The following is a 110010-nucleotide window of genomic DNA, read 5'->3' on the forward strand; positions in this document are numbered from 1 at the left end:
CCATGCAGGGAGCCCAATGTGGGGCTCCAGGATCACATCCTGAGCCGAAGGCAGTGCTAAACCACTGGGCCACTGGGGCTGCCCAATCCTAATAATTTTAATGTGATTCATCTATTTTGCTTGAATAAACGTTCTTCAGATTGTTCCAAAACTTTGGTTAATTTCCAGTGTTCAGAAAATCTTAATTTTGACATTGTCAGTGTACTTGTTGTTCCTATAGATAAGTGATTTTTCTTTGAGGCACTCACTTTGCCATTTCAGAAGTGCTTTTCTCTTATTCACTTTCAAGTTAATATCTTTATGGTTGTCTATTAAGTTCCCAACATCGTTTATTTAACTATATAGAAATGATAATTACAGCTATTTTAAAGCTTAGATCTGATAACATTATTTGGAGTGCTTATAGTCTATTTTGTTTATGTTATGTCCTTATGGGACTATCTTTTGCTTTGTTTTTGTTTTTTTCTTTTGCATTTGTGGAATTTTTTGTACAAATGTTTTGAGACCCTAGATGAAATGATCTTTCTTCAAAGAGGAATAATATTTTATTCTTCTAAGTGTGTATTTTTGCAGTCTCAATCATATTATTCCAGTTTTAGAGATTGAAATGATACAAAGGTGAATTGTATTCTGCTTTTTTTGTTGTTGTTCCAGTCAAAGCAAGGAGTTTCAGTGGGGAGCTTTGGTGACACTGGACTCAGTTTCTTTTTTTTTTTTTTTTTTTTTGGACTCAGTTTCTATTCTGAGGCTCGACAGGACTATCAAAAACTTCTTAGTCTCTCAGCTTCTCCTTTACCAGATTATTAATGGTTCAGAATACGAAGATTATCTGAATTATTTAGTCTACCATTAACAGAAACAGAAGCAAAATGTTTATTTTTATTGAAATGCAATGTCATAAAACTTTTAGTTACATCGATTATAATAATGTGAATACTGTACTGGAAAGTTAGCTCCCTGCCTCGGACCTTTTCTCATTATTTGATGAATGGCATTTTTGAGTTAAATTATCTCCAGGATGCTTAGCAGACTTAATGTCTCATTTGCTGGATCACATTAGCAGTTGTTTATTTTTCTTAAAAATTAAGGCCCAAATTATATAAAGATAATTCTGTTTCCTTCCAACTTCCCAAGATAGTCATTCCAGAATATGTTCTCATAAAATGTTGTATTACCTCTGTATACCTCATACTATGCTTTGGAATTTGCTTTTAAGGATCTTTATTTTTTAATTTTTTAAAATATTTTGTTTATTTATGAGAGACACACAGAGAGAGAGTCAGAGACACAAGCAGAGGGAGAAGCAGGCTCCATGCAGGGAGCCAGACACAAGACTTGATCCTGGGTCTCCAGAATCAGGCCCTGGACCGAAGGTGTTGCTAAACCACTGAGCCACTAGGACTGTCCCAGGATCCATTCCCCCCCTTTTTTTTTTAAACTAGTCAAGGGCATGTTTCACTCCATTGTCTATTTTCTCTTTTTAATAAAAATGTAATAAGGAATATAAGTACCTCAAAAGTTATCTGCTAAAAAAAAAAGTTATCTGCTGTATTATCTGCTGTGCTACTAAATGAAAAGATAAGTTAAATAAAACGTATCCAGTATGACCAGCTTTTTGTTAATAAAGGAAAATTAGGTGTATGTTTATTTGTATAAGCATAAATAGTGGTGTAGAATGATATATGAAAACTGATTTCTTTAGAGGTAAGGTTTTCAATGTGGCAGGGAACAAGAACTATCTTTCCTTATACATTTTTAGATTACTTAACTTTTTATAATAGCTAGTATGTTTTGAGTGCTTACAGGAATCAGACACTTTTCTAAATTCTTTATTTGTCTTAACTAATTTAAACCTCACAAATATAAGAAGCAGTTTCTATTATTTCCCAATCGTAGACAGGGAAATTCAAGCACAAAAAGTTAGGGACTTTCCCAAGGACAATACTTGGCAGAACTGGGATTCTAAATAGCTTGCTTGTTAGCTTACTTTCTAGTTTAGTCGTTTAAAAAAAGAGACCGTGAACAAATTATATTCTTGTAATAGAGTCAGTGTGCTTGATTTAGTTGCTTTAAATATCATACATTTGTACAGTAGAACTTAATTCCATTGAAGAAGGAAAGGATTTTTTTTCCCTAGCTAACATTATAGGCCAGTGAGAATAAACCCAACTGCTAAATGACAAAAAAATACACTTTAAATCTGAATACATTTAAAGGTCAAATTGTCTTTATTCAACGATTCATGGCTGAGACTGTAGTTAGGTATTAAATCTTTATTTAGTGACTTGGGATTGAACATAAAGGACTCTAGTTAGAGCTTATTGTTTTCTTAACACAACAACAACAAAAAAATCCTGTAAAATTTCTCTTAGACAATAGGTGAGGTTTCTTTTTTTTTTTTTAATAAATTAATTTTTTATTGGTGTTCAATTTACCAACATACAGAACAACACCCAGTGCTCATCCCATCAATAGGTGAGGTTTCAAGGGAAGTCAAGTGCATTAATTCTTTGTGATTTGAGAATGTCTTTGAGCGTATTCTCTAATTTTAATCTTATGTATAATGTGATTCTTGACTTACTCTATGCAGCTGAAAGACACTCAGGAGGAATAAATCTCCTCCTCCAAACTTTTTTTTTTTCCCCTGAAATATTCTTTAGTGTTTTAGAACAAAAGATATTTGGCAAACGTTGGAGGGTTTTGTAAAAAAATTGACTACCCTGGAGATAAAGGTCTGTGGTGAGTTCTATCTGATACACCTGTTTAAAATAGCAAAGCATCTTAATTCAACAGTTTTGACAAATACTCATTTTTAATGGCCAAGCCAGGTTATCCTCAAAGGTACTGAATAGGAAAAACAGTCATATATTCAATAGCTTTAATTTTCCTTCTTTGAATTTCACATATCTCCATAACTGCTTGCAATTTGCATTCATCTCTTTGCTAATTGCTTCATTAATGTCTTGGAAATGAGGATGTTTGTTAAACTCTGCAGTTGTTAGGTCACCTAAGGCTGAGTAAATTCCTACTTTAAATAATTTCAGTAACATCACTGAAATAGTACCATTTATAGTTTTTTGTGCATTTATACTTGGTAGATTCTATACTGTGAACAAGACTCAGCAATGTTCTTATTCATACTTAGGATATTATGGAAACTTGTCTCAATTTAGAAGCTTTTATTTCTATTCATTTTAATTATTTTTTAAAAACTTGTACTGTATGTTAGACCTTTTGGAATCAATATGCAATGTAGATTAAATGTTTATGGAAAATTTCAAAAAAAGCATTATCTAAGAATAAATATGATGAACAGTTATTAAAGAGAAACTAGGAGATAGAAAGGTCTGACTTTATATTTGTATGTAAATTTAGTCCCACAAAGTGTGATTGATAATTTGTGAAATTTTATTATCATCATGTGATAAATACATTTTAGGTTTAATATAACTAGATTGAAGTTCTCTTTTTTAATATTTACCACAAGGCTCAGATGAATATTTAACAGTATTAAAATCTCCATGTAGCAGTTTCAGAGATCTTCACAAGTATTCTAATGAAAACATATCCTCATTTTTGGACAAAGATGGAAAAAAAATGAGAAGTGTTACAAAATATTTGTTACATGAATTGGTTGATTGGCCTGTTTATTAAAGAAAATATTGTTTTGTTGACCTTCTGAGTTTATATTTTATAAATTAGATAACCTTAAAAATAGGATTTTAGGGTAAATGCTCTCATTTTTAATTTTATTTTACTCAAACACAGTAGCATATTGCTACATAAAAATTTCAATACTCTGAAGGAAAAAATTTGTCTTAATATATATATTTAAAGTATTATATTTAAAATATTTCATTGTTTTCCCTAAACAAAAAGGATAAAATCCTGAAACACATAAAGATATTTTCTAATTTAATAATTTTAGTTGGCTTTTTATTAAATAATTTGGTCTTCGGAACAATTATCTGAGCTATGGAAAATGAGTTTATAATTATTGACATTGTATAGATGAGATTAGGCACAGAGAGATTAAGTGATTTTTTTAAAGGGCTGGAATGAATACTCAGCTGTTCTGAATACTACTGCCCTTTTTATGATACTGGTTATGAAGAATGGCCAAAAAATTCATTATAAATTATAAGAATGAATAATCTCTGTATTTGTAACAAAGCATGAGATCATAGAGTTTTATATGGGCAAGCATTTTACTTAGCAATGAAAAAATTTTTAGAATGCACAGGATGATTGAGACACAATCCAAAGTAGATAAATGGGTGCTTGAATAAATGTAACAAAGTTTCATGATTCAAAATAGCAATAAAGACTTCTAAAATAAAGGCAAAAATAATTAAACTCTGACAGATAATTTAACACTGTAAAATAACATATAGTTGATTGGTTCATTCAGTCCTTCATGCCACAAATTGAATGCCTACCTACTGTACGTCAGATCCTGTTCTAAGAGCTAAGAGGACTAAATATGTTTGGGAAAGTCTTTTAGAAACTTGTCTTACAACTTGTATAGTTTCATGAATACTACATAATGATGATGAGTACTGACCATTTACATTCTATGTACTTCTTTCATATTAGGACTCCTTCAACATAATATAAATTTGTATTATGGACAGTGGCATGGTAATGATGACAGCTGCTATAGCGTCATATAAAACAAATTGACTGATGCTGAGTAAAAGGAGAGGAAAAAAACCCTTCCACAACAAAAAGCAACTGGCAAATAATCTAAGGGATGATGAGAAAGAGAAATTGGAATGAAGGCAGTTTGTCAGTTCTAATTATCCTAATTTGAAAAAGCAAATAGGCCCACCAGATGTTACTACGTGAGTTAATTTCTGTCTTCAACATTAAAAGTAATTAACTTACATGCTTACACTTGTACAATTTCTTAGACTAGAATTAAATTCACATGTTATGACTTTCCATAACACTGTCTTGAAACAAAAGCCCTCATTAGAATGATGTAAATTCCTTGTAAATAGGAAAACTTTGGCTCTCTACTCCTTCTTGCAGGAGACTGCCCAGGCCAGAGTTAACCACTCTCAGCATTTGTGACAGGGAGTAGGGTCTTTCACTTTGTCCCGCTGCTTCCTTAATTGGGTGGATGGCCACTGCTTATTTATTGAAGAGTCTCTTGACAATTCCTTTGCCTTCTCAATTCTTCCAAGGCTCCATAAAAGGAAGGTAAACTGAGACAGTGATGCTGTCTTTTCTTCCTGATGGTCACCCCATTGACTATAATAATAGCAGCTAACATTTATTGAATACCAAGCAGTTGTCTTGGTGTTTTATATGTATCTAGGCTTTTTATTCCTTAATACAGGATGAGTGTCCTGAGGCCTAGGTAGATCAAAGTGTCAGAAACACAGTAGTCTGAGATTTGAACCCAGGCAGTACAGATCATAAACTATGCTTGTAATAAGTCATGTCTTTGGAGCAAAAATGTTTTATGATTTAGATTTTTCCACATTCATGTTTATTGGTCTTAATCTTTCTTAACCTTGATTTCTTTTTTAACCTTGGTTTTTTTAAATCTATAAAAAAGGAAAAAAAAATAAATCTATAAAAAAGGAAAACTAATATCTATCCTGGGTCCAACATGGAATTGTCATTGGTAACAAATTTGAATATATGAAAAATATTGGAAACTACAAAATACAATGTAAGTGTGAAGAATTAATATCGTTACCACTTTGTGCTATTGACAACCTCCTTCTTTATTCAACTTTTTTTTCTGGCTTTATGATAGCAATCCATTTTAGATTTTCTTCTCTAGCTTTTCTAATTGTTCCTTTTAAAACTTTCTTTTAAAACTTTCCCTCCCGGGGATCCCTGGGTGGCGCAGGGGTTTGGCGCCTGCCTTTGGCCCAGGGCGCGATCCTGGAGACCCGGGATCGAATCCCACACCAGGCTCCCGGTGCATGGAGCCTGCTTCTCTCTCTGCCTATGTCTCTGCCTCTCTCTCTCTCTCTCTCTGTGACTATCATAAAAAAAAAAAAAAAAAAAAAAAAAAAAACTTTCCCTCCCACCCAACATACACCCCACACACAAAGAGTAAAAGCCAGGATTCTATCCTTGACATTGGAAAATTGAGATGTCACATAGTCTGATTTGTCTTATAGAAAAGAAGACAAATTTTGAGTAGATACCTGATGGCACAGGTTAATTTTGTCAAAGATTGTATTTGTTTATGGATTCCACTACCTTGTCTGAAGTCCCTCCACTCCAAATGCTGGGCTGATTCAGTGAGAGGCATTCTTGCATCTTCTTTCTTTCACGTCAAAGGATGTTAGATTTGAAAGTTAATAGTAGTTAAAATGTAAGAATTTCAAGAGTAAATGTTTAAGACTATTTCTGTATAAGATTGGAAACAGTAGCATCAGTTAAAAGCAGACAATGGAAAAGATTAACCAAATTGATTCAACAATAAAAAGATAATGCAGTATCAGGGCAGAGTAACAAAAACATCTGTTTTTACATCTTTTGGGGAGGGAAAAAAAACTAATTAGTTTGGGACTGATTCAGATAGATGTCATTTTAAATTACTTTCTTCTGTTTACCAAAATAATGCAATTAGATGGAGTAAGTACAATAAAGAAGATAGGTTTAAAACAGATGTCTGGCAGTAGACATTAACACTATTAAAAACTGTATTATGGAACTGCCTGCTAGGCAAATTTATGCAGAACTAAATGTTAGTCATTCTCAAGAAAAATGAGTCTTGATTGAAGGGCATAGATTCAACCACAGGTTTCATTTTTAATTCACAGAGAACATCACTTGGTCAAACTAGGTAGAATGGTGTAGTTTGGATCTGTGAGAAGGGGCACGTGGTGAAGGAAATTGATTGGGTTAATCTAAAAAAAAATTTGACACGAGTCTTTATCTTCTCATTTTTTTTTTCTTATTTGCTTTATGTTGCTTTTGATTTGAATTGTGAATCTGCATCTCTCCATCTGTTTTAATGTATTTATACAGACACATTTCCTCAAAGAGTTAAGCAATAATATATATTGGATCTAATTTAGTAAAATTTTTACTAAGCCAATCCTTTGCCCAGATTTTCTTTGAATAAAGAAAAGAGAATGGTTAGACGGTTACTATAAGGTGGGAGCAATGCATTCTGACCAAAGCATAAGGGAATTTTTATTTGAATTGGAAGAGCATTTAAGATAAAAGCAAAGAACTGGATTTAAACTCCACTAGCGGGCAGCCCTGGTGACGCAGCGGTTTAGTGCCGCCTGCCGCCTGCCCCCTGGGGTGTGATCCTGGAGACCCGGGATCGAGTCCCGCATGGGGCTTCCTGCATGGGGCCTGCTTCTCCCTCTGCCTGTGTCTCTGCCTCTCTCTCGCTCTCTCTGAATGAATAAATAAATAAATCTTAAAAAAAAAAAAAAAAAACTCCACTAGGTATATGAGATTCTTTGAGAATTTTCTTAGTGACACATAATTTAATAACTTGTAAAGACTAAATATTACAGAAATTATACTTATTCTGTAACCACTAGTTTATCTTTCCCTGGAGACTATAAATAATCCTTAAATAATTCATCCACTCATTTAAAATATTTCTTGCACATCTATGTACATGGGGCAAGTGTTGGATAGAATGAACAAAGTCTTGTCTTTGACATAGTTAAATTCTTTAAGAGATGCAGACTTATGATTTACAAATCAAAGTGATTTGGGCTGTGGGATGGGAGTTTTAGTATGTTCTATAAACATATATAGGGCCAGAGAATCTAGTCTGTTGTGGAAGTACTGGAGGATATGTAGGAGTCAAAGCAGAGAGATGTGGGGCTGCATTTGCAAAACATGGAGAGTTGGCAGAATCAGATTCTGAATTGTTTAATAAACTATGCTCGGAATTCTGAAATTCATTCCATCAACAATGGGAAATCATCAGTTGGTTTTAATGGGGAGAGAAGTGAGTGGATTGATTTGCATTTTAGAACCATTATTATTTAAGTTGATTTGCCAATTAGGATTATTTTCAGACAGGATTTATTCTCTTAATTTTTGACATAGCTGTATCAGTGCAGTCTTACCAGATATTGCAATAGAGATAGGAGAATCTTTGTCTTATTCATTTCTGTTCAACAGTTATCAATTGTGTGCCTATTAGACATACTGTAATTTGCTAGTCTCTATGAAGTATAAGACCCTTTGAGACGACATTTGGGTTGTTCCAGTTCTGAGTGACACAGATCTTCTGAGGAAGACCTGTAATCCCCATTTTCTTGATTTTCAGAGTTGTACAATCATTTGTTTACCGTTGCCCTCTATTTTTTTTCCCAAACAGTGCTGAATCTCCTTACACAGGTACCTCGAAGTCACCCTCTTGGTCTCCTTCTCTTTTTTCTTTTCTACCTCTGTCCCATCAAGCTTTAGTCTGATGGTAACCCTGGGTTTCTCAAAAAAAAAAAAAAATTCTTGTTCCATACAGCTGTCTTTTTAAATTTATGTCTACAAGTCCCAGTTGCCTTGCATCTTCATAGTCTTAATAGCATCTAAAAGACAAATGTATTTTTTTCTAATTACTGATCACTTTGTATTGCATTGCTATGACTTATAATCATCCTAAAACTGGGGTGTTCTGATAAATGTATAACATCTGGTCCTTAAGGAAAAAAAAGTCCCATGATTTGTAGCCACTGTCCCTAGTGTAAATAATTCCATCATTGCATATTTCACACTACCAAATTGATATCACTACATGTAGTGTAGAGAAAGGGACTCACAATTGACTCTTGAAAGCTGATACAAGCTAGTTCTAGCAACCCACTGGAACATTCCCTTTCCACTACATGAGGCAACTGTAAGGGACAAAAAAACGTGTAGAGGGGCAGAGATCTTAAACCTCATCATGCTTCAGATGAACGAAATGAAGCAAAGAAGGTAAAATGACCCAAGAAGAAATGGGCTTCAAAAATAACTATTCCTTTCAATTTTAGAATGTTAGTAACCTTCCTTCATTTTTTGGGTTTACAGGCTGAGAATAAAATAGTAGTTGGCTCATTATGAACCTGCTTTCAGTTTTTACATCTAGCCTACAAATGCCCATCAAATAAATACTTCTAAAATGCTAATTAGAGAAGGAAAAATAATTTTCCATTTTTCTAGATTCTTGGCTGAGACTCATCCCCCCCCCCAATAATAAAAAAAAGATTAAGAGGAGAGAAACAGAAATAAAATACATACCTCTCATATACATGAGAGACCTCAGAAAACTGATTAACTCCCTTGAAATGGCTCAAACTGCCACCTTCAATACCACGTGTAGCTAAAGACAAAAGAAGATGTTGGGATTGAGGACCAGATATGGCAGATGACCAGGCAAAGGATAGTCAACAAAAGTATTGTCATCAAGATTTAAGTCAGTAACTTCTCCATTGATGAGTTTATGCAGATTTATTTATTTATTCAGAGAGAGGCAGAGACACAGGCAGAGGGAGAAACAGACTCCATGCAGGATGCCTGGTGTGGGACTTGATCCCGGGTCTCCAGGATCACACCCCAGGCTGCAGGCGGCGCTAAACCGCTGCACCACTAGGGCTGCCTGAGTTTGTAGGGATTTAGTGTCAGATTTAATTAGATCTATAGTGAAGTTAAAGAGAGAGGCCAGGCAAAAGTTGGTTGAAATAGGCTTTTAATGGGATGCGCTCTCGCTCTCGGGGCGAGGTTCTGCAGCCCGCAGGGGAGGGAGAGAGTGGAGAAGTCGTGGGCAGGGGAGTGAAAGTGGGCTTTTTAAGGGGGGGGAGGGGTAAGGGGTTAGGTGTCTGTACGGGGTGATAGGTATTAGGCATATTACTGGTGGAATCGGCCTGGGACAATAACTGCCCATGCCCTTATACGGGGTCTGGGTAAGTACGGTTCAGGTTTCCTGCATAGGTCCAGTCTCCCCTGATGACATGTCCCCGGGCGGTCTGCTGGTGATGGGAAAGTTCTGAGGCGGGGACAACAAGGTGGAGGGTCCGCTACCATTTTGTTGGTGCCTCCTGATCCTCCTTGATCCTGCCCGCCCAACATTCCAATCCTTTTGTTGTTATAGGGCATTGGTTCAGATCTGGCTACTTCCTGATGAGTAGGGGGCGTCGTGGGTCCCTCAGAAGTGAGCAAGCGGGAGTAGGGGTGTAGGAGTTGGTTACGGATACTCCAGACATTTCACCAATTCGTTCCTGGATGAATCAGAGAATGCAAGGGGCCATCGTTAATACTATGCCGATGATTAGGAGTGGACTTAGAAGGGGGAGGAGCCATGTAGTGGGGTCTGCCACCATTGGGCCGCTGGGGTGGTACCAAGTTTGGAGAGACTCAGGAACTTTGGTGAGAATGTGGAGATTGGTCTCAACTACACCTGTTTCATTGATGTAGTAACAGCATTTTTCATTGAGAAACATGCAGGTTCTGCCCTTGTCTGCGGTGAGGAGGTCCAAGGTGCATTGGCTCTGGAGAGCCATCTGGGCCACTGAGGTTATCTGGTGTTGGAGGGAAGCCAGAGACTGCCGAGGCCTCGATGGCCATTTGAAGCCTTTCAGGTAGGTCCCTGGTGGAATCTACAGAGTGGATTAAGGCCCCGTCCCGGATCCCATGGCCACCAAGGTTGAGGCCAGGGAGACCCCAATGACTAGTGGGAGAAAGAACGCTCGTTTCTGCTTTTCTGGAGGGCTGGCGAGGAGAGCTACTTCTGCCTGACTATAGATAATTAATCAGGGAACCAGGGAGACAGGCAGACAGAGGAGAGAGGCAGAGGTATTGAGAGATTTAGAAAGGGTATCATTGCACCAAAAGAAACCGCCGATAGGGGAGTGATGAGAGGTAACGTTTGACAGGGTGATGTTGCAGAGGGCAGAGTTAGGGGTGGAATAACAGGGAATTGGTGGTTGAGAGGGTTGGTGAATAAGGGAATGTAATGGAGAGAGGGAGAAGGCCCTCAGAGGTGTGGGTGTGGGGTTGGTGCAGTTAAATGGATTAGGGAGGGGAACGGCCACCAGGGGGGTTTGCCCAAGGCAGCACAGATACAACAGTGGGACAGATTGCCCATGTCGGAAAGGCTGGCGAGGGAAGTGCCTCATTGGATAAGTTTTATCCAGAAGAAGGGACCCTGGTCCTGAGCTGGGTTAGCCTGTAGGTGGGTTTGGAGAAGTTGTTCCTGTGCAAGTATGGTGTGAGCTTGGCTACTTAGGGCAGTTTGGAGAAGTTGATAGATGTTAGGATTTTCAATGAAGAGGAGGGGAGTAGAAACAGTGGGTGAGGGAGAAAGATGAATGGTGGCCTTGAGTTTGTGTAGGATATCCTGGCTGAGGAGAGGAGCTGGGCAGGAAGGAATTATAAGGAAGGAATGTGAGAAGGGGAACCCATCCAGGCTGCAAGAGAGGAGTGGGGTAGTCCGTGGAATAGGGCAGGTACCATCAATTCCCACCACTGCTACTGGAGAGGGGAAACTGGCACCTGAGTAGGAAGGCAAAATAGAGTAGTTCGCCCCTGTGTCCAACAGGAAAGAGATGGACTTACCTACTACCTGGAGCAGGACTCTGGGCTCGGCCTGGGTTAGGAGGGGTGTCCGAGTCTGGGCCCCATCAGTCATCATCCAATCTGAGTAGTTGGAAGGTTGGACTTACCAGCTCAGGGTTTCCTCCATGTGGAGGCACCAAGGATCCTCTGAGGCCAGGGCAGGCGGATTTCCAGCGGCCCGTCATTCGAGGTTGAGGGCATGGCTACGTTGGCTCCTGGGGATTGGGACATTGACAGGCCCAGTGTCCCTCGGTGCTGCATTTGAAGCAAGCCCCAGGCGGGGTGCGGTTGGTTCCCCCTTTCTGTGGGCTCCCGGAGCCTGCCAGCCACGGGGCTGCCACCAAAGCTCGAGTCTGGAGTTGGACCTTCTGCTGGAGTCTAGCCTGTCTCTTAAGTTCAGCGGCTTCATCTCGGGTGTTAAAGACCTTAAATGCCATTTTCACCAGGTTGGGAATGGGAATTTAAGGACCCTCCTCCGCCTTCTTTCATTTTTACAGATGTTGGGGGAGGACTGAGAGATAAAATGGGTTGCCAAGGCAGTAGCCCCTGCTAGGAAGGCAGGGTCCAGGCGAGTGTCCTGGGTTAAAGCCTCAGTGAGCCTATTAAGGAAAACCGCAGGGTTTTCATCTGGGTTCTCCACGACTTCCTGGAGTTTATCATAGTGGACGGCCTTGTTAGAGGGAGCAGGAGTTCCAGCGATGAGACAGTGGCCATGCCGCCGTGGCGCCCCCAGCCCTCCTGGCCCGCCTGATAATCCCGGCCGGATCCAGGGCCGGACAGCGGCCCCGGCCTACTGGCTCTCGGGCCGCAGGGTTGTGGTGTGTCTCCCCGGGTGTAAGGGTTGTGGTGTGGACAACATGCAATTCATGCCAAGCCAAGTCCTATGCCTGCGCCAAATATTGGAATTCCTTGATGTAGTTTCCCAGGTTAGCGGAGTAAGAGCCCAGCTGCTTAATTTGGGAAAAGTCCTGGAGCAAGAAAGGAGCGTGGCCCCGAACCCCTTCAGCTCCGCCACCTCTCGCAGGGGCCAGGTCAGGGGAGGAGGAGACCTTGTGGGATCTTGTGCGTGTGGAGCTCGGAGGGGAGGTAGGGGGTGAAGGCTGGGGGTCAGAAAGGGCAAAGGAGTGTGTGGTTGGGGGGCAGGAGGAGGAGAGGGGTCAGGGGGTTCCAGAGAGAGGGAGGGGGGAGGGCTGGTGTCCCCTGAGTAGGTGGACGGGGCCGAGGGCTCAGGGGACCCCGAGGGAGGGGAAGGGGGGAGGATTTGGGGGCTTTCGGAGCTGAGGGAATAGGCGGAAGGGAGGGAGGAAGGGAGGAGGTCCCAGGAAGCCTGCGCGTGGGGGGCTCGGTCCTCTTGCCCTGGCGTCTGCAGAGATTGTCCAGGTCCAGGAGAATCCGGTAAGACGGCATTTTCTGAGATCCTGTGAGAGCCCCGGAGTTTCAAAATTGGCCAGGAGACAACCCCACGGAGTTTCGGGGTCAAATTGGGATTGGGCAGCTCCCATGATTCCCGCCCGGTAACCCAGAGACTGAAAACAGGCGACCCCGTTTGCAGCTCGGGGTCGCGGACAGAGACGGAGGTCGCCGTGAGGATGAGGACGGCTCCCGGCCCCCAGGGGCCCGTGGCTCGGTGGGGTTGCCCTGGCGCGGCCGCGGCTTCGGGCAGGGACTCGGGGACTTGCCGCGTTGCCAGGTGCTGGGCTCAGGTGAGGCCCCGGTGGGAGAGGAGAGAGGCTCCCCACCAGCGGGGCCTCCATCTCCTCCCGGGTTTTGGGTTTCGGCACCAAATGTCAGGTTTAATCGGATCCATAGTGGAGTGAAATAGGCCAAGCAAAAGTTGGTTGGAACAGGCTTTTAATGGGACGCGCTCTCGGGCCAGGTTCTGAGGCCTGCAGGGGAGGGCGAGGGGGGGAAGTCGAGGGCAAGGGGGGCAAGGGGCTCTGTAAGGGGGCAGGGGCAGGGCTTGGGTGTCTGTGCAGGGTGATAGGTATTAGCCGTATCACTGGTGGAATCAGCCTGGGGCAATAACTGCAGGTGCCCTTATATGGGGTCCAGGTAAAGTAGGTTCAGGTTTCCTGCATAGATCGGGTCTCCCCTGGGGCGGTCTGCTAGTGCTGGAAAGTTCTGAGGCAGGGGCAACAAGGTGGGGGGGGGGCGGTCTGCCAGCATTTTGTTGGTGCCTCCGGATCCCCCTTGATCCCGCCGGCCCAACGTTTAGTCCTCTTTCTCTCCGTGGCACAGGAGTGTACCCTTACAAATGGAGGTTTTTATTATACATTTCTCTTACAAAAGGGTAACTTTTACCCAGTTTTCAGGACTTTTTCCTTTGCTGTTTTTTGAAAAAAATGATCAGCCTAAAATAATCCTTACGCTAAAAAGGCATATTCTGTGGTCACAAATTCTCCCCTTCACTAATGTCAGTGAACTTTTCCATCTACCAGCTCTTCAAAGTAAGCTGGATTTATCTACGTATCATGTTATTTCTACTCGTTCTTGACCTACTTATGTTACATTTTAAAATTAGATATGTATAAAAATAAATATAAAAATCCCATATTTCTATAACAGATGCCTACCGTAAATATTTGCAGTGAGGTTTCTTCAAATCTGACCACTGACTCTGTTGTGTGTGCATACACGTGCATGTATATATATACATACGTGGAAAATATTTTGCAGATCATACCAATACAAGTTGGTTTTTTTTTTCTGTAAAAGTAAATCATATGCGTTTTTTATACGATAAAATTTTAGTAGACCCTGTTGGTAGTAACGAGATCATATGTTTTGCCAAATACATATCAGAATCAATTATTTGTATCTTTTGGAAGAATACAAAGTTTACAATTTACTATTATAAATAATACTGAAAGCACATAATTCTTTATATGCATGTGTTTGTTTGTTTGTTTTTTTTCCTCTTGGAATAGCATCCCCCCCAAAACAAAATGAATTGTTCAAGATAAGAGCTAAGATGTTTACAAGAAAGGTTAGAGAAAAGGAACACTCCTGCCACTCCCCTCCCCCCACCAAGATGGCTAACATTTCCCTCAGATTAAACATTTCCCTCAACTCAGGTTGATTAAACTTCAGGCAGCCTTCTTCACAACTCCAGGCCTTTAAATTTCCTTTTCTTAGAGCATTTACTTTAGAAAACTTGTAACTGTCCATTCTTTCTCTGTCCTTTGAGATGTTAATCTTTTTCCTCTTGCCAGTATTATGTGGGAGTGTCTTTTTCAAACATTTGAGAACCATAGCTTTAAAATGTAATCATCAAAACAAATGGGACCCTTATCTCCTGTCTTGAAGATAAGGGAAGATAAATATTTTTTTTGGTAAAGCCAGTTAGTGAACCCAGATGGCTTAAGATCTTCCTACCTCCCCTCAGGTCTTAAAACTCTTCAGTCCTTAGTTTCAGTGGAGTTGAGTTCACCCCGAACTCTGGTCTCTGTCCCCTATTTTAATAGTCTTGAAAGGTCTTCCTTGGTCAACATAATGTTTACTCTGATAACTTTATGGGTTGAATTGTGCCTCCATCTCCCAAATCATGTGTTGAAGTCTACCCCCAAGTACCTCACAATGTGACTGTATTTGGAGACAGGGCCTCTAAAGAGGTATGTAAGATAAAATGAAATCCTAATCCAATATGATTGGTGTCTTCATGAGAAAAAGAAATAAGGACACAGACACAGGGAAGACCATGTGAAGATGTAGAGAAAAGAAGGCCTTTTTATAAGGTAAGGAGAGAGGCCTTAGAAGAAACGAATCTTGCTAAAGTAAAACCTTAATTTAAGATTTCTCATCTCTCAAATTTTGAGAAAAAAAAGATTTCTGTAGTTTTAGTCACCCAAGCTGCGGTACTTGATTTTGGTCACTGTCATAAAATAATAAAATACTCCACTAGCAGAATAGAAGAGGGAAGGTCTTATTGCAACATCACCTGTATTCAATCTTAAACATTTAAAATTATTTGCTAATTTAATGTATAAAATCTATTTTTGATTGTTTTGCTTTCTGTATACATTGATTAGTACTAGTTTTATATATTCAGTATTTGTCCATTATATTTATCTTTCTATAAACTGGTCAACAATTTTGCAACTTTTAAACTTAAATTGATAATATAAATCCTTTGTCATTAATTCTTATAGAATATTGTTGACTATGTTTGTTAACTATTCTGGTTGACCTTCTCTATAATTTCACTGGATTTATTTAAATCCTCAGTCCTACTGCAGTATTATTTTGGGAAATATAAAAACAATTTGTTCCTGTTCAATAACAAGATATTTTTGTTTTGTCTCTGTTTAATTAGGTATTTTACTTGAATTTCCGTAAGGATGTATAGTTTGTCTATTTAAAGTCATATTCCAAGCTAACTATTATTTGTTTTTCTTTGGTTATGATTGTTAATAGTTTGGTTAATGATTTTCTTATCTACTAAATAATCCATTGCTTTGGTATCTGAAAGCAGGCAGGCATTTAGGAAACTTACTCATTGTATAAATTTATTTTTTTAAAGATTTTATTTATTTATTTGAGATAGAAAGAGAACACACATGAGCAGGGTGTAGGGCAGAGAGACAAGCAGAAGCCCCCTTCCCCTGGCTGAGCTGGGAGCCTGAGGCTGGGCTTGATTCCAGGACCCTGAGATCATGACCTGAACCAAAGTCAGCCGCTTAACCAATTTAGCCACTATTTATAAGGCACACTTATAAATATTTTTCAGTTAGTTCTCTTCTGCTTTTACTTTTTAAGTGAATATTTTTGAAAAATAGTTAATTTCTACTAATAATTGCTATTATGTTTGCATGATCACTTGTATATTTTAGGACTTGTTGAATGAGATTATAATTGCTACTCTGAAATATGCTCCTACCTGTAGCAGTGAATTTCTATTATTTTTAAATTAAGTGTAAGATTGATTTGAACAATGATTTGCTTTAAATATTTTTTTAAATGAGGAATGCTGTTTATCAAAAGCATTTAAGTCGATTCGTATCTTATTTTTCATTTTCTTATTCATACAATTGTACTTAATGTGATACTAATATCTAATACTATTAGTATATAAAAATATTAGTGTCATCTGAAATGACTATGATAAATAGCCATTTTTTTACTTTTAAATTCTAATAAATGAAATAGAAATTAAACCATTTAAATTTTAGTTGCTGGTATTTTGTTTAGCATTATGAAATTCAGATTTAGAGGTCAATGGTTTAATCTGTGGTTTTATTTTTTTATACATTTTTATTGTTTATAAAGATGCTTTATAGTTTTATAGGTGCTTGCAGTTTGACTTTTTGGAAAAACTTATAAACTTTTATTACAAGCAAAAGTGAAGTTCTTAAAAGTCTCAACTTGACCATATATGAAACAATTAAAACACCTTAAAGGTATGTCGAAAAAAGCAGGCCTTAAAAAAAAAAATCGCATTTGTCGTTATCAAAAAGAGACATCTCTAGGTAAAAATAATAAAGCCCCATGCTTTCACTATAGATAATTTTTGTATCAAAATCACATTGGCTAGTCATTGATTATATTGGCTAAATGAAATTGTTACGTAACTACTGTGTTCTTATATAAGTACTGCATAAATATGAGTGAGTGAATTTTTCTTGAATGATTTATGTCACATTAGAACTGCCAGTTTTCAGTATAGTCAGTTCTAATATAACATTGCCATATGCTCTGGTCATATGGTTACCTGGTAGGCAAAATGATGTATCAAACATTGTAGGGTTTATGGAGAAAATAGAGATATGAACACAGCCCTCAAAAACTTGGTCAGTGGTATACACACCAAAAATGGAACCTTATAAAAAATGGAAGCATACTTTTACATGTTAAATGATTTTACACACACACACACAGACACACACACACATATATATTGTACAATCAGCATAACATTTTACATTTTTAAAAAAGACCTGAAGTTTGCTTGTGGTGTGGAATTGGAAGCATTGCAGCGATGAGTTATTTTGAAGTGGTGGCAAGAAAGAGTGTGGCTTGGGATGTCTGGGTGGCTCAGCGGTTGGGTGGCTGCCTTTGGCTCAGGTTGTGATCCCGGGGTCTGAGATTGAGTCCTGCATCAGACTCCTGTGAAGAGCCTGCCTCTCTCTCTGCCTGTTTCTCTGCCTCTCTCTCTCTCTCTGTCTCTCATGAATAAATAAATAAAATCTTAAAAAAAAAAAAAAAGGAAGAGTGAGGCTCATAATACACACTGAGCTGCTGGTGGTATGTTTGTGTGTTGTGTATTTCTACACAACTCTCTTCAGACTAGGTGCAGTTTTCTGCTGTTGGCATGTGTTTCTCGAATGGTTTGTAGATGAAATCACATTTAGGCAAACACAAAATCGTTGCTATGCCAAAATGATGTTGGAACAAATTGACTGTTTAAAACAAGTGTTACAGCAGAACTGACTTTATGTAGGGAGCTCAAAAGCTAGTCTGAGAATTTGTTTGGAACTCATTCTTCCCTGACTGTCGTTTTGTTTTGTTTTCCTTTTTTGATCTATTCACATTATCTTCTAGGATTATTTTGGGTCACTCCTGATTTCATGTGCATTCAGAGTGCATTTCTGCTTCCATGGTCTGGTATTATTAGTCTTCACTTTAGCCCAATGCTCATGTCAAGTCTTTGTAAATGAGCCAGTTTGGAAAAAATATGAGGGAACCAGTAGTTCACAAAGGACATTTTCATAACACCTTCTACCTCATTTCTTTGCTGTGCCTGCAGTCATCTCTCCTTTGGAACATTTTTATTTATTTATTTTTTAGCCCAAATAGTGAAGTATAGAGTTTGTACAGGTACTGTTTTCTGTGAAGCATGACATTGACAGTTTATAAAATAATGATTCTTCTCCTACTGCCCTTAAAAGTGTGTTGTGTGTTTGACATTTATTTTTACTTTCCAGTTTTTTGAAATACAGTTGACATAGAGTACTATTTTAGTTTTTGGTGTACAATATAATGATAACTGTTATATTTACTTTAAAATGCTCACCATAAGTGTAGTTACCATATGTCACTATACAAAGTATTATACTATTAATGAATTTGTTCCCTATGCTGTACTTTTCATGTGTGTGATTTATTTACCTTATAACTGGAAATGTATAACTTGTTCCTTCACCCATTTTACCCATCTCCTACACCCCTCCCCTCTGATATCTGCTAGTTCTCTATTTTTTTTTTAATTTTTATTTATTTATGGTAGTCACATCAGAGAGAGAGAGAGAGAGAGGCAGAGACACAGGCAAAGGGAGAAGCAGGCAGGCTCCATGCACCGGGAGCCCGACGTGGGATTCGATCCCGAGTCTCCAGGATCGCGCCCTGGGCCAAAGGCAGGCGCTAAACTGCTGCGCCACCCAGGGATCCCTAGTTCTCCATTTTTATGCCTTCCTTCCTTCCTTCCTTCCTTCCTTCCTTCCTTCCTTCCTTCCTTCCTTCCTTCCTTCCTTCTTTTTTCCATCCTTTCTTTCTCTTTTTCTTTCTTTTAGATAATACCTATAAGTAAAATCGTATAATATTTCTTTTTCTGTCTAACTTATTTCACTCTGTAAAATACCCTCTAAGTACATCCATATAGTCATAATGGCAAGAACATTCCTTTTTTCTTTGCTAATATTCCATTGTGTATGTGTGTTCACATCATCTTTATCCACTCATCTATCAGTGGACACTTGTGTTACTTCTATATGTTAGCTATTATAAATAATGCTAGAATAAACATAGGGGTACATATATCTACAAATTAGTTTTTTTGTTTGTTTGTTTTCTTCATGTAAATACTCAGTGAAATTACTGGGTTGTATACTATTTCTACTTTCAATTTTTTGAGGAATCTCCATACTATTTTCTATAGTGACTCTACCAATTTGCATTCCTACCAATAATAGATAAAAGTTTCTGTTTTTCCATATCATTGCCAACACTTGTTATTTCTGGTCTTTTTGATATTAGCCATTCTAACTGATATGAGGTGATACCTGATTGTGGTTTTTTGATTTCCCTGATGATTAGTGATATTGAGCATCTTTTCACTTGTGTGTTGGCCATCTGTGTATCTTTTTTGGAAACATATTTGTTCAGCTCATCTTTCCATTTTTAATTGGATTATCGGGGGGGGGGTTGGTGTTAAGTTTTTAAAAATATTTTGAACATTAGCCTCTTATCAAATATATGTTGCGTGAATATTTTTTTTTCTCATCACTAGATCACCTTTTAATTTTGTTGGTGGGTTCTTTTGCTGTGCAGAAGCTTTTTAGTTTGACAAGTCTTAGTAGTTATTTATGCTCTTGTTTCTCTTGCCTGAGGAGACAGGTCCAGAAAAATATTCCTAAATTCACTCTCCAAGAGATTATTACCTCTGTCTTCTCTTAGGAATTTTATGGTTTCAGGCCTAATATTTAGATCTCCAATCTGTTTGGAATTTATTCTTTGTCTGGTGTAATAAAGTGATCTAGTTTCATTCCTTTGAATGTAGCTGTCCAGTTTTCCCAACACCACTTATTGAAGAGACTGTCTTTTCCCTATTGCATATTCTTGCCTTCTTTGTCAGAAACTAGTTGACCATATAAGCATGGATTTATTTCTGGATTCTCTATTCTGTTCCATTGATCTGTGTGTTTATTTGTGTGCAAGTGCCATACTGTTCTGATTGCTATAGTTTCGTAGCATAGTTTAAAATCTGAGCTTGTGGTACCTCCAGTTTTTTTCTCAAGCATGCTTAAGCTATTTAGGATATTTGATTCCAAATAAACTTTAGGATTATTTTACTTCTGTGAAAAATACCGCTGGTATTTTGACAGGGACTACATTGAATCTGAAGTCCCTGTCTTCCTTTGGGTAGTATTGATAATTTAACAATATTCTTCTAATCTGTGAGCATAGTGTATCTTTCCATTTGTTTGTGTCATCAATTTTTTTCATCAGTGTCTTACAGTTTGCAGAATACAGGCCCTTCATCTTCTTGGTTAAACTTACTTTCAGATATTTTTTGGGAAGCAATTATAAATGAAATTATTGCCTTGATTCCTCTTTTTGCTACTTTGTTGTTAGTATATAAAAGTGCACCTGATTTCTTGTATGTTAATCTTATACCCTGTAACTTTGCTGAATTCATTTATTAGCTCTAATAGGATTTTTTTTGTAAAGTCTTTATGTTTTTTTATATATAGTATCATGCCCTTTGCAAATAGTGAAAGTTTTATTACTTACTTACCAATTTGAATATCTTTTATTTCTTTTTCTTGTCTGAGGACTATGGCTAGGACTTTGAGTACTATGCTGAATAAAAGTGGTCAGAATAGACATCTTTGTCTTTTCTTGAACTTGGGAAATTTTTCAGCTTTTTACTATTGAGTATGAGGTTAGCTGTCATATATGTCATATATGGTATTTATTATGTTGAGATATGTTCTCTCTAAATCCACTGAAGAGTTTTTATCATGAATGAATATTGAATTTTATCAGATGCTGTTTCTGAATCTATTAAGATGATTTTATGATTTTTATCCTTCATTATGTTAATGTACTTTGTCACATTGATTGATTTGTGGATATTGAAACATCCTTGTATCCCTGGAATAAATACCACTGGATTATGGTGAATGATCCTTTTAATGTATTACTAAATTTAGCTTACTAAGATTTTGTTGAGTATATTTGCTCCTATGTTCATTAGAGATTATGACCTGTAATTTTCTTTTTTTTTTTTAATAGTGTCTTTGTCTAGTTTTGGTAGCAAGGTAGTGTTGACCTCGTGGAATGAATTTGGTAGCATCCCTTCCTTTTCTGTTTTTTGGAATGGTTTGAGGAGAATAGATACACATACTTCTCTAAATGTTTGGTGGAGTTAATCTGTGAAGCTGTCTGGTCCTGGACTTATATTTGGGAGCTTTTTGATTGCCTATACAATTTTGTTATTAGTAATTATTCTATTCACACTTTCTATTTCTTCCTGATTCAGTATTAGAAGACTGTATGTTTCTAGTACATTTCTTCTAGCTTGCCTGATTTGTTGACATACAGTATTTCATAGCTTTCTCATAATCCTCTATATTTCTGTGATGTCAAATGTAACTTTTCTTCTTTCATGTCTTTTTACTAATTTGAGTCCTCTCTTTTTCATGTAAAGTCTGTTTAAATGTTTATCAATTTGTTTCTTTTCAAAGAACCAGTTTTTAGATTATTTTTTTCTGTTTTCTTTTGTTTTTGTCTCTATTTATTTCTGTTCTGATCTTTGTTATTTTCTTCCTTGCCCTGACTTTGGGCTTTGTTCTTTATTTCTCCCCCTAGTTTGTTAGATTGAGATTTTTTGTTTTTCTTGAGATAGGCCTATATTACTATAAACTTTCCTCTTAAAACTCTTTTTCTGCATCTTAAAGATTTTGAACTGTGCTTCCATCTTCATTTATCTTTAATTTTCTTTTTTGATTTCTTTTTAGCCGTTTGGTTTTTAGCACCATATTGCTTAGTGCCCACACATCTGTATTTTTCAGGTTTTCTTCCCTTCAATCGATAATTTCATACAATTGTGGTTGGAAAAAATTCTTGATACAATTTCAATATTAAATATATTGAGACTGATTTTTGTGGCCCAACATGTAATCTGTATTGGAGAATATTCCATGTATACTTGGAAGGAATGTGAGATTTTGTTTTTTTTTTAGGTGAAATGTTCTGTAAGTATGTTAAATCAATCTGGTGTAATGTGTCATTCAAAGCCAATTTTCTTGATTTTTCTCTCTGGTTGACTTATGCATTGATCTAAGTGGGGCTGTTAAAGTTACTTATTATTGTATTACTGTCAGTTTCTCCCCTTATGTTTACTAATATTTGCTTTATATATTTAAGTGCTCCCATGTTGGGTTTATAGATCTTTATAATTGTTCTATCTTCTAGTTGGACTGATTCCTTTATCATTATGTAGTGCCCTTCTTTGTCTCCTATTACAGTCTATTTTGTGTTAGAGTCTGTTTTGTCTAATGTAAGTATTTGCGCTCAAGCTTTTTAATCTTTTTTCTTTCTATTTTCAGGGAATTTTTTCCCCATTTCTTCACTTGCAGTCTATATGTCTTTGAGTTTGAAATAAGTCTTTATTTCTCTAGTATTATTTTCTCTAGTATTATTCTTGGATTCTCTTTTCTCCTTTGTGTATATATCTATTATAGGTTTTCGTTTTGGGATTACCATGAGGCTCATATGTAACATCCTAAGTATATAGCAGTCTATATTAAGTTGATGGTCATTTAAATTCAAACAGATTCTGGAAGCACTATATTTTTCCTCACTCTACATTTTATGGATTGGATGTCATATTTTTTTGAGTGTAGTTGACACACAATGTTACATTAGTTTCAGATGTACAACATAGTGATTCAAATTTATACATTATACTAGACTTACCACAAGTATAGTTACCATCTGTCACCATGCTATTATAATATTGACTATATTCCCTATGTGACACATTTTATTCTCGTGATTCATTTAATCTGCAACTGATACCCTGTATCTCCCAATCCCTTTCACCCATTTTGTCCATCTCTCCATCTCCAACCCTCTGGCAACCATCAATTTGTTCTCTGTATTTTATCTGTCATATTTTATGTCTTTTTAAAAATATCTTAACTAATATTTAGATATAATTGATTCTACTACTTTTGTCTTAACCTTTATCCCAGCTTTATAAGTAATTGATCTACAGCCTTTGTCAGTGAATTTTTTTCTTTTTTCATAATTTTCTTCTAGTTATGGCCTTTACTTTTCTGCTTAATTAATCCCATTAACATAACTTGTAAGGTTGATTTACCCTATGAAATGAAAGGCAGTATTTGCAAATTCTATATTTAAGAAGTTAATATTAAAAATATGTAAGGTATTCCTATAACTAAATAGCAGTAAAAAACAAATAATCCAGTGAAAAATTATTTTTATTATTATTATTATTTTTTTTTATTTACGATAGTCACAGAGAGAGAGAGAGAGAGAGAGAGAGGGAGGCAGAGACATAGGCAGAGGGAGAAGCAGGCTCCATGCACCGGGAGCCCGATGTGGGATTCGATCCCGGGTCTCCAAGATCATGCCCTGGGCCAAAGGCAGGTGCTAAACCGCTGAGCCACCCAGGGATCCCTCCAGTGAAAAATTAGTCAAAGAACATGAATAGGCATTTTTCCAAAGAAGACATAAATCGAATGGGTGTATGAAAAATGTTCACTGGTCACTAATTATTGTATAAAAACAAATTAAAATTACAATGAGATACTACTTCACGTCTGCTATGTTGGTAGTTATTAAAAAGACCAGAGATGAAAAAAAAAAAAAAAAAAAAAAAGACCAGAGATGACAAGTGTTGACAAGGATGTGGAGAAAAGAGAACCATTGTGCACTGTTGGTGGGAATGTCAATTGTTATAGTCATTATGGACAGTAATGGAGGTTACTCACAAAATTATACCTAGAACTACCATATGATCCAGCAATCCCATATCTGGGTATATGTCCAAAGAAATATCTGTGCTCCCATGTCCATTGTAGCATTATTCATAATAGCCAAGATATGAAAACAATGTAAGTGCTCATTGAGAGGGTGAATGGATCAAATATAAGTAATGCATATATTAGTATTATTCAGCCTTTAAAAAATGGAGATCATGCCATTTTCAGCAGTATGGCTGAACCTGGAGTGCATTATGCTAGGTGAAGTAAAGTAGATAGAGGAAGACAAGTACTGTATGATCTCAAGTGGAGTGTAGAAAAAATATCAAACTTGGGGTGCCTGGGTGACTCAGTTGGTTAAGCTTCTGACTTTTGATTTTGGCTCAGGTCATGATCTCAGGGTCCTGAGAACAAAGCCTCATGTTCAGGCTCCCCACTCAGTGGGGAGTCTGCTTGTCTCCTCTTCCCCCTTCAAATAAATAAATAAATAAATAAATAAATAAATAAATAAATAAATCTAAAAAATCAAACTCACAGAAACAAAAGTAAAACTTAGGATGCCAAGGGGCTGGGTGTGGGGTAAATGGGGGAGATATTGATCAAAGTGTAGAAACTTCCATTTATAAGATGAGCTGGTTCTGAGTATCTTAGTTATAGCATGGTAACTATAATTAATACTGCATTGTGTAATTGAAATTTGGTAAGGGAATAGATAGTTAAGTGTTTTTACCACATACGGTAACTATGTGAAATGAAGGATGTGTTAATTAGCTTGATTGTGGTAATCATTTAAAAATGTGTACAAATATTAAAGCTCATGTTTGTACTTCTGAAATATATTTTATTTTTATTTGTCAATTAAACCTAATAAAGCTGGGGAAAAGACACATAGCACCTAATTTAAGAGTTCTACAGGAATAAAAACAAAAGCATTAAACCATAGCTTTCTCTTGAATGTAATAAAAGTGATCCACAGGAGCAGTGAAACATCTACACAGTATCAGTGGATTTTGTCTTGAGATTTGCAGATGGTGGTGTAGCTTTTATGCCATGCTTGTTTTCCCTTGACTAAGCTGTAAAAATAGTTATGCCTTTTTGAGGTTCATTTTAGTTAAGGAGAAAACTAGAAAACTGACATAATATCAGTCCCTTCTAAAATAGAAGGGACTTTTGGGTAGCTCAGTTGGTGAAATATCTCACTCTTGATCTCAGCTCAGATCTTGATCTCAGCGTCATGAGTTTATTTTTTTTAAAGATTTTATTTATTTATTCATGAGAGACATAGAAAGAGAGAGTCACAGACACAGGCAGAGGGAGAAGCACGCTCCATGCAGGAAGCCCAATGTGGGACTTAATCCCGTAACTCTAGGATCATGCCCTGACCAGAGGCAGATGCCCAACCGCTGAGCCACCCAGGCGTCCCAGAGTCATGAGTTTAAGCCCTGCATTGGCTAGAGTGGAGCCTCCTTAAAAAAAAAAAAAAAAAAAGTTGTTGAACACATGATGTTTACACTTAAAAAAATTTTTAGACATTAAAACATAACTTTATAAGTGCTTTAGACTTGCACACCTATCAGTTTATGATAAAGTCCACTCTCTTAAAAATATTCCAGAGGATATTATTTCCACTGAAATAGAAAGACCTCTCAGAGTTCTAATGTCCTCATGCTACAAGGAAACAGAATAAGAGATTAAGCCAAACAAACAAAAAACTTGTTTGATCCCACAAGTCGGAATGTATTTACTGATGAGATCAAGAATTGAACACGTTCCAAAGCTACCTATAGAGTACACACGTGTAATTACTTCAAGGTCATTCTAACTTACTGTTGTGGGTGGGCCTGTATACTGTTTTCAATTTCTGTGCTTCCATAGTTATTAAACAGAATATGTCTATGACATGTTTTTAACCATTGTGTGAGCTGCCATTGTGAAATGCGTAGAGATAAAAGCAGCTGTCACAAAATAATATCTTCCTAATATTAATGATCTTTACACTGTCTCCCAGGCATAGTAAAGTAAGCAAGGAGAGATTAAAAATCTTCAGTTTCTTTTTAAAGTGTAGCAATCATTTTATGTCTAAGTTAGGCACTGGGATTGTTGCTTTCTTTTAAAAGATAGCTATTAGTGTAATAATGTATCACATTAGTGCCTCACCAAAGGAAGTTTAGATACTGCTATGAGGAAAAGCCCATAGGGAGTTTGACACATATTCCCAATCTAAAGAAACTGATTTTATTTTATTTATTTATTTATTTTTTTAAGAAACTGGTTTTAGATGAAAGGTAAGAGGTCTGCCTGAGAAGGGCTCTCCCAGTGGGTATTCCAGTGAATAAAGCAGATTAAACAATGGAGACTATTAGCTGAGATGGGGTTGACAGAAGTTGTTTGGCTTATTTTGTATATGCCATGTCCTGTTCATGCTCTGGTGAATTTTACCTTTAGTGATTCATTTCCAGATACTTGTGTATGTTTTGATATAAAAAGTCAGGACTGCTTTTAATAATATTTTGACTGTAGTAAATTTGTTTTAAACTTTCAAGCCTTCATTGTTTCATTTATAAAACGAGGCTTGAAATATCTTTGTGTATTTAAAAGGCTGTGAGTATGAAATTAGGTGATGCAATAGAAGTATTTTACAGACTGAAAGGCACTATACATGTGGTAAATAATAGTGTTCATGTATAGCCAAAAGGACTTAAGCATAACATACTTTTTCAAAGTCTCTATCTAAATATGATTTATGGAATGATGATTCTATCTCCTTTTGAAACTTGTCTCTGAGCTTGTAGTTTGATTAATAACAGCAACAACAACAGTTGCCTGTCATGTGATTCTCTGCCAAATGGCCATAGCAAGTGGATAGAATCAAAATTTTCTACCATGGCCCATAAGCCCTGTGTGCATCTGTCCACATTCATTTTCTGTCCAGCCCCTATCAACCACTCCAGGTAAGCCATGCTGGCCTTTATCTAGTTATTCGCAACAGGGTCATTTTCACTTCAGAAAGGGCTTTTAGTTGGGATTTTCTGGCATCAGACATGTTTTTTAAACCTTATGCATTGTTTTTGTTTGTTCCTTTTTGGACTTTCTGAGGGCCTCTTTCCTCCCTGGATGGTAGTCATTGGAAGGTAGAATTTATTTTTTATTTTTACTTTTTTTAAAAGATTCTTATTTATTTAATCATGAACGATGACACACACACACACACACACACAGAGAGAGAGAGAGAGAGAGAGGCAGAGACACAGGCAGAGGGAGAAGCTGGCTCCATGTAAGGAGCCCAATGCGGGACTCGATCCCAGGACCCCAGGATCCCAGGATCATGCCCTGGGCCAAAGGCCGGTGCTAAATGGCTGAGCCACCCAGGGATCCCCAAAGGTAGAGAATTTAATAGCCACACCCTGCGTTTTTAAAAACTGTATTCCAGGATCTTGAACAGTGCATAGCACAAAGAAGGTGCCTGATAAGTGTTGAAAGAAAGCAATAAAGAAAGAAAAAAAGAAAAAAGAGAGGACAGGAGAAAGGGATGGACCCATGCCAGCTATACAACTTGATCATCAGTTGCTGGTGTTTCCCTGCAGCCTAAAATATTGCTTCAGTATTTGGGTCTTATTTTCAGTGCATCTAAAGCTTATAAATGTACTATGACTTTTGAGATTGCCTTAGATATACCTATTTATCCATATATCTGAGTAAATACAGATTTATAGATAAAGTTATATAATCTTTTCCTATCATACATACCTTCATCTGTGGTTGCTATCTTTTATTTCACTACATTAAAGTTAGTGGGGCATAAAGCTTCTGTATATTCTCATTGCACAGCAACAAGAAAAAAAATTGTCCATAGTATAACAGAAAGCTGTACTGTGATGGGCATCTCCCCCTCAGTATATTAACAATGGGTGATTTTTAATGTGGCATTGCTACTTGTCTGCTTATCCTTTGGTAGGACTAGCAAGCAGCATTATTATAGTTGTCTGCAAAAGCTGATTGTGATATTGATGGTAATGTGCACCTTAGTGAAACAATTAATGGAGATCCATTTCTATTAAATTTACTGAGTATGTTCCATTGCAAATACATTTTCATAGTGAATTAATAAGTTGGCAACTAATAGATAGATTATTAACATTGCTATTTAGGTTTGAAATAATTAGCCTGGAGACCACAGTGGTAATTATTGCCATCCAATGTTCCCATAGCTCTGTTCTTCTCTAGAGATAAAGATTTCATTTGTGAGGATCAATCACTAGACTTATCTACTGTGGTCTAATGCAGTAGGTATTAAATAATTATAATAACTCATCATTTGCTGAGGTTGAAAGCTGGCTTGGGGTTGAAAGTAGTTCCCAGCTTGCAGTAAGTATCGGTCTCAGTTATAGGTAGATTTGAAATCTTGTTATCCCTTGCTACATAAAAGGACCACTTCTAAGCATTTACTTTCCGTTTTATGTGGCTTATGTTAGCATGTCATAGATCTTGTTTTGTGTGCCATGCTCCGCCCCCCTTAATATTCCTGGAGTCACTTCATTGAAAAAGAACAATCTTATTTTCTAGACATCTTCCCAATACCATACTGAAAACTCGAAAACTTTAAAACAAATGACATTAGTCTTGAATTTTCGTTAGCTTTCTACTGTCAAAAGAAAATTCAAAAAAAAAATTTCAGAGAGCTTTACTCAGTATGAATATTTTATTGAGTGAGAAACTATTCAAGAGTAAGGATACTTCACTCTCAAAACTGGTAAAGCTCAGAGGCATGATGTTACTGGATAGCTTATAAAGTGAAAATGCAGAAGTTGTTTAACCTTCACAAGGATTTGTTACTAAAATGGGAGCTTTCAGACAGCAGGGCATTGGTAAAACATGATTATCTTGTACCATTTTGGGAAGGTGACTTAAGTTTCTTTATGATTAAATGATTAATAGAGACTTTTCCAATAAGATAACCTAAGTCTTGCTTATGTTCCTAAAATAAGCTGGATTTAATTTTGCTTACATGTTCTGTCTGCTTGGAGGACTGTCAACCTGGTTTCTATTTTATTTTAAAACTACTAAATGCTGTGTACTAAATGTGTGTTTCCTCTCTTATCTGTAAGATCTAGTGTAAAACAACTTTTGTTTAAGTCAAATGACATAATTTTTCTTAATTATATTGATTTAAAGATCAAAGCAATACTTAAAATTACTCAATTTAAGTTTTCACATTACATGTAAAATTTTAAGCATAAATTTATTTCTTAAAAGAATCTCCTTTTATTAATGCTATGATGTTGATGATTCTCTAGTGATTTTTGCAGGAAAAGTATTCCTTATGTATCCTAACACTAGTACTGAATTTTTATTTATAAACTTTTTAATTTACTGAGAAACATTTGAAGTATTAAATAGTTTCCATTGGGGTTCATTTTGTGTCAAAATAGAAAAATTTGATCCACATATGAAGATATTTTAAAAGTTTTCTTCAGACTTAGAGCTTAAATTTAGTATTCTCTTGTCCACAGAAATGTATTACCAAAGTAAATCCACAGAATTAGATAATATTGAAATATAACTAACAGAAGTAATATTTTTTTACCTGAAACTCCATTCTGATTTATGAGAATATGCTGTTTTAATATGTTTCTGTTCCTCCTCAAATATTATGATGTGTGCTCTGTTTTATCCCAGAAGAACATTTTCAACTGGGAGCAAAGGCAATGAAGTCCTTCTATACTAGAGAAAATTTATGAGTCCATGGATTTCATCACCCTTTCAGAGTATGACTCCACAAAATGTAAAAACCACTATTCTAGATGGCATATAGAATTTTGCGTATGATTTAGTGCTTTACTTATTTACCACAGCCCATTTATATTTAGGTATGTTTTTATTTTATCATATGTAATTTTCCAGCATTATATCATCCATATAAAAACCCAAGATTATAACATCATTTTTCTTACAGACTGGAAAGAAACATTTGACCTTCAGTTTAGAATCTCACTGTTGCTCTATATAGCTATTGATTATTAACAGTTTGTCACTCCTCCAAAAATAGCAGGGTCACTGTTAGGCAGTAAGAGAGTTCATGTAATTTCCAAGGTTATCAGTTGTGGGTCTTTATCTTGAATGTCTGAAAATAATGTAGTCAAATATAAGTTATCAACAGGATAATAATATTAATAAAACTTTAACTTAAAGCACTTCAGTGTGAAGCTGTAAAAAAGCAGGTTCCCACTGATGCCAGGCCTCTTTTCTAGAGGAAATTAATTTTAATTAACTTCTGTTTATTTTTATTCTGATAGGCCATTCTACAAAAATGTTCATTGATTCCTCTATCCTTAAGGTCCCAAAGGAAGAGAATCTCTCATTGTCTATCTCTAATAATGTGTTCTGAACCTAATATTCTCACTCTTGCTGGAAGATTTTGTTTCCATGGTTATCCCTATCATCTCTGTATCCTATTCCTCTTATTTTTCAGATTATAAAATGCTTTTCTTCTATCATAAAAATGTATATTCAGTCTCTAATCTTACCTTCTCTCTAGTTCTCAGCCTGCCATCTCTTGACACCTGAGTTTCTTGAAGATATAATTTACTATCTTTTATTTTTCATCTGAATTCACTCCTCACATTAGCTGACCAGGAGAGCCTTAAAGACCCATTTATCTTGATTAAACTTCACTCAAGCTTCATCCTGACTCTAGGCCCCAACTTCCCTTTTCTTAGAACATTTACTTCAGAAAAATTCTTATTGTCCATTTTTTCTCGCCCCTTTGAGATGTAAATTTTATTAAAGCTCCCACTTTACAACCCAGGAATGTTTGGGGCATCCCTTTGAAATTTTATCATTAAGGATGATGGAGCCCCTGTCCTGGAGTTTCTGCAGAAGAATAGGAAACTAACTTTAGTAGGCTCTTTGCACCAAGTTGTAAAACTTGAAGATAAGAGAAAATTTACTTTCTCTTTGGGCAAAGCCAAATGGAGGCACAAGTGGCATATGATTCCCCCCCCCCGCCCCCCGCCACCCCAGCTCTTAAAACTCTTCAGGCCTTAGTTTCAGTGGAGTTGATCTTGTACTTACTGTGGCCCTTCTACCCTTAATGTGGTAGCCTTGAATAAAGTCTTCCTTATCTGTTTAACTTTGTCCAGTACAATTTTTGTTTTGATGTGATAGAATTTATCATCTTTCAAGAAGATTACAAAATTTCTCTTACTGAAATCATTTTTTAAAAACCTTTCATTAACTGATGTCTCCAAAACTATTCAATACCGATGACCATATCCTCCTCCTCAAAATTAGATCAGAGTTGTTTCACCTGTCCCAGTATTGTTACTGATTTGGTAGCTCTTTAGCTATCTCATAGCTGTGGGTAATCCCCATGTATTAATTTTCTATTCTCTGTACATCTCTCTTGAGTTGATGTCAAACATGTTTCAACTCCCAAATACATGGTTATGGTTCTGCAGTGTTATTCTTTAGGTCATACTCCTCTTGTGTTGCTAGACTATATTTAAGTTGTTTTCATGTATCTCCACCTCATGCCTCATAAGCATCTCAGAACCTTAATTCATCTTGAAACTTCACCTTTTTAATATTCTTTTTATTGGATGAGTGCACAGCTCTGCATGCAGCTGGCCAAACCAGTAACTTGGGTGTTGCCCAGAGCACGTTAACTAATTTATACACACAAGTACAGAGGAGGTGACTAATACATTCTGTTGAATAAAATAATACATGGATACTATTTTATAAAGTCTTGTAGGTTTTTATCTGACTTGGTATATTTCTTCTGAACGATGACCAGGAAGTAAGATATTACCAGATGAGCACAGCATTAAAAAAATTTGCCTGGGGAGGGAGAGGCTGACAACTTGGTGATAATTGGTTGGTTTTTGAACTATGAAGAGTTTAGCTCAAAATATAACAGTGATTAGTTTATAACATCATTTCACTTCATTAAAGGGTACAGTATACTCAATATTAAGACAAATATTTTCTGTAAAGAGACAGATAAGAAATATTTTAGGCTTCATATGCCAAGAGGCAACACTGAAAATATATTGGTCTTTATATCATCATTTAAAATATAATCATATAAAAATGTAAAATACTTTATCCCACCAGTCATATAAAAACAGGGGCCAGATTTATTCCATAAGCTATAGCTTACAAACTATACAAACTATACTATATATAGCTTACAAGCTCTATAACATTATAAATTGAATATCAAATTCATGGTGTAATGAGCCCGACTAAAAAAATTAATTCCCAAATTGTATGCCAAATAACCCCCAATTATGGTGCTTATGTGTGCATGTGTGTGTATTTTTGCTGTACTCAGAATTTTTCATAGGGACCTAATAGTTTCAGTATCTATAGCTTGATTTTTAGTTCTCTCAATGTTATAGTTTTTTGGTAGATGTAATTGGTAAGGAACTAAGTAAATTAGTTAATTGCATTTTCACTGCAGTTGCATGTGAGGAGCTGATCATTAGATGGAAATGAGATGAATTATATTTATTTCTTGTTATTTAGAGAGAAAGTGGTGCTATTCTAATTGGTCGATGGTGGAAAGAATGGCCATATTTGCATTTATCACAAAATCATCTTTTATATTTGCCATTCAGAAGAGGTGCTTGTAAATCATCTGTGTTTCTTTTTAGTTGTAAGGAACTCAGACATGCTTAATTTGTAAAAATTTTTAGTTCATGAGTCTATATTGTAAGGATACCTTGGGGAACAGGAGAGTCAAGAAGAGCTGGAACTTCATCCTTATAGGAGGTAAATCAATAGCTCTCACAGTCTGTCTTCAGACTTGAGGTTCTCTGGTTAGTATTGTGACTTCCACTACAAAGAGATTTTGCTTTCCTACTTCCTAATGTGTATGTGTGTTTGGTGTTTTTTAGTTTTACTTTTCATTTACTAACCATGGCAGCCTCTTAAGGGTTTTTCATCAAAAAGGTAGACATAAATTTCAGATGAAAAGGGATTGGGGTGTGGTTTAAGAGTCTGACCCATTTCCTCTCTTCTAAGCCATGTGTGTTGCATTGGCTTTTCCGTAGGGGAAGTCAAAATCAAACTTTACAGTCTGACACCCTGTCATTTAAACAAGAAGACAGACAATACTTTAACAGGACACATTATAATTTGAATACTTGTCCACAAATTTATGGTTATTACTCACTGAGTTATTGAAGAGAGATAAATGAAACTCAAAATCTTTATGATTACTCAAATCTTAAAAGAACTATGTTCATTAAAAATTCATCCAAACAGGGTACCTGGGTAGCAATGGTTGAGCATCTGCCTTTGGCTCAGGTCATGATCCTGGGGTCCTGGGATCAGGTCCTGCATCAGGCTCCCTGCAGGGAGCCTGCCTCTCCCTCTGCCTATGTCTCTCCCCCTCTCTGTGTCTGTCATGAATAAATAAATAAAATCTTACAAAAATTCATCCAAATATGATACAATAATCAGGAGAGTTGTAGATACAGAACAGAACGCTTCAGAAATATGACATCATTTAAACATAGTATCACTCTCAACTTGGCTTAATTTTGATTTGAATTCCACATTGTTTAATAGCATAGTCTTTTTTTAAATAATAAATTTATTTTTTATTGGTGTTCAATTTGCCAACATACAGAATAACACCCAGTGATCATCCCGTCAAGTGCCCCCCTCAGTGCCCGTCACCCATGCACCCCCCGCCCTCCTCCCCTTCCACCACCCCTAGTTCATTTCCCAGAGTTAGGAGTCTTTATGTTCTGTCTCCCTTTCTGATATTTCCTACCCATTTCTTCTCCCTTCCCTTATATTCCCTTTCACTATTATTTATATTCCCCAAATGAATGAGAACATATAATGTTTGTCCTTCTCCGACTGACTTACTTCACTCAGCATAATACCCTCCAGTTCCATCCACGTTGAAGCAAATGGGGGTATTTGTCGTTTCTAATGGCTGAGTAATATTCCATTGTATACATAAACCACATCTTCTTGATCCATTCATCTTTCGATGGACACCAAGGCTCCTTCCACAGTTTGGCTATTGTGGGCATTGCTGCTAGAAACATCGGGGTGCAGGTGTCCCGGCGTTTCATTGCATCTGTATCTTTGGGGTAAATCCCCAACAGTGCATAGTCTTGTTGGTTCTGTTACTTGAATGCACATGATCCGTGCTGCTAGCAATTTTAAATATTTCATATTCACAAATAAACCGGTTAGTTAAAAAGCTAGGTTTTTTTTCCTATGTTAAACTGAACTGACTCTTAAATCAGCATATGCCATAATAATAAAATTTAGGAAAGTAAGAATGGATGTTTCATATGCAAAGGAAGTTTCTTTTTGCAACCATTATTTTGTGGAGAGGTGACTAAAACTAGTATATAAGAGATTATTTCAGATATATACCTCATTTTCCTAATGTATGAAATCAGGAAGTTGAACTATGTGAATTACAAAGTTCATTCTAAAAGAGAAATAAAAGTGCAAAGGGATAGTTTCCTTTCTTACTTGTCTAAAGTAAATTTTATTTAATCGTTAGGAGAAAAAGAATATTATGGAAAATAAGAGAGTGGTATTAATATGAATACCAGTGTTCTTTGGTATAGGGTTTTTTTTTTCTTTTTACGACCTTTTGCTAGTGGAACAGATTGTCTAGGGCATACATTCAAAGAAGTGACAGCCTGTTTTTCCCCCATTTTAGATTAATGGTCATTTATTGAGGATTTTTTTTTGTTGTTGTTTTGTTTTTGTAGAGAAAACTGCCAGTAAACTTTTGTATATACCTCAAACTCTGGTGTCAGGGCAAGGACATGCCACTTGCAAAAGAAAATTTTCTAACTTTAACTACTTTCTAACTGTAACTATTTTTATCTGTTGATAAGAGAGGGACATCCTGAAATATACATGACTCATGGCTTAGGCATTAGGAAGTTGTATGAGGATATGAAGGATACAGAATTCATTCTGCTTTGAAAATGTTGAAACACAGGCAGCCCATAAAGAAAATATAAGTATGGGGTTACTAACATAAACATTTTAGTTACAATTATCTCAACTGGAAAAACTCTGACTTTTAAAGACACCCCTCAGATTTCCTAGATAGTTTCTGCAAACAGCTGTCATATCTATGGCTTCCCATGGAGAGTTTATGCTCTGCTGGGTATAACTCCTGGTGACAGACTCATGGTTTTTCTCCTAGTGCCACCTGCTGCAAACTCTAAATAATATATAGCTTCAAATTCTAAGCTGTATATTTGCCATTAACTTTATAGGATGAACATATATCAGAGCAAGGAGAAGGAACAGGGTTTAGACAGTATGATTTATTTTTGAGTTTTGCAACTCAGTTATGATTAATATATGTGCAGCAGCTGGCTTTTAATATAAAATACAATTTAAACTTTAGAAATCTATTAACCAAAGAGCCATGATTGGCATTAAATACAGTTATTCCATTCCAGGAAGTGAAGTCATAGCTACAGAATACAACAGATCACCTCTGAATGTACGTTATAAACTTCTGGACAACTTATCAGGGTGTTTTGCCCATTTTTTATAGGTTACTTTGATGCCCATTGCCATGGTACTATTTATCTTCAAGTGATAAATTAGTTGAAGATAAATCTGAACTCTTTTGTATAATTGCTTCCTTCCATTTACTAAGCTCCCTTACCAACTGGATTGTAGAAAATCCAAGCCTTTCTCACAGGAAGCTCAGTAGCATTTTGAGCGATGACAGCGTTAACCTGCACTTATAACCATCAAGGGTATTGAGCTCTAACCATGGGGAATTCATCTTTCCAAGTGTAACATAAACTACTTAACACTTTGCCAGATGAACAGATAAGTGGTGGGTGGATTTTATTGCAGTTTACAATATGTATTGACACTGTGAACTCCATTTTATCATATTAATATTTGTAGACATTTATTTTTTCTTTTTTTTGACATTTATTTTTTCAAGTGTATTAGTTACTGAAGAGATGATGTCAGCCATACTGATTTTTTTAACACAGAGAAACACACACACACACACACACACACACACACACAAACAGCATAAAACTCCAGAAAGAGTACTTTGTCATTGTGCTTTTTTTTTTTTTTGGCTGTCAACTGTCCATCTTATTTATGAGATATTTTCCTTCTGTGACTCAGACAGTAAAGATAGAAGGAAAAGTTTTTTTCTGGGACTTATACCTTAAAGTAAAAAAAGTCTCTAATTTTTTTTTACACAAGAGATCCACATAAGAGTTTCTTCAGAACCTTTTATTTATTTTTTAAAGATTTTATTTATTCATTTGAAAGAGACAGAGAACACAAGTAGGAAGGAAGGGAAGAGGGCAAGGGAGAAGCAGATCCCTCCACTGAGCAGGGAGTCCTGTGCGGCGCTTAATCCAAGGATCCTGGGATCATGATCTAAGCCAAAGGCAGACATTTAATTGACTATGCCACCCAGGTACCCTCTTCAGAACCTTTTAAAATGACACCATGGGAACCCCTGCTCATAGATACCCAATTTTAGTGGATCTGGCTGAAGTGAACCCATGAAGCTGACCAGTAACATCTCTTTTCTCAGAGTGATTCTTCTTTTTTATTTTTAAAGATTTATTTATTTATTCATGAGAGACATAGGCTGAGAGAAAGAGGTGGAGACACAGGCAGAGGGAGAAGCAGACTCCTTTCAGGGAGCCTGACAGTGGGACTCGATCCTGGATCCCAGGATCACAAAGCCGAAGGCAGGTGCCCAACCTCTGAGCCACCCAGGTGTCCCTCAGAGGGATTCTGATGAAAATGCTACTGAGGGGGAAAAATGTGAAAAATTGTAAAAGCAGTTTACCTGATCTAATTAAATCATCCATTCATTTTTTTTCTTCTAACCATTAATTAGTAGGCATTTATTAAATGCCTGGGGTCAGTAGCTCAGTATAAGTTTATATAATATTTATGTTGTGAGAGATCAAAGGGTACAAATATCCTTATTCTTTTTTTTTTTAAATCTCCTTATTCTTTAACCAAACATTAAGGTGAAGTGGATTTAGCTAAAATAAAATTATTTATTCCCAGACTCCAAAATGTCAATTTAACTAATAAATGTCTGTTTTTACTCCAGATTTTTTGGTTATAAAATACAAATTTTCCTCCTGGATCCATAGATATATATTATGACTCAGAATATTAAATCATGCAACTATTAGACTCTGCAAACCTTAAAGATACATTGTTTAGCTTTGACCTGAGATACAGGCCTCCTTTTATTACAAGAAAGCTTTCTTCACTAAGGAAAAGGGTGATAAACACCAGGGATTTCCTTATTATTAGGAACTCTTCTTAAGCCTTTTACATTTAAAAATTTTTTTGTTGTGTTTTTAAAGATTTTATTTATTCATTCATGAGAGACACACACACACAGAGGCAGAGATACAGGCAGAAGCAGGCTCCATGCAGGGAGCCTGATGCGGGACTTGATACCGGGTCTCCAGGATCAGGCCCTGGGCTGAAGGCAGCGCTAAACCACTGAGCCACCCAGGCTGCCCGCCTTTTACATTTTTAAAAAACTGTAAATTTTTATATCTCATTTTTTTAGGTTAAGGGATTAGAACTATGATCCCCATAATAGACTAGCAGAGTTAAGATTTTCTTTGTATAAATAAATACCCTGAAGAACAGAAGGGAAAGTCTTGGGTTGTTTTTGCAAGCAAACAAACAAGCAATTAAAAGTATACAAAAACAAAAGCTAATATTTTTTACCTGTTCTAGTTACATTGAATACATTCCAATAATCTTCTGTTTAATAAAATTTTATTTAATAAGTCCAGTCACAAAAAATGTATACAAAAGTCATCTAGCTGTCATGTTAAATGGCCATAGTTTCCTCTTACTTGTACATTCAGAAAACTATTCTGTTCCACTGATCACAGGACCATTTTTGTTAAGTTGCTTTTGTTCTTATCATTTTAAGAATTTTCTGGTTTAATGCCAGCTGATTACTTTTTTTTAAACAGCCAATTTAATACATTATTTCTTGTCAGAGGATCAGAAAATAATGTGTATATATGCAGATACATGGAATTATCCAACTGATTATGTTTATCAAAGATGTAAAAGCACAGGTGGGAGCTAATTGAGTACATGCTGAGTAATTATCAGTGGAAATGAGTTTGGCCATTTTCTTTTTACACTGGGAAATTTAAACAATATTGTTGAGTAAATATTGATACTATATTTGTGCATTCATTAAAGTGCAAAAGCTTCTCATTTTAATTCCAAGGGCATGGATTAGAAGGAAAGGATTAGATGGAAGCACCCTGCAGCATAAATGTGTTCATGGGTTGGATAAATTATTTTTAAGTAGAATCTGATTTGCAAAGGAATCCCCATATATTCTTGTTGCTCCTAAGATGATTTGACTCTATAGGGATGAGGGAACCCATGGTTGAAAATGAATGGAAATAATATATCAGCTAGTAATTTCTGAATAAACAGAATTTTTTTCATGGCATTATTTACAGATAATAACTTGTCAATTATTTGTCTTCTAGGTAGATAGCTGTAATAACTACTATTCTTATATTAATAGCCATTGTAATTTTTCCTCTAGGTCTTAAAAATAGTAATTGCTCTTGAAATCTAAAACCACAGCATTACAGTTGGTTTACAAAATGTGGTGATCCACTAGTACCAAATCTTACAGTACACTGTTAATATCATATAAACATATTCACATTTATTTTAAAATATATTTGAAATAAAATGCATATTACATTCCTCTTTTTAGAGAAAAATGTAGGTACTTCCCAAAATACGGTTCAACAAATAGCACCTTTTTCGAAAAATGCCTTGGACTGCATAAGGAAAGACAATATTGTAATGAGGAAAATTAATGTGCTTAGAATAATGTATCCTAAATCCAATGCTACCTTCAAAATGGGTGGATGGAACTGGAGGGTATTATGCTGAGTGAAATAAGTCAATCGGAGAAGGACAAACATTGTATGTTCTCATTCATTTGGGGAATATAAATAATAGTGAAAGGGAATAGAAGGGAAGGGAGAAGAAATGGGTAGGAAATATCAGAAAGGGAGACAGAACATAAACACTCCTAACTCTGGGAAACGAACTAGGGGTGGTGGAAGGGGAGGTGGGTGGGGGGTGGGGGTGAATGGGTGACGGGCACTGAGGGGGGCACTTGACAGGATGAGCACTGGGTGTTCTTCTGTATGCTGGCAAATTGAACATCAATAAAAAAAATAAATTTATTATAAAAAAAGAAAATAAAGTGAAAAAAAGAAAAAAAAAAGTTGTCACTGATAAAAGAACAACAACAAAAAAAATGGGTGGGACTGTAGAGATGCCAGTCTGTTTTTTGTATGAAGGGGAGATGTTTTAATATTTTCAAACTGAGCAAGCTGACATAAGGATTATTAAATTATAGAAATATTTTAAAAGTTGAAGCAAGGAAGGGAAACATACAAAAAAGGTAGTGTGGCTACTACTTATATATGTGCTTTTTCATCCTTCCGTGGCTTGGAACCTGGCCCCTGGCACCAGATGGGAATCCCTGTGCTAGAGTTTACCTCTGCCTGTGCTAAACATTCATTTCCATATCTAGCCTTGTTAAAAGAAACCAGGGTAAAGTGTTCTCAGTGAGAAGTAGCAACATACATGAATCTTATTCCCTGCACCATCATCTACTTATCAGTGCAAATTTGGGCATCAGGTCCAGGTTGTTTGGCTGGTGCTGCCCTTTTCTCAACTTGAGTGTATATGATGACCACACATCTTGGGGAAATGTATTGCCCTTCTTGACAAACAAATGAAGATGAAGACTCTTACAGTTTAAGGACAAATGTGAGCAATATGTGGGTTCTTGAGCAAATGATAAAAGGAGGCAAAAGAAAGATTCTGAACATCTGCTATGCTTCTAAGAATTTTCCATGTCTCATCATTTTGTAATACTTTTTATGAAGATAAACTTTTCTTCCGTTCTGTGGGAATTCTGTCTCTTTATTTTTCAATGTAAAGGTTCTAGTCACGCACTTTTGGAAAACCAGCTCTAGGTCACAAATGCTCAACAATATCACTCCTCTTTTTCTCTTTATGTTTCTTATATACATTACTACATTCTAGTCCTAAATTGCAGTCACATAAATTTTCATTGTATTTCAGTTTTAATTCAGCTAACGTTTGCCACCTGCCGGCTAATTTGTCAAGGTCTATATTGGACCCAAGCATAAAATTCTCATTTTCAAGGCTTTTGTAGCCCAGAATAGGGGCATAAGACAAGTCCTAAGTAACCATAATAAAAATAAAAATGTAATCAGCTATTCCCCAAACATACTAGAAATACAAAGATATAAAAGTCATGATCCCTGCCTTGGATGTATGGTGAAAGTATATTTAGGAACCAAAGACAATAACCTAACTGTCTTGAGACCAAAGCATTATAAAACAAAGGTTTTTTAAAAAAGATTTTATTTATTTATTCATGAGACACGAGAGAGAGAGAGAGAGAGAAGCAGAGACACAGGCAGAGGGAGAGAAGCAGGCTCCATGCAGGGAGCCTGATGGCGGGACTGGATCCCGGGGCTCCAGGATCACGCCCTGGGCCAAAGGCAGGCGCTAAACCGCTGAGACACTCAGGTGTCCCAAAACAAAGATTTTTAATGGAATTTTATACATAATATAAAAGAAATGTAATATTTGAATAAGACCATGAAAGATGGATGGAATATGGGCAGAGATGTCATAAAATGGAAGGAGCATATTCCTGATGAAGTGAAGCACATTAATAGTATAGAATTCCAAATAACAAAGCATGATCAGACAATAAAATAATTTGGCTAGAGTTCTGGCAGGTTGAACAAGGTCTGTAATAGGCAATGGATAACGTCTAATGGTTATTGGGTGTTTGCTATGTGCAATGAAATGTGCCAAGCCCTCCTATAGCTATTAGATCTTTTTATCCTCACAAGAATATACCAAACTAATTATTGTTAAAGAAATTTTACAGTTGAAGTTGACCAAAAAAGTGAGAGGGGAGTCAGATACTAGAAATATTTAATGCCATTTTAGGTCCTGGCACTATTTTCTTTAGACAGTGTGAATTTATTGAAAGCCTTTTAGCTTGTTTGATTTTGTTCTTTGAAAGGAAATTAATGTTGAATTAATTTCCAATATCATCCACTATCATAAAGTCACATTAGTAAATCCAGCATTTTCTAATATAAATAGGATGATAAATGCTTAATACTATTTCTTCATTTTTTAAAAGGATGCTAAATGTCTCTTTTGCAATTGCCTTTTAATCTAACCTCCTTTCAAATACTAGAGAGGGTTTCTTCACTAGCTACAGTCTTTTCTATATTTTAGCCTTTTTTTTTGTATTTTTTTTTTATTGGAGTTCAATTTGCCAACAAATAGCATAACACCCAGTGCTCATTCCATCAAGTGCCCCCCTCAGTGCCCGTCACCCAGTCACCCCATCCCCTCACCCACCTCTCCTTCCACTACCCCTTGTTCATTTCCCAGATTTAGGAGTCTCTCATTTTCTGTCTCCCTTTCTAATATTTCCCACTCATTTTCTCTCCTTTCCCTTATGATCCCTTTCGCTATTTTTTATATTCTCTGAATGAATGAGACCATATAATGTTTGTCCTTCTCCGACTGACTTACTTTACTCAGCATAATACCCTCCAGTTCTATCCATGTTGAAGCAAATGGTGGGTATTTGTCATTTCTAATATTTTAGCCTTCAATTAGTTGCTTTTAAATACTAAATCATATTGTTCTCAAATTTATATTTTTAGTCTAAATCTCTCCACTGAACTCTGTTACATTCAACTAACTACTTGATATGTCCCCTTGAATATCTAAGAAGCGTTTCATATTCTTGATTTGCCCATATTTTTCCAATTAAATTGCTGTTCATCCCAACCACAGTTACTAGGTAAGCCATTCTCTCCCACTTAGTTGAAATGTCCTGTTTTTGTACATTAATTTATTTAGATACTTAGATCTGTTTCTTGACACCCCCCCCCTTTTCCTATATCATTCTATTTTGCTTTTGCAGTACACTTTCTGGTTGTGGTATCAACATTCTAAAGTGATTCTCTGGTAACTCTCACCCTTGTTTAATACCCTCCCATTGAGTATGAATGTAACCAGTGAATATGCTGACATTATTACTCTATTCTTATGTCACCTTTTGTGGCATAGTTGACTTTAAGAAAGGGACATTATTCAGATGAGCATAACCTTCATCAACATGAGCTTGTTAAAAGCAAAACTTTCTCTGATAGAAAAAAATAATCATGAAGATGTTTGCACTCCATTACTCAGATGGGTTAAGAATCCAAGAGTAGCCTGTAGGAATGGAAACTGTTCCCTGGCTGGCAGTCAGCAAAGGGGAATTTCTTTTTTATATATAACTGTATATGTATATGCATAACTATAAAGAACTGTTTTCTGCCAATAACAGGAATGAACTTGGAAAAACCCCAATCTCCAGATGAGAATCCAGCAGCTGACTTTTTTATTTTAGTCTTGTCATACTCTGCTCTTTAGTCTTGAGCAGAGAACCCACCAGTGCAGTACTAAACTTCTAACCTAAGGAACTATTAATTAAAGGCACTGTTTTCAGCACTTAATTTTGTGGTAATTTGTAATGCAACAGTAGTAAACTACAGCATTGGTAGAACAAGTTTCCTTTACACTTGATTTTTTTTCCCAATTATCAGGTTTTTTTCAACAGAGGTTCTTTTGTACTCATTTTAAAATTTTCTGGTCTCCAAAACAAAAGCAATAAAAAATGCTAAACATTAACATTTCATGATATATTGATTGTCAATTATATGTCATTTTTAAAATAATATTACATGAAAATGGAATTTATCTCCACTTATATCTTTTTTCTGCTGATTTTGATTTTCCCATGTTATTATATATTTTTATGTAGTTCATTTTAAGTTTATTTTCATTGTAAAGTAATTTTTTTATACTTTTCAGGTATTTTATAAGCTCAAAAATTATACTATTAAGAATGGGATATTTTGCTTCACAAATATGTCCAAAGAAATACATTGTATCTTTTTCAACATATACTCTCAAAACACTTCAAAATGTATTCAGTAGCATTGAAACTATTTTACCATTGCAATGGTCTGACAAGCATTGCTCTTTATGAAGATGCATTTGTTGTGGTATATAGTATACATTGGATAAAGAGTGAATTTATTTATTTATTTATTTTTAAAAGATATTATTTATTTATTCATGAGAGACATACAGAGAAAGAGAGGCAGAGACACAGGCAGAGGGAGAAGCAGGCTCCATGCAGGGAGCCTGATGTCAGACTTGACCCCAGGTCTCCAGGATCAGGCCCTGGGCTGAAGGCAATGCTAAACCGCTGAGCCACCCAGGCTGCCCCAAAGAGTGAATTTAATAGCAGTAGGGACAACAGTTAGGATCTTATTTCCAAAATCTAGCATAGAGTAAAATGGAACAAAGAGGCACCACAGAGGTAAAACTGATAAAACCTGGGGAGTAAGTGAAGTCCTAGAAAAAAGTGAATGAAGGCACATAAATTCAAGCTGACTCAGAGATTTTAAATCTAGATGATCTTGTCCCTGGCAATTTAATTAATAGATAATGGTAAGAGCATGTCAGGTAGGAAATAGCTGAGAAGTCCCATTAATTTGGATGTGATTCTGTGGAGTTTATAATGCCAGAGTAATCTAGGTAGAGGCAATTTGACTGATAAGAATCTTTGGGGTGCCTGGGTGGTTCAGTCAATTAAGTGTCTGACTCTTGATTTCATCTCAGGTCATGATCTCAGGGTCATGAGATTGAGCCCTATGTTGGGGCTCCCTGCTTAGCATGGAGTCTGCTGGAGATTCTTTCCCTCTCCCACTGCTCTTCCCTTCCCACTTGTGCTTACTCTCTCTCTCTCACTTTCTCTCTCTCAAGGAATCTCATAGTATGGTTGAGAAAGAGGTAGCCTGAAATTTTAGTCTTGAATTCAATCTGACTTTGCCATGAACTAACTCTTTTATCCTGGATAAACACATGAACTATTCTGAGTTTCAGTTTCCTCATTTACTGAAGCAAGATAGTTAATTTTACCAAACCTTGGGGCGCCTGTGTGGTTCACTATGTTAAACGTCTCACTTGATTTTGTCTTAGGTCATGATCTCAGGGTCTGAGATTGAGCCCACATCAGGCTCTGTGCTGAAGTAGAGACTCTCTGCACCTGCTGGAGATTCTCTCCCTCCCCCTCTCTCTCCCTCTCCCTCTCCTTCTCCCTCTTCTCTCTCTCATTCCCCCTCATTAATTAATAATTAATTAATTAAAAATTTACCAAACTTTTATTGAGGTTCTACTATGTGGAAGATATTGTTCTAGGAGTTTACAGGGGTTATGACAGAAATATTCTGAAAGGCATTAAAAAGAGCTATAATTAATTTTGCTAGATAAAGGTGAGTGACTGAAAAGTTTAGGGGTCACACAGGTATGGAGAAGATCAGATCTTATTTTGGAACATTGATCTAGTCCAGTGTATGGAAATGGAGCTGATATGGGAATGTAGGTGGAAATAGGTTAATAAGCTAAAAAGGAAGAATTTCAAATGTATGAAAAACTTAATGCTCAAAATAAGAGTTGGCTTTCATTTCATGTCATGATCTGACCTGAGTGAAGAGGCATAGATTGGCTTAGTAAGGAAATGGACTCTATCCTCATTGCATTCGCTCAAAAAGTCATCTTTTCTCACATGGATGACTTCAGTGTCTTAACAACTGTAGCTCCCACAAATTCACCCTCTTTTTCATTCTCAGTACAGTGAAGCGAAGGAATTTTACCTTCCTAATGTGAGAAATCCAATATGCGTTCCTCCACCTCTCAAAAAAATTTAAGTAGATTTCCATTCTTTATAGGATATAATATAAACTCCATAGTATAGTGTATGGTGTCTGTGATATTCCTTGTCTTTCACCCTGCACTATTGCTTCCACTTTCAACCTTGTACTTCAGCCATTCCAAACCTGTTTACTATGCACGTGACCTTGCATATAATATTCCTTCTGAATAGACTACTTTCCCCTACCACCATGTTATTTACTCAGTGAGTGTCTCTTGAGACCAGTTTGATCATCATATTCTTTATGGAGAGTTTCTCTGACCTTCTATCTTGCTTATGGCATTTCTCATCTCTACTACTGTTGTTTCTTATGTTCCCTTTATTTGCTGGGGTTAAAATATTTGGTCAAATCTCTTTTCCTCACTAGGTGAACATTTTAGAGAACAGGTGTTGCATCATATTTTTATATTTAAATAAAATTTTTGGTTGGAGATTTTTTCATTTTGGCATTTACCAGCAGTTCTAGGCTCAAACATCCTTCCTCATCTCTAAAAAAAAAATCACTGTAAATAGATCAATGTCAATTGTCTGAATTGATTTTACTCTAGCTTTTAAACACATTTCCAAATTGAAAAAACATATTGTCCAGAAAGGATAGAGATGAAAGAGTTTATATAAAACAAATCAGTGTAGTGATCAGTTCACTCTTTTGGAAACTATAGGATATTTTCATATCTTTCAGCATCATTTCATCATTTTGCTTTGATGTCTCCAGAAATTTTTAGAAAAAAATCTGTTATTTCTATAATCCAATGTTCAGTTCACTTGTAGGCTTGCATCATAATTTGTTTCAATCTCAATTTAGGACCTTCCTCTACCAGCACATTTATAAAACTGGGACATCTGCTACTATTGGACACTCAGGCCTATGCAAGAGCCAGCTGCAGCATACATTATTTATTTGAACAGCTGGTTGATTTGTAAGTCTTTAAAAATTCTCCCTTCAAAAGCATAATAGTATGATTTTTTTGTTTTATATTTCCCTTTTTTTGGTAATTGATTTCCTATGTATACAAGTTTCTATGAAGAAGACCTGGATAATTAAAACAATAACAGTAAGAAATCTGAGAAACAATGACATCCACACTAAACAAATTGAATTTAAAAAGGGCATAGCATTGTTTTATGTTCTGGAAGGTGCACTTATTTAAATATCTAACTTAAAGGTAAAAAAAGACCTTGGAATATTTTTATTTATACAGGTACTAAAACTGACACATTAAAAATATGCATAGCCAAATAACAAGCAAAATTTTAATAGGTAAGCTTTGAACATTTATTATTTTTTAATTGGTTCCTACACATTTTACCAAAAACTGAATTATTCTTAAATCCTACACATTTTAAATCCTAAAAATCTAGGAATTAAAATTAGAATCAACAATATTTTTCAAACTGAATATATTCCTCTTTCTGAAATGGCAAGTTTTTTCTTTTTTCTTTTGAACTAAAGGATAATATTGAAAACAAACTGCTATAAAGTAGCTTATGTAAATATATTTATCCTGCATAATTTTTCAGGATGTTCACTGAGACACAGAGGATGAGAAAAGCCTTCTGAGAATTTCTTCTAAAAATTCACATATATAATACAAACCACACAAAAAGCACTAGTGGTCTTTCACTACACCATGTTGTCATATAAACACCTACTTATTTGCAGCACATTTATTTATATTGTTAATTAGCTGAAGCTTAGATCCTGAAACAGTGGCTTTGATGGTTGATTTATCTGGATCACACATCCACATTATGGGTTATTAGGATAAGTGTCATATTGAGGCAACTGGGGGGCTTAGTTGAGTGTTCACCTCTTGGTTTTGACTCAGCTTGTGATCTCAGGATTGTGGGATGGAGTCCCAAGTCAAGCTCTACACTCAGTGCAAGTCTGCTTGAGATTCTCTGCCTTTCCCCTTGCCCCTGGCCCTTCTTACTCTCTTTCTCTCTGAAAATAGTATTTAAACCATTGATTTCTGATTATATGCAAAAAAAATGAGAAATTTTATTAGCATTACTACTGTTTGCTCAATGGCATATAATGTATAGTCAATTATGGGCTATTCTATTTTGTAATTATTTCTTAAGAGCAACTCATGATTATTATAGATATGGAAAATAGGGAATTATTAAAGGAAAACACAAAAAGTCACTTTTTATCTTATGATATATCTTTAATAAAGTATCATATAGTTTATGTTCTTAAGAAAACTTTCATTTAACATATTTTAAGCATTTTCCCATACCACTGATAACTTTCTATAGTAAAATATTTTTAAGGCATGCATAGTATTGAATCATCAAAATAATTTTCAGTTTACTTAGCCAGATACCTATATTTGAACATTTAAGTTGTTTATAGACATTTGCTATTATAACTAACTCAGTAGAAACATTGTTAAAAATCTCTCATTCCATGATAAAATCCTTATACATTGCTATGATGGACAAAGGACACATCCGTTCTAAGCAATATTGATACTGTTGATGTGCTCACTAGAATTTTTGTACCTGTTTTTGCTCTTAATGAGAGTCACAGATTATACTTTAGTAAATAAATATATGTTAACAGTATACAAATTTTTAAAAGTATCTCAAGAATAGATAGCATATAAACCTAAAAATCAGGACTCTTCCAATCTCACTACTTGGGTATATAAACAAAAAAGTTCTAAGCAATTAAAAGCCCTACCAGATGTATAAGATGATGTTTTGCTCCCAAACTCACTTATACCTTGAAGTGTTATTTTTTTAACCCAGTCTTTTATTATTATTATTAATAGAATATACTTTCCCATTCATTCCATTTTTTTCCCCTCAGCTAACTTTGAAGTTTACATACTTTATATTTGTTCCTTTAATGTTTGCTATTAAAATGTATTACTAACCTGGGTCTATGATTAGTACCTTTACTGGTTTCCCAAAGAATACAAGTATTATACAGGGCAGTAACACTGACCACCCCTCTCCTGACGCAAATATTTTTGTCCAGTATTTTATTATCATTGTTCCATATGGTAAAAATTGATTTAGTTTTGCATATTTATTTACCATTTTTTCTCAGTATTTCTCTTGCATCTCCAACATTTCTTTTCCTCATTCCTGAAATTTCCATTTCAAATATGTGTTATTCTGTATCTTTTAAGTACCTCTCCTACATCCATATTCTGTAAGTGTTGCAGGATTTCCTTTTTTCATAGTTAACATTTTTTCAGTGGCTTTATCATCATCTATAGTAAGAGCCTTGCAGACCCAGTGTTTCTCAGAAAGTATGGTTAATTGATCATCAGTGTCCTTTGATTTCAGCCTACTTTTGTGAAGGTCATATCTTTTCAGCTATTCAGAGGGGATAAGCTTACTTTACACAGCTCTCAGTCACATTCTGGTTTTAAGATTTCTTGGATCCATACTGTCTCAATCACACTTTTTTTTTCTTCCCCAGCCTTAATCTGCCCCACCCTCCCGCCCCACACACACTCGGTAAATAATCTAATGGAATACATGCAAAAGGAGAATGTCTAGAGTTTAATTCTATCAGAATCATTCATTTATATAGCTCAGCCTGTTTCAGGCAGTAATGGAATTTTTCAGTGTTTCATTTTTCCAAATAATAAAACCTGATTCAGAGTATAACAGTATGAAACACCGTTGTATATTTTCCTTTTTTTTTGTATATTTTCCTATTACTCTTTTGTTTAATTGAATATTTTTATCATATTATGGTGGTACATAGCAATAGAGGAGCAACTATCTACCATGTTACTTGGAAGTCTTCAAACTAAAATTCTGTGGATAACCTCTGAAACATCAAACTAGTGGAGCTCCCAAAATAAATAGCATTTTGATTTTTCTTTCTGTGTTTTGTCGTCTCTCTCCTAATCTTACAAACTTTTAGGTATAGCATTCTTCATAAAATTTCTCAATACATTACATTAACTTTTTAAATTCCAATATCTACCTCTTTCTCAACTCTAAGTTTTGTAATCTGTCCATGATATCTGTTCTGAAATTCAATTTTACCTGTCCAGAATTTTGTTGAAGACCTACATCCACTTATTTATTTTATGGCTTCTCAACCTTAATATATTCAAATTCTAATTCTCTTATTTTTGGCCTATTTCATTTACTTTCCTTCTTGCCATTTATAATCTGTTTGATATTCTTTTCTGCTTCACAGAGTCAAAATATTAGAATTGATTTTGTAGTATACTTTTGTTTGGATTCCAAAGACCTACTAATGCTGTATGTTCAAAGTTTTTTTTTTTTTTTCTGTATGTTCAAAGTCTTTTTTTCTCTGTACTCATCTTCCTAGATACCATTATTGCTGCTCATTTCATCATTATATTTAACTTATTAAGGAATAAAAGGCTTCAAATTAGCTCCCAAATACCTGACTGTCCCCTTAAAGTCACCTCCAGGCACACTAAAATACATTTTCTTCATCATATACACATTTTGACTTCAAATTTTTGTTTATGTAACTTTAGCCCTAATAAATTCAATTTCTTACAGGCTTTGCTATTAAAACCATGGCCAGATAGATACTAATCACAGCACAGCAAATGTAGTTATGAACTATTCCTGATCCTCCAGGGAATACACTTTCTACTTTTTTTTAAATTCCAAGAAATATATATATATATATAATATATATTTAATATATATAAAATAATATTTTATATAAAAATAATATTTTTATGCATCTAGCTTTACCTGTAAGATTCTAGAATACTGTTGCTCAATATAGTTGCAATTTGCCATATTTGGCTTTTGAGCACTTGAAATATAATTGAGATGTGCTATAAATGTAAAATATATACCAAATTTTGATGACTTAGTATGGGGAGAAAATAATGTAATGTCTTAATAACCTTTTATAGTAAATCATAACAGTTTCAAATATGCTGCAGCTTGTAGCACATACATAAAAAATGTTTGTAGAGATGTTTACTACATTAATATTGTATCAATTTTGAGGTCGCATAGTTTCCAGCAAAACAGTCTAGTTGAAAGGATACCTGGGGCACCTGGGTAGCTCAGTCAGTTAAGCATTTGGCTCTTGATTTTGACTCAGGTCATGATCTCAGGGTTGTGAGATCAAACACCACATTGAGCTCTGCACTGGGCATGGAGACTGCTTAGGATTCTTTCTCTCCCTAACCCTCTGTCCCTGCATATCCATCTCTCTAAATACAAAAGAAGGAAGGAAATGTAGATCATCTTGGAGGATAGAGATTCTTTTTTACTGTTTTCTATGTACACGACAAACTAACTGAAGCATCCTTCCAAGCTTGAGATCCTCCCTAGTTTTTCATAAGACTTAGGGTGACCTTGAGGTGGAACAGTATTTAGGAGCAATAACTAGTTAAATCCTATTTTTGATGCCTGAAAGAACCATGCAGCTCCTTACATAATAGTCAGGAACTAAATGAGACCCCAAGATTATCTAGGGAAGCAAGCGTTATTTTATAATGATCCATTTTGGTTGCATTGTGTTGCATGAAGTCATGGCTTTGGTTTATGATGCAGGGAATGTTGACAATATGTCATAGACACATTCTGAAATTGGACTTGTGTCTTCTGGTATAAATGACCTTGCAGCACATTGATAGACTTTCTCCCCTCCTCTAAACCCGGGAGCACAGCAGTGTCCACTTGAATGGCAAATTGTGATAAAGTAGCAGGAGCAAAATTGCATAGCATAATCACTGCAATTTTTTATTGAATTGAGCCCTTTGCTCTTTCTCTTGACAGAACAGCTTATTGAATGTGTGTGTGGAAAACAAAGACAGTAAAGAAAAATACCTTTCTCTTTTCTTTCATTCTTTTTTTTCTTTTTTTCTTTTTTCTTTTTTTTTTTGCCTGAGAATAGAATAGAAAATCTGTCTACTTCCAGAGTGCATTTCCTAAGTGGGAGAACATTTCAGGTACAAACAGACTCCTTAGAAATATCATAAAACTGTGCCGCTCAAGGGCAATTCAGTGACTGATGAAGCCTCTATCTGGCAGTCCAGTCAGCTTGAACAATGGAAGTTTCTTGTGTCCTTTATTCCTGGAAAATGGAGAAATTCCACCAACTAATACGTTTTTTTTTTTTCATCAAAAAGGAGAAAGGATTTTAACAGATGGTTAATGTTTTATTTTGTACATTTAATAATAAAAGTCTGTCAGCTGTAGGTTGAAGTTTTATAATGAACATAATTTAAGAGTGAATCAGTTCAGAATTTAAGATAGAAATTGACTTTGGCAGTTTCTAGGTTTAAATCATAGTTTTAGCATGGATGGGATTGAGAATGAGTCTTCCAGACTTTTTTTTTAGAAAATTTAATGATCTTGGAAAATAAAATCCTGAAGTATTTTATTTCATAGATTCTTTGTTTTAAAACCAGGAAATGGTATCTATCACAAAAATGTTTTGGTGAAATTTGTTAATAGATTAAATGCCTCAATTTTCAGACATTGGATTTTCCTATTATTTGGTGTTTTTGTTATTACCCATTCCAGTAGATGATATATTCTGATATAATAGATATTTTCATGTATATTATAATTTCAGCTCATTCTACTTATGAAGGCTAGGCTACTGACATATATATTTAACTATTCTTTTTTTTTTTTTTTAACTATTCTTATAAAGAGTACAAATTGAAGTGAATATCAATGGTCTTTGTAAAATTTTATTTCCTCCTAAATATGATTTTTTATTAAAAATTAGAAACATATTTTGGAATTATATATAATGATCTTTAACATCAATTATGATATTAACTGGTTTTCCAGAAGTTATTTAGCATGAATACCATTTTATAAAGCATTTTATTCTGGAATTTTTCCAAGGCAAGGAGGAGAAATTATATTACACTTCAAGCTTGGCACAGTCTTAGTATATTTTATAGGAAAATACCTTATTTGGCAGAATAGCTTGAAAAGGCTGGCAGATATTTATTCTCACTTATTCTCTGGGAATTCCCTACTATCCACTCAAATTTTCTTTATTACTGATAAATCTTAAATGCCAATTGATAAGGTCTTATCTCAAAGACAGTTGGAGTTAGAACAGTTGGAGCTACTAAGAAACTAAAATTGAACCACTCTTAAATACCCATTAGTTGTCTTCCACATTTCCCTTTTATTGGCATTCCAATATATATTTGCTAATTGAATGAGACAATTTATTATTGAGCAGTGATGTAAAATTAAGAATTCAAAAGAGAGGGACAGTAAGAAGAGCAGAAGGTATGGATTTCATATCACCCTTTCACTGTATCCCCAAAGCCTCTTGCTTTATATATTTATATGCTTCTCACAATTTCATCTCTCAGTGTCTAGGGCTGAGATCTTACTTGCAGCTAGGAATACTATAGTAGGTTACAACATTTTGGAGTATCTCAATGCTCTTGTCTTTAATTCAGTTAAGTGAGTAACATGTAAAGAAGAATTAGAAGGCATATTACAAAGTTATAAAAGATAACATTTACTCAAATATTGATAAGGTTCATATCATATAAAGAAAAGTTAAAATACCACCTTATTTTATCCAATTTACTAATTCATAAAATACCATCAATTTTAATAACTACTGTATTTTGTTTTTAGGTTCAAATCTTATTAAGGTATGCATTATGCAAGTAAAATGGAAATATCTTTTTTTTTATGGGATTTATACAAACAACCTAAAGTTTTAAATGGGTTCTTAAACCAAAAAAGTGAAATTAATGTTATTTCAATTATTATATCCCTATATAAAGTTATTTGTACCTGATTTTCTACCATCTGTTTGATATATTAAAACTCCCTACTGACTTATAAATTCTAATTTGAAAAAGAAATACTAATAGATAATTTCCTCATGATTCCTCATTTCTCTTCCTAATCAGTGTTAATGAACAGAAACCATGTTTTATTGCCCATCCTGTGTCTTTTGTATCAAAAGTGCCAGTTCCTGATGGTCCAATTCACATAGGATTCTTATTCCTCTGAATTTCTTTCTCAAATTCTGTCCTTAAGCTTGCTTCCTTACATCACTGAAGCATGTTTCCTTTCCTGCAAGCTCAGTTCCATTCTCATCCTGGAAGGATACAGTTGCTGCAAATGTCCCTGCTGCTGCTGTTTGGGCACTGATGGGCTCCTGCTGTTTTGGCATAAATGTTGCATTTACACACTGAGAATAGTTGGCATTTGGGAGAACTGTTATCATGAAGACAATGAATTCATGAACCAGAGTGTGTTTTTGTGTTTTATATTCTATTTTTCATTCATTTACTGTCTATTGTTTGGTGCCTCAAATAAGCATGACTTATTTTCACACTTTTATTTATAGAGCATAGTGCACTTTCAGGTATGCATCCCAGCAGATTTTATTTTCCTGTGAGGTTGTGTTATCCAGTCTATATTTGTCACTTTTTTACTATTTTTGTTCGTGTTTAGAAGATATATGTGCAGCTGAAAAGCTCAGATTTGGGAAAAGACATACTTAGTTTTTAAACTGAGCATCATGCCTTCATCTGTGATATCAGAAAAATTATTCCATAATTAGTTTTACCATGTAGAAATGAGAATAATACTACCTTTTCTTTCAAAATTCTTGTGATGACTAAATTGAGTAACACATCTAATATATACAGCACCAGGAAGATTTTGAGCAAATTTTAATATCCCTTCTATTCCAGAATTTTATTAAAATTTCTAAATTAATAACTGATGGGGATAAAATAAGGTTTATCTAAGTTGGTCCTTGGTAGCTTTGGTAAATAAATTCTGCATAGGCCCCTCATTCTAAACTGATTTGCTTGCCATTAAAAAGTTTTTTTTAGTGTAGTTGACACATGAGGTTACATTAGTTTCAGTTGTAAAACGTCATGATTTAGCTTCTCTGTATGTAATGCTATGCCTGCCACAAATGTAGCTACCATCTGTCACTATAGAGGGCTAGTACAATGCCATTGACTATCATCTCTATGCTGTGCCTTTTAGTGGCTTACACATTCCATAACTGGGAAACCTTTATCTCCTACACCCCTTCATTCATTTTCCTAAGTACTACAGCATGAGCTAAGAACCCAGATCAACTGAAGTTATCAAAGTATGGAATATGCCTAAAGTAGGGTTAAATTTGACCAAGACAAGGCTGGTATTAAAAATCTCACTTTGTTAAGCACTTTGTTTCACATATTTTAAAGGGACCGAGAAATCTATCCTGCACACAAGGTATTCTTCCCAATAAATATGCCTCATTCTCATCTACTTCCCTAAAATATAATGTAAGTTGACCTTGCTTTTATAGGCATAAATATTTTCAGAATGGATGATAATAGGGTATTATTAGTAAATTCATAGCACAATGTGAATTATTTTATTAGAATATTTTATAGGGTGGAAATAACCTGGACTAAGAAAAAACCAGATAAATATGATCCTAATGTATGAGTTTTTCAATTAAGAAAATACAGTAAAATTGATCAGAAGTCTGATTCATCGTAAAGCAATTCTAAAGACAGTAGTGTATCATTACTGTGCCACTTAGCTCCAGCCTTACAGACATTTAGTAAAATTAAGGGTCCTATTCTATATACATAAGAAATGACACCAAAATCGTTATCATGTGCTCCACCTTTTAGGTAATAGATAATGCTGTAAGAATAGTGACACTTTGTTAAGGAACCAATTCCACTATATACGAGGAAGAGGCTTTACTCTTCATTCAAGGTAGGAAATAGAGGAAGGCTTTGGAAATAATGGAGGAAGGACCATACTCCAATCTCAAGTCCAGGTTGCAGTTTTTGAGAATTGGGTCTGTCGAGGCAAAATGAGTAACTGTCATGGGATTACTTTCAGCTATCCTAGTATTTTATTAAGGTAAAGGCTGTGTATAGGTGTGTGTGTGTGTGTGTGTGTGTGTGTGTGTGTGAAAGAGAGAGAGAAAGAAAGAATGAATGTATGAGTGTGTAAGCCTAGTGAGTTTGACCAGCTTGAATAAGACTGGAATTATAGAAAAAAGTGATTGGAGCTCTCACATATATACATTTGACACATTTCCAAAGTTCTTGGCTCTTTTCAGGAAATACTCTTGAATTTCCTCAGATTTGACATAGATTTGCTAGGCTTCTAATTCAGTAGGTATTTTATCTACCCTCATCTTCAGGAAATATCTTGTATCTTAGAGCCTTGTCTTTGGAATGAAAATGGATTCCTAATGTTTATATGAGTGGAATTACCTGAAAGAGGGAAGACACTTATGAAAGGTAATAAGTGTTTTACAGAGAAATAAAACATACACATGTAGTATATATGTGTAGATATATGTAAATATATATGATATATGGAGAGGTGGAGGGGGAAGTGTGGGGGGAGGGATAAAGAAAGTGAGAGGGATAGGGAGAAGGAAAGAGGAAAGGAGGGAGAGAGAAAGAGGAATTGATACACACAACTATAAAGGCTGACAAGTCCCAAAATAAGCAGTTGGAAAGCTGGTGCCCCACCAGAGCTGATGTGTAGTTCTATCCTGAAGGACGATAGCCTTGAGACTCAGGAAGAGCCTTGGTTTCAATTGGAGTCCAAAGGTAGGGGGAAAAAAACTGGTGTTACAAGCTCTAGGCAGTGAGGTAGATATTCTGGTATTCTGAGGAAGGTTAGGCTTTTTGTTCTATTCAAGCCTTAAACTGAAAAAGTAAGCCCCCTCACATTAAAGAGAGCCATCAGCTTTACTTATTCTACTGATTCACATGTGAAACTCATCTAAAAACACCCTTATGGACACACTTAGAATAAAAATTGACCAATGTCTGGGCACCCTGTGGCCCAGTCAAATTGATATGTAAAATTAACCATCACAAAAGATGAGAATAACTTCAAATTCTTAACCAATTGGGCAACTGAATTTGCAGAATAAACAAGTGGCCCAAAATTTAAGGAGAAATGGAGCCTGTAGAGTAGATGAGAGAACTTCACCTTGGGTAAATTCAACTGCACATTGGTAAGAAGAGCTCAGCTAGAAGAGTTGATGAAATGGTAAAGGCCTATTATGGGCTGGTGGAGTATTGTGAAACCCCTGTGGATTTCAGAAATTGGTGGAATTCTTGGACTCTTACTCTAGAAATCTCACTGTGTGCTCACAGAAAAATTGGAAAGAGCTCTAAGAAATATTCACTGTGATCCACGGCCTGAAGAAGAATAGTAACTGTGTAGTAGAGGTAAGAATCTCTGCTGGAGCTTTCTCATTTTCTCCTTCAGAATAAGTCTTAATCTATGGTGGAAGAACAACAGGAATGGCTGCCATTGGGATGTGAGTGAACATTCACTGCTGCAGGGGTAAAGAAATAAGAAAAATTCAACTCCTGTGGGAGAGGAGGGATTACCCAGTGGACCCCAAACTACAACTGGGTGAGAGACAAAATGACTGTAAGACATATACCAGAGACATACTGCATATCAAAAAATAGTGCTTAATCAGAAGAGCATATATTTATACATCTCATCCTTTACTACTCTCTTAGAGAAGCCTAGCAAATGTTGAATACTGCTAAAAAGACAAGAGAACCACAAGCAAAGAAACCCTTCTCTGAAGCACAATGTAAAGGGAAGATCTAAAATCATAATTACCAGTCTTTGCTCTTGTAACCATCCCCACTATAGACATAAGCTATCTTTGCAGAAGATTGAAATTTATGAAGGAAACTTGAAACTTCCTAGATTTAGAAAATATTTTTATGATATATTCAAAAATTAGGTACATTTCACAAAAATACATATAGAATCTGTATGCTAAAATTATAAATAGTAAAAATTATTGATTATAAAAAATCAAGGGATATATAAATGGTAATGTATTCAGTGTTCATGGATTAGAAGATACAACCTTGATTTTTAAGATGTAAATCTCTGCAAATATATTCAGTGTAATCCCTGTCAAAATTTTAGCAATGTTTTTATTGATATCAGCACAATGACTCCAAAATTCATATAAGTACAAAGGTCTTAGAATATAAAAAGTAATTTAAAGAAAGAACAAAGTTTGAGTACCCACTACCTGATTTCAAGACAGTATCAAGCTACAATAATAAAAACAATTTGGTATAAGCGAATGATTATTCATGGATTAACTGAATAAAATAGTGTAAAAATAGACTCATATAAAGTAATTTTCACAAAATTGGAGGCAATTAAATGAAAAAGCAGTTGCAGGCGGAGTTCAATGGAAGAAGTCTAATCTCAAAAAATGGTAATGGAACAATTTGACATCTGTATGCAGAACAAACAAAATACTCATATGACTTAAACCTTATACAAAAATTAATACAACATCAGTAACAGATTTTATATAAAATGCAAAAATTTTAAAAATTCAAGAAGAAAAAAGAAAATCCACATCATCATTGATTAAACTAAAAGTTTTTAGATACAAAAGTATAATCTATGAAAGAACACATAGATGATTGGACTTTATCAATTTTTAAAACCTTAGCTTTGAAAAGACACTAATAGGTTGATAAAAAACATAAGCCATAGAGTGGTAGAAAATATTTGCAGGTCATATTTCTGGCAATTCATAACTGGACATGTAACTTCCATACCTCAATAACAAAAGGCAAAAAATAATTTTAAAAATAGGCAAGAGGATTTACACTTCTGGAAAGGTAGAGTAAGCATTTTTAAAAATTCTTTCTATGCAGTGAAACTAAAAATTCTGGAAATTATACATAGAAAATAGAGAGAAGATAACTGTTAGTGGTGGAGAGAACACAGACACTCTGGGACCACAGGACCCAAGAAACAACATGGTGGTCAATTTCTTGAGTTTTCATTTTGCCTTTGATATCCTAAAGTAGGGACTAAAGTTGGAAATATAAAAACACCAATAGGCACAGACAAAAGATAAAAATGTCCTTAACAAAAGCTTGTACTACTCAGGCAAAGGAGCAGATGAGGGCACCCTAGCCATACAGAAAATAACCACTCAATACAAGCTGTACACCACAGAAGATAAATGTGGTCCCCTCTCCGATCTCTTCTTCTGACCATGCTGTAACCAGACACCCCTTTTCTCTTCCTGCATTAGTGTCACACAAGGTCAAGTAGAGAGCCAGAACTTTTACCTCTACCATACAGAAACTAAACCCCTTTGTGGTGTCAGTGGAGGCCAGTTCAAGAGCTTGAACTGACTTTTTGGTGAGGATGAATGAAGAATCCCACGTTTCCATGTCTATGTCTTCCTCTGTGAGATTTCTCTTCATGTCTTTTGCCCATTTCATGATTGGATTGTTTGTTTGTTCTTTGGTGTTGAGTTTAAGAAGTTCTTTATAGATCTTGGAAACTAGCCCTTTATCTGATACGTCATTTGCAAATATCTTCTCCCATTCTGTAGGTTGTCTTTTAGTTTTGTTGACTGTATCCTTTGCTGTGCAAAAGCTTCTTATCTTGATGAAGTCCCAATAGTTCATTTTCCTTTTGTTTCTTTTGCCTTCGTGGATGTATCTTGCAAGAAGTTACTGTGGCCGAGTTCAAAAAGGGTGTTGCCTGTATTCTTCTCTAGGATTTTGATGGAATCTTGTCTCACATTTAGATCTTTCATCCATTTTGAGTTTATCTTTGTGTATGGTGCAAGAGAGTGGTCTAGTTTCATTCTTCTGCATGTGGATGTCCAGTATGCACATGAGAAAATGCTCTGCATCACTTGCCATCAGGGAAATACAAATCAAAACCACGATGAGATACCACCTCACACCAGTGAGAATGGGGAAAATTAACAAGGCAGGAAACCACAAATGTTGGAGAGGATGCAGAGAAAGGGGAACCCTCTTACACTCTTGGTGGGAATGTGAACTGGTGCAGCCACTCTGGAAAACTGTGTGGAGGTTCCTCAAAGAGTTAAAAATAGATCTTGCTTACGACCCAGCAATTGCACTGTTGGGGATTTACCCCAATGATTCAGATGCAGTGAAACGCCGGGACACCTGCACCCCGATGTTTATAGCAGCAATGTCCACAGTAGCCAAACTGTGGAAGGAGCCTCGGTGTCCATCGAAAGATGAATGGATAAAGAAGATGTGGTTTATGTATACAATGGAATATTACTCAGCCATTAGAAACGACAAATACCCACCATTTGCTTCAACGTGGATGGAACTGGAGGGTATTATGCTGAGTGAAGTAAGTCAATCGGAGAAGGACAAACAGTGTATGTTCTCATTCATTTGGGGAATATAAATAATAGTGATTGGGAATATAAGGGAAGGGAGAAGAAATGTGTGGGAAAAATCAGAAAGGGAGACAGAACATAAAGACTCCTAACTCTGGGAAACGAACTAGGGGTGGTGGAAGGGGAGGAGGGCAGGGGGTGGGGGTGAGTGGGTAACGGGCACTGAGGGGGACACTTGATGGGATGAGCACTGGGTGTTATTCTGTATGTTGGTAAATTGAACACCAATAAAAATTATTTTATTAAAAAAAAAAGAATCCCACGTTTCCCTCACTGGGATGTTGTCAGAGGAGGATCAGTAGAGAGAGAAATAGAATCGCATGATTAGAATAATATGTAAATTGTCACAATTGAAAAATCCACTGATGCATGCTAGAACTAGCAAGTATAAAATAAACAGGCAAGATAACTTAGTGTCCAAGTGTCCTCCCTCTAAAAATGTGTTTAATAATTCACTAGGGAAAATAGTATGGAATGCAGAGTTCTGGCAAATACCACTTTAACCAAGCTATTAACATACCAATAATACATATCAACCTCCCGAACACTCTCCTTATAGGAAGCACTCAGTGAGAAGAACATATCACCTCTGTGTGATTCTTTAAAGTCATACAAAATCTAAGCCAACCATAAGAAAACATCAAATACTCTAAATTGAAGGATATTCTAAAAAATAACAGTACTCTCCCAAAAATGTCAGAAAAGACCAGGAAGACTGAGGAAATTACTGATGGTACGTGAAAGAAACCCGAGAACCAAATGATGTGTGGAATCCTGATTTGGATCACAGAACATACAAGACAATAGAGGAAAACTATGAATGTTGAAGAAGTTCAGTATATTAGAAGTATTCTAAAGTTAATTTCTTAATTTTGATAAATATTTTGTGATTGAGTAAAAAGTTAACATAAGGAGGAGCTGAGTGATAGATCTCATAGTTTAAAATCTGTGGTAGTTTTGAAATTCTTTTTTTTTTTTTTTAATTTTTATTTATTTATGATAGTCACAGAGAGAGAGAGAGGGAGGCAGAGACACAGGCAGAGGGAGAAGCAGGCTCCATGCACCGGGAGCCTGATGTGGGATTCGATCCTGGGTCTCCAGGATCGCGCCCTGGGCCAAAGGCAGGCGCCAAACCGCTGCGCCACCCAGGGATCCCTAGTTTTGAAATTCTTATGTGAATCTAAAATGATCACAACATTAAAAGTTAAATTTAGATATTTGCACTGTAAGCTGGAGAAATAGAACATATTGATTGTGATCAATAAATTGTTTTCTTTACTCTTGACCCATTTCACTGATTGGTCACTTTTTTACTGTGCTTTCCTAGTCTGTTTATCTGGTGTTTTCCTAGAAATAACTTTGCTTCATGCTGTTAGCTGTTATAAATGCATATTGGACTCCTGAAGTTTGCAGAGAAGTATTTGAGTAACATTATTCCCAAAGGTCATATAGTTTTTAAAAAGTGTTCAATCAATACAAAAAATATGTCATGAAATTTTAGTGCTACTCAGAAGCATTTATTTTCTAGGAAAATTGCAAAGATACAAAACAGCACTTGCCTCAGTGGTGATACTGTGGGCATTTTTTTTTTCATTTTTTACTTCAAAGAGACATTTACATTTTTTTTGATGGCTTCTTTAAGTGAAAGAGTGTTAGATGCACATTTCAGAGAAAAATTAACCATTTAGGGCCGGATTCTATTATACTAACATAAGAACTTAGCATTTCCTGTGAAGTATAAAAGTTGTGTTTATAACATCTGAGATATTCTTTTATTTTAGGCAGATCCAGGAAATGATCAGAGCTTATCTTGCAGAGTCAGCTACAGCTCAGCATGATGTCCTTGGAACAACTAATGGTAATTATAAGTGGTAACACTGCAGTGACAGTTCCTGGTTTACCTGATATATTTATATTCACCTCATTTAATTCTCATGGCTACTCTCTGAGTAGCTTAAAAGTGTGAAAAAAAAAAGATTAAACCTCAAGGAAAATCTGAAACCCAGAAATCTAGTACTGCTATCATTTACAAAAGAAAAGAAATTTATTTGTATGAAGGGGTGGAAAAGATGCTATCTGTTTGCTAGGAAAAGAATCTTCTGACTTCTAAGTAATGGAGTAAAGTGAGTCATGTTCAAGGAGCTATATTGAATGAAGGAGCACAGTAAGGATTTTACTTGAAACTTCTTTTGCAATAAGGAAAAAAAAGATTCAAGTGAAACCTTACTTTTTGTAGCTTACACATATTTGTTGATTTACTTTTTCCTTCACATTTTCTCTATACTTTTACATCTTTGTCTGAATTTTCCACTAGGATGTAGAAAACAACCAGTGCAATTATTTTAAGCCACAAAAAAACCTGTATCAGGTTTTGAATATATTGAGTTAGGCTAGGGATTTTATTTTATTATGTTGCTGCCCAGCTGAGGTAAAAATTTAAGGAATTCTGAGTCTTTCTAATTTTAGCCATTCTAATGAGTATATAGTGGAATTTCATTTGGGGTTTAATTCACATTTTTTCTAATGACCAATGATGTTGAGCAAAACTTCACGTGATGTCATTTGTGTCTCTTCTTGTGTGAAAGGTCTTATCAAATAGTTTGCCTATTTTTAATGGATTTTTTGAGACTAAAAGTTCATAATTTCTATATATTCTTTGACAGAAAGTGCATTACAAAGTTTCAAATTTTATACTCAATTTATCACCTTTCGTGTTTTTAGTTTGTACTTCTTATTATCCATCTTAGAAATATTTGCCTATACCAGGGTGGCAATGATATTTGTTTTCCTTGGTGAATGTGTATAATTTTAGATTTTATATTTAGTTGTATAATTGACTTTTAGTTAATTTTTGTACATGGTGGAATTTAAGGGCCAATATATATATATATTTTTGTACTGGAAAACCAGTTGTTGCAGCATCTTTGTTGAAAAGGTTGTCATTTCTACCCCTGAATTGCTTTGTTATCTCTTCTGAAAATCAAATAGACATGCATATGTAAGTTCATTTCTGGACTTATTTGATACCACTGAACTCTTTGTCTAGCCTTTAGTAAATCCTGGGCAATGTAGATGTCTAGTAATTTTTGCAAGCTAGTAGTGTAGACCTCTTTGTCTTTTTTTTAAAAATGAATTGGTTTATCTTTTATAGATCCTTTGTATTTCCATATATATTTTTAGAATTGGCCTGTCAATGTCTAAAAAAAATAAATCAAGTCTATGTTTTTGGATGGAATTGTGTTGAATATACATATCTATTTGTGGACAATTTACATAATTATAATTATATATAGCAATGTCTATTAGGGGTTTGGGTAGGAGTTGCTTATGTGTCAAACCTACCTTATATTATTTACTTCAATGTGGACCTATTCCTTTGCTTATCTTCTTATTATAAACATGGCTCAAAAGTAACTCGTGTTACTATCCCTTTCTAGGTTTAGCATTATAATATTCTTAGAGTATGTAACAATGCTGTAGTAATTAATTTTGGTTTCATGTGAGCATGTTTTAATCATTGCATTTCCAAATGATTTAAAACCAAACTGCTCGGCAGCCCGGGTGGCTCAGTGGATTAGCGCTGCCTTCAGCCCAGGATGTGTCCTGAAGTTCCAGGATGGAATCCTGCGTCGGGCTTCCTGGGTGGAGCCTGCTTCTCCCTATGCCTGTGTCTCTGCCTCTCTCTCTCTCTCTCTGTGTCTCTCATGGAGAAATAAATAAATTAATCTTTAAAAAAATTAAAAAATAACCAAAATGCTTATATGTATGTGTATATATTTACATACATATATTTACATATATATATATATATTTGATCTGGAATAGATAGGAAAATAAAAAGATCAGTCTTTCATCACAGAGAGTTTGTAAAGCTCTGGACGAAAGAGCTTTGATTAACTTAAATGGCATCCCACATTTGGAAAAGGGCTATAATCTGACTATGAAATCCTGGGAACATGATCCTTAGTCAGTCCCAATTACTTTGTGTTAAATTTTTGATGTTATATGGAAATTCTTGTGAGGGGCATTTTCTCTTACTCTATTAATAGTTTCAGGTCTAATGACACTTTGGATTTGCTTTGCTGTTTCCATGAAAAGATATCTCAATTAGTTTAAAACTTGACTACCGATTTGAAACACATTGTTAAAAAAAATAGGCTGTCCTAAAGCAAAGGATTTTATCATCAATGGTCACACAAGTTTTTAGTGGATTACTGAATTCTAGGTGTAAAGTCATTGTCAGTCACTTAAAAATTAAAAATAAAACTATGATAAGAGCTCTTTAATGGCCACAGCATATTTGTAGTTAATATTTGCCTAGTTAAAAAACATATTGCTGATTTGAATAGTTTTTTTCTGACAGGTAAATTATGTGATAAAGAGGTTTATGGACAACTTTCAGTTGCTTTGGCGTATCTGATAATTAGTGATTACTGTTTCATATCCTACATTGTTTTATCTCTATGTTGTTAAGAAGACTTAAAAATTAAGTATAAAAATTAAATATATTTAAACATCCTTAAGGAAATACATTTCTTCACTTTATTGTTATGCAAGATAGTTTGATGATTTTTCTAACTTTAAAACATTGCTGTAGTTTGCTATTCAAATAAGTAAGGACAGAGGGTATACTGCATAGGGCCTTTCTTACTGTCATTTCCATATAAAATTTAGCTAACTGCTCTATAGAACCTCCTTTTTACTTATGAACCAGTTTTTACTTATGAACCAGGAGCAATGTACTTTCAATCATGAAGTGCTTTTAGGTGATAGTGTCATTAAATTTTCAATTTTCTAGGTTTCCCACTAAAATAGTAAAAAAAAGAATCTGTCAAATATTTTGATTCATTTCAATTCTCAATTGGAGAAAACTGGGCAAGTTGGTCTGTATGTTCTTCTTTTTAAAATCATATTTAGTGTGATTTAGGTCATTCTAGTATTATTTCTTTTTCTCTTGAGTAGAATATGATCTTTCAGCACATTTTCTCATTTAGTTCACTGAACTAAAATATGTTTATCAGTCTTTTTTTGGATTTTCTCTTATCCTACTTAAAAAATATTTATTTACTGAGAAAAAGAGAGAGAGAGAGAATAAGTGGTGGAATGGGACAGAGAGAGAGAGAGATAGAAAGAGAAACAGACACCCTGCTGAGTAGGAAGCCCAACCTGGCACTGGATTCCAGGACCCCAAGATCATGACCTGAGCCATGGGCAGATGCTTTAACTGACTGGGCTATATAGTCGCCCATCTCTTATCCTGCTTTTATTGAATTTTCAGCTAACATGGATTTTATTTGTTACTCAATTATTAATATATTGGCCTACTTTTACAATGTACTACCTTTTATATTAATACTTCTGTGAATGCTTTTGATTTCTGTGAATCTTCTCAAGATTAAGTCCTATATAAAAAAAAAAGATTTTATTTATTTAGAGTGTTCATGGGGGAAGGAGCAGAGAGAGAGACAGAGAGGGAATCTGAAGCAGACTCTGCACTCTACGTGCAAAGCCCAATGCCCACTAAATCCTACAACACAGAGATTATGACCTGAGCCAAAATCAAGAGTCAGACCCTCAACCGACTGAGGCACCTAGGTGCCCCAACTCTACATTTTGAAGTTTAAATTTCTGTGCTACAATTCTTTCTAGTATTGTACATTAATTCTACACTACTCTTAGAGCTTCATGATGTTGTATCCCCAAAAGTATTTTTCTCAAATTTTTTATATATGTATTCAACAAACTTTTTATTGCATATCTTTTGTATCCCAGTAACTATTTTGTGCATTGAGGGTTTAAAATATATAGGGTTAGGGTTTGTCTCTTCTCATTATATACTTGTATTCTAGATGAGAAAGGCAGGATCCCTCTAATGTAGAACAAGTACTGAAGCAAAAGGAGGGCCACAGCTGCTTTATTTTATAGTCTAACTATATATTTTATAAAAGTCTAACTGTATTTTATAGTCTAATCAATGATGGTTACTCTGGTTTGATAGGTATTGGCAGAAAGTATGAATTTTCTTTTGTCTGCTCTTTAGACAACTATGGCATGCCCATATTTGGTAATAGTATTTCATTAACTCTTAGCTTTGAAATTAAGACATAATAATGAAGTAGAAAAAGAAACAACCTAAAAGAGTCTTTAGTTTCGCTTAGATTAGGAAAAAGTTTTGCTTTTTTTGGAAAGGAATACATTTTCTTCTCATGCTACAGAGTAACATAGGAAACATTTTTGAAGTCTAAACCATTTAGTATTTTCTTCAGTAATATTTTTAAGAGCAACAGATGCTGATACAAGATTTCCATGTAGAAAATTTATTGAAGAGTGCTCTCAGCAATAACACCTGAGGAAAGAGGGATTGGGCAGAGCTAGGAGTTGGACTGCAGTGCGTTTGCAGCAGATTTTAAGGAGAATTCTGGATCTGGAATGATCCAGAGGCATAGTAAATTGAGGTAATAGGGGTCATAGAATATGTGCTGTTTTTAGGAAAGGGCCTACCCTTTTGTGAGGCAGCTCCCTTCAGTAGAAAGGTAATTCTCGGGAGATATTCAGCTTTGAACTATCAGCATGCCAGCAGGTGATGGAATGAGTTGGTAGATCCCGATAGGAGTTATGGATAGTACACCAGAATATTCACTACATCTGTCTTCTTTGTTCAAAGTCTGTTTTCATTATGTAAAACTGTGATGGAGAACTCAGAGATATATTTCAGTATTTTTAGCTTATTTTAAGAAAAATTCTGAAATAGGTCATGATTGGGTTTTATTTGTGATTCTAGCTGCCCCCACTCCTTTGATCTTTCTTCATAACCTGTTTGGCTTTTTTAGTACAAATTTCTTAAGCTTGTGTGTGTGTGTGTGTATATAAATATATATTTGTATAATTATTAAAGCAGAAACTTATGGTAGGAATTTATTGCAACTTAAGTGATTAACTTGATAATCTTGATAAATTCTATATAGTCAAGATTGACTATATAGAATTTGCTGGCATCTTACAATAAAAACTACTTAAAAATAATGTTGCCTGATTTATACAAATTGAAGCAGAATCTAACTAGCAGATTCCATGAAGTTTTGCTTAACTTCTCCCTGGATTATTCCTGAAGATACAGAGCAAAAGAACTGATAACTTTGATGGCAAAAATTAAACAGAAAACTTAATGTCAAATTCTAGTAAAAGCTGATTATTATTATTATTATGAATAAATGGAAGTAATTAAATAAAATCTCCCCAGACTCAGAAAGTGATGTCTCTTGGTTTCTTTTTCTCCTTTTAAAAATCTGTACCTCGTTTTACAAATGTAGAGCACAAATAAAACAGAGAATTTGTCACTTATTCCTTTTTAACTATTGAGACTACTGCATGAGGCAAATAGAATTCTTGATTTTTTTTTTCTCATTTCTTCAATTATCATCTTTCTGTATCTGAGCAGGGACTGCCACACTCAGAAAACAGCTTAAAAAGAAATAAAAGACTTACTGGTAAAGCTGGAGAAGGTAGCAGACCCACCAATAGTATATTTTACTAAATATATTAGCAAGGAGGGGTAAAGTTATTAGATCTTAGAAAAGAGGAAAGTGTATGCATCAGAATGATAGAAATACCTAGGTAATATCTAGTAGAAACAAGCATTATGCAAATTTTGAGCCATAGATTTTTGATGAGGATCACAACACAACTAATTAAAATAGATCAAGGACAAACTACTCATTCTACTATTAACAAATAACAGTGAGCCAACATCGTTTTTGGGATTTGAATAAAAAGAGGAAAATAATACAGCATGCTTTGCAAATTATTGCTGAACAGTAAAAAGAAGGAGGAGGTTGTCTGAAAAGCACAAAAAAAACCCATATACTTTTATTATAAATGCCCAAATAAGGAAAAAAAAGGGATTTGATAATCTCAGTAGAGTACAATAAAAGTTGCCCTCTTAAATGGAGATGATAATGAATAAAGCATATATAAAATGACAAAAAAAAATGAGAGCAAGTGAAGGACATAGAGTCAAGAAAAAAGAAACAAAACCCCAATATGAGAAGTAAAATCCACACTGAAAGAAGTTAAAAGTACAATTGATGTGACAGAAATTGGTGTGTAGAATGAAAATAAAACAACAAGGTAGAGAATTTATCCCAAATTATAAAGGAATAACAGAGGAAAGGAAAAATGATTGACATGGAAGACAAAGGAAAGAAAGATGATATACAGCCAAAAGGAAAAAATTATATAATGATTGAAAACTAATTGAATGTAGATATGCTTCCAGGAAAGAGGAGCCCTGGTACAGCTGAGCTTTGAGCCAGGAACCAAAGAATCACTCCCTAAGAATAAAAATGAGCAAGACAGACTCATCACTAAGACTAAACTAAACTAGTCTTCATAATGTCTGGTCCCCTAGGTCCCTGAAAGAAACAAAGTGTCCTCTGAAGAGAAAGATATTGTCATCCATATTTCAAATATTTTGACTTTTTAGGTAACAATTGTGGGACAATTTTCCCATAATTTTTCATTTTTGTTTATTGAATAATTCAATTAACAATATTTTGTTATATTTGTTATATTCATATATATAATTTATTATTTTTATTACACTTATTGAATAATTAAGTTAGAAGCAGTTATTAATTTTATATACTATCACTGCCCCTGGGATGAGGTCTCAAGAGGCAGGGGTTGGGGAGATCCAGAGCTGAGTATTACCAGCATACAGGTGATGAAAATTTTCCACAGAAAAAATGCACAGTAAGAAATAGACTGAAATAGTCTCTCTCCCAAAGAGTGGATTTCTTTCTGAATCACAAATGTATTATCTAGATTGACAGAAAGGTAAATCTAAACAATCTTTTTCAGAAGAACCATCAAAGCTAGTTTGCTAATTTAACTTACTATTTGTGTTGAACAGTCCACTCCAATTTTATCTGATATCAAGAGGCCAAAACATAAGTACATTTCTTAATGAAAAGATTTTAAGTTTTAAGGTAGTGCCCTGCTGAGAAGAACATCTATTCTTTTGAACTTTCATATTGCTTGACTGAATATGACTGTTATTTTCTTATTTTCCAGATTTCAAATAGTTTATTATAAACTTTAGAAGCCATTATAAACTTGCTATATTGGTGGTACCTCTTTCATTACTTGTCTTTTATGTATGTGGGGGAAATCTATTAATTTCATCATTCCAAATCACTTCTATTAAACCTTCCTCCCATGACATTCTCTATATAATCAAAAAGCCAGTGATGCCAAAACAGTTAAGTCAAAGAAATGAGAGAAAAGTAGAAAATATAATTCAGAGCCCTCATTCTTATATCGTACTTTCAGTTTACATCTGAAGGTACATTACCCACTAGGGCCTGCTTGTAGAAACAATTGTGTACTTTATGTTTGCTATTTGGTCATTAAGACTTCTGTTTAAGTACGTAGGGATCTGTTGGGAACTGTGTTTGTCTCTCTGGCTTCTTTTAACTTTTTTCATTTTCCATGAGAAAATATTGTAGAATGGAAGCAGCTGTCCAAATTGCCATTTGGGGGCTCATTCCCAAAGATTTCTTCCTTGAGCTAAGGAAGCCATTACAGGTGTCATTCACCCCAGGGATTTGTGCCTTGAAGGACCAATGTCAGAAGTAAAGTTAAGTGACTATTAAGGATAAAGTGTGGTGAACTCCAGTAGTACCAATCATCAATCAATAAACATCACAGTCTGCTTTTAGGTAAAATTCTTTTTTTTATGTTCAAAATGGAGAAGTCCAAAATTAGTTCCCAAACACTAAATTTAGAATTTTTTTTCTGTGACTATTCTAATATTTTCACTTGTATTACACTTATTATTTCATTTCAAGCACCAAAGTCAATAAATCCCATTATAATGAATTATAATACTAATGATTTACTTATTAGGTATTTGTAATCATTACTGTAATTTTTAAGAAAAAAAAGAAAAATAAACACAAGCTTTATCAATTTGTTTAAAGTAATTTGATAATAAAAATTTTTATATAAATCTGAAAACATTACTTCAATACTGCGAACATCCAGTTTCTTTTTATCATATTAGCTAGTTTAATGGGATTTTTTTCTACTGATCTTTTTATCACACCTTTTTAAACATTACTTTTATATAAAAGTTATATAAAACATTTAAGGTAGGTTTAAAACAGTAAATATGACTAATATGATAGTTGATTCATTAAAACTAGTAGGTATAACAGTGACAGACTGGTGGTTTGGGCACTGAATTATTGAAGACTATTAATGTTTTGGGATTTCACCTCTGGGTACTTGGTCATATCTCTGTCCAGACAGCAATGTTTGCAAGCTTACTTGGCCAGATGGTACAACAAAGAATTTGAAGGGAAAAAACAACAGCAGACACAAGCTTTTTGTTATTCTTGTTAATGTAATTAGAAGAATACAAATTCCAAACTGTTAATTACTGATTAAATTTACCTGATCTTCACAGATTGCCATATTAAAAAAAAAAAAAAAGCTCAATAGGTTAGATCAGGTTAGGTTAGAATATGTAAGAAAAATTAAAGTATTCATAAGTAGGTCTATTCTTTTTTAATTAAATTGTTATTTAGAGTGTACAAAATATGATAATGTTTAAATGACTTTTAGGAGTCATTTAGGTTCATCTCAACTCCTAAACCAATGAAATTTAAATATAAATGATAGCTAAGTAAATTTAATGTAGCTTTTTTAGGTCACTTGCCTCCTACTCTAGAAAGGGTGCTAAACTGAGAATCAGATGACTAGCGTTTTGTTCCCAACTCAGCTTCTGAATTACTCTTTTATCAAGTATACTATCAAATTATTAAGCAGATATTAAATCTCCCTAAAACTTTGTAAAGATATACTGTGATGCAAAGATTAAAAAGTCAAGGTTTTATTTAACTTCTTAGTTTTGAATAGTTGTTACTGGAGTATGCTACAAATGCCTTGCTTAAGTAAAACTGGTTAGTTCAGTTAAATATAATATTTACTTTCAATAATCATTATTTAAAGCATATTAATGATAAAGTGATTTTTGAAAGGCAGGATTTAAATTTTTTCTTAGTTACCTAGTGTAGTGAGCTTTTATCATAAATAAATTTCTTTGATAAATTGTAATTTTATCTATCATATTTCAAGAAAGATAATTGCAAAGACAAAATGTAAATTTTATTAAAATTTTGGGGTTCTGAAGATGAAGTAAAATAAAAATAGAAGCTGACACTACTGGCATAAATTTTCAGTGCTAATTAAGTTGTGGTCTGTTAGTTCCCATATGGTTTGCTTGGCTGCCATGATCACTGTTCTGTTATCTCCAGGGCTTTGAAGGAGGCATGAAAATAAGTGGAAGCCCATGTGCCCATGGCCTAATTAGAATTGGGCAGTTAGCCTATGCAAAAATTAAATACTCTACTTTGGTTTTTTTATGTCAAATTATTTTTAAACTTTGTTTTGAGTGAAGCATCAAATGTTCCTTCTTCAAGCAAACATCTTTGCCTATTGGTAAAAATAATTAAGCTCAAGAAATATTGATAAGGATCTGTTATGTATAATTTACTGTGCAAGGTAATGGGGAAACAACTAATATAGTCCTTGCTCTCAAGAGGCTCTAATGTGGAAAGTATAGAGATGCTAACAAATAATTATTAATATACGTTAGATCATAGTTGTTTTCTAAATAGGGGGGAATCATGTTTACCTAGGCAAGTCAAGTAATAAATGGAAAGATTTCAATAAATATATAATTCCATATCCACTCATTGTCTCTTGCATGGTAGGTAAATTGTTAGTCATTTGTAATACACTTCAATATTTTGCAGAAGTGAAAATGGCTTGGAAAATGGTTGGAAAACAAATAAAAATGAAGAAACTTTATTACTTGAGGGTCAAATAGGAATATTGTGTTTTCCATACTTTTTAGTATTATTGTCCTATAACCACCATATCAAAGGTAACTGTTTAAGAAATGCAACATAACAGTAACACATGAGACTCAGACAAAAAATAACATTGGTAATCATAAATATTTAAATTATAAGACATAAGGGGTGCCTGGTGGCTCATTGGTTAAGCATTTGCCTTCAGCTCAGATCATGATCTCAGGGTCCTGGGATCAAGCCCACATTGGGCTCTTTGGTCAGCAGGGAGCTTGCTTCTTCCTCTCCTTCTGCCTGCCACTCCCTCTGCTTGTGCTGTCTCTCTCTCTTTCTCTCTCTGTTAAATAAATAAAAAACTTTAAAAAAATTACAAGAGATAAAACATATGTGTGTTCCCTCACTTTACATTTTATCTGTTTTCTCATTTTATCTTTTCCTGTAATTCTGCTCAGTTGATGAAAGTAATATCTTTATTCAGTTTTGTAAATACATAAAGAATTTTTGGACAAAATTTCCATGTATTCCTTCCTTGTATTCTGAATGTGAGGAGTTTTTCTGAAAATCGGTTATTTGCATATGTACTTAGTTAAGATGAGGTCATAAGGAATTGGGGATGACCCTAAATCCAATGACTCATGTCCTTACTGGAAAGCCATGTAAAGTCACAGACACACTAGGAAAATACACCTGACAGTAGAGGCAGAAGTGGTGGTGATGCAACTACAAGCCAAGGTATGCAACAGATTGATGGTATTGGGAGGAAAAATTTTCCTCTACCCTTCAAAGCTGTTCTGGCTGGTCTAAGAATTAAATTGATATGAGACAGATTACAGAAGAAAATCAAATTTAATTACACACAGATGGGGAATCCAAATAAATGTGAGAAATTCCAAAGACAGTTGGCCAAATGTGGTATAAATGTCATTCTGGCTTAAGGAGAACCGATTAGGAGTCTGGGGCTTGAAAGGGAGGGAAAACAATTTATAGGAAGATGAAAAAGAGTAAATGTTTGGTAAGCAAACGTTTTTTGGGCCATACAGAAACAAGGAGACAGGAGAATTTTAACAAAGAGATTTTGCTAGCCTTCCTCCTATCTGGCATACCTAGTTCATACTATATTATATCCATCTATGGTCTTAGCTCCCTTTCTGGAGAGTCTTCTATCTAAATCCTTTTAGGCATTGGGAGGAAGGTCAAAGGTTCTTCCTGAGCTTCTTGTTTCTCAAAAAATATTCAACCTAAAATAACGTATATGTCAAAGAGACACACTTTGGGGTGGCAAATTTTGCACACGTACACTGGCTGCCACTAGAAATTAGAGGGAAGGAAAGATTCTTCTCTAGAACCTTTAAGAGATCATGGTACTGCTGACACGATTTTGGGGTTCTAGACTCCAAATCTGTGAGAGAATAAATCAACATTATATTAAGCCAAATATTTTCTGGTAAATTTTAGAACAGACCTAGGAAGCTAATGTATTTGGGAACTTTTTTTGTAGTGAGTTTTCTTCATCTGCCACTGTTCTTTTTCACCTTGAAGTGTCTTTGTATACTTGCTATAGCATCTATATAGGATCTGTCCTTTAAAGAAGCAGTTTTTCTGTTCTTTTCCTTTTCTTTTCTTTTTCTTTCTTTCTTTCTTTTTTTTTTTTTTTTTTTTTTGTAAATTGTGGAGAACCAGGAGAATTTTTGAGCCAAACAGAAATTTTTGTTAATGACCTAGGGTTGTGTTTATATTTGTTTATCTTAAGCCAGTGAGGATGTGGAACTATAGTTTTGTTTTGTTTTTTAAGATTTTATTTATTTATTCATGAAAGATGCAGAGAGAGGGAGAGAGAGGCAGAGACACAGGAAGAGGGAGAAGCAGCCTCCATCCAGGGACCCCGACGCAGGACTCCATCCCGGTTCTCTGGGATCACACCCTAGGCTGAAGGCTACGCTGAACCACCGAGCCACCCGGGCTGCCCTGGAACTATAGTTTTGCATACAATAAAAGATTTCCTTCTGCCCTGATGCCATAGGGCCATAATAATGCTTTCTGGTATGATTTGCATATGTGCTCCCATTCTCAGCCTGTGCTTCCCATTTACTGCCACTACAAACATAGGGGTTTTGCATCATGACTTTATTTGTGCCTTTTTACCTAGTCTGTGCTTTATGGTTATCAAACTAGTAGTTACATTTCTGTATGTTATTTTTTTCCCTTTGGCTATGAGGTGATTTTTAGAAAGATAAGGGATGATGTTAGTATTATGCCACCATTTTTACATAGCAAGTTTTTAATTATGTAGTTGGCAATTCATTTGATAGTTGTCCAAATTGAATTTGGTTCAAATTACCCTAGTAAGAGATAGTTTTTATTGTGGGTTGAACATATGGAATCCAGAATCTTGTTACCCAGATGTGGATACCGGGTCTACTTCTTTTAATATCTTTGGGAAAGTGATTTAACTTTCCCTTACTTCAGTTTCATCATCTATAAATTATAGTAATAATTGTCACTTAGGTAGTTAAGAGCACTAAGTGAGTTGTCTCTAGAGAGCACTCAAGATCAGAGCCTAACATAGTAGGTGATATCCACCATTATTATTCCCCACCATACATAAACATATATTGTAACATTTCTTAAAAAAAGGAATTTATTCAAATGTATAGATTTGCATACACTCTTTGAAATTTTATTTTTATTGAAGATAAATATTGCTCTATTCTAGGTAACTTAAAGAGAAGTCAGTCCACTAAATTAATTTGTGTTCATTTATCTTTTGCAATGAAAGGGCCTTCAAAATTCGACCCATTTTCAAAAATAAAATTGACATTTTTTCTGTGGGTATATTAATTTAAAATTGTTTTAGTTTATTTCTAGCTCTCATGCAACAAAAGTCTAATTCTTTTAATTGTTCTTTATGTTGAAGATTTCTTTATGGTAAAAAGATTGTGGTGTGAGATGCATATTCAAATGATGAGTTTTTCCCTAAAACTTGGTCATAAGTAAATAAATATATAAGTTAGCTTACCATCTAGCATAATTTTAGTTCTAACCAGATGTCACTTTTTTTTACACTATCACATCTTTAAAATTTTTAGAATTTGTTATCATAATTTCCTGTAATATTTTGTTGTTAATATTCACATAGATTGCTTAGAATCGGCATAAAAACTTTTGTCTGGAAATACCCAGGTGTTTGTGCAAAATATGGTTATAATAAAAAGCATACCATTTTTAATATGTTAAAATTACTTGTATATCATTCTTTTTTTTACTCATGATGTTCTTTGAATCCTTACAATTATTTTAATCTTTTCATTAAAAAGACAGCCTGAAATTAGAGAAACGTAGAAATAAAATTTGGTAAGTCAAGTAGTGTTTTATAGCTTCCTAGAGTACAATAAAACATTGTGAAAAGGCTAAAATAGTAAATATTCTGTTATCCCTGCACTTTTAAAGAATATATTTCAGAGTGTTGAGTCAGGGAGCCATTGTATCCCATGCACCCACGCATGTAAGTATAATTGCCAGATATTTTTCAGAATCACCAAGTCATTCTAATAATATGTAATTAATTTAAAAACCTTGGAAAACATTTTCTATTTTGGAAATGTGCTGGGAGAATAGTCACTAGTATAACTTGATTTCTTACTAAAACTGAAGCACACTTTTGTTTGGGTTCTTTACATGACATTTTAAAAATCCGGGGTCTTTCTTTTCCTTTTTTTTTTTTTTTTAAGATTTATTTATTTCGTGAGAGAGAGAGAGAAAGTGGGAGAGGCTGAGGAGGATGAGGAGGAGGAAAAAGAGAGAGAGAGAAGGAGAGGGAGAGAGAGAGAGAAAGAGAGAATCTCAAGCAGACTCTACACTGAGCAAGCAGCCCAACGCAGGGCTCAATCTTGTGATCCTGAGATCATGACCTGAGCTAAATCAATCGGTTAACCAACTGCACCACCTAGGTGCCCCAAATCCAGTGTCTTTCTGATGAAGTTGCCTCATCTCATTGTCTGAGCTCCTTTATTCTGATTTTTTAGGCATTTGTAAGCATGAAATTTTGATTATAAGCCCAAATCCTCTTGGTACTAGATGGAAAAAAATTATTAAATGTCTTAGAAGAAAAAGCAAATTGCCGTATTGAAATTAGGGTTCCTACCATGAAATGGAAATCGAGTAGTGCTAGGAAATTTTATCTGTCAACTATGACTCACTCCGCAGTGAATGTGAAATCAGAGCAGATAATCAGAATCCTAGAAACATGAATTGTATTAGGGACCAAGAAGTCTTTTTCTTCTTGGGCAGTCATTTTTCTTTCTAATAAATGAAGGCCTGTCAGTCTTGACTCCTTTCACCTAATGCATGTACATTCAACTTGATGAAGACTAGGTTGATTTTGATGATTTCAAGCTATACTAACATGAATGAAAAATCTGTGTAATGATTATTGAGCAATACTATGCATTGATCTAATATTATAGAAATGGGAGCATTCCCAATGTTTTTGCTGATGGCTCATAAATCTATGCTTTGGTGAGAAAATTAGCTATTTTACTGATTCTCTTTAACTTATGTATAATTCCTAAACCACACATATCCATAGATAAGTGGTCCTAAGTCCTTAAACCTTCTACTTAGATTCATATATTTAGGAGAATGACTTGGGACTTTGCATTTCATGATGAGAGAATCTATTTTAAATATTTCCTAGAAAAGTCATGAAAATCTGTAAGAAAATCTGGAGGCAAATACAGTACCCAGTTTTAACTTTATCTTCTATATCTTGTGGCCCTTTGATTCACTTTAAAGACTTTTGATCTAGTTTATCTGCATTAGTGAGTTTTGCATTGCTGTTGAACTTCTAACCTCTTTAAAGTTGCTCTTGAAAGCAAATGAATATTGGGGCACCTGGGTAGTTGGATACAAAAGTATCCAACTCTTGTTTTTTGGATCAGGTCATGATCTTTGCATTATAAGATCGAGCTCCATGTAGGGCTCCATCAGGTTCCATGCTGGGTGTGGAGCCTGCTTTAAGATTCTCTCTCTCCCTCTTCCTCTTTTTTCCTCTGTCTGAAAAACAAAAAAGAAAGAAAAAAAGTAGATGAACATGAGTGACAAACTTATGTACTTACAAAACGTTTTGTTTAAACTTTTCCTCTGTCATTTCAACACTTGCTATGTATTTATCACTCAAACATAATAATGAAGTGTTTGTGCCTGCACATTAATGTAACTGATAACTAATCTTTTGTCTTGAGCTACTTCAGTTGAATTTTAGTCTCAAAATGAAGCTCACACATAAGGTTGTGATTAATGCTTGAATAAATGATGTGTAAGGCTTGAATAAATGAGTACTATTAAAGACACACCCAAATACTGTAGCTTACATAAGAGAGAAGTTTGGTTCTTTTTCACATATAGTCCTGGGTTTATGGGATTACCCACAGATTTCCAGCATAGGTTTTGAAGAAATGTCTTCGTATACATCACTTAACTTACTGGTTATCCTCCAGATTGTCTTCATTAAGTACTCCCCAGTCAGCTCCAAACTTGTCTTTATAATCAGTAGTGTCATTGAAAAGAAAATGCCTCTTTTTTTACATTTTTAATACATCAAGCAGAGTCTTACTGTTCTGGCATTCTTCATGAGCCCGTAACAGAATCAAGCACTGTAATCTGTTAGAAGGATACTTTGATCAGACCAGACATATTGAATTAGAAATTTTATGACATAAAACTCTCTCTATAACATAATTTTCAAAACCTGAATAGCATCCAATTGTATAGTTGTACCATACTTTAACTATCATTATTGGTATTAATCTTTTATGTTGTTTAAAATTTTTCACAACTATGTTGTGATAAAATTGTGTAGGAAGCATTTATTAAAAAATATTTGCCTTATCACTTAAGGATATATTCCTAGAAGTTAGAATTATATGTTAAAAAATATAAACATCTTTAAGCCTCTTAGTATTTATTATTTTGTGATCCTTTCCTATATTCACTTTCTCTTTTGTAAGAGTTATTTATATTTTAAAAAGGTTTAACATTTTTCTATAATATGTATTGTACATAATTTCCCATTTCACCATTTGCCTTTAAATTTTATTGTAATTTTCTTATCAGAAATTTAGGTTTAAGGGGATCCCTGAGTGGCTCAGCAGTTTAACACCTGCCTTCAGCCCATGGCACGATTCTGGAGACCCAGGATCAAGTCCCACGTCTGGCTCCCTGCATGGAGCCTGCTTCTCCCTCTGCCTGTGTCTCTGCCTCTCTCTCTCTCTCTCTCTCTCTCTCATGAATAAATGAATAAAATCTTTAGAAAAAAAAGAAATTTAGGTTTAAGAAGTCAAATCTATCAATACTTTCCTTTTGTATTGTGCTTAGAAATCCCCATTAAAATATTTTTGTAACTATTGATCTATGTCTTGTTCTAGTATGCTTATGACCTCCTGTAGTGTTTAGCTTTTCACCCTAGAGTTATGATGAGAGAAAAAAACAAATAATCATCCTAGTATGATTACTGTTAGGATGGCCAGTGGTGGGCAGCAAAGAATTGCACAGAGAGTGAAAAAACAAGCAAGATAGAGTTTATTCACTCTCCAAGGGAGGAGAAGGGAGCAAACATCAAGAGAAATGTCAGCCCTGAGTTTCTGTTAGGTTGGGCCTTTTAAGGGGTTTTGAAGGATGTGAGAGTGTTGCAGCTGGTGCCCGTGATGGGGCAGAGTGTAGGGAGGGGGTCAGGTCTTGGCCAGGTAGAACAGGAGATGGCAGGTTTTTTGAGAGACTCTGTCCAGAGAGTGTCTGGGATCTACATTGTGGTCAGACTAGAGAAGAATATGTTTTGTAGTTGGGGTGTACTTTCCAGAATGGAGGGCACCAGAACTTGGAAAAATAGAGTTAGGGCCAAGTGCAGACACCTGTGAGTTTTGCCGTAAGCGTGGCTGGGGCAGGGGTGGGGGATTTGAATTGATTCCCTTCAATTTCTTTGCTCATCAGTTCAATATCGGAACATTAGTGTTTGCCCACATGTGCTTGCATTAGCTGGTGCACTTGGGCACAGGTGCTCTCTCAATCTCTCTCTCTCTCTCTCTCTGTCTCAGACACACACACACAATCTAGAATTATTTTATTCCCATCTGAGAGTCTTTGATATTTGTTAGAGAGCTTTAACCCATCTATTGATTGATTGATTAACTGATTGATTTTAATAATGATTTATTTTACTTTGTATTTCTGTCTCTACATTCATATGTGTTTTGGTTCTTTGCTGTTTTCCATTTTCATATTGACATAGGTACTCTTTTTGGTCGTTCTTTTTTTCTCCAGCTTTATTGAGCTACGAATATATTTTGGTTGAACATTTGTTTTATCTGGTATAAGTATAGTCACTCCTGTTCTCTTGTGGTTTAAATTTGCATGGAATATCTTTTTCCATTCCTTCACTTTCAGCCTATATGTGTCCTTAAAGCTAAAGTGAGTCCCATGTAGGCAGTATATTGTTGGGTCCTTTTTTTTTAATCCCCTCAGCCGCTCCACTTTGTGTCCTTCAATTAGAATATTTAACCCACTTACATTTCAAGTAATTATTGATACGTAAGGACTGCTATTACCATTTTAATTGCTTTCTGACTGTTTTGTAGTTCATTTCTTCCCCTCTTGTGTGTCTCCCTTTGTAATTTTGTTGTTATTGTATGATTTTTCTCTTTCTATTTTTTTGTATCTGTTAAGACATTTTTCTTTGTGGTTATCCTGAGGTTTACATAAAATATACTTATAAGTGTATTTAAGCTGATAACAATCTACCTTTAATTGCATCTAAAAATTGCACATTTCTTTCTTCTCACATCTTTTTTTATTGATGTCACATTTTACATCATCTTTTATTTATATCCATTAACAAATAATTGTAGCATAGTTATTTTTGGTATCTTTGTGTCTTAACTTTTTAAAAATTAGTGTTGAAAGTGATTTCCATATTGCTATTACAGTATTAGAACATTGTGAATTTATATTTGCCCTTACCAGTGAGTTATATGTTTTGGTGGTATTACTTAGAATCCTTGAATTTTAACTTGAAGAATTCTCTTTAGCATTTCTTGCAGGAGGTCCAATGGTGATGAAGTCTTCAGCTTTTGTTTGTCTTGGTATGTCTTTATCTCTCCTTCATTTCTAAAAGGCATTTTTTGGGGGTATAGTATTAGTATTCTTGAATGGCAGGTTTTTTTTTTTTATTTCAACATTTTAAATATGTCAAACCACTCCACCACCATGGTGGTATCATGTTTTACTGTTTGTTTGTTTGTTTGTTTGTTGTCTGTATAGTCTTGTTTTGGAGCCTGTGCATTTAAAGAAGCAAACCTCTCTTCTACTCTTTACATACCAGTTTTGTCAGGTAAAGACATTCTGCTGTTGGTTCCCCATGCTAATGGGATTACCTCTAGACTGGCAGTTGAACTAGACTGGAGCCAGGTCACATGGTGCTACTGAGTCTGCTATGGGTTCCATGGTTGACAAACCTATTACCAGGGCTCAGACAGACCTAGAACCTGTCTGTACCCTGATTGGATGGCAATACTTCTAATAACTTGTTCAATAGGGTTAACACTGGGCGAGAGTCTGCTTTAGAGTTCACAGTTGGGTGCACAGACATGTAGCCTATTACCAGGTACAGATGAGCCTGTCTCCCATCAGGTCCCCAAGAGAGGTCTTTATGGATTATTTGGTGAGTTGTTGGACAGTCAAAATTGTTCCTTAACTTTGGCTAAGGCTGAAACTAAGTTTCATTGCTGTTTTGTGGTCAGTAGCCAGGATGTGAGGTCTTTCAACCTATTTCCTGAGGCATGTGCACATATGACCCCTTTTGGGTCACTTGGCATATGATGTGTTGTTGACAGGACCAAGGCTAAACAGGGCCATAGCTCAGGGGGACAAAGTTGTTTCAGGTTTGTAACCATGACCACAGTGCCCAAGTCAGCCACTTGCGTATGGGCCTGCCTTCTTAAACAGCCCTACTCAGCGTTGGACTCCACTGGGCTTTCACAGTTTCCTAACTGGATTCCAAAGTTCCTGCAAAACACTCCTCCATGGATGGCTGCCAACTGTTGTTGTTGAGGGAATGTACAATTGGGGATTTTCTCTTCTCCTGTCTTGCTGGCCATCTTTTGCTTTTGTAAGAACAGTCATTTTCTGTCTTTTTGCCTTTTTTTTTTTCCATCTCTCTTGCCCCTAGAATTTCCATTGTAGATAGAAGGAGTTTCTTGGAGATATTGGTATATCTCTTATGGTTTCATGTTTGCATTATTTTCTTTCTTAAACCAGATAATTTCTTGAACTTCATTTTAACTTTATATATTTCATTTTATGTAAATAATTTAATGCAATCTGTTGTTCATTTTCTCTACTACAGTTTATAATTCAACAGCCATGTGTTAAATCTCCATTTCTTGATCTCAGGTCTGTTCTTTCCTGTGAATGCTCACTCTGTTTTTACAGAGGCAATGTCTTCTTAAATCTTATTAAGATCATAAGTCAGATACTTTTTTAAAGAACTCCTTGTTTTTTTTGTGGGGGAGGGTAATTCTGTTTCCTTAAAGTTAGGCCTATGCTAGTAAATAAATACACTAGAATGTTGCCCTTTTTTTTTTTTTTTTTGAATGTTGCCCTTTTAACAATTTTAGTATGTAATATGTTTTAACATGTCTGTTAGTTTTTCTCAGTTTGCTGATATTTATAGGTAAAGCCTTAATCACATTTGATAACTGAGATGAGTCCTATTAACAATTTATTTGCATTCCTGTTCAAAGCTCAGACTCAAATAATAGAACATAGGTAAAATTTTTCTGTGATGGCTTTATGTTGTCTGACTCATGATCCAGCTGCCTGGTCAAAATAGAAAGATCATTTAAACAATTGTGGCAGGAAACAGCACCATTTCTCCCTTGCCTATGTTACTGTCACAGCAGAATCTCTGTGTGCTCTGTAGAATGTAAGTAGAAAGTAAGTACAGTTCAGTGTTATTTCCACTCAGGATTAGGTCTGACAATTCATCTGTGTCCAGAGGCTTTAATGAGATTCAGATGTGCTACTCCAGAGGCCTTACTCCTCCGTGTTAGGGGCTATCAGTGGGGTTTAGCAATAATATATTCCCCACCTCCCACAAAGTAGCCTTTTCGATCACTTAAGAATCCATCAAGTAGCCCTTCCTTCAATATCTATCCTCAAGTATGAAGAAGGAATTCCTCACATTTTCAAGTATGTTCCTGTTTCCCTCTCTCATTTCCAGGTCTCATGTAAGTATTACCTACTGATAATTTCATTCATCCCTTTAGTTGAAATTTATGAAAAGAGGAAGTTGGATAAGTTGAATGAAATTTTCACTCAGAAGTGGACCTGATTTTTTTTTTATCAAGAAAAAACTTATTTCCCCTGTAGTTGTATCTTATTGCATTCATCTTATTTAAATCTTTCAGTATTTTGGAAATATTTTTGTATGTAATATAATGAATTTATATCCCTCCCAGTTTAGCTTTATCAATGTGATGAACAACTATCCAATATATTCACCTGAATTTTTAATAAAAATATTAAAAAGGAATATATATGTAGTTTATCTTTGTAGTCCTTATTGAGATTATCAGCTCTCCTATTATTATTAATTTTCTTATTTGTCCCTGTTCTCCCCTCATAATTTACCACATCCATTCTTAAGAGCAGGTTGAGGGACAGTAGAATTATTTTACTCAAGTTTAATACATTATATATACTGCCCCTGTTTAAATCTTAAGACTAAAAGCTTTACAGAGGAAGTGAGGATAGTCTAGGATCTACTTAATGAATTCATGTTGTTCACAGTGACTATTTTTTCCTCTTTCAGATACCCACAAACCATGCTATTAATAATTCATTTAGCTTCTTGACCAAAATTGACATTAGGTTCACTCTTCTGGAGTGTTGAGAATTAAATTATTTCTCCTTATGAAAATCTACACATTTGTTTATATTAAATTGTAAGTAAAAAACAATTAGGGACACAAATTATCTATAAAATATAAATTCAGCCTTATCTACTTCAGATATTTCTTGAAAGTAGGATTTTGGAGTATAAAAGGTTAAATAATGTTATATTTTCAGCACATATTTGTCATTATACAAATAAATCCATATTCTACAATTCTTCAGATACTACAAAATCTTATACCTCATCATGTTTATTTCTTGGCATATTTGAGAAGTTAGGATGCTCAGAATACTTGTAAAAATCCTGTATGACTATACCATAAACTGTGCATGGAGTTTTGCCTTAGTTCATGTAACTATCTTATCCTCCTTTTCATTTTGAATCCATTTCCTTAGTAATCTGTTGTTTTTCTTTTAAATCCTGTTACCCTTAGTATGTACACAACTTCAATATACCTCAAATTATTATTCATGGAATATGAAGGAGATGACTAAGTAAGTAGGTAGGGGGATAATATGAGTGAATTCATTGTGTTAGGTTCTGAGACCATTTCCTAAGATTGCATGTGCACAGAAAAAGCCAAGTGAACATAACAAGTACATATATGACATTAGATTGGAAAAGAGCAATAAAATGAGAAATAACAAAGAAAGTATTTGGTAACAGAGGATCTAAGAATTGTGAACTCAGGTTTGATTTATCCATTCATTCTGTTGTCCTTTTTTTTTTTTTATTAATAGGCAAGCTAGTTTCAAATAGTAAGATAGATAAATAGAATTAATAGCAAATACAATTCTGATAGTATGCCTCATATCTGAAAATACTTTAATACTTTTCTTTTCTACTTTGATGATGATAGGTGTTGATTTGTTTGTTGACATTTCAAATGCCCTGCCAGGATGGACCAGCTAAATGGTTAGGCTTGGACACTATTTAGATCTTACATATGGATCCCCAGTCAAATGACTGTCACATAATTATTGTTCCACTTGAGCAAATCAGTGTCTAAAAAAGGATCTGTGACTAACCTGGGGTAACTACACTTTTTAAAAAACTGTTTCCTTTGCTCTTTTCTGTTGTTTCCTAGTGTAATTTGTTAAAAAGACAAAACCTGACAGATTCCACTCTTGCTTACATATGTATTCATTTTTTTAAAGCCACTTTTGAAAATTATGGAAGACTCCTAATAATGAAAAAATATCATCAGGATTTTAAAAATATCAATTATTTGAATTATTTTTATAGAAACTCATAAGACGATATTAGGTGATTTAGGAATAAGAATAAATCTGTTCTCTAGGCACTTTGGGTTTGGTGATAAAAAGCTCATCCCCTTCACTTTGTGGAAGCCAGTAAACCCCATAGTGCATGCTAACGTGTGTTTTGTTCCCTCTCTGTGCCCTGAAGAATCATTAGATTCAGTAACTGAAGTCTCATACACCCTTGCTCCTGTTTACCCCATCTTGTACCACAGATGGAGTAAATGGGCCTGCAATTCCTTAGGGTTTTAAAAAATTCACTGTCATAGTTTAGAAATTGTGGCTGCACCATTGACTTCCTACTATAACAGCCTGGTTTAGTGTGTCATCTTAGATGTAAAGGCTGCATAGATTAAACTCATAGCTTTGGTTAAAATCTCTTTATGGACTGTTAATCACCAAAGCAGAGAATATAATGGATTGCAAATATTTACTAGCTTTACACTTCTGTATACAGCTATGCTAGATAATTTAATCAAGGATTGCAAGGCAATTTCTCCCTAAGAGTTTTATAATTCTGAATTTAAATAAGAAAAAAAAAATACCTGGAAAAGTATTGCACATTACAGTAGTTTAGATTGTTACCCATTAAATAGTTTCTAATTTATGACATACTATGTAAAAACACACTTAGTGTTATCTACTAACTGCATGCCATTGTATGCTTTTTTTAAAATGTGTGTCTACAAAAAAGCTCATTGAAATTTTTCGCATGGGTAAGAGGAAATTGACAATTCCGTTGAAAGGGCAGAAAAACAGAATAAAGAGAATGCAAATCTTAGGGAAAAGAATGCCAGTTTCATTGATAATGTTTTAGTTGGCTAATGAACAGAACATTCATTTTGAATGCACATAACATTCAAGTAAATAAAACCTATCTAGTAAATAAAAACCTATCTCATAGATGAGCTTCTCCTTCCCAAGTGTACATTGCTTTATTTAATATTTTTAAATTACTTGGTGAGAATCTTTATGAGGGAATATTTAGGCAGCTGATGATGTCCTGATTTGTTATTTTATTGAATTTGCTGCTTTCTTCAGCCAATCTCTCTGCTTTGAAAATTCACAGCCTCAGGGCAGCCTGGGTGGCTCAGCGGTTTAACACTGCCTTCAGCCCAGGCAGGGCCTGATCCTGGAGACCTGGGATCGAGTCCTGTGTCAGGCTCCCTGCATGGAGCCTGCTTCTCCCTCTGCCGGTGTCTCTGCCTCTCTCTCTCTCCGTGTTTCTTATGAATAAATAAATAAAATGTTTAAAAAAAGAGAATGCACAGCCTCAAACCCAAACCTGCTGTGTAAGTGAATCCTGTAGGAGAATCCATATGAGGAAGCAAAAGGCTCTAGCAATAAGTCACATGTAAAACCATTTACCAGTGATGATGATTAAATTTAAGTCTATAGGGAGAGGCTAATTTTTGTAAAATCTCATTCAGATAAAACCAGTATCAGCAACCAGTTGTTAGAAAAAACTCTAAAATTCTCTCAGAGGGAAAGGAACTTTGTACTCCAAAGGATAAAAAGCCATGTGACTTTTATGATGAAAACTACAATGTTTGAGAACTAAACTGTCTGAGTTTAGGATTCAAATATAAGGCAAAATAAATTTAATAGTATACAAACTCTTACAGCAGATTTGAGAGGCACGGGTTAAATATTTAATGATCCTGTTTATATATCTGTAGAAGGATCTAAATGCCAAGTTGAGGGTCCATGCAGTGGACATATCTTGAATAAAATTAAGAACCAATTACACAACTTTGTGGCATATACACCAATAAATGTGCTAAATTGATAAGAAAAAGTCATATTAATTTGTGCTAATAAAGTATGCTTACGCTCCAGCCATTTATTTAAAGTATACTTCAGAAGAATAGAGGTATATTAGCTATTTTACAAAGGTTCTTCACATGGAAACAAAAAAGAGACTGTGTAATTAAGGTCCAGGAGCACTCTGTTAGGGCCTTGAGGGATGAGATAATCATGGGAGCAGGGGGGCTTTTATGCCATTTCCAAAGGAACCAGCATGTGGTATAATAAACCCTCGAGATTACTGGTGCTAAGTACAAAATGAAACCCCCCACATATTATGGGGCGAGATAGGAAACTGGGGACTGTTGGGTGCTTGTCTAATATTCCTGTACATCTGTAAGCCCAGCTTTATTTTATCACCTGTAAATTTGCTTCCCCTACCTCTGGCAGATACACACATTCCTGCTTAAGAAGGTATGGATTTGGAAAAACAAAAAACAAAAGCTCAGAGCATGTTTAAAACCAATTTACTTTAAAGATTTGCCTGTGAGAAATAAGGAAAGCTTTGAAATGAAAACAAAAACATGGAGAAAAGTATACTATTTTTAAATGTAGTATAATGTGATTGCAACAGTATTTGGATTGTCTTTATTTTGAGATCTTGAAAAGCAACTTTATATTATATATTACTGTGTCAGCCATGATTTGTAGATTCTCTTGGAGAATCACAGTTGTGTATATTCCATTGTTTTGGCTGTGTTTTCATTAGAATTGTCAGGTCATGTGTCCAATTATTTGGCTGGGAATATATTATTCTGGGTATTGGTAAGGTGACCTAATTTTTGTTTTCATTATCCCTCTGCACATTGCTTTAATTCCAAACTGTTAATGCCAATTCTAACTTACTCTTGTGTATTTAAGTAGATTAAAGACTATTTAAGATGAGTGTTTGGAACGATAGCATGACACTTTTTTAGCATTCTAGTTAATCTGCACTTGGCAGTGTTTCTGCCAACATGATGTGAAACCTCTTTCTGATGGCTGTGAGTGGGACTGACTATATTGTAATACTAAAAGGACTAAGGATCGTGTTAACTGTTTTATTCCACTATTTAAGTTCATGAGAACTTTCTATTTTTCATATAGTCTATTGATTGTCCTTGAATTAAATTCTGCCTTAGTTTTAACCTTGTTTGTAAAGTAGAGCAACTTAAGGATGGAACTGAAATAATCTTGGCAAAATAAAGCCCAGGAACACAAGCACAGATAAGCAACTATACTGCATCTGTATTCTTGGGGTCAGGAGAAGGATAATAATTTTAAGGAACACTGGATAATATAAAGGTTATCATCCAACTCTCAGAAATCAGAAGTAGTATTGTTTAGGTAGAATGCAGATGAGGCTATCATGGACTTGCAGTTCCTGTGAGCTCTTCTGAGGATTAGGAGGAAGTCACACTGGTGAGGCATTTGAAAACAAACATCAAATAGAAGACAGCAAAAGACAGCTGGCTTTCTTCCAGGACTGTGACAATTGGCAGCTAGTATTTTTCCTAGTGTGTAAGTAGGAGAAAAAAAGAAATAAAAAACTCACAGAAACACAAAAACCCTGACCAATAAAAAGATGTGTCAGATCTGAAGGAGACCACCCTAAGAGGGTGAGATGTGTTGGGTTGTTGTAAAGGCTAAAGAGACATGAGCCTTGAGCCTTGATTGGGTCTATGTTAAAAACAAAACAATAAAGTGGTGTGTGTGTGTGTGTGTGTGTGTGTGTGTGTGTGCACGCACGTGCACCCAATTGAAATTTGAGTATAGGTTGGTAATTAAGATGAAATCAGAATTACTAATTTTTAAAAAAAGTGAGATGCAGTTATGTAGGAGATTATCTTTCTTATTTTTAGAAGTTGAATGCCTAAGTATTTGGGGTTGAAGTTCCTGCAAGTTACCAAATAGGAAACAAGAAAAAAAATGATACATACATATCACAAGAAATTAGCAGATACGGTAAAATGGTAAAAAAAAAATTGTTGACTTGGTCTAAGATATAAAGATGTCCATTGTTATTTCTTTTCTTTAAAAAGAGAAGTACATTTTTTATTATTTTATTTTTTTGAATTTTTTTATTGGAGTTCAATTTGCCAACATATAGCATATCACCCAGTGCTCATCCTGTCAAGTGCCCCCCTCAGTGCCCATCACCTAGTCACCCCAACCCCCTGCCTCCCTCCCTTGTCCATTGTAATTTGTTCAATATTTCTGTGTGTTTAAAGTTATAATAACAAAATACCAAATAAAATCTATACTCTTTACAAAGAAGCGTAGGAGCTAACAGAAAAAGATCCAAAGGGCCAACACCAGAACAGTCTGAGAAATTAAAAAAAGAATAAAGTAGTATCAGATTATAATCCAAAGTATAAAATATCTTTATTTGTATCCATATTGACATAAATAAATGTTTGTAAAAATTAATTAATAGGTACAAGAGACAAAAAGCTCATACAGAAGAATTCCAAATAATTTATAAGGACACTCCACTCTCAAGGAAAGGAAGTGGAACTTCTCACTCCTTAGGAGTGGGCCATACAGAGTGATTTTCTTACAAAGAGTACAGTATGCAAAGGGGGAGAAATAAAAACTATTCTAGAACCTGAGAAACACTACCTCGACCATGTAGTCAGAGTCAACATCAATGTTTATAAATTCTGCTATGGAATGGATGATACATAATCTTGGTATGATGTAATAAAAATGGTACTTTACCTCTCTGATCTTAATTCAGAACCCACTATTATGAGAAAAACATTGGGCAAATTCCAGTAGTGGCACAGCCTACAAAATATGTAATAGAAACAACAACAACAAAAAACTTCATTAGAATAGAAAAAGCTCATGAAGGAAAAACAAGGAAATTGGATTATATAATGGACTTTAATAATTTATCTATATTACTTCACTAATTATATAATACTTATAAAATGTTAGTAGGGGAAACTGGATGTAGTATATAGGGGAATGCTCTCTACTATCTGCTCAATTTTTCTGCAAATCTAAAAAAATTCTGAAGAATGATCTTTTTTAAAATTTACCAATTTTAAATAAGTGATTCATTTGTATGAATGTACCTTAAAATTACACAAATGATTTTAAAAGTGAAATATTAAAACAATTAAATATGATAGTTCAATAAATTACAATGCAGTATGCTGTATAGCAATCAAAAGGTATGTTATAGGAGAACATTAAAATAGTAAAAAGTCCATCGGCTACTGTAAAGGAGAAAATGGATTGCCTGAACTCATGTAATATGATTCTGAATTTCACTAAAGACATTATTTTTAAAATGATGCCTTGAGAAGTGATATAATTTGTTCTCTTCTGTGTCATGCTATTGCATACAGTTGATCCTTGAACATCAAATTTTTTGTACTGTTGGCATTACATTACTCTTTATTTGATGTGGATGGCTGGTTGGAGTGTTAAAGACTTCAGTATTTGCAAAGTTTTAAAAAATGAGTTTGGTTTTTATTTGTGTTTTGTCATGATTTGTATTTCAAGTGATATTTAAAGCATATTTTGCTTTATGCATACTTTTAATATAGTATGTACTTTTTATATTTTTTAAATTTACATAAAGTGAATACTACTGTTAATATCCTCTTGGGACTTCACCTGTTATATATTTGAGATTTATCCATGGTTGTAAGTATAATTAAAATTAATTGAAATGTATTGAGTGTATAAATATACTACAATATTTTTTATTCCTACTCTTGTAGAGAAGCATAAAGTGCATGACCTTATTTAATCTGAAAAAGTATAATAACTTCTTTTGTTTTCTAATGTAGCACTCATCCCATGCTAGAGATAACAAAAATTGAGGCACAAACTGTTTAAGTAATTGATCCATATTCTAACTCATAAGTCCTGAAGCTGAGGTATGAACGATGTAGTGACATGAGATAACACATTCTTAAATAATTAATTTCAGTGTCCTCCTCCACTGATGGTTTTGTTAAGTAAGATTTTGGGATATTGCAATAATGAATGTTGACATTTTATGAATTTCAGAGGAGCAAAAAGAGAATTGAGGGTCATAGCAGAATAGTATGAGTAAAACTAAGTTAGAAGGTAATTGGATGTGGGTTATGAATGCAGTAACAAACTAGGTTCTTTTTCATATCCAAAATGTTTATTTCCTTTACCATTGAATTATCAGCTGAACATTGAAAATGAAAATCCAAATTCATCTCAGTTCAACAAATACCCAAATACCCAGAGTGCTTATTCTGTGCAGACCTCTCCCTGGAAGATGTTAACTGTTTTTCACATTCCAGTTCACAACTCCCAGAGTTCACAACTGACTATGGAGGCAGATAATTAAGAGTTCAGACCTAGTCAGAGCATGACTCCCCTATAAGGGTCGTATATAGGACCCACTCACTATGGGTCATGCAACTTAGTCTAAAGATTAGGAAAGGACCCCTAGAGGAGAAAAATTGATAGAAATGTACAGTATAAGCAGGGTAAGCCAGATAAGGAAGGTGATAGGGTGTTTTCAGAAGAGGGGGTGTCCTAAGCAAAGACAAAGTTTTCAGTTTGAACATTGTGCTTTAGGGATCACAGTGCTGTGCGTAAAGAGCCATTAAGTGTTGCAGGAAAGATAAGGGGAATGGTTTTCTACAAGTGGATAAGAATAACATGGTAAAGGTATTAAAATGTTGAGATATTTCCATGAAGACAAAAAGAAGCCATGATATGTATATGGTTTTGATAAAAGCATCGACAGTTTATTGCAGTGAGGTAGTCTGAGGCTAAGAAGTCCAAAGCCAAGCTAATGGAAGTTGGCTTAGAGAAGAGAGGGCAACCTTAAGAAATACAAAATCAGCAACTTCTATCCTAATTGAACTTTATACTGTGTAGAAGAAAAAAAAATGAGCATGAACTTCTTGAAAATACAACTTTTTTTTGTAATTTCAAAATCTTTAGTTTTTGTGCCTATTTAGAATTATAGAGCTATATATCCAGTTGCCCACGTATGTGATTCTCTCATATCTCTACAATTTATTCATAGCCAAAATGTCCCTCCTGTCCTTTCCTCCTACATTTTCTGTATTGGATAAACACAGAGGGAAATGAGTATGATTGAGTCAACAAAAAAGATAATACCACTCTTAGAGTGGACATTTCATAGTGTCTTTTCTACTGAACGAGACATAGTCTTATTTAAATTATTATGTGGAATTGTATTGACAGAAATTTTAGTAGAAGTGAGAAGCATTAATATGAAGGCAGATATACAGTTTGTCTTAATAGTGAGTAAAAAAGGTTTCTCTAAAAATATGACTTACAGATAGATCTTAACCCAATAGTCTCTTTCTTGAAATGATTTTCAAAACTAATTAGCTAAATTGATGAAGACTTTGTTGAATATAGTATCTTGCTTTAAATGTATCTTGTTAATTGAAGAATCTAGTTCTCATTCCAAAGTGTAATTTTACATCAGACTCATCAATAAATATGTATTTTACATAGAATAATGCATTTTTTTCTTCTAAGGACTCTTTTTGTCTGTTCCCTACAAAATATGTCCTATGTTAACCAGTTAATTACCACTTAAGGTTTTCCCCCTTTGGGGGAGAGTGTCTTCTGTAATATATTTGTCTCTTCCTAATAAAGCAATTTGATATTTTAAGATACAAAAGTACAGTTGAAAAGTGAAAGGGAATAATAAGGTAAAATGTGGTGAGTGTTAAAGTGGACAATAGGGGAATGTTTTTATTAGATTAGAAATATTATATCTTACAACTGAAAATGCAAATTATGCTGTGCCATAATGTCCCTTTCAAGCACACAAGATAAAATTTGCATATCTAAATTGGATCAGGCCGAATGGGTTTCCCTAGTCTCTCTCCCGCTTGAGCAGCAATCAGCCTGAAAAAGCCTGCAGGTGATCCCAACAGTGAGTTAAAGTCAAGAGTCTTCATGTATGTGTATGTATATGTGTGTGTGTGTGCATATGTGTGTGTGTGTATATATATATATATATATATATATATGCCTATGGATATATATGTCTGGATATATATGTCTAAATATAAATATTCCATTTATTTTCACTTTAGTTTCTTAGTAGCTGATAAAATTCAACCTCCTTTTGAAGGAGTTATTTTTTATGTGTTATTTCATTTTTGCATATTTTTCAAAATCTTTATATGCAATGTTCACATTGCTATTTGTTCACTAGTGTTTCTCTGTTGGTCGACTTTTAGAGCGTGATAAATATTTGAAACTTTGAGTTCTGAATGAAATTATATTTATGTATTAATAGGCTATCCTCTCTCTTCACTCATCTTTAAAGAAATATCTGAAGTATCTAATTAAGAAGGATGAACTGTATTTTACTGGATTATTTGTTATCCAAAGATATCTATCTACATAATATTTTTTAAGTTGAAATTTTTACTCAAATTATTCATTTTGTTGGTCCCTTTACCCAGGGGTATATGCATGCAACTAATTTTGCAAATAATCCATTATTCAACACATACAAAGTTGATTTAACAATGGAATATGCTTTAAATTTCCATATTTACAGATACATTTATCTTATTTTAATTGGAGTGAAATTAAAATTATATTAGATAAAATGAATATAATACAAAAGATTTTTAGTTGTATTGGACCCATTACTTCATTATCAGGACTTAAACAAGCATTTCAAATTAAACCATCTGGCTCTAAGTGCTAATACAAAACAGCTCTAGATATGTTTGAGGGTTAAGATGAACCCAAAGACTACTGGACAACAGTAGTCTTATGCCCATTTAGTGGCTTTCCCCCCCATTTAGTGTTTCTAAAACTTGGGTATGTTTCTATCATTTTTATAGTAGGTAAGATGCACATCTATTATATTTGGGTATGGGGATTGTATTTTTTACCCAAATGTCATAAAAGTCTTATTACATCCATTTTATTTTTTAAGAGTGAATGAGTTAGGGTGAGGGAGGGGCACAGGGAGAGAGCATCCTCAGCAGGTTCCATGCCCAGCATGGAGTCACACAGGGCTCCATCCCAGGCCCCCGAGATCATGATGTGAGCTTAAATCAAGAGTTGGACACCCAACTGACTGAGCCACCCAGGTGTCCTTTATCATGTCCATTCTTGATTATTCATGGATAAAACATCCAGGTTATAGACAATCCATACCCCTAAGTTTCCCAAGTTTCATTCCACTTTGTCCTTTGCCAAACTTACTTTTAATTGGAATATCACTGAAATATTTAAAGATTAAGAGTAGATGGACTGTCAGTTTTATTTTATTTATTTATTTATTTATTATTTATTATTATTATTTTTTAGTTTTAAATAGTAGTGTATGTATCTGAAAAAAGAAGTTAATAAAAAATGTTCTCAAAAAACGTGTTTTAAAAAGCAAGAATTTCATAATTTGAAGCAGCTTTCCAGGAAATAAAAACATGAAATGCAGGACTACACCAGTGCTCTTGATACCATTATTTAAGATGAAGCTGACCCTGGACAAAGCTCCCTGTTTTATTTTTTGACTGCATTCACCAGTGTTTTTGTACCCATCTTGTATAATTAGTGATTTTATAGTGCCTTTTACTGCTACCTACCTACCCTCAAGCTCCTCTGTTTTGGTTCCTTTCTTTTTTCACTTCTCTCCCAGGTAATGGGAGGCACTAATAGGAGTCTTTATACAAACAAATGAGTCACAATTTGAAGATACTTAGGCCTTTAAAAGGGCAATATTTTAGGAAAATGGAAATATCAAATATTACATTAATTCCAACTACAAGGCATATTTGGTATATATTATTCATGATAAAGGCATGTAATTTATATAGATACATTAATTGTTGACAGTGACAGAGATGTATTCATACATGTGTACTGAACACACACTACTTAATTATATGTAATATAAGTATGTGTAATTATGTATGTATTTGTATTTTTCATAGCCATTTGTATGTTTGTACCTATTGACTAGTTTCTTTTTATAAATTTATTTTTTATTGGTGTTCAATTTGCCAACATATAGAATAACACCAGTTCTCATCCCATCAAGTGTCCCCCTCAGTGCCCGTCACTCAGTCACCCCCACCCCCCGCCCACCTCCCCTTCTACCACCCCTACTTCTTTTCCCAGAGTTAGGAGTCTCTCATGTTCTGTCTCCCTTTCTGGTATTTCCCACACATTTTTTCTCCCTTCCCTTATATTCCCAATCACTATTATTTATATTCCCCAAATGAATGAGAACATACACTGTTTGTCCTTCTCCAATTGACTTCACTCAGCATAATACCCTCCAGTCCCATCCACGTCGAGCAAGTGGTGAGTATTTGTCATTTCTAATGGCTGAGTAATATCCCATTGTATACATAAACCACATCTTCTTTATCCATTCATCTTTCGATGGACACCGAGGCTCCTTCCACAGTTTGGCTATTGTGGACATTGCTGCTAGAAACATCGGGTGCAGGTGTCCCGGCATTTCACTGCATCTGTATCTTTGGGGTAAATCCCCAGCAGTGCAATTGCTGGGTCATAGGGCAGATCTATTTTTAACTCTTTGAGGAACCTCCACACAGTTTTCCAGAGTAGCTGCACCAGTTCACATTCCCACCAACAGTGCAAGAGGGTTCCCCTTTCTCCACATCCTCTCCAACATTTGTTGTTTCCCGTCTTGTTATTTTTCACTATTCTCACTGGTGTGAGGTGGTATCTCATTGTGGTTTTGATTTGTATTTCCCTGATGGCCAGTGATGTGGAGCATTTTCTCATGTGCTTGTTGGTCATGTCTATGTCTTCCTCTGTGAGATTTCTGTTCATGTCTTTTGCCCATTTCATGATTGGATTGTTTGTTTCTTTGGTGTTGAGTTTAATAAGTTCTTTATAGATCTTGGAAACTAGCCCTTTTTCTGATAGGTCATTTGCAAATATCTTCTCCCATTGTGTAGGTTGTCTTTTAGTTTTGTTGACTGTTTCTTTTGCTGTGCAGAAGCTTCTTATCTTGATGAAGTCACAATAGTTCATTTTTGCTTTTGTTTCTCTTGCCTTCGTGGATGTATCTTGCAAGAAGTTACTGTGGCCGAGTTCAAAAAGGTGTTGCCTGTGTTCCCCTCTAGGATTTTGATGGAATCTTGTCTCACATTTAGATCTTTCATCCATTTTGAGTTTATCTTTGTGTATGGTGCAAAAGAGTGGTCTAGTTTCATTCTTCTGCATGTGGATGTCCAGTTTTCCCAGCACCATTTATTGAAGAGACTGTCTTTCTTCCAATGGATAGTCTTTCCTCCTTTGTCCAATATTAGTTGACCATAAAGTTCAGGGTCCACTTTTGGATACTCTATTCTGTTCTATTGATCTATGTGTCTGTTTCTGTGCCAGTACCACAGGGTCTGGATGACCACAGCTTGTAGTACAACCTGAAATCTGGCATTGTGATGCTCCCAGCTATGGCTTTCTTTTTTAATATTTCCCTGGCTATTTGGGGTCTTTTCTGATTTCACACAAATCTTTAGATAATTTGTACCTACTTTCTGAAGAAAGTCCATGGTATTTTGATAGGGAGTGCATTAAAAGTGTAAATTTCCCTGGGTAACATTGACATTTTCACAATATTAATTCTTCCAATCCATGAGCATGGAATATTTTTCCATCTCTTTGTGTCTTCCTCAATTTCTTTCAGAAGTGTTCTGTAGTTTTTAGGGTATAGATCCTTTACCTCTTTAGTTAGGTTTATTCCTAGGAATCTTATACTTTGGGTGCAATTGTAAATGGGATTGACTCCTTAATTTCTCTTTCTTCAGTCTCATTGTTAGTGTATAGAAATGCCACTGACTTCTGGGCATTGATTTTGTATCCTGCCACGCTACCAAATTGCTGTATGAGTTCTAGCAATCTTGGGATGGAGTCTTTTGGGTTTTCTATGTAGAGTATCATGTCATCTGCGAAGAGGGAGAGTTTGACTTCTTTGCCAATTTGAATGCCTTTAATGTCTTTTTGTTGTCTGATTGCTCAGGCTAGGACTTCTAGTACTATGTTGAATAGCAGTGGTGAGAGTGGACATCCCTTTCATGTTCCTGATCTTAGGGGAAAGGCTCCCAGTGTTTCCCCATTGAGAATTATATTTGTTGTGGGCTTTTTGTAGATGGCTTTTAAGATGTTGAGGAATGTTCCCTCTATCCCTACACTCTGAAGAGTTTTGATCAGGAATGGATGCTGTATTTTGTCAAATGCTTTCTCTGCATCTATTGAGAGAATCATATGGTTCTTGTTTTTTCTCTTGCTCATATGATGAATCACATTGATTGTTTTATGAGTGTTGAACCAGCCTTGCATCCCTGGGATAAATCCCACTTAGTCATGGTGAATAATCTTCTTAATGTATTGTTGTATCCTATTGGCTAGTATCTTCTTGAGAATTTTTGCATCCATGTTCATCAGGGATATTGGCCTGTAATTCTCCTTTATGGTGGGGTCTTTGTCTGATTGTGGAATTAAGGTGATGCTGGCCTCATAGAACGAGTTTGGAAGTACTCCATCTCTTTCTATCTTTCTGAACAGCTTTAGTAGAATAGGTATGGTTTCTTCTTTAAAGGTTTGATAGAATTCCCCAGGAAAGCCATCTGGCCCTGGACTTTTGTGTGTTGGCAGGTTTTTGTTGACTGCTTCGATTTCCTCCCTGGCTATTGGCCTGTTCAGGTTTTCTATTTCTTCCTGTTCCAGTTTTGGTAGTTTGTGGCTTTCCAGAAATGTGTCCATTTCTTCTAGATTGCTTAATTTATTGGCATATAGCTGCTCATAATATGTTTTTAAATTCGTTTGTATTTCCTTGGTGTTGGTAGTGATCTCTCCTTTCTCATTCATGATTTTATTAATTTGAGTCTTTTCTCTCTTCTTTTTAATAAGGCTGGCTAATGGTTTATCTATCTTATTAATTCTTTCAAAGAACCAACTCCTGGTTTTGTTGATCTGTTCCACAGTTCTTCTGGTCTCTATTTCATTGAGTTCTGCTCGAATCTTTATTAACTCTCTTCTTCTGCTGGGTGTAGGGTCTATTTGCTGTTTTTTCTCTAGCTCCCTTAGGTGCAAGGTTAGCTTTTGTATTTGAGTTCTTTCCAGTTTTGGGATGGATGCTTGTATTGCGATGTATTTCCCCCTCAGGACTGCTTTTACCGTATCCCAATGATTTTGAATATTTGTATCTTCATTCTCTTTAGTTTCCATGAATCTTTTTAATTCTTCTCTAATTTCCTGGTTGGCCCTTTCATCTTTTAGCAGGATGGTTCTTAACCTCCACGTGTTTGAAATCCTTCCAAACTTCTTCTTGTGTTTTAGTTCTAATTTCACAGCATTATGGTCTGAAAATACAAAGGGGATGATCCCAATCTTTTGGTATCATATAAGATCTGATTTGTGACCCAGTGTGTGGTCTATTCTAGAGAAAGTTCCATGTGCAGTTGAGAAGAATGTGTATTCAGTTGCGTTTGGATGTAAAGTTCTGTAAATATCTGTGAAATCCATCTGGTCCAGTGTATCATTTAAAGCTCTTGTTTCTTTGGAGATGTTGTGCTTATAAAACCTATCGATTATAGAAAGCACTACATTGAAGTCACCAAGTATAAGTGTATTATTATCTCAGTATGTCTTAACTTTGGTTATTAATTGATTGATATACTTCTCAGCCCCCACATTCGGGGCATATATATTGATGATTGTTAAGTCTTCTTGTTGGATAGATACTTTAAGTATGATATAGTGTCCCTCTTCATCTCTCACTACAGTCTTCGGGATAAACTTTAATTTATCTGATATAAGGATGGCTACCCCTGCTTTCTTTTGAGGATCATTTGAATGGTAAATAGTTCTCCAACCTTTTATTTTCAGGCTGTAGGTGTCCTTATGTCAAAATGAGTCTCTCGTAGACAGCAAATAGATGGGTCCTGCTTTTTTATCCATATTGACTAGTTTCTAACTATTAATGGTGCTTTTAATTGAGTTCTAGTTTTTTGGGCACACAGAGCTCTCTCTTTTTATTACTTGCTCCAGCTTCATTCTAAGTTCTGAACGAATGGTCAGTATCATTTGCTGATTATTTGAAGAAATATGTGGAAAGAAAATGAGATTGACAAAATGTTTAAATCTTATGAAATCAGCTGTTGCTGAAATAAAATTTTGTTAAGTAATCTGTGGCATAATTTTGTCCTATCTGAGAAAATGAAGCTATGTGTGCTTTAACTAAGCAATAATACCACCTAGGGGTGTTTAATGGAGAGAAACTCGCCTGTGTGCACAAGGAGAGGTATGTAAAGTTGTTCATGGTAGCCTAATGTTTAATAACAAACTAGCTGACTCAGTCTAAATGATCACGAAAAGGAAAATGTAGAAATAAAGTATGTGTCAGTTCCATAGATTTTAAAATGAATAAACATTATTTTTCATTTATGTTAACACACCATTGGAAGGTATAATAGTTTGGGTGGCACAAAAGCCTACCCTGAGACAAAGCTGTAAAAGTGCAGGTAGCTTATTAGGAAGGTAATCTCAAAGAACACCAAGAGGGGAGTGGAGGGATGAAACAAGAATGGGTACGCCTGGGTGGCTCAGTAAGTTTCTAACTTCAGCTGGGGGCATGATCTTGGGTTCCTCGGACTGAGTCCCGCATCAGGTTCCCTGCTCAGTGGGGAGTCTGCTTTTCCTTCTCTCTCTGCCCCTCCTCCCCTCATGCTTGCATACTTGCACTTGCTCTCTCTCTCAAATTAATAGATAAAACCTTTTTTTAAAAAAATATATGTTACCAAGTAAATTACAACTGTGAGTAACTGGGTAAAGTAGAGTCCTGAAGGAGAACTCTGGAGGACTATGTGAGGCAGGCAGTTTTGATAACTCAGTTAAGGGATCAGAGATACTAACCTCCATCCATCACTCGTTAAGGCTGCTTGGGAGGAAGGCAATGGTGTATTTCTTGAGATTTCTGGCCTACTGCACAAGGGTGGGGTGGGGGTGGGGGGTAGACTCTAGTGGTCACAGATAGCCATAGGCAAAAAGATGCCGGTGCTGGCAGTTTTCAGTCCAGGCTGTGATGAGTATCTGAGGGATATGGGGAGAACCTGATCCCCATTAAATTGATGACGAGTGCTTGCTGTTGGGGATTAATGGGTAGAAAGGAAATGGGATTGGGTCTGCAAAGCTAATTCCATTTATACGATTTTCTTTCTTAATACAAATAGTTGAGGTAAATACGACATCTTAATTTTTCATTCTGGTATGTGTGCACAGCTGTTTGTGATGGCATTTTAAAAATAATTTCCTAAAATCAAAAAAAATCTGAAAATAGAGTAGGATTAAAAAGCCAGCTACTGTTTTATTATTCCATACACACTGAAAGGCTGAGAGTACAGATATGAATTATGAACTCCTTGAGATCTGGTAACATACAGTTTTGTTTACCGGGAGCTTACACAGAATCTTGGAGACAGTTTGTAAAATAAATGACAGAATTAATTAATTAATTATGATTCTACTTGACAAAGCCATGTCTCAATAGGTGTTGTAGGCCAGCTATGAGTCAGCCTCTTTTGCTTTAGCCACCATCAATGTAATTTTCTCTCATTTTTCTAATGTACTTTGGCATTGACTGGTGAGAAATGTAATGGCCATGCTTAGTGTATAATACTGGCATCTAGAAAGGTATGTTCCTGGATAATTACAGACATCCTCCAATGGATGCAAATAAAGAAGATTGCAGAAAATGTAAGAAGCCAGTTAATTGAGAATTTTATTAGAGCTCTGGATAGATGACAGTAAGTCTGGGAAGAAGAATTTTCCCTTTTTTATTCCTTTGAGAAAATCATCTTGGACGCAGTTGTGAAGGCAATATAATCTTAGTCCGTGTGCAAAATTGCCAAAGAGCAATAAGATATGCGTTGCCTTCCCCTTTATTGCTACAAACGGTATCACTGCCAGACATTCTTTCTGAATATTAAGAAACATGCTGGGAGAACAGTGAACTGTGTGCCAGCCCCGTTCCAGAACACAACCAGGAGATATCCCAGCAATCCATGAAACCTCTTTAAAGCAACGCTTAGGCAAAAACTATTTGGGATGAACTGGTCCAGGTTACGTTGTCTCACCAGCATGAACTGAATTTTACCAGCCTTACTCTCTTGGTAACAAAAAGACTGTTAACAGTATTTGGCGAATACTACACAGCATGTTTTTTATTTGTACTTTGGAAGGAAATAAGAGCTGATAAAACCAAAATGAAAAGGCAGGAAATGGAAATGCTTAATATTGTGTAGATACTTCACAGAAAATATTGTTTGAACTGAAGTGAAGAAATAGTGATTGAAAAAGAAACAACTTGTCTTTTCTTTCTTAGGTAATTATGTGAAGAAATGTAGCTTTTCCTCTTTTAGAAAGAGAATTCCTTTGTGATCTTAATACCAGGAGTAATTTTTAAGAGTTATAAAGATGCAGTGTATTTGAAGGTGTTCTCCTAAAATAAAGTATTGCAAAATAAAATTTCAAAAGTCCACAGGACATAGAGCATTTGTTGTTATTTGCAGGTCTAGAAATTCACTGGTTGATTTGCTTAGATCCTAGACAACAAGACAATCTGCAAAAGTAAATGACCAAATGCTAACCCGAGACTTACTATGGAAATGGAAACAGTTCGCCTTAGGTAGCATATAATGCCAGGATGTCCAGATTTTGCTTCTGAAAGTTGATGTTTCAGTGTCAACCTTTTTAAGTGCATATTTTGTGAGCTCTACCTAATTAGTGACTGTGCGGAATTCTAAGATACAAATGCAGTCTCTATCATGTACAGCTTTGCCTCAGAGTCTTTTGATAGGGAGACCATGAACAAAGGATGATTTGTTTGTCACCTGGTGAGGGCTTCATTTCTCCCAGTTTTTGGTAGGCTTTGCAGCATGTGACTTAAAGCTGCTAAAGCATTGGAATAGAAGGTATGAATAGAAAATCTCTAAAACATAAAGTAGAAATTCAGGCTTCATACTTTGTATGTATTTACATGGATTGTAACTGCGAGTACTTATTGTAAAGAGTGGAGTTTATCTTGTGTAATATTTTGGAGCTTAATAACATTAGTGCTTGAGGAAAGAAGTTTAGAGAACATTGACATTAGCTGCTATAACTTAACAGCAAAGAACATAGATAAAGTCACAGAATCTTGTCATGTGAAAGCTAAATTTTCTTTAAAAGTATATTGAAGAGAAATTGTATGATATCTTAGTAAAATTTTCCATCAAAAATTGAGTTCAATTTTCACATTTATTATTTTCCTGGAGAAATAAAATTTGATGCCTACCTACATGTTTCTTCAACTTCATAATTTCCATTTATTCTTTTTTATCAGAAATTGTTTTATATATTATATAAATATATATATGCACATGCTAAATCATCATGCCATATATCTAAAATTAGTATAATGTTGTATGTCAGTTATATCTCAGTAAAACTGGGAAAAATGATTAAGATGAATGTTCAAAAATTATTTTTCATCCTTAAGTATGAGACTTTTTGAAGACTTGTGTACTTGGTAAAGCTACTTACAATTTCTTGGACTTTAAGGACTAACCCACTTAGTAAAGTGCCAGTTACAAACCAAATTTTTCATTTTATTTTCTTCTTTTTGGGAGACTCCACAATCTTACCTGGTAAAACTCATGCTGATTTTTTTTGTTATTTTTACTATCATATAGATTTTTTAAGATTTTATTTATTTATTTATGAGAAACAGAGATGGAGAGAGAGGCAGAGACACAGGCAGAGGGAGTAGAAGGCTCCAAGCAGGGAACCCATCGTGGGACTCGACAGTGGGTCTCCAGGATCACACCCTGGGCTGAAGGCGGTGCTAAACCGCTGAGTCACCTGGGCTGACCTTACTATCATATTCTTAAATTTGAAGTGTTATTTCTTGTGCGTTGATGCTTTCTGTTTTATGACATCTTCTTTCTGTCCTGATTTGATTTTTTTCTCTGTTATTGACTTTATTTTTTGCTCCCTTATTTTATCTGCCCCTCCTCCTTTTTTATTATGTGTATACATTTCACTTAAGAGGCTTTCCAGGAATTGTCTGTTGACATTTAAGTCCTGAAAACCAAACTGCATGCTACAGGAGCTCTACAGGTGGTGTTTATTAAAAAGTCTATTGTTCCTTTCACTGGGACAGGATTCCTCAAAGAAGTGGTATCTTCCAGTCTCCTTCATGAGTGAGTATATACCCTGTTGCTAGTGTTCTGACAGCTGCTTGAAAGGGAAGGAGTTGAATGTTTCCTTGTTGGGTACGCAGCTACTGCTCTTCTCCATTTCAGTACAATTCCTCACCTCCACACTTCGCTTTGCCTGCATAGCCGTGTCTCTTCTGGTTTAACTTCTCTTGAGAGTAGCTTCTAGTTTCCTGGAGAATAGTAATAGGAATATGGTTCTGGTTATCAGAACTTGGAAGATATTTTTGAAAAGACATTTTCTAGATAGAGGGTACAAAGTTCACTCCATAGTTAATGAATCTGCACTTTATAATCAAATACATGTTGTGTAGCACATTTTCCTTTATTTCGGTAGTAAAGCTGAGAAGGCTTTTGTTTTTTATCTTCTTAATTTTTGCAGTAAGCTTATGATTTCTGAGTGGACCTCATTTCAGTAATCATAGAGAAATTATAATAAGACTTTCAAAATGAAGAGTCCTTTTTTCAATTATGGGAGTTTTTTTTTTCTTTATAAAATGTGATTTGTTATTGTTGTTCCCAATATGTGTTTCCTCCTCAAGAAAGCTGTCCTGGCGCTGTACCACCTAACTACCATGCTTCTTACTTTGTGGTTATTGTCTGGCAGGGCCTTTCTTGTGGTATTATCTATATGTTTGTATCATTTGTATCCTGACCACTAATTTTTACATTTTAAGGGTTACCTTCTGCTCCGATATGAATTTTTCATGCCATTAGTGATTTAGTTTTACATTTTTCTTTTTAATAGCATTCTTTAATCATACAAATAATATGTGCTTATTTTGAAATAAAATTCAAATATCACTGGAAGACAAATAATAAAAAGAAAGTGTCTCCTTTATCTTCTGTCTTGAGTATCTTACACATTGGGATAAATCTCTGAAAAGTTTGATAAAGGATGTATTGTCCTTTTAATTTTGATCAATATTCTCAAACTGTGAAGAGGTTGTACCTAACCAGGATCTAACATACAGAGTATGAAAGGGTAGGCTCATCCACAGCAACACAAAGAGCAGCATTTAGCTACTCCTGGAGTTGAGGGGGGAGGGAGTGATGATAGGAACAGTTAACTATTTTCTGGAAAATATGTAGTAGGCAAGATTATTACTATAGAATGGGAAGAGGGCACTTCTTCATCAGAAGGATTGCCAGAGGGACAAAATGTAGGCACTCTAAAATATTATTAAACACTTTAATTTTGGCTAATATTATAAGTAAAAAAATGTCTTTTCCTTGCTGTTTTAAATTTTATTTTTTTAATTATATGGTTGAAGATGTTTTATGTCTCTTGGCCAACTCTATCACTTTCAGCGAACTACCTATTGATACTTTATCCAATTCTTATAGTATTATTAAACATTTTCTCTTAATTTGTTAGAGATTTTATTAAACATGAGAAAAGTACAGGAAAGCTTTTTCCAGTTTTTGTCATGTGATCTAATTTTGGAAGTTTATTTTATTTACCATAAGGAATGTTTAATTATGATGAAGCCATATGACTTCTTAATGGTTTCTGAGTTTTTGACTTTTTAAGAAAAACCTCTTCACCCCAAATTTATAAATATATTCTCCCAATATTCTATTTTAGTATGTATACAATTCCATTTTTATTCACAATGTCTTTGATTCATCTGTAATTTAAAGTATGAAGAGAAATGCATTATTCCTGACTTCCAAGTGGCTTGCAATTTGTCTAAACAATGACCTTTTCTTTTTTGATTTGAAATGCCCCTTTTATCATACACTAAACTATCATATAAACTTCCATTTCAAAATTTCTATCCAGGGATGCCTAGGTGGCTCAGCGGTTGAGCGACTGCCTTTGGCTCAGGGCGTCTGGAGTTCCAGGATCGAGTCCCACATCGGGCTCCTTGCATGGAGTCTCCCTCTGCTTGTGTCTCTGCCTCTCTCTCTGTGTGTCTCTCATGAAAAAAATAAATAAAATCTTAACAAACACAAAAAACTTCTATCCAGTGATCTGTCTGCAGGTCCACAGTTTTGTACATCTCCAATTGTTGCCACTACCATGTTGTTTTTGAAATATACATTTATCTAGTCGGTCCAGATTACCTTTTTATTACAGTGACTGTTTCACAGCTGTATGTTTCCATATAAATGTTAGAATCCATTTGTCAGGTTTACCAATGTCCTACTGCATATTTTACCGTCACATAATTATATGGATTAAAGTAAGAAAACGATATAAAATTTAGGGAAAATTACATGTTTGCATTTACCTAAGCAAGTGGGGTTTCTTTTGCCTTTTTTTTTTTTAGGAAACCTCTCCAGAAAATTCACATTTTCTTTTTATATACATCTTGTATATTTCTTATTAATTCCTAAAGCCTTTTAGCTTATTTCATTTTATCATATATGAGAATCCTTTTAATTGCATTTTTTAATTAAACATTCTTAGTTTTCAGAAAATTAATGATCATTTAATACATTAAACATTTAATTTTCTGATTTCTCTAATTTTTAGGCATTTTTCATTTGCTATTTTGGGTTTCTCTGATGTATAATAATATAACTTTTAATAATTTTCACATTTTCTAATAATCGTCTATTTCTTTTGTCTAATTCTATTTTCTTATACTATTAGAATAATATAAAGCTTTAGTGGTAATAATGGCATTTGTATCTTGTTCACTGACTTAGAATATATTAAATATTTGATGAAGAATAGAATTGTTTTGTGGTAAGAGGCAGGCATCTTTTATCACGGAAATATTGATTCATTCAAATTTTCTTTTCATAAGAAATTTTAGCAAATTTCTTTTTGGTATATTATGATAACCACAAAATATATCTCCCTGTGAATATCAGAATGTAGACTATAAATCCTAATGTACAACCATTCTTGCATTCCAGACATGACTCTAAATAATGTGGTGTTATACCAGGAGATTGAATTTGCCAATTTTTAATTCAGAATCTTGCTTGCATTGGTATTTCCTAGTGAAATTAGCCTGTGGCTTTTGTTGATTGTATCTTAATTATTATTATGTCTTTGCATTGTGGTAGGTTCAGTGAAACAAGAAAAACAATATGATTTTAAGTTACACACTGATAACTATGTTAATTAAATTTTAAACAAAATTAGGAAAGATAGCAAGTGAATGTATTGTCTGAAGGCAAAGATAGTGCTTTGCTATCCAGTCTTTTTCTTTTTTACAGCCTCATGTCAGGCTGTTTTTCTTGGTTAGCATGATTTGTCTGTATTTTATATAGAACAAAACTTATTTCTATGAGTCAAATGGAAAGGGTGGGAGGGGTGAGATTCATATAATTATATATCAGTATTTAATTTCACATGGTGAGAGGATAAGATACCTTAAAGAGTATATAAAAAGTAAATGAGCTGGGTAATATTTATTGCTTTATAGAGTATAAAATAATAGTTCTTAGAATTGAACATTGAGCAATACAGGGGTTAGGTGTGCCAATGCCTCACATAGCTGAAAATTTGCATATGATTTTGACTCCCCCAAAACTTAATTACTAATGGCCTACTGTTGACTGGAAGCCTTACCAATAACATGAAGAGTTGATTAATACATAGATGGTATGTTTTTGTATGACATACAGTATTCTTACAGTAAACTAGAGAAAAGAAAATGTTAAGAAAATGATAAGGAAGAGAAAATACATTTACAGTACTACCCTATATTATCAGACAAAATCTGTGTATAAGGAGACCTGTACAATTCAAATGCATGTTATTTAAGGGTCAACTGTACTTTATCCTTTTAATGGTATACAATCAGATCTACCTTCTTTTACCAATATGAAAAAAAATGCAATCCTTCTATTGTCATCACTTAAATGCTTCTGAACAGGAACCATCACCTTTTATATGAAACATTAGTAATTTGTCACTGGTATTACTAATTTTAATATTAATTTATTAGATACATACACACACATACTTTGAAAGTTAACCTCTTATCAGACATCATTTGCAAATATCCACTCTTTTTCAGTAGGTTGTCTTTTCATTTTGTTGATGGTACACTATGCAAAAGCTTTTTGCTTTGATGTAGTCCTAGTTACTTTTGTTATTTTGCTGCTTTTTAAAAAAGATTTTGTTTATTCATGAGAGATACAGAGAGAGAGAGAGAAGCAGAGACACAGGCAGAGGGAGAAGCAGGCTCCATGCAGGAAGCTCAACGTGGAATTCGATCCCAGGACTCCAGGATCATGCCCTGGGCCAAAGGCAGGCACTAAACTGCTGAGCCACCCATGGATCCCCCAGTTTTTGCTGCTTTTGCCTGAGAAGGTAGATCCAAAAAGATATTGCTAAGACCAATGTACAAGAGATTACCTCTTATATTTTGTTTTGTTTTTAGGAGTTTTATGGTTATAGGTCTTGTGTTTTGGTCTTTAACCTATTTTGAGTTTATTTTTGTATGTGGTGTATGCAAGTGGTCAGTTTCATCCTTTTCCATGTAGCTGTCCACTTTTTCTAACACCATTTATTGAAGAGACTGTCTTTTCCCTATTGTGTATTCTTACCTCCTCTGTTGTAGATTAATTGACCATATCTGTGTGGGTTTATTTCTGGGTTATATCCTGTTCTGTTCTTCTGTGTGTTTTTGTGTCAGTACCATACTGTCTTGATCACTATAGCTTTGTAGTATATTTTGAAATCTAGGAGCATAATATCTCCAGTTTTTTTTTTCAAGATTGCTTTGGCTATTTGGGGTCCTTTGTAGTTCCATATAAATTTTAGAATTGTTTAGTTCTATGAAAAATACTATTGGTATTTTTTATAGGGATTGCATTGAATTTCTAGACTGCATTGGAGAGTATGTACATTTTAACAATATTCTTCCAATCCATAACAAAGTATATTTTTGTTTCATTTGTTTAAACAATAGAAAGTATCAATTGAACTAAGAGCTGGTTCTTTGAAAAAGTAAGCAAAATTGATAAACCTTAGCCAAACTCATTAAGAAAAAGAGAGGACTCAAATAAAATCAGAAATGAGATAGAAATTAAAATCAACAACACCAATGAAATAAAAAAAGATTTTAAGAGACTATAATGAACTATTATGCCAACAAATTGGACAATCTAGAAGAAATGGATACATTCCTAGAAACATGCAATCTTCCGAAACTAAATCAAAAAGAAATAGAAAGTCTAAACAGACTGATTACTACTAATGAAATTGAATCAATAATCACAAAGCTTCCAGCAACCAATTATATTCTCTTGAGAGATGTTGGCTGACTTTTACCTTTTGAAATGAAAGGGTTAATAAAGCAACTGAAATTACTTGCAACACAAATTTATTCTTACTCTAATGGGACATCATTTCCATAAATACTTCCTGTTTTTTAAACCTCTTTTGAATTCACATTTATTAAATGGTATAAATGTGCCCTTGAGCCTTATGTAACCAATAAAAGGCAGAGATAGTATTTAGTAAAAGGAGGAAAATGTCAAAATTACATGCTTACCAGACAGAAGGGACTTGACTTGATAGCTATTACTAGAAGAAAGTGAGTTTTATAGTTCTATGTGTCCATATCTATATAAAATATGAGTATTTTAAATGTTCCAAGACAGTTTGACCCTAATGCAAGTCATTTACTAAGAAAGATAATCTGGAAGCCTTTATAGGTGCTTGGGGTGTAATGAACACACATTATTAAATAAATAAATAAATAAATAGTCTTTCTAAAACCTTGAATAAAAATAAAGCAGTGTTCTTTGGCAAAGTATTTAATACACTTGGAATTCCATACTGTTTGAATTCAGTTTTGTTTTTTTAAATTCTCTCCCTCTCTCTTTCTCTCTCTTTTTTTTTTACTATAGCTTCAATAGTTTTCAAGTAATTTTCATTACTTTATTGCATTTGCTAACTGGGCTGATAACTGCAATTTACCAATGTATAGCTACATGAAGAGCATCTATAATATACTGCAAGGTCAGTTAGTACTTCAGAAATTATGTTTAGAGTCACAATTCTGGAGATAGAATTCACTTTTCAGTGGGCGCCTAGGTGACTCAGTGGTTGAGTGTCTGCCTTTGGCTCCCAGGGTCCTGGGATCAAGTCCCACATTGGACTCCCCATAGGGAGCCTGCTTCTCCCTCTGCCTGTGTCTCTGCCTCTCTTTCTCTCATGAATAAATAAATAAAATCTTAAAAAAAAAACAAACCTCACTTTTCAAGAAGGACTAAACTTTTTGGTGATTCAGAGTCTCAAGGTGAGGAAAGAGAAGGATATTTATGTTTTAAACACATTCCTCCTATCTCCATCACAAATCGCAGAAACATGTGAACATTCAGGATTGAGATTGTAGATAGAGAATGGAGTTTGATTTGATAATGACTCGAGTCTCTCAGTGATGCCCTAGATATAAATAGAGACTGAAAAGTCTAAAACTTTTATGGTTGTCTTTACTTGATTATTCCAGAGACATTTTAGAAGGTGTAATTTGGAGTCCGCTCGCGGGGCCGCCACCCTCCACCCCGCGCCCCGCAAACCCGCCCCCTCCGGTGCCAGGAACTGACCCGCAACACGCGCTACCGACACCCCGCGCGGACCCCGGCGCAGAAGGAGCTTCCTGACGTCGCTCACCGCATCGTGGCTCCGGGCAAGGGCGTCCTGGCTGCAGAGGAGTCCACTGGGAGCACCGCCAAGCGGCTGCAGTCCGTTGGCACCGAGGACACGGAGGAGAACCGGCGCTTCCACCGCCAGCTGCTGACCGCCGACCACCGTGTAAACCCCTGCGTTGGGGGTGTCGTCCTCTTCCACGAGACACTGCACCAGAAGACCGACGACGGGCGTCCCTTCCCCCAAGTCACCAAATCCAAGGGTGGTGCTGTAGGCATCAAGGTGGACAAAGGTGTGGTACCCCCGGCAGGAACAAATGGCGAGACAACCCCCCAAGGGCTGGCGGGGCTGGCTGAGCGCTGTGCCCAGGACAGGAAGGACGGGGCCGACTTTGCCAAGTGGCGCTGTGTGCTGAAATTCGGGGACACACCCCCTCAGCCCTTGCCATCATGGAAAATGCCAACGTTCTGGCCCCTTATGCCAGCATCTGCCAGCAGAATGGCATCGTGCCCATTGTGGAGCCTGAGGTCCTCCCCGATGGGGACCATGACTTGAAGGGCTGTCAGTATGTAACCGAGAGGGTGCTGGCTGCTGTCTACAGGGCTCTGAGTGACCGCCACATCTACCTGGAAGGCACTTTGCTGAAGCCCAATATGGTAACCCCAGGCCATGTCTGCACCCATAGATATTCTCCTGAGGAGATTGCCATGGCAACTGTCACAGCACTACCCCCCGCTGTTACTGGGATCACCTTCCTGTCAGGCGGCCAGAGTGAGGAGGAGGCATCCATCAATCTCAATGCCCTCAACAAGCCATGGGCCCTGACCTTCTCCTATGGCCGAGCCCTACAGGCTTCTGCCCTGGAGGCCTGGGGTGGCAAGAAGGAGAACCTGAAGGCTGCCCAGGAGGAGTATATGAAGCGAGCCCTGGCCAACAGCCTCGCCTGTCAAGGAAAGTACACCCCAAGTGGTCAGGCCGGGGCTGCAGCCAGCGAGTCCCTCTTCATCTCTAACCAGGCCTACTGAGCGGAGGTGTTCTAAGGCTGCCCCCTCAACACTCCAGCCCCCGCCCCCTCCCACACTCACTCTTGAAGAGAGGGCCTCACCTGGGGCTCCAGGCTGCTCTTTCCCATCACTTTGGCCTCCCATGTGACATTGGTGTGTGGTGTTGTCTGTATATGCTAACTCCGTTGCTCTTTCCAGCCCACTGCCAATAAACAACTATTTAAGGGGGGGGGGGAATGTAATTTGTTTGTAGTGTAGAGCAGTTGAAGGAGTATTGCATAAATTAGACTTGTCAAACCATTAGCATCGAAGTATTGGGAACCGTAAGGTACTAGATGGTTCTCTGTAAGACAGCAACAACTTAAGTTTCCTGTAGCCATGTAGGGACATGAAAGTAAGGCTTAATTTCAGGGCAAGATGGGCCTATGACCTTTTTGATGTATAATAAACTTTGATTAATGCTTACACTGAACGTGCTACAATAATCATTAACTCCATAAGAATCTTAACTAAAATATAAATAATTGAATGAACATTTTAGTACAAATTTTACAAGTTTAAAGAAGGTTAGCCCCTTAATTATTAAAAAATTTGAATCTTTCTGTTGCTATCACTAAGTGACTTCTCTTTAGTACAAATTGGTTGATGGAATTTAATTACCATCTTCATAAGATCTCAGTAAAAAATGTGGAAAAGTTTAATCTGGTTTCTTACAAATATTCCTCTATCAGATTAATAAACTAGGCAGGAATAATAGTCCAGTGCCATTCTGGTAGCAGCCAACAATACAATTATTTTTCTTAAATTATGATTAGAAGCAAGTAATACTTGATTAAAAAGAATCAACATACAATAAATATTTTAATGGAAACTGACAAATCAAATGAACCAACTCAAAAAAAGAAAGTCTGCCCACCTCCAGATTTCAAAAGCAAAATTCTTTATAATAATCTCCGGGTCGCTATAGTTCTTAGGGAATTAAGATTACAAAAATGTTAATTAAACTCAAAGTCACCAGTATATTGGAAGACCCCAGATAACTTGAATATTCTGCAATTATCTTTGTTGAAACACAGAGTTGGTGTTTTGCAAAGAAATCATTTGTTCTGCCTTAGTGAAGCTAATTATTCTCAGCATGCAACCACTGTTTCAAATTGCAAAAGGCACATCAGCCTTTGCTGTATGTTGCAGGAATTAAAACCCAATCAAATGAGATAATGAAGTGCATACAAAGAATATGATTCCACTT

At 35.2% G+C, this 110010-nt stretch overlaps 1 protein-coding gene across 1 annotated transcript; it reads left to right on the forward strand.

Moving 5' to 3' along the window:
* Positions 1-12233: 12233 nt before the first annotated feature.
* LOC140609364 (fructose-bisphosphate aldolase A-like) lies at positions 12234-108990 on the forward strand. Its single transcript, XM_072784725.1, is given in 5 exon segments — positions 12234-12566; positions 12987-13225; positions 60868-60944; positions 107645-108181; positions 108184-108990. Coding segments are annotated over 5 exon segments (1785 nt in total). The 3' UTR covers positions 108783-108990.
* The last annotated feature ends 1020 nt before the right edge of the window (positions 108991-110010 follow it).

The sequence above is a fragment of the Canis lupus genome, chromosome 18 (assembly GCF_048164855.1).
Source record: "Canis lupus baileyi chromosome 18, mCanLup2.hap1, whole genome shotgun sequence".
Lineage (NCBI taxonomy): Eukaryota > Metazoa > Chordata > Mammalia > Carnivora > Canidae > Canis > Canis lupus.